Source organism: Xyrauchen texanus, chromosome 8, assembly GCF_025860055.1.
Source record: "Xyrauchen texanus isolate HMW12.3.18 chromosome 8, RBS_HiC_50CHRs, whole genome shotgun sequence".
Lineage (NCBI taxonomy): Eukaryota > Metazoa > Chordata > Actinopteri > Cypriniformes > Catostomidae > Xyrauchen > Xyrauchen texanus.
The window spans coordinates 8,799,084-8,927,318 of record NC_068283.1 but is presented as its reverse complement, the minus strand read 5'-3'; the positions used below and the strand labels follow the sequence as shown (position 1 = coordinate 8,927,318).

Genomic DNA, 128,235 nt, shown 5'->3' with positions numbered 1-128,235 from the left:
CGTTCTTTTTTACCTGACAGTGTGACGCCGGCGCCCCCCTTTATATGGCGCCCTATGCATTGCATACAGAGCATATATGGTTTTTGCACCTTTGTGAATATATTACGGACATATGCTGCCTTTATGTGCTATGTTGTCGAAAAGAACAGGAAACATGGACAACGCTAGGTTCAGTCATACATATTTCTTGAGGAACTTTTATTTTGGCACCATAATTTGGCGCTACATCACTCAGTTAGCTTGCTGACGATAATGGAATTAGGGTCAAATACGAGCTATTTTCACGGTGTAAAAATGTACAACATGCATAGAATGGTTGCTGACAATTAGCTGTATTTAGAAAAATGAGCAAAACATGCCATTCACGACAGAAACTGTACTCTCCTCCACTATGTTGAAAGTCTAGGACTCCTGCCATCACGGAAACTCGAGTACCATCTAGAATTCTGAGTTTCCCACAAAAAATAAAAAAATAAAAAATAAATTCTGAGTTTCCCACTTGATCTGTCTTCGCAGGGTCATTCATCGGAGCTCATAATTACTATATTTCCGAGTCCACTTGAAGGGTACACGTATGACGTAGTAACAACAACCGCGAAAATAATTGACTCTTTTGTTAAAGAAGCATCGTTTTAAGCACAAGAAACAGTAGTGCTAACGTTCAAATTTTTAGTTTAAGATTTACACATTTTAATCCATCAAATTCAATTGAGTAATGTGTAATAAAATAAAAGAAAAAACTTAATATTTTAAGTTTTAATAATTTAATTTAGTTAAATTCAACTAAATTACATTATTAAAACTTAAAATATTGAGTTTTTTTATTGTATGCCTAATGGAATGGAATAGACCTGAATCTTTGTAAAAAAAAAAAAAACTGCATCTCCTGCTGAAAGCATTTAAATGCGCTCCTCTCGTGAACATGGATAGGGGAAATGGGGTGGTGGACACCGCGAGCTAGGCCCCATGGGAGTTGTGGGCCCCTGGGCTTCAGCTAGTGTAAGCGTCATAATGCGTTAATGTGCCCCTTTTGAGATATATAACTAGACATATTTTGTCTTATTCTTAAATATTGCTTGTTTAACAAAACCAGACTAGATTTTTCTCTCTCCTGGTTATTGTTATTACGTTATATATTCAGGTCTCTGGTTAATACCACACGTCTTCAGATGATGTAAATAATGTACTGTTTTACTGGCCGAGAGGTGTGTCCTTCATCAAATACTGTACATACTCTGATAGCATGCTATTTCAGATGCAGCAATGATGTCGAAAAATGTGGTGCTCCTGCGCAAGAAACTGAAAAAACAATCTGTAAATTAACCACAATTGTACTTTAAATGTAAAAATCAACTAAATTAAGCTATTTGTTTTGAGCACTAGCAGATCCTGGCCCAGACGGCTACTAGTACAGTATTTCTCTGTACCTCTGTTTCTTAAATATTCTTGATAATATTTTGCTTTAATTGGATACATTTTTATGATTATTATTATTATTATGATGTGGAGGGACTGTAACACTGACTATGACTCTGAGAGTGTGCTCTCCCAGATGTGTAGCACTGGTTGAGCCATGAACAAAAATAAGACAAAATCTGTCTTATATGTTTATCCCTCTAATATTGCTTGTCCACCTCTTTATACAATCTACCTCCAACAAATCTGAATCAGGAACACAGTTAGCAATGTCACTGCACAACAACCTTCATTTCTTATTCATTTTAATCGTCAGTGTTGCAACCACCATATTAAACACCCAACCATATTAAATGACTAGATTGCTGCATTAGTGATTGTGGTCTGACACTGCCTGCCAGTATATTTCCCCCTTGAAGTATACCGTCAGTGTCTAGCAGTGTACAGTGATTGATTTGGGATTTCATTTCTCTCCAGACACACATCACCGTGTGACCTTGATGACAAAAGACCAATATAACGCTTTACATGCAGATTTTGTATCTAGAATAACAAATCAGAAAATACTCAAAAATGCGAAATCTTTTCTGATGTAAAAATGGTAATCTTGTCTAAAATATTAATGCAAAAATGTATAGATGTTAACAAAATGTTACCATAGATTAAATAAAAGTCTACATTAATTGTTTTCAGTGGGATAGATATATAGATAGACAGAAAGACAGATAGACAGACCAACATAAAGATAGATACAGAAAGACAGACAGACAGACAGAGACAGACAGACAAATAGGCAGACAGACAGACAAATAGACAGACAGGCAGATAGATAGATAGATAGACAGACAGACAGACAGATGTTAGACAGATAGACAGACAGACAGGCAGGTAAACAGAGACAGACAGACAGACAGACAGACAGACAGATGATAGGACAGACAGACAGATAGAGAGAGATAGAGACAGACGGACAGGCAGACAGACAGATAGATAGATAGATAGATAGATAGATAGATAGATAGATAGATAGATAGATAGATAGATAGATAGACAAATAGACAGACAGATAGATAGAGAGAGGCAGGCAGACAGACAGACAGAGAGAGAGAGAGAGGCAGACAGACAGACAGACAGAAAGATAGATAGACAGACAGACAGACAGACAAACAGATAGAGAAAGACATACAAATAGACAGACAATAGACAGACGGACGGACGGATAAATAGATAGCTAGATATATAGATAGATAGATAGATAGATAGATAGATAGATAGATAGATAGATAGATAGATAGATAGATAGATAGACAGACAGTTAGACAGACACACAGACAGACACACTGATAGACACAAAGTCAGACAGACAGACAGACAGACATACAGAGAGGTAGATGGATGGATGGATGGATAGATAGATGGAGCAAGGGAGCTGTTGAGCAGGTTGACAGAGGTTCATTAATGGCTTGTTGAGGGGGGAGATTTTGTCACATATTCTTTTCTTCTTGGGAAATACTAATGAGGCCACCGCATAGCAATTAATGAATGTCTGTTTCTTTCTTCTTCACCGTTTACTTGTTATTTTTAGCTGTGAATAGATGCCTGACACAGAGGATTCATGTTAATGAGCGCTGGAATAAGGAGAGAGAGAGAGAGAGAGCTTTGGGTCAGATGCTCTCATGAGCACATGCAGCTCATGATCAATGGAGAGAAAGGTGTGTGTGTGTGTGTGTGTGTTGTGTGGGTGATTTGGGGAGGATGAGGGTGTCTCACTGTTACCATAGAGACGAGAGGACAGTGGTCTTGAACATCACCATTGGGCAGGAGGGATGCTCATACGGGAAAGGTTACAGGCGCTGGTGTGCATGAAAATAAGATTTGGGTTGCAGAAAATAAAGAGGAACTGGTTGTATTGAACCTTTGTGGAAAGTAAGTTAGAGCTGATCAGTCACAATGCGATTCCACTATCCACAATCTAATGTGCAAGGTCAATGTTTTTATCACGAAATGAAATTCATTAAGATGTTGAGTCAAATTAAAATACATTTATTTTCTGGGATTCTTGAAAGAGATGGAAATGGTTATTCATTTGACAGTTGTGTAGGAATAATCTTATGTTTACTACTCAGACAGTCACTGCTGCAATAATAGACAGCTCAACACCAAATCTCCTCATAATAACTATAAACGCTGCCACTTAGCGGTGAGTCAGAGGTATAACTATTCTAAATCATGTTTGACTGGGAAAGAGTCCTGTGTTCTTTCAGCTGATTTCTACCTCCATCTAGTGTACATGCATGACAAGTGCCATTGATTACATGAGAACAAGGCTAATATGGACTGTAGTTCCATGCAGGGGTGCAATAAGAATGGAAATGCACTTAATATGAGTACAGTGTCATTTTTGAAAACGTTAGTATTTAGCCGAAACAAACACGAGTGAAGGCAGCAAACATTTTCCCCAATTTAATTGTACATTTTTAGCCACATAAATAGGCAGATGAAGTCAAAAGACAAAGATTTTCACATTAAAGTAATTTTGATCCATATATTATGTTTTGTGTTGTAACCCATATAGTTTCTTGTTCCATTAATCTGATTAGCTCTGTATGATGTTATATTAAACTCACACGTCACTAAAATGCCCAAACTTTCTGAAATTGAACTGACTGCATGCAGGCTTGTGGTTATGGACGATTATTTAACTCATACATGAAATAAACACTTACAGTGAAACATAAATGAAATAGATAACGTGAAACGAAATAGGTGATCATTTATTTTATGCTCAAATCCAAACGAATATCATGCGACATTAAGAAAAATGCAAATGGTGAGATTTTTAATTGATAGATTTGTATGACAAGATCCCATGAAATCAAAATGGAAGTTTTGTGGCTTTTAGAGGCCATTGATTTGCAATGTGTACTCCTACAAGTAGACCAAATAAACATTTAGCAGATACACACATTTTAAATACAGTCCTTCTTTTTTAGGAAAAAATAGAATTGGGACAAGGACAAGATGACCCATCTTGTCCACATTTTCCTCCAAGAAAATGGTCCCAAGAATAAATATGTCTCTAATTAGAGACTAATTAGGCATTATTGATTTCCGTTTGGGTTGCAATACTAACAGTCTCCACAAACATGCTCTTATAAGCCACAACTGATTTCAAATAATAAGGCACTGATTTATGTATTTATTTATTTATTTGATCTGGTATACTGATTAAATGGTAATGTGATAAGTTAGGAATCTTTTTTAAGCATTCATTGTCATGCTGGCACAAGTCGAATCATTTGCTCAGTACTGTATGCTGGTTTGTTGGTGTACAGCTAAAATGCAGTAGTACAGAATCTGCATATGTACTTGAATGCTCAGGAAGTACCTATGGTGGCATTTTAAATCATCAAAGAGCAAATTTAGCCAAATATTGCATTCTTGAGAGATTAATGAAACCATAAATACATCATTTTTCCACTGTTCACCAAGTTGGCTTGCAACCTTGATGTTGTTGACAAATGTACATTTTGTGAAGTTTCACTTCTCTACACTCTTTTGTGTTTAAAATGCCTTTTGATGCAAACGTTAATCTATACTAGACAAGAAAATGCACTGCCCTGCATAGTAATCTAGATCTCATTTTGGAAAATGTAACTAGGTAAAGCACAGCTACATGTTGGTAATGACCTTTATGAATGATATGTAGACCAGAAGTGCTGTTGGAAATAACGCAAGTCTCTTTATATGTTCCTGAGTGATATTTCAGATTTCTTGCAACTTTTCGAGATCAGGCATTGCTGAAAGAGTCTTGTAATTTCAGAGGAAATGTGAAAAGGATTTTTCCCTTTGAAATGCAACCTGCTGTTTAACAATAGGAGATGAAAACAACATCAACGTCTCAGTTTTGTTTACATGTCAGGTATTGCCTCACAGTGTGGCACAATCTGTTGCCTGGAGACAGCAGTTGGCCGTCTAATCTGTTCGGGGTGAAGCAGGTTTAGAATGGTCCATTTCAGCACTCCACACATGAAAGACTCCATCTTCTCAGAACAAGAACATATCAATTAAATTCCATATACATTTTCCTAAAGTTCATTTACATTTTCAATTCTATTCTTATTCTAATCTATTGTATTGTTCTATATTATTATTATGTTGTTCTATTCTGTTTTATTCTACTCTTTTATATTCTATATTATTATGTTGCTCTGTTCTATTCTATTTGACTCTATTCTTTTCTATTCTATATTATTATGTTGTTCTGTTCTATTCTATTCTTTTCCTTTCTATTCTATATACTTATGTTGTTCTGTTCTATTCTATTATTTTCCTTTCTATTCTATTTTCTTATGTTGATCTGTTCTATTCTATTTGATTCTATTCTTTTCTATTCTATATTATTATGTTGTTCTGTTGTATTCTATTCTATTCTTTTCCTTTCTATTCTATATTCTTATGTTGTTCTATTCTAATGTATTTTATTCTATTCTTTTCTATTCTATATTATTATGTTGTTCTGTTGTATTCTATTCTTTTCCTTTCTATTATATTTTCTTATGTTCTGTTCTATTCTATTTGATTCTATTCTTTTCTATTCTATATTATTATGTTGTTCTGTTGTATTCTATTCTTTTCCTTTCTATTATATTTTCTTATGTTCTGTTCTATTCTATTTGATTCTATTCTTTTCTATTCTATATTATTATGTTGTTCTGTTCTATTCTATTCTTTTCCTTTCTATTATATTTTCTTATGTTGTTCTGTTCTATTCTATTCTATATTCTTATGTTGTTCTGTTCTATTCTATTTGTTTCTCTTCATTTCTATTCTATATTATTATGTTGTTCTGTTGTATTCTATTCTTTTACTTTCTATTCTATATTCTTATGTTGTTCTGTTCTATTCTATTCTATATTCTTATGTTGTTCTGTTCTATTCTATTTGATTCTATTCATTTCTATTCTATATTATTATGTTGTTCTGTTCTATTCTATTATTTTCCTTTCTATTCTATTTTCTTATGTTGATCTGTTCTATTCTATTTGATTCTATTATTTTCTATTCTATATTATTATGTTGTTCTGTTGTATTCTATTCTATTCTTTTCCTTTCTATTATATTTTCTTATGTTGTTCTGTTCTATTCTATTCTATATTCTTATGTTGTTCTATTCTAATGTATTTTATTCTATTCTTTTCTATTCTATATTATTATGTTGTTCTGTTGTATTCTATTATTTTCCTTTCTATTATATTTTCTTATGTTGTTCTGTTCTATTCTATTTGATTCTATTATTTTCTATTCTATATTATTATGTTGTTCTGTTGTATTCTATTATTTTCCTTTCTATTATATTTTCTTATGTTGTTCTGTTCTATTCTATTTGATTCTATTCTTTTCTATTCTATATTCTTATGTTGTTCTGTTCTATTCTATATTCTTATGTTGTTCTATTCTATTATATATTATTATGTTGTTCTGTTCTATTCTATTCTTTTCCTTTCTATTATATTTTCTTATGTTGTTCTGTTCTATTCTATTTGATTCTATTATTTTCTATTCTATATTATTATGTTGTTCTGTTGTATTCTATTATTTTCCTTTCTATTATATTTTCTTATGTTGTTCTGTTCTATTCTATTTGATTCTATTCTTTTCTATTCTATATTATTATGTTGTTCTGTTCTATTATATATTATTATGTTGTTCTGTTCTATTCTATTCTATATTCTTATGTTGTTCTATTCTATTCTATATTCTTATGTTGTTCTGTTCTATTCTATATTATTATGTTGTTCTGTTCTATTATATATTATTATGTTGTTCTGTTCTATTCTATTCTATTCTATATTCTTATGTTGTTCTATTCTATTCTATATTATTATGTTGTTCTGTTCTATTCTATATTATTATGTTGTTCTGTTCTATTATATATTATTATGTTGTTCTGTTCTATTCTATTCTATATTATTATGTTGTTCTGTTCTATTCTATATTATTATGTTGTTCTGTTCTATTATATATTATTATGTTGTTCTGTTCTATTCTATTCTATATTCTTATGTTTTTCTGTTCTATTCTATTTGATTCTATTCATTTCTATTCTATATTATTATGTTGTTCTGTTTTATTTTGTAATTTGCCACCAGAATCTGCACCATCTGCCCTTACTTGCTTGTTAAGTGTTATTTAAGGACCCGGTAACAGTCACAGAACACAGTCGATCGCCTCGTGCTCCCACATTCCCACCGCAGCCCGTGCTCCCACTTTCTCCCACTTTGTAGTCCTATTCTGTTCTCTTGTACTTTTTTATTTTATCATGTCATTCTATTCTGAACTATTAGATTACATTTTATTCTGTTGTTTTGTTCTGAAACTATTCTATTCTATTTCAATATCTGTATGAAGGACTAACCAAGCAAAATGTGTCATTTGTCAATTTGTCAGGTCATTGTTGTGGAAGCTGTTACATAGCAGTTGTAATGCCACCCAATGGTCAAATAATAGATTGCATGTATAATGAAACAATCTCTTTGAACCACATTTATGCAAAGCTTTTTTCAATCTTTCAACTCCTGTCATGCAGATTTGAAATGACATGGAAAAAATGGTGGAATTTTCATGTTCGTGTGAACTATATCTTTAACTTATATTGAACCTGAAACACTCTGAAATAAATGTATATTTGCTTTGCATTTCACATAGAAAAAGTTCAACAACATAGCTTCATTTATTGCACACTTGTATCATTTTGCAAACAGGTCTTCACAGTAACAATGCCTAAGACAGAAAAGGAATTATTTGTGTTTTTGCTCCAAAAACAGCCTCCTGGATCAACATATTTATATTTATAGATATTTACATAGACACACTGACAGAATGGGGGAAGTTTTGAGTCTGTTTGGCCAAAGAAGCCTTGACGATCCCATAAACCCTTGAAGTCCAGTCCACGGGGTACGAAAAAGCCATTGTGTGAATAATCCCAAAACATTTCAGTTTCTCGAGCATTGCACAGGCACTAGGGTTAAACACACAACACGTGCCCCTCTCAGAGATTCAGGCATATAGTCACACTTTACACAGAGCAGTCAGACTATCAAATCATCTATACAATGTCTGCGAGGAACAGGGACTTCATTTAAATCTAAACAATCTAAAAAAAAGACCTAAAAGCCCTCAACATTTCCTTACAAATGAACTCTTTCTTAATAAATAGCAATGCAAGCTTTCAACATGTAACAGATCGTTGAACATATATTTCTTTAAAAATATGATAGATGGCTATGAGTGAATCGGTGATTAGTGCTCCTAATGAAAGGCACTCTATTGCCTTATTGGCCTTTGTTCACACAATACAAAATAAGTGAGAGCGGAAAACATGTTTATACAGACCAATGTAACAATAACCTCTGTTGAATGTTCAGTATACAGCATTCATGAGACTGGCACTGAAAAATCAAGAAAACAGTTGAAAAAGAAATTCAATGTTAATTAAATTAAAATCATATTATAAAATCATCGGTCACCATAACACCATGTCCTAACCTGGCACGAAATTTCGCTACAATTTGTCCCCAATGAAAGCAAAAATTCTTTGCAATGCCACAACAGCCAATTTTTCATGTTTAAAGGAAAAGTTTACCTAAAAATGAAAATTGTCACCATTTACTCACTCTAATGTTGTTTCGAACCAAAACCCTAAGAGTCATTCATTCAGTAATCGGACTACACTGGTCGCGCTGTATGTTTCGCATTGTAGATAAAAAAATACCAGCTCATAAGAATCATTCGTTCGTCAATCGGACCACAATGGTCGCGCCATCCATTTTAGACTTCATTTAAAATTCATGAGTCAATCGCGCTGTATGTTTAGCGCTGTAGATTCAAATAAACTTGCTCAGAAGAGTCATTCTTTTCAGTATCAGACTACACTGGTCACACTGTATGTTTCGCATTGTAGATTAAAAATACCATCTCATAATAATAATTTGTTCGGGAATCGGACTACACAGGTCACGCTGTGCATTTCATGCTTGATTCAAAAGAACCGGTTCATAAGAGTCATTCGTTCAGGAATCTTACTACATTGGTCGTGCTTTATGTTTGCACTGTAGATTGAAATAAACTGGCTTTTTAGAGTTCAGGAATCAGACTATACTGGTGGCACTGTCTGTTACATGCTGTAGATTCAAAAGAACCAGATCCTAAGAGTCATTTGTGCTGTATGTTTAGTGCTGTAGATTTAAATGAACCAGCTCATAAGAGTCATTTGTGCTGTATGTTTAGTGCTGTAGATTTAAATGAACCAGCTCATAAGAGTCATTCGTTCAGGAATCAGACTACACTGGTCGTGCTTTATGTTTCACGCTGTAAATTTCAAAGGACCTGCTCACAAGAGTCAACTGTTTGGGAGTCAAACTACAATGGTCACACTGTGCGTTTAATACCATATATGTTTCAAAAGAACCGGCTCATAATAGTCACTCGTTCAGAGATCGGATTAGATTGGACGCAAAAAAGTAGATTCAAATGGACGGCTCATAAGTGTAATTTGCGCTGTTTAATGCACCCTGTAGATTTAAATAAATTGGCTCATAAGAGCCATTCGTTCAGGAATCGGACTACACTGGTCACGCTGTATGTTTCACTCTGCTGATTTAGTAGCAGGGTTGCAGTGCCACTGAATGGTAAAACAGGAAACACTGTCTGAGGGTTTTAGCACGGTTTCCCATTCACATCAATGGACGAATGCACAATCAAGAAGCGTTAATGAACTGGAAGTCTTGAGAATCCTTCAGTTCTGGTATTTTTAATAAAATGTTATTTTATTAAAAAATAACTTTTTAATAAAATAACTGTTTTCTTAATAAGAACCGGTTCTCGGTCCCCAACCCCAATTCTGACTGAGGCTACGGTATCATGGTAAATGGTCTGCACTTATATAGCACCTTTTTAAGCCTTAACGGTATTCAAAGTGCTTTACACTGTGACTCATTCACACATTCATTCATACACCAATGGCAGCAGAGCTGCTATGTAAGGTGCTAGTCTGCCATTGGGAGCAACTTGGGGACACTTCAGCATGTGGAGTCGTGTGGGCCTGAATTTGAACCACCAACCCTGCGATTAGTGGCCGACCCACTCTACCAACTGAGCCACAGCCACCCCATCTATTATTGTGTCCCTCAGCAGAGGGAAATTCATATGTGTTTGGAACATCATGAAGGTGAGTGATGACAGAATTTAGATTTTTGGGTGAACTGTTCCTCTAATACTGCATTCACCTTGGAATGTCGGAATTTCAAATGCTTGGAAGAGCTTTATTGTTTGTCGTTGTACTGTATAACACCTGGTATTAGTTCCACTAAAAGTTCAATCATTTTTTCATTCCCTCAAACCTGTGCTCAAGCAACCACCGAAATATCATCGAATAATGAGACTGAAGATACGTGTACTGTCATGTAACACTAACAACATTATGACTTTTCACCAGCAGATCTCATTAAGAAAGAGCAGGTGTATTCAGCATGGGGCCTTCGATGGGAAACCCAGCAGGAATGGAGCTCTCGAACAACCAATCAGCTTCATTCTCTCATTCTCCATAGAGTCCATAATAAACATGTGCTTCACTTCTGAATAACCTTAAACGAAGGGTGCACTTCACCAGTGAATTACCCTAAATGAAACAAATGTGCAGGATCTGACACAATGATTGAAGGTTTGATTGCACAATATGCATTTTAGATGAAGGTTCTTTGATGCGGTTAGTTTGGATGGTGGGAAGTGCCGTTAAACTGTGTATGTATGAAAGTCGTCTTGCACATGAGCACTGCAGTACTGTGATTAAAGCTTGTATGTGCCATTAGTACTAAAACAATATTCATCTATTTCTCTGTTCTAGCTTGCTTCTAACTTTGGTCCCTCTATAAAGGAGATATGTTCTGTACACTCATTGACTTTTGGGGATAAATATGCAAAAAGCTGATAAATTATTTCAGCAAACCTCTCAAACAAATCAAGGTGCAGCTAAGATGACTGTACTGTAGCTTTGAGCTTTGGCCACAAAAACTAATTGTATCTGTATATATAGGGGGGTAGGGACTTGAGAAGCAAACTTGCATATTAAAACTCGCTTTTAGAGAATATATATTGAATTCGGTTAATTTTTCTTACCCTATTGGCAAATAATTGAGGTGAAATTTCCAGGTGAAATTTTTTGGTGGCACCAAAAGCGATTTGCATTTTTAGTTGTAAACAGGGGTGTAACTAGAGGGAGAACAGGGTGGGAGGCTGCCTTAGGGCCCTTGAGTTATGGTCATTTTTATGGTTTCTTTTGGTCAACCATGGGACCGAGGGGTGAGGACCCCCCCCCCCCCATCCAGGGGGCCCAACAGTTTCTTTGCAATAGGGCCCGCAAGACCTAAGTTACGCCACTGGTTGTAACTGTAATACAGTAAACAGGAATGCATATTAATGTATAACTGTACTCCCTAACACAAACCCCAACCCTAAACGTAACCGTCTGTGGAATATAAATGTAATCTTAGGAGCAAAAATACAACCTCTGATTAATTTGGGGGGGTTGATGGGGTTGATTTTAGGGTACATGAACATTTGAAAGCCGCATGTTGAAAAAAATAAAACAATTTGTCAATGGGTAGAAGAAACAAGTCTCCTTATTTTTCTTAATTTTGATTCTCATGTAAATTTAAGGATGTTTAGGGCCTATTTACACTTAGTCACCATATGTACTTTGCAAAGTTGTATTTGCATCTCAAAGTTTCAGTGCTTTGATAGCTTTCTGTCTCTAATGCATCATGGTGGGCATTTACCCTTGTTCTTTTCATAATCAGTAAATATGCATGTGATATTTTTAGTGGAAAAAAGAAGACAAACATTGTGATCAAGACAATGAATTTTTGCAGTGCATCAAAAGACAATCAAACTAAATAAACAGCTTTATTGTCCCAGCGGTCCTCGGATGCCAAACACATAGCAGTGTCTCTGCACATATACACATCTTCAGGAATGGAGGCTCCTCAGAGGCATTGGTGGCAAGTCTAGGAATTCACTGAATTCAGAGAGTGTATCAAGCACAAGCCTCAGTGGGGTTGGAGGCTCATGGTGGGGGTTTGACCAGCGAGGGCCAAGGTTCAGGCCTCACTACCTCCCTCTGTGTGCCTGGTGGTGGTGTGAGGATGGCTGTGTGTCCAGGTCATCCTCCACCACTGATGAGAAGCCTTCCTTCTCCACACAGTCGGCCAGCACCTTGAGCACCAGACGTAAACGACGGTCCATGGCCTGCAGGTGTGGCTGGATGAGGATGGGGGTAAGCTGATCCTGCAGCAGAGATTCCCACATCAAAGAGCTCAGCTGGTACTCTTCTTTAGCCAACAGCTGCAGCCGCAGGTACGTCGACCTCTTCACTCTGAGAGAAAGAGAATGGTAATTGGCAAAAATGTGGTAATTGGTAAAGAATTGTAATTGACAAAGTGGTAGAATTCTAATTTACAAACTATCTTTACAATATAATATAGCAGTTTAGCATTAAAGACCCCTGAAATAGCTTGATGAGTGCAGTTTTCTGTCCTGTTGGGATGTATTTCCTATTGAAACAGGAAGCTGGGACGGGACATATTGAAGAGGTCCTCCTTTTTGTTTTAATAGCCAATAGCCTTTAGTTACTGCACAGCTATGAAGCTTCTTACTAGTTGGTTGGAGGTGGTTTCAGTTGGAGGATTGGACAAAAGTTTGTGTAGTGGAGCATGAGTCATCAGTTTTGTTTAGGTAAGTATTTCCAGAAGAGAAAAACTTTTTAAAATGCAAAATTGTATATATGTTTATCAGCTAAAAGTATACAGGTATTTTGTAAACTTTTCGAGAGTACACTAGAAAAGAAAAGAAATGGACAAAGACTAAAGGCAACAAAACTCTTTTGATTTCATGGGGTCCCAAACCATTTTATGTTGACAAAAGTGAGTCAAAGTGGCCATATGGCGAACTATTTCTGGTGGATTTCCTAAATATGCATTTGCGCTTGCTTTTTGAGCTAACACAGCACATAATTATGAAACAGTATTCAAGCCACATTAAAATGTAATCATAAAAGAGGAACAACATTGTATGCAATACACTCGTGACATTGCTTTTCATTAAGAACCTGTAACCACTATTAGAGGTCGACTAATATTTTTGACAATACCAATAGCTAAGGTGGTGGAAAAGACAGATAACTGATTAATAACCGGGGGCAGTGGTGGCTCAGTGGTTGAGGCTCAGGGTTACTGACCAGGCCGGGGGTTCAAGCCCCAGCACCACCAAGATGCCACTGTTGGGCCCTTGAACAAGGCCCTTAACCCTATCTGCTCCAGGGGTGCTGTATCATGGCTGACCCTGCACTCTGACCCCAGCTTAGCTGGGCTATGTGAAAACTAATACATTTCACTGTATATATGCAGAAATTCATATGTGTTTGGAACATCATGAAGGTGAGTGATGACAGAATTTAGATTTTTGGGTGAACTGTTCCTCTAATACTGCATTCACCTTGGAATGTCGGAATTTCAAATGCTTGGAAGAGCTTTATTGTTTGTCGTTGTACTGTATAACACCTGGTATTAGTTCCACTAAAAGTTCAATCATTTTTTCATTCCCTCAAACCTGTGCTCAAGCAACCACCGAAATATCATCGAATAATGAGACTGAAGATACGTGTACTGTCATGTAACACTAACAACATTATGACTTTTCACCAGCAGATCTCATTAAGAAAGAGCAGGTGTATTCAGCATGGGGCCTTCGATGGGAAACCCAGCAGGAATGGAGCTCTCGAACAACCAATCATGGCTGACCCTGCACTCTGACCCCAGCTTAGCTGGGCTATGTGAAAACTAATACATTTCACTGTATATATGCAAAAAACTGTGTGTGACCAAAATAAAGGATTCTATTCTATTCTAATTGGCAGAGTGTTTTTTTTTTTTAATTGATTAATTGATTGATAGAGTGATAAAAAAAAAATGTCTTACTTTGCCGGGCACAGACACTGAGGCTACAAGAGTCCAAACTTCTCCAAAACTTTGTTGTTCAACCAAAATCCAAATAATAACCAAAAAAAATATGAAGATTTGGTGCATAACATGGGACTTTGCTCCGTTTCAATGCTCTATATGTAAGTATTTACCAAATTAAGCTTTTTGTAGCCTATATATTCACCAGATAAGTAGTTTTGTATATAAATATTTCACAAGATGAGGTTTATTGATGAGGAATAAAAAAGAGGAATAATAATATTAATAGAATAGATTATGTACCGATAATCGATAGTTCCAAAAAGCAACTATCGACATCGATTAATCGGTAAAACCGATATATCGGTCTTCCTCTAATCACTATCCAGTCACAGGCCTGGACAGAATTGTGGGTGTGGCCAAAGTTACAAGCTTTGCACAGACACTGTCTATCAATCACTGATTACAGTAATGTATGTTTAGCTTTTTATTATTTTCTGTTATATATGTGGCATTATTAAATTGCGATGACGTTTTTAACATTTAAAGCATTACTCAGTTGAATGTAATTTAGCAGAGCGGATCACATTTCAAGGTGTGAATATTCTTCCGTATGGCATGAATTAAGCATTTCTTTCTTAAAAAACAAATCCACATATTACTATCCACATATTGCTTTTCAATAGACAGATAAGCAGCATACAAAATAAGTAATGAAGGTTTTGCTTCATTTGCTCAATGTGGTGCAATTTCCACAAGTTGATAATGAAAAGCAATGTCATGAGTTTATTGCATTGTTTCTGTCTATTAATGTAATTGCATTTCAATGTGGCATGAATTCGGTGTCATTTATAATGCCATGCAACCATTCTCAGTCATATTTTCTGTTGCAAAAAAATGGCGGACAATTGCAACATTGAAGATTCTTTAGCAAAACATTGGTAAATACTATGGCACATGAAACAGATAATCATTTGGAACCATAATATTACCAGTGAACTGCCACATATTTTTTTTTATTTTAGATTGTTCTGGCAATAAACCATCTCTTCGAGGATAAAACCAATGTACATATACAAAAAAGTAATATAATCAAGGATATAGTCAACAAACAAAACTTCACTATCAGAGGCATTTGGTCACAGCAAAAAGCAGGATGTGGCTGTGCCGATGCTTTACTGAAGTACTGCACTGCGGTGACTCTCTCAGTTGGGAGGTTATTGCTTTGATTCAAGAAACATTTTAGTGTGTGTGAAGAAAGGCGATATTACCTGCAGCACTGAGTCAAAGGGACCAAGATAGATATTTCATCATGAGAATGCTTTCCAAATCTGAGGGGTTAGAAAGAAACAATGATTCAATGTCTGATTCTCTTGGCTCATCTGAACACATGATTGTCATGAAAATAAATGTGGACATTATGTTAAAACCCTCAATTAAGTACAATGTTCAGAGCAGTCTAAGAGATCACACACTAGTATAATGTGCAGTCTCTGAGGTGCAAATTAAACTTGCTTCTTTTCGTCTGTCTTTAACAGTTGTCAGGGAACATAGCAGTGCTGGGAAACCAATCAATCGATTGATCGGTCCGTCTGTCCATACATTTGTTTTTTGTAAGATTGAAAGATTTGGTTTCAAATTACCATGGCTAATTACAATTGTATATAGAACAGAAATGTATTGAAAACAGTATTATTTAAAAATACAAAGTTGTCCAATATTACGTAATTACAGGACATTTGTAACGTCTTAAATCCAACACTGCAACAAAGAACAGTATACAATGAAACCCCAAGGAATATGAAGTTATAAATAAATGTGAATTTTAGTCAGGGTTTAAATTAATCGACATTGTGAGTCTCTGCTCTGAGTTTCTACAGGACTACATAGTGGCCTACTTTAGCAACAGTTATAAAAATAAAATAAAAAAATGCCACTTCAGAGAAGAAAATGCCAGTTTAATCAAAAGCCTTTATCTGTGCAAGCACCTGCATGACTTCTACCCACTGAAATCAATGAAACTGCACACATATTAAACTCTGAGACATGACTGCTATGAGTCTGACCTTCCTCTCCACATCTACATATTCACACCTCAAGACAGAAACACTGTTTTGATGGATTCAGTTGAAAAATGAATTGCCTGTGGAGTCATATGGAGCTTTGAAGAGCAAGTTGTGAAGGGAGGGGAGAAATATACGCTAATGAAAAAGACTTACCCTCTGCCATTGTCCAAATGAATAATGAAAGTCTCATTTCCAAACTTCTCAAAAGTCTCGTAATGGTGACGATCCATATTTCCTGTTAAATTAAAAACAAAAGAGATAGGGAGAGTGAATGGAGCTTTTTTACATCTTATTAAGGTCTTAAAGATTTATTAATGTTAAAGCTGCAGTAAGTTTTTTGAGGTTACAATGAACAAAAAAAATGTTTTCCCCCCTTTTCAATTCCCAATGTGCTCTAGGTCCTCGTGGTGGTGTAGTGACTCGTCTCAATCTGGGTGGCAGAGGACGAATCTCAGTTGCCTCCGCGTCGTACCACGTGGCTTGTTGAGCGCGTTACCGTGAAGACCTAGCGCATGTGGACGCTCACACTATCTTCCGCGGCATCCACGCTCACACTATCTTCCGCGGCATCATGTGCGTGTCAGTGGCAGCGCCTCAGCAGGGGAAGCTATGCGGTTCAGTCAGTCGCAGGACAGTGGTCTGATTGGCGAAGATGTTTGATGCTTGGATATTTTCTCTGGTAAGGTTGTTGAAGCTTATATTCATTGTCATGCTTTAGTAAATCGAACATTATCCATGTGTTTTCCAATTGCAGTGTATTGATGGTTTCGTTCCGATTAAGATACTGTAACATGTTTACTAATATTCATGACTTCTGAGATTTATTATCATTGCTGCAGTTTTGAGGTTCCCGCTGCGATGCTGCTGTTTTCTCATTTCTTTTACCCCAGTCACAGAAATGCTGTTTGAAAAGTTGTTGTCACTTTCCATTGCGATTTTAGCAGATGTGTTTAAATAGAGTAGACAATTCAATTACATCTAAAAGCCACTATAGGCACAATGTGGTTCCCCATGAATGTACGCTCATCTCAAATTGTTCATAATGTACCGATTTCATAGAACAGTCCATCCATCCATCTTCAACGGCTTATCCGAAGTCGGGTCGCGGGGGCAGCAGCTCCAGCATGGGGCCCCAAACTTCACTATCCCGAGCCACATTAACCAGCTCTGACTGGGGGCCCCCGAGGCGTTCCCAGGCCAGTGTAATCTCTCCACCTAGTTCTGGGTCTTCTCTGAGGCCTCCTCCCAGCTGGATATGCCTGAAACACCTCCCTAGGGAGGCACCCAGGTGGCATCCTTACCAGATGCCCAAACCAACTCAACTGACTCCTTTCGACGCAAAGGAGCAGCAGCTCTACTCCGAGCTCCTCACGGATGACTGAGCTCCTCACCTTATCGCTAAGAGAGACGCCCGCCACCCTTCTGAGGAAGCCCATTTCGGCCGCTTGTACTCGCAACATAGTTCTTTCTGTCAAGACCCAGCCTTCATGATCATAGGTGAGGGTAGGAACGAAAATTGCCCAGTAGATCGAGAGCTTTGCCTTCTGGCTCAACTCACTTTTCATGACAATGGTGCGATAGAGCGAGTGCAATACTGCCCCCGCTGCCCCGATTCTCCGGCCAACCTCCCGCTCCATTGTCCCCTCACTCGTGAACAAGGCCCCGAGGTACTTGAACTCCTTCACTTGGGGCAACACCTCATTCCCTACCCGGAGTACGCACTCCATCGGTTTCCTGCTGAGAACTATGGCCTCAGATTTAGAGGTGCTAATCCTCATTCCAGCCGCTTGTTCATAGAACAGTAATATACATAATTTTTTTAGCATGTAACATCTCTGTATTTTAACTTTACCTCCAAAAAAACTATTAAATAAACTGTTAATTATTGTAATTGTTATATAGCATCTTATTTACACATACAATTTGTTTAATAAAGTATATTTCATCTCTATCATTCCTCTATTGGAGCGCACGGCATTATGTTTGCTGGCTCTGATGATGGGGATGATGCTGTGTCACTCGTAGCTTCAGGCAAGTGGTACACGGAGGATATTGCCGCCTCCCCCCAGCGAGGGTGAAGTGTGCACACGCCATGGACAAGGAGCTTCTTTCAGAATAGTCTCGTCTGAATTGTTTTAGCAAACCGGCCGTCATCAACAGACTGTTCGTCCAGAGGAGTGCACATTCTTCCCTGAGGTTCATGAGGAGCTCACAAAGACCTGGTGTGCACTTAGCCTACTGAAAAGGCTACTCAAAGCTACCCCTGGTGGAACAGGTGCTCGCAGTTCACCTCTGCCATAATACTGCCGTGGGATGGAAATCCTGCCCCGCGCACCTCTCCAAGCCATGTTAACTGACGTCCGCACTGGCTGGAAGAGCTTATACAGCTGCGGGCCAAGCTGGTTCAGCACTCCACAGCATGTCGGTACTCCAGGTTTTTCAAGCAAGGCTACAATCCAGAGCTGTTCAAATGAGCTCCACACCGCAACAGATTTGGCACTGCGAGCCACGGAAGCAACCGCTCAGGCCATGGGCAAAGCGATGAGCAACCTGGTGGTTCTGGGTCGACATATTTTGCTAACTTTCACAGAGATGCATGACACAGAGAAAGCCGCCCTCCTTGACACCCCGTGTTGCCCGATGGCTTCTCAGAGTGCTTTGTCACGGCTCAAAAGCAGTCTCACAGCATTTGAACCCCCCTTGCCCTGCTATGTTGCCAATTTGGGACTTACATTTAGTGCTGAAGGCACTAACAAACTCCCTGTTCGAGCCATTGGAATCTGTTTAGCTAAAGTTGCTTTCCTTAAAGACCGCACTCAGATTGGCTTTGGCCTCATTTAAATGGTGGGTGACATACAGGCACTGTCAACTGACAGCTCATGCCTGAAAATTTGTCCAGATCTGTCAAAAGCCATCATTAAATCTAGAAAAGGCTAGGTGCCTAAGATTTTATCAATGCACTTCAGGGCTCAGGTGGTTAATTTGCAAGCCATCTTTCCTCCACCATTTAATTCAGATGAAGAGCAATCTATGCATATGTTATGCCCGGTGAGGGCATTGCATACATATGTTGAGCATACCCATCAGTTTAGGCTGTCGGATCAGCACTTTATTTGTTATGGAGGACGCACAAAAGGAATGTCTGTCTCCAAACGAAGGCTATCCCACTGGATTGTTGATGCAATCGCCCTCGCTTATGAATCACAGTGCGCAAATTGCTCTATTGGTGTCAAAGCACAATCAACCAGTGGCATGGCCTGATCATGGGTGTCCTTACAGGATTTACAGGTGGCGTCCATCTCTTCACATTTCCTCTCTGTATAGAGCGCTTCTTACATTCAAGCCACCTATTATATGCTGTTGATCTGCCCCTTTAAAAGTCATAAGTACTCCCATAAGGAATAAAACCTACTTTTCCAACCATATTGTGAGAGGGTTAATAAACCATACTGTGTATATCTATATGGTTCATATACTGTAGATCCCAGACTACATTAATTTCCATCTGGTATCCGCCATGTGGGACTATTCATATACACTTTAATATGACTTATAAGTCATCAGCTTGTGGTCTGTGACTCCTTATGAATATCTCTGTTAATTAACTATTTACGTGTGCAAAATGACATCACAAAATAAACAAAATTAGGAGGAGAATGGAACATTGACATTTTTCCTCACTCTCTGCTTTTCAACCCTCACTCCCACATATTCTTTTCTCCTATTGCTTACTGTATTTACTCACATTTCTATTTGAAAAAGGAGGCCTCCTGAACAAAGCAGGCTTTAGGCTTAGATTACAATTAAGGACTTAATGATCACAAATGCCTTATTTATTGAAAAAAACATTATTTTCTAATGCCCTTCTCCAATGTGCAAAATAAAACATTTATTGGGACTTAAAAAATCCTGCACCTCTGACACAATCTTTCAAATTTGAAGGTGTCATCTTCAAAAGGGTGCTCACCGAAAAAAGAAAAAAAAACTCTGGTCCTTTATAAGTTTGCTGAAGGATAGTTTTGTCTTCATACACTTAAAGCACAATCTTTCATTCTGAAACCACTTTGAAGTCTGTTCAGCAGGAAACTAATCATAAAATATATGTATGAAATGCAACAGAGGTGTTTTTGTTACATTTATATTGACATTTGTGTTTTCTTAGTTGTGAAGTTTAAAATAAACTTAAAATATTTATGTTGAGTTTATTGTTACAATTGTAATTTAGATTCATGAACAGATTCATTCGGACTCGACTCGGACTCTGCCTGTTATTGACTCAGTCTTGAGTCCGACTCGGCCCCTTTTGGACTCTGACTCGACTTGATTGTATAAAGACTCTGACTCGACTAAGGTGGACTCGAACCCAACACTATCAAAAGTACTATTCATCCCTTTAGGTGTAAAACTTTTTTTATAGTGAAAAAAGCTACTTAAAGTGCATGTTTTAATTCAAACATAATTGACAACACTACTACTAATTACCTGTTTAATAATGTTTGTTGTCAAAGTGCAAAGGGTGACTGCTTTTAACGAGGTAAATATGCGATGATACATGGGTGTTTCACCAAACATGGATGTGTCCATCCATCCATCCATCGTCAACCGCTTATCCTGTGTACAGGGTCGCGGGGGGCTGGAGCCTATCCCAGCTAACATTGGGCGAAAGGCGGGGGACACCCTGGACAGGTCGCCAGTCAACATGGATGTGTGTTTCGCCAAAAATAATATTCATGGATGCCCAAATATATATTGTGAGACTATTACAAATCTCGGGTCACTAATGACCTGTGGCAGGGCGGAGGGCGGGGCCGGGTCGTGATCCTACACACACGACGGACATGTCCGTTAATGATCTCTCTCTCCCGCACGATCCTCTGCAGTCGACCTTTATCCCTCTCGGGAGGCTTGATTAGACTAATACGGACCGGGTGTGTAGGATCACGACCCGGCCCCGCCCTCTGCCCTGCCACATGACCCTATACACCTTTGGTAATTAAACAATTATATTTTATTAATTATTTTGGTATTTTTTTATTGTTACACTACTCCTAAGACTAGGGCTGGATATTGAGTTTGAAACATTTTAGGCACTAAACAAATTGCCTCTAAACTATCGAGTATCAAAAAATGTCTTGTCATTCGGTACCAAATTTGGATACCGAAGGGGTTAATCTTGTCAACATCAGTGATAAGCATGTAGCATGCTAGATGTGCCCAAATCTAAAAGTGCCGGTGATTGGCTGTGTTTAGGTATCAAGGAAAAACACTAGTTTATGCCGGTTACGCCCAGAGATGCGGCTCACACGTGAGGCTTTAGTGTGTGTCTCAACCCCCATAGAAGTAAAAGATGTGTAAAAGATCAAAAGTGTGTCTACATTTCACCAGGCTCGATGCCAACAGCATGCGATACAATATTTGTGACAAGATCATTTCTGTCTAGACCGGCAACACGACAAATCTGACGAAGCACTTGACAGTGCACAGAATAAACTTAAGTGCACAGAATAAACTTAAGAGCAGAAAGTTGCTCCGTCTTCGACTGCAAGAAGACCGAGCCGGTGCAGTTATCCTCTCAGCGTCCACCAGACGGAACTTCCTTCAACATGCCCACACGAGTCCTCCTCCAAAACTACTGCGGCGCTATGACTGGGACTCCGACAAGTAATGTTAACGTTTAGCAAACAAACCAACAAACAAAATCGGCTAACTTGTAGTGGTACATGCTTGTGTACTTGTTAAATTAACGTTTCTGTGCGCGGTGACATAGTCCTGTAAACTGGGACCTACGTAACGTTTGATATTGTTTGGATGTATGGCTATAGATAGTTAGCTAAATCGATGCTAAAAATGCTTTAGTAACTTATCAAGTTTAACTCACATTAAACTAGTTATCTTGTTAAACCGCACTTATCCTTAGGGTTGGCTGAATTAACAGTTTAGCTTTCTTGGTTTTTTTTTCTCTTCACATTACTGTTATAGCCTCTGCCCCTGCCGAGCCTGGCATGAGGAGACCAGAAGGCTCATGAGATGAGTCTTTGAGACTGTAAAAAATGTAACAAACTGAAAAAATAAAACCAAAGTTTTTTGAGGTAATGTTTTCAATCTTGTTAAAATGGATTTCATACAATTGGTATCGAAAAAAGTATAGTTTAGGAGCCGGTATCAAAGTCAAGATATCGGTATCAGTATAGATATCTATTTTTTTTAACAATACCCAGCCCTACCTAAGACAAAGTTAGAGGAATACTAGAGAGGTGAGAGCATAACTCCAAGAAATCGATGAGGTAAAGTGGTGGAACAAGATCCAGGGTCACTGACCCGACCTAAGGAATGCATTTATAGATACAATTATTTTGGTCAAACAACATAATTTCCATACTTAATATGACTATTATTATTCTAAATAAAATAAAATAAAAATAAGAAGAAAAGAGTGATGATACATTTTCACTTGACAGTGTATATAAGCATAAGCAAAGTTTTAGAAAAGTCTTTTAAACAATGTCAACACTTACCCATTAGAAAGTCAAAAATAGTCATGTCCATGATGTCCAGAAGGCGTGTGCCTCGGTCATATGGTGGAGTCTGTTTGACTTCATCACAATAATCAGGATCCACTTCCCACCTTAACACACCAGAGAGATACACCAAAACACTTGTTTTAACTTTGAATATGGCTGTATTTTGCCCACTTTTTCTATAAAACCATTCTGGGGACCATTGAAGTACAGTTGCCATCTGAAACAGGGCGGCACATTGTTTTACTGCACAGATAGGGTTTCTGTGAGAGTAAGTGAAAACTGCAGTGGTGATTTTTGCTGATAATGGCAGACTGTAGTTTAATGAAGATATGGGGTGGTGCGTGAAGACCTGAGATAAAGTGGAGAAAAAGAGCTCACTCAGCTTTCTTGCGTTTGTGATAGGAACGGCGCCAGGGGTTCCTCCAGGTCTTGCGCTTTGCTAGTGCCAAGTCAGGAAGAAATGCAGCCAGGGAGCCTTCGATCTGGTCGGGTTTTCCGCACAGGGCATGTTCCGTGGAGCAGTAGTATGAGCACTCGCCGTAGAAGCAAATGTTGTTGGCTGCGGGGGGAACAAATAAGCATGAGGTCTTTGAAGCCGTTTACACCTGGTATTACATCCAGTTCGGGTGATCCCAAGAGTCAGCGCTAAATAAAGGTGTAAAAGTCCAAAGGGCTTTATGATCACATCACTCAAACCACATTTGGAGGGAGTTGAAAACGCATGTGATCACATATGATGAACGCATGTAGTGTTAAAACTACAATCAATCTTATGGTGATGTCAAGTCATTCTGACCACAAGATTTTCACCCATCCAGGATTTTCTGGGATCTGGGATTTATACGTCAATCCTAAAAAAAGTTAAATTCAGCATGTTTTTAAATTAGGCAACTTCACTAGATGTGTCTTTCTGTGATGAGGGATGTCAGTGAACTAAAAAGCGGCAATTCACTACAGGCTCATTAAACGCTGCTGTTTAGCCAATGATGAATCACTGTGCATAACGCCTTTTTCAAATGTTTCCTGACATGACTCCTCGGGGGAAGAGGAGCCTTTTTACTTCTTCCCAGTAAAACATGTTTATCATCAAAGTGGAGGCAGAATGATAATGATAACCCTGCAGAGAAAAAATATGGCCAATCTGTGGGTTTTATCCCAACACTTACATCATCTCAATGTGGGTAATTAAGTTGCCAAACTTTCTGCATGTGTGTTATTGCATGCTTGCCTACTCCCCAATTAAAGACTCTAATTAGACTAGCGGCTTCCTTGTGTGTCGTGCGCTAGTCTATGACTGCATCCCAATTAGCATATTATCCATCCAAAATAGCATGCAAAATTAGGATTAGTGTGTCCATAATAACAGTATTTTCAAAGTGTGTGCATACATGCTTGGTTTCAACAAATATTGGTCACAATCATTATGTTTGTGACAATTCTCTATATTTTTTAGCTGCCAAAAAATGTTAAGCAATGCAGAGCTGAAGCTGCCAGAGCTGTTTTTAAATGTATGAATGTAAAAGTTAAAGGTTAAGATTATGAACATAATCCAATGAATGGCTGCCCTTACAAAAATCAAGAGTTCATGGCAAATTTGAAGCAAACTTGCCATAAATTGTCCATTGTTGCCAAAGGTTTGCTGTAGGTTCAACACTACCGGTGAAGAGCAGCAATTTCTGGCAAACATTTGTGGCGAATTACAAGCTCATGTGCATGTGAAAATAAGGAGTGGCAAATTTGCTTCAAATTTGTGGCAAATTTGTGGCAAGTTTGCGGCTAGTTTGCCAGGACTCTAAATATTTTGCAAGGGCTACTTAAAGTTGACTCTGCATATTAAGCTAGGATACTTTTAGATATTTTAAACTAACAAATACACACTTTGCCTTTATGTAAAAAAAGAAATTTGGGTATTAGCTCAATGCTAACATGAGAACCATGATGAATTTAGCTAGATGCTAACGAATAAACATAAAATAGCATGCAACAAGAGGGCAATGTGGAATCAAGATACAATTTTGACATATTAGTATGGCACAATATTTCCATACCGTCTTACTACATACTCAAAAGTATATTCTTTTCCTTCAGAAGCGAAGTAGCCTTCATAGCAAATTGGCATACTGCCTATATCTGAGCTAGCACGAGGGGGATGCAAGACCTGATGGTACAGAACAAAAGGTCATGCAGCAGGGACTAATACCTGGGGATATGAAGAATGTTCGCCAGAGCTTTTTGTCACGGGTCACATCTCGGATCTCCCGTGTCATGTTCACCAATCTGCCGGCCACGGGGGGAACTCTCCGGAAATCCAAGATTCTGGGCACAACAAACAAACAACAGCATCAATTATTAATTTGTAATACATTATCAAACATTATCAGTTGCCATTTGTAGTTCTCATATACACATGTAAAACATTAACAATAAACAGCTGATGCTAAATATGACTGTTAATATAGGCAATTTTAAAAAACAATCAACAAAAATCCGATAATCTGATTTATTTAATAATTTTTTTTACCCCCTTTTCTTACCAATTCCCACTACTTAGTAGGTCCTCGTGGTGGTGCGGTTACTCACCTCAATCCGGGTGGTGGAGGTCAAGTCTCAGTTGCCTCCACTTCTGAGACAGTCAATCCGCGCATCTTATCACGTAACTCCTTGTGCATGACACCACAGAGACTCACAGCATGTGGAGGCTCATGCTACTCCCAGCGATCCACGCACAACTTACCACACGCCCCATTGAGAGCGAGAACCCCTAATCACCACCACAAGGAGGTTACCCAATGTGACTCTACCCTCCCTAGCAAATGGGCCAATTTGGTTGCTTAGGAGACCTGGCTGGAGTAAGTCAGCACACCCTGGGTTCGAACTCTCAACTCCAGGGGTGGTAGTCAGCGTCAATACTCGCTGAACTACCCAGGTCCCCTATATTTATTTATTTTGTCATAATAATTCTATGTTTTTGGGTCTATCCCCACCCCTGTGTTTCCAAGTACTCCTTGCTATATTAGCAAATATACACATTTTGGAAAAAGTAAAGAAATGGAAGCAAACATTTTGTATTTATTTCTTATATATATGTATATATATATATATATATATATATATATATATATATATATATATATATAGAAGAAATAATGTATTTATCATTCTGGCATTATTATAGTCCATAATATAACAAGAATGGATTGATTTAGCTTGAGATGTTATAATGCAATTTATTATGTTTAAAGTCTTAAAAAAAAGATACATTCAAAACTTTATTAAACAGGAAAATGACCTAGAATGACCATGATTGTCTTTCAATGCCTTTCTTCGTCCAAATTTTACACAGTTCATTGGCTGCTTCATGAGAAAAGTTTCACCAAACATTCAATCTTCTGCAGCATTCAATAAAGAGGAAGCCAGGATTATAGGCAGCAGGTAATCTATCAAATAAAGCAAAATTCTTTAAACCATCCAGATAATGATTTTTCCTTTGAGGTGCTACTGCAAAGCACCCAAACCCACTCTTTACTCATTGACACCTCCATTAGTGTTTTTTATTGGCTTTTTAAATACTTTTATTGCCATTGTAGCATGTGGCCACACACCGCAGAATACAAATGACCTCTCCTCCACCCTCACTCTCTCACATTCTCCCTCACAGTCACATTCATGTCTGTGTCTACGTGTGCAGTGGGACATCTTGGTGAAAAGCGTACGTCGTGTGCTGCGAGTTTTTTCAAAATTAAACCTCCAGAGATATGACGGCTCCTGGCCCCTGAGAGACAGAAACCCAAGCCTTTGAGATGAAACCACTCCACAAGCTGCACAGTCACTCTGGACCCTTTTGGCAAAGAGCCCAGTGTGGAAAAAGCATTCTAGGAACATTCTGTCAGCCATTTGAGGAAATTAACAATAACACAGTACATACTTATATTAATTTAACTTATATTTAATGCTTTTTACGAATTGATTTTTACATTTACGTTTAGTTTTAGCAATGATCTTATTCAAAGTAGCGCCATCTATAATTTTGACAGGTATGACAACAAGGCTATAAGGGATGGACTTATAGCCTATTCAATGGGTTGTACTGTTGTTTTAAGTGTTTTGGATTGTTCTGTTGATGAAACATGGAAAATAAAAACCATCTTTCCAAGAAATTTCAGTAGACAAAAAACTCCCAACAGAACACGAGTTATGGAAAATTAGATGTGATTTTAGATGCATATAACTTTAATCCTCACTGCCACTGAAGTAATAATAAAATTTTTGAGCAAAAATGCAACCTCTGAATCATGCTCATTATTGCTTATGTCAACGCAACTACTTCCTTGTTTCCACTGGACAAGAACCCATGTTCCTGAGCGAAGGTGTTTACTTCCTGGTTTCCATGAGACCACAACTCATGTCTCTGAGTGGATGCAATTATTTCCTGGTTTCCACAGGACCAGAATATACATATCTGAGAGAACACAATTACATCCTTGTTTCCACGGCACCGAAACCGTGTCTCGGAGTGAACGTGATTATTTCCAGGTTTCCACAAGACCAGATATCGTGTCTCGGAGTGAACGTGATAACTTCCAGGTTTCCACAGGACCAGAACACGCATCTTGGAGTGAACCCGGTTATTTCCTGGTTTCCACGGGACCAGAACCCACGTCTCAGTGTGAACTGAGATTACTTACTGGTTTACACAGGACCAGATCTCGCATCAAGGAGTGAACAAGAAAACTTCATGGTTTCCACGGGACCAGAACCAATGTCCCAGAGTGAACATGATTCCAGGTTTCCACAGGACCAAAACCCACATCTCGAACTGAAAGTGATTACTTCCAGGTTTCTACAGGACCAAAACCTACATCTCGAAGTGAAAGTGATTACTTCCAGGTTTCTACAGGACCAAAACCCGCATCTCGAAGTGAAAGTGATGACTTCCAGGTTTCTACAGGACCAGAACCCGCATCTCGAAGTGAAAGTGATTACTTCCAGGTTTCTACAGGACCAAAACCTGCATCTTGAAGTGAAAGTGTTTACTTCCAGGTTTCTACAAGACCAAAACCCACATCTCAAAGTGAAAGTGATTATTCCAGGTTTCTACAGGACCAAAACCCGCATCTCGGAGTGAACCTGATTAATTCCTGGTTTCCACAGGACCAAAACCCACATCTCGAACTGAAAGTGATTACTTCCAGGCTTCTACAGGACCAAAACCCGAATCTCAGAGTGAACCTGATTAATTCCTGGTTTCTACAGGACCAAAACCCACATCTCAAAGTGAAAGTGATTATTCCAGGTTTCTACAGGACCAAAACCCGCATCTCGAAGTGAAAGTGATTACTTCCAGGTTTCTACAGGACCAAAACCCGAATCTCGGAGTGAACCTGATTAATTCCAGGTTTCTACAGGACCAAAACCCACATCTCAAAGTGAAAGTGATTATTCCAGGTTTCTACAGGACCAAAACCCGCATCTCGAAGTGAAAGTGATTACTTCCAGGATTCTACAGGACCAAAACCCACATCTCGAAGTGACAGTGATTACTTCCAGGTTTCTACAGGACCAAAACCCACATCTCGAACTGAAAGTGATTACTTCCAGGATTCTACAGGACCAAAACCCACATCTCGAAGTGAAAGTGATTACTTCCAGGTTTCTACAGGACCAAAACCCGCATCTCGAAGTGAAAGTGATTACTTCCAGGTTTCTACAAGACCAAAACCCACTTCTCGAAGTGAAAGTGATTACTTCCAGGTTTCTACAGGACCAAAACCCGGATCTCGAAGTGAAAGTGATTACTTCCAGGTTTCTACAGGACCAAAACCCACATCTCGAACTGAAAGTGATTACTTCCAGGATTCTACAGGACCAAAACCCACATCTCGAAGTGAAAGTGATTACTTCCAGGTTTCTACAGGACCAAAACCCACATCTCGAACTGAAAGTGATTATTCCAGGTTTCTACAGGACCAAAACCCGCATCTCGAAGTGAAAGTGATTACTTCCAGGTTTCTACAAGACCAAAACCCACATCTCGAAGTGAAAGTGATTACTTCCAGGTTTCTACAGGACCAAAACCCACATCTCGAAGTGAAAGTGATTACTTCCAGGTTTCTACAGGACCAAAACCCGCATCTCGAAGTGAAAGTGATTACTTCCAGGTTTCTACAGGACCAAAACCCGCATCTCGAAGTGAAAGTGATTACTTCCAGGTTTCTACAGGACCAAAACCCGCATCTCGAACTGAAAGTGATTACTTCCAGGATTCTACAGGACCAAAACCCGCATCTCGAAGTGAAAGTGATTACTTCCAGGTTTCTACAGGACCAAAACCCACATCTCGAACTAAAAGTGATTACTTCCAGGATTCTACAGGACCAAAACCCACATCTCGAAGTGAAAGTGATTACTTCCAGGTTTCTACAGGACCAAAACCCACATCTCGAACTGAAAGTGATTACTTCCAGGATTCTACAGGACCAAAACCCACATCTCTGAGTGAACCTGATTAATTCCTGGTTTCCACAGGACCAAAACCCACATCTCGAATTGAAAGTGATTACTTCCCGGTTTCCACAGGACCAAAACTCGCATCTCAAAGTGAAAGTGATTATTCCAGGTTTCTACAGGACCAAAACCCGCATCTCAGAGTGAACCTGATTAATTCCTGATTTCCACAGCACCAAAACCCACATCTCGAATTGAAAGTGATTACTTCCAGGTTTCTACAGGACCAAAATCCGAATCTCGGAGTGAACCTGATTAATTCCTGGTTCTACAGGACCAAAACCAAACATCTCAAAGTGAAAGTGATTATTCCAGGTTTCTACAGGACCAAAACCCACATCTCAGAGTGAACCTGATTAATTCCTGATTTCCACAGCACCAAAACCCACATCTCGGTGTGAATTGATGCAAAATTGTCTGAAGGGGGGATGGGGCTTGTCAGTAATTCAGCAGAATTGGATCTTTTTCAGGGTAAATAAACTTTCGGAAACAGCATGTTGATTTCCTGTGTAATCGTGTTGACACAAAAGAGGATGTGACAACAGCAAACTATTAAATACACAAAAGCAGTGTTTATTTGTACACAAAAATTACTTTTAATTTTCTTTGTGTTCATAATTTTCAGTTTACAAAATTGGTTTTCAATCAATAGTTTTCATTGTAGTTCTAGTTTAGTAGGCTATATGATAATAATCTAACAGGAAGTAATTGGGTGGTGAAAGCTGTTTGTGTATAGAATTAATGTATAGCAAATTATTTTAAATTTTTTTGCTAATTTCAATTGTTTCCACATGCTCTCTTACAGTACTAATATGATATCAATTAAATATTTTACTGTCAAACATCCTGTCTTTACCATTTTCTCTCAGCTGACAAAAACTGGCATATCATACTGTACTTTTTCTTGCCCTCAATATAATACCACACGGACATGACAGGCGCCTTGGACGAGACAAGTAAAGTTCTTGGAGAAAATCAGGTGGGTCTCACAAGCTCAATTATCGCCCTGACTCCACAGATTTTCTCTCTGTGGGGGCTTCTAGTTAAAGTCAGCGGGGAGTTTCTCCTGATGTCTGACCATACTCACATGCACCTTGTTACTCTCGGAGCAACTGTAAGGTGTATCGACTCAATCGCACTAAGTGCTTTTCAGGCTGTTGTCCAAAAGTCTTGAGTGACATTTAAAGAGCGGCAAGAATACAATCAGAGTCGCTTTGGCTTTCTGACATCACAATGGTGTGAGTGCTTAGAAAGAGGATTTAAGGCAGCAAAAGGGAAATGCAACTTGAAGTTCAGAGAACATTGATGCCATTGACACATTCAATGACAAAATATTGTTTCTCCTTAAACCTTATCTATAATTTGTGTTATTAATTATAGATAAGGTTTAAGGAGACGCAGTATATCGATATTTTTAATACAATTTCCAAAATGTGTCACCTCTTAACAACTCCAAACAGCTTTGCCAAACAAAGATAAGGACCAAGAAAACATAAACATAGTTTCCTTGCATGAAGTCATATGCAAGTTAAGTAGGAATCCCTTGAGCAGGTCAGTCATATTATACACCCGTCGCCCGCAATATTCAAATGACTCAGACTTCTTTCTCTGTGCAGGTGTTATAGGCTTACCTATCTAGATGAAATGCAGCGATCTCTGCATTGTGTCGCTCAAAGTCAGAGAAGTAGAAGAAGTCTGGTGGTGTTTCTTGCTCTCTGGTTTGTCTATAAGACAGAAGAGGAAAAAACAGGATGGATGTTAGTTGAAGCAATGAGCTACTGCTGATGTACATTGTAAACAATGTTTTTTTGTGAAACCACTACACAAATAATAATGACTTGAATTGATCCACTTATCAGCTGCTACAAGACAGTTCAGCTGTTCATAATGGAATACTTGCTTACTAGAGAGCCATCATCAGGGGGACAATCAGGAATATTGCCCCAGGCCCTGTGATGAGAAGGCCCCCACTATGTTACACTATGCTCATTTGGCTTGGGGAAGAGGGACTCACCTTTGAAAATTGTGTCCCAGAATTGATTTTGTTCAATAATATTGTATTACATTTTTTTTTTTTATGTTTCTCTATTAAGTTGCAACTTGTTTGGCAATACAAATGTTACATTATTTGCATTATCTGCCATGCCATGTCAAAACCACAACATTTGAAACAATAGGACCTTACAGTTGTTTCAGGCCTGATGTGGCAAAACTGATTGTGAAACATGAGTAGTACTACTTCAGTTTGCTGGCTGTATAGTCTGAACAACCAGCATGTAGTATTCCTGACACTAGCAGACAGAAAGACAGTCAACATTCTGCCGAGTGTGCCGTGTAGCTGTATCAGCAACTAAAAAGAAGTGTGTGTGTGGGTGCACACATAGCAGATTTAGGCAGGAAACAATGTGCAGGTGCTTGTTCTCTCCACGTACCTGTGCATTCAGACAGACAGATTACAAAACTTAGACAGGCACTGGAAAAAAAAGTGCAAGAATCCAGACAGACAGGCACTAAACCACAGATCTTAACTGTCAACCACCTACAGGAATATGATTCTCTGCTCATGGATATCTCTTTCATGGTGCTTCCCTGAAAGATCTTTCCTGGAATCATTATGGCTTAATCCCAAGAATATGGCAAGCAGAGCCAACTATGCAAGAATAATCTTAAACCCACAACACAACAGAAGTGTATATTGGACTAATTAACCCAGAGGACAATTCTATTGTGTAAAGGCTGCTTAGAATAGCATTTTAATTAAGTATAAAATTTTTCCCAGTAAATGTCCCATTTTTCACAAATGAGACAATTGGAGGTTTTTCGATGAAACTGATAAATTAAGACATTTAAGATATTACAGCTCAGATAATGTGGTCTTGGAAGAATTAGATGATAAATGCTTGAGTTCATATTTAGATCTCTGCTTTTTGATAGCAGGCAATGTATCATTTGAGATTTTGAGACACTGTTAAGATTTCTTTGAAACATTAGAAGAGACACTGTGACAGGGCGGAGGACAGGCCAGGTCATGATGCTACACACCCGGCCCCTAATCAGGCTAATCAAGCCTCAGAGAGGGATAAAGGAAGACTGGAGACTGCAGTGGGACAGAGAGAGAGATTCACGGGCAGCTGTCTGACACCTTTGTGTGTTTGTCTTTTTGTTTAGTTCTACAGTAAAATATTATTTATATTCTCAAGCTTGTTCTCGCCTCCTCCTTTCCATTAATCCCTTTACACTGGTGCCGAAACCCAGGAAGGAGGAGGGATTCGCCGTAGTAGACTCCTCGCCACTACCATCCACCCCAATGGTGCAGCAGTGGCCATCCGCCAGAGGATGGAGGAGCCCGGCCACCTGGATGCAGAGGAACAACCGCTGACCGCGAGGGGAAGAGGGGCTCCCAATCAACCGCCTGGAGCGGTTACCGCTTCCAGGGGCGGGGGAGACCCCTACTGTCCACCAAAAACACACCAGGGCTTTCCGTCTGCCAGGGGCCGGAGGTCTGCCTCCGATTCATCGGGGAAGTTGTCGTCCATTAGAGGGTGGAGGAGTGGCCGAGGACCAAGCTACGGTGTATCGGAGAACTGGCGAGTAAGTGTTTTTTCTCTCTCTCTCTCTCTCTCTCTCTCTCTCTCCCACTGCCACTCCGTGTTGGCCTTTCCCTCTCTTTTTTTAAATGTTTTTGTTAATTTGGCACGATCACCGTTACGGTGTGTAGGTGCCACAAGTTTTTTTTGTTTCCCTTCCCTTGTCCCCTCCCTCATCCAGGTAGACGGGGATGACCTGCCGGCAGATGGTGCGGAAGGCACGCCCCTACCCATGGATAGAGGGGGCAGGGGTGTACGTCATACAAGGGGCTTCCCGGAATGTGACAGGGTGGGCTGGCTGACTGGAGACTGCAGTGGGACAGAGAGAGAGGTTTGACACCTTTGTGTGTTTGTCTTTTTGTTTCAGTTTTATATTAAACTATTATTTAGATTGTCAAGCCGGTTCATGCCTCCTCCATTCCATTAACCCCTTAACCGTCACATATGTGATGGCCTGTGGCTTTTTCAGAAGAAAGACAAATCGGAGAAGACTTCTCCATTTAATCGAAATGCTTTCTAGGAGAAACAACTGAGATATCTGAGAGACCTCATTTGAGATTTTTCCATCTTACGAGAAGCCCTGCTCTCATCTCCAAACCCCATCAGACCTTAACATCATAACTTATTCAATTAAAAATGTTAGTCCCCAAATTCCCATTTTCATCCAGCCATTACCTCTAAGTGCTGCACAGATTCTCTTCCCTCTCTGTCAAAACACTAATGGAAAATACTTTTTGTGACTTCATATATTTTCATTTCAGAGACAAAGAGAGCTTTTCTTTCTGAAATCCCCCTCAATCATTATGATCACTCAATTTCCTGGATCTAAAGGGAGTGAATGGATTTTTCTTTGCCAGATGAGGCCTAAAATGTACTGCAGATACAGGCGAGCTCTCTGGAGAGGGGTGGTGGGGTAAAGCTTTTGGAGAATGCCATGAGTCACTCTGGAATTGACTGAAGTGTTGTGCACTAACACCTGTATCACAGAGTAGGATTTATTTCAGTGTTTATCAGTGTGCTCACCAATGATATCCTTCCAAAAACTATAAATCACATTCACATAGCCTTTCATGTCCCATTATGACTTTATTTCTAGGACAGCTGAGAGACACAGGACAGTTGAGGGAGAGTGAAAGAAAATTTGCGAATGTGAGCGAATTTGTGATTACATGCATGAATATAGAATTTTGTTTGATTATTTTATTCTTGTCCTTTTTGCGCATTTTATTGACAGTGAGCCAAGAGAAAAAATATTTCAGAAGTTGAGTCATGAAACTCTATGTGGCACAAGATTCTGTAGGTCTTTTAAAAATGTAATCGGTTGGCCAATCGACTCAAATATTTCATGCCCCAATCTGATATGTCCTTTGATATGTGCTATTTTCTTTGCCTTTGCCTGTTTGCAGGCAAACTGATTTCTTGCAGCACACTACAAGTTTTCTCATTGAAACTCTCCTCCTCCCAAGCACCACATGTCTACATCAGCTTCACGGTGATTGCAATAATTATAGAATTTATAAATAAATATATTATTAAGAAATAATCAATAATTTAAGGGGTGCTATTTCAGGGTGGCAACAACAACATGATGAAAGACTCCGAATTCAGGGGAATTGTCCCTGTAATAAGTGCACTGTAAGTCGCTTTGGATAAAAGTGTCTGCCAAATGCATAAATGCATTGTTTTTTAAATTTTGCATTATAGTAAAAGTGTTTGGATATCATAACATAGCAGTGTGTAATAATGCAAATATAAATAAAGTCATAATTAGCCACTGTAGTTGTGATTTGTGTTGCGCCCTTCAAAAGTAGAATTCGGCACATAAATGTCTGTCTGCAAAAATGTAGTTATAGTTATGTTAATTCTGTAGGACTAGGTTGTAGAATGCAACTGATGTACAGTCACATGTGTGTGTATAGACTATTTTACAATGGTTTTGAATTTGGCTCATCCAATCAGAATTGTAAATTGGACATGTTTATGTTCTAATTTAATTTTGGAAATTATTTGATATTTTCCACCTTTATCAGCAGCTAGTCAAATAGCTACATGAAATATTAAATTGAAAGAAGGAGAATAGGAAATGTTTCGAGCTGGATTTGAACTCTCATTGGCCGCATGACAACTCATACCCGCTACGTGTTGAAGTGTGTACGCTAGCCACAAGGCCACGGCTATAACACACGAATAAAGTGTAGATGTCTTCGTAATGTGTGTTAAATATGTATGAATACATTGCTAATACAGCAGAGGGTAACTTAGTTTAATATCTAACATGCAATAAACTTGAAAAAATAAGCTATTTGTTCCTACTTTTTCATGCTGCAAGGTCCTCATATCCTACATAAACAAAAGCAACAGACAGTTGTTCAAATGCTCTTGACATCATGTGTCTCCATCACCTTGTGCTGTGGCTAAAACCGCTCAGAGCTCTTTTCTGGATGCGCTGTTGCCTCATACTGGGCTGTGATTGGCAGGACGGTTGCCACGGTCACCCTGACCTTGTGTGCAGCCTCCAGTCTGGTAGGAAGTCCTGCCAGTTTGACATGTGACAGCTCATGGTGCTCTAGGGGCTAGTGGGTGTATCGCTCAGCGTTTGTGCCATATTAATGTGCCTTTTCTGCTGAGAGAACGGGCAGATCAATTATCTTGATATGAATCTCACTGCTAATAAAAGCAGAAGACAGCCTGTGTGTTTGTTGTTTGTCAAGAGAGAGAGAGAGAGAGAGAGAGAGAGTGATGGCAAAATGTTTGTCACTCAAAATGGCTGCATGAGTCATCCCATCCACACAGGTAAACAAAGAGAGGTCACCTCAACGTTAAACACCGGCCTGCTGAGAGTAATTCAAGGACTGTCTGTTACAATCCTAACATACAACATATAAACACATAGTGTTTTTGAAGCCCAGGGAAGTCAAATTGATATTCCCTCAAAGTAGCCAAATATGAATTTTCAGTTAATTGGCACACAATGCAGAAGAGTGTATGTGACAGGCAGACTACTTTAACTGACAGGCAGCTTTGATGAGCAGTCAACACATTATAACAGACATGACGACTCATCATGCCAGCCACCTGAGCCTGTCAATTTTCCATAGCACGATGACATCTACATGCTAATCATGTTAAGAGCTTACTGGATGCATGCCAGCTAACACAAATATATGTCATGTTCCACCATATTGGAAAAGGAAATTATTTTTTCCCCAAGCGTGTCCAAAATGGGATTACTATATGATTTGCCGGATTTGTTTTTTCAAATTTTCAATTTTGATTATCTCCAAAGACTCTTAAAGAAATAGTTCACCCAAAAATTCAAATTATGACATTCTTTCCTCCATTGGACAGAAATGAGGTGCATCCCAAACTGAACACTTCTGCACTATTCTACGCCATTTTGTAGAGTTCTGCAAGTAATGTGAGTGGTATGTTAACACTGAAACTATGTAAGTACTATGAGATGATACACATATTCAGCCATCAAAACGGAGTGTGGGATGTTGGGCACTTAATGCACTCAGCACTCTCGACTTGCCGTACATAGCATAAGGTGCGGAGGTACCTGGCTTCGTTTCTGGTTTGACAAAACAAGCGTAAACAATGGAGAATGTAGCAAGTATTGAAACTTCAGTGAAGACAGCACCTTCCAAAGTGAGAATGCTGTACAATCACCCCATACTGTGTATGTGCATTATTTGGAATATAAGTATTGAATTGAGGTTAGCTAACATGCTAAAGCTAGCGGCAACACAATGCAACGTTTGAAACGTCAATTGTATAGTGCAACATTTGGAACACAGATAGGAAAATTTGTCGGAAAAACAGCAATGTAACTTCTCTCTCTTTTTATTACGCGCTGAGCTCATACAATCGTCAAACATTTTCTCTCTGAGCTGCTGGTTCACTTAACGAGACAGTACCATTTTAGCGCTTGTTATACGTATATATCAATTACAACTCGTAAATCAATAATAAATGTAAATCGTACAGGTGCATATAAACAAACATGAAACAAAATGTAGTAATGCAGTACGTGTAATAAATGTGTAAATACAAATATTTAAAGGGACAGTCATTCATTACGAAATATTTTAACTTCAACAAACAATGTAAAAATGGAAGTATTTGACAAATAATGCAAATAAATGCTCTTGCATTAGGTTTTTTTTACAAAACATATGTTTTGGTACTTGGTACTTTTGATATAGTAGCACTTACATGATTATTTTTATAATTACATTTGTAAATTGGGCGGCTGTGGCTCAGTTGGTAGAGCTGGTCCGCCACTAATCGCAGGGTTGGTGGTTTGAATCCCAGCCCGCATGACTCCACATGCCGAAGTGTCCTTGGGCAAGACACTAAACCCCAAGTTGCTCCCAATGGCAGGCTAGCACCTTACATAGCAGCTCTGCCGCCACTGGTGTATGAATGTGTGTGTGAATGAGTCACAGTGTAAAGCACTTTGAATACCGTTAAGGCTTAAAAAAGGCGCTATATAAAGTTACCATTTAAATGACTGTAATTTGTGGAATTCTATTTAGATTCTATTCTAGATGCATTATTAGGTCATTCCAACCTTGTGAAAGGTTTGCTAAAAATGTGTATGACATTTTTAAACAGTGACAACAGCTTGTATCATTACTATGAATGCAATTTCATGACATCATATAAATTGATAGAATGTGAGATTAGTGCTTTTTTAAGAAGCTAAAATGTGATTGAAATAATGAAAAAGTGAAATATGAAATTAAATGTACATTCTTGCATACTTTATCACGTGGAGTTGTGTATATCGATACTTTTTGTATGTAAAGATGCCCCCTTCTCGGTTTGCTTGATATGTTTTTCAGTTTTCAGTTGCATTACGCTTACATGATGTCAAACGTCTGGCGAATAAAAGCAAGTTTACTAGCCAATGGTGATTCTTTCTCCAACTTGTCCTAGAGGGTTGGCAAACTATTTCAATGCATTTCCTTACTGAGTTTTGATGGAGTAAACTTTAGTGAGAAACATTGGAAGGTGATGAGGAAGGAGAGATCAATCGGACAAAGAAAAGCCATTTGAACAGAATATGCTGAAGCAGCTGTAAGCATAATTCTTCCTGTGATAAAAATCAAACACTAATAAAATCTCTGGTCTGGGGACCAGCCTTATATGAAAAAACAAAGAAGGACTAAAGAATGGAAACACAGTCATACTGCATAACAATATTGATTTTTTACTAAATTATATTTTTGCAGTGTCGGTAAGGTTAGAGATAGCCTAGCTAACTAATAAATGTGTGAATAATATTTATGGCTTCCGGGCAGTATTGCACTGTGTCTGGAATTTGACTTCCAAACATATTTCCAAATGAAAAACGATGAACAGCCATTTGGAAGTCACTTTTTAAGCCATTTTGATTGAAAATTACGTTAGAAGCTATCTATTATGATTGTTCTCCTTCCCTTCGGAGGCTGATTTATCCCCGAACGCAGCCAAAACGCAACTAGTGCGTTAACATGGACACAGAAGCAACAAATTGTACTTGTGTTAAAGCGCTTTCTCCAAACAGCCTTTAATCCCTTAAACGTCTGCATTCATGTTTAAATTACATTTCAGAACACAGCTTTCTTCAAAACCCTGAATAAGTATTGTATTTGTATTTTTTGAATGCATGTAAATCTGATCAAAGATACAGAAGCTTCAGTGAAGTTAAATGATGTCCACAAACTAACAAGAAAATATGCTTCTAACTACAAGTAAAGAGCTGTTTGCGAACGTTAGTTGGAACTACGGTTTCAGGAAACACCAAATCGTCGAACTATATTGGTATCGATGGAACTCACAACCATAGTTGGCTAATGATGATTTTGGGAAATGCACCCCTGGGACGTATAATTCACAATGCTTCCCACAGGTATTATAAAGTCAGTGGCACCTGCTCAAACTCAGTGACCCGTTAGAACACACCTCATCACTGTAACACTTGAAACCTTTAAGCAGCTCATGAATTCTCCCTGAACGGTCAAACACGCAGAACTGAGCTTGGCCAGCCTGCAAAGAACCTCATTGTATCCTGTCCATATTCCTGTATGGCAGATCCAGGACCTAACAATCGTATGTACTGTAACCCTGGATACTTTCACTGCTCAACTGACAGGACTGATTAGCTCTGTTCCAAAATCAAGTGAGCTGCCTTGCTGCCACCTAAGGCACGACCCTATAGTGAATGGAACCTCATAAGTGACTTAAAACACTTTGCGCATGCAGTAATTCTGCGCATTAAACAAATATTAAAATTGACTGGACTCACTCAATCCTGTAGACTATACTGGAGGCCACAGGTTAGCAATGTTTGAGCAGAGCTTACCAAGCAAGCATGAGAATAAAGACGATGCAGTAAAAAAAAGAAAGTGTGAATCACACAGAATTACAGATAAGATTGGATTACAGTTTCGGCACGGCTATAATACAAAGATGAAGCCACAAATTCCACAAGAACTTCATCTATCCTGAGAGAAGGTCAACCATATTTGAAAGAAAGAGTTGAAAACCCCAATAGCTTTCTATCGCAAATGACCTGAAAATGTAAGAAGTAAACATTTGGTGCTTCTGAAGGCTTAAAATGATCTTACATAAGCCAGCTCTAAGAATATTATAGTTTTATCTGCTTATGAGCTTCTCAACCTGATTCAGACAAACAAATCTTGCATAGAACTGTGTTACGGCACATTTTTCTCTCCTGTTTTTATGTGTCCATTTCTTTTACACAAAGATAAAACGATTTTGTCATTTGTTGAGCCACAGACAAGAATTAAAGTGATCCACATCTATAAATCGATCTATTATTATTATTAAATGATTACAGTTGTTCTCTATTATATTATCGATTAATACTTTTAATAAATCCATGCCTATATAATAGATTATAAATAGATATAGTATTAATAATAATAATTCCACTGAAATTATATATTATAATATTTTATATATATATATATTCTTTAAAATATATTTCCATCTCATTTATAGATGTATATTAAAATATTAATATATGGAATTAATATTTATAAATACGATTTCTGGAGTCATTTAAAGCTAGTTAATGGTCTTTTGGCCATCCTTAGTATTAATTACATTGGAGGACATTAACATATTGAGCTTAATACAGTGTGCATTACATCTGGAGACAAAGCTAAAAACTTTGTTCTCCTCCAAAAGGAAAGCTAAATGAAAAACCAATATGTTTGAATGACTGGATTGGATAGGTTTGAAAGTCTGAAATGAAACTTGACATATTTTCATAAGCTTTGTAATTAATGTAACAATTATTTTTAGAGTTTAATTTAACTTTGAAATGCAATTACGTTTTGGAAGCGTATACCAGGCTTCCAACCTAAAGTGAGCAATTAATCTTTGATTAATAACAGGTGATGATGTTAGTATTGAATAAATCCTGAAACGCCGGGAATCAGAGATGCAGCAACAGGGTGAATGTTTCTTCTGCCATTTAAGTCACAACCGCTTTTTCTTTGTGACTTCTGTTAATACACGTGAGATAATTAGAACCAATGCAAATTACTGCAGTAATTATATTCCAGGGTTAAGAGAATTAAGGGTCATTGTGATTTTTAATTAGAATTGCCCTAGGGCGGCCAAGGAAGATTACAGTACATCGATTTAATTTGTCTCTCTCTCTTGCTGTGCCAAACCTTTCTCTCATAGAATATAATTGACATTTTCCCCAGGCTGTGGCTTCCTGATGGGGTGGAGACTAAAGAGTCTGTCTGTGTTTACTGCACATCACTGTTCCCAACCAACAAGTGTGTGCATATGATATTCTAACAAGAAGCTGCTCTTTCACAACGACTTTCAATTTCCTGACACATTTCCTACTACTGTTATATTTGACCCACCAATAAGAGCATTTACATGCACAATCTTACACTGCTTAATAAGCGGATAAAGTGCAAGTTCTATCGGGAAGACACGCAGGCTTGAGTGAAGTCTGAGATGCCATTTATTTGATAGATGTAAAATGGGAGGTGATGTCTCTCTCTTTAGCGTAGGCCCCGTCCGGCAGTCCGAGGTAGTTGTACCCGGAACCGTCATGTCCTGCCGGAGATAGGAGGCGGGGCGAGGAGCCTACCCCCCTGCGGGACAGGGCTCAACTGGTGGTGGTGGGGTGGTGGAGGTTGCCGTGTTAGCACACTGAAACAGCAATGTGATAGATTGTGAGCGGACTTATAAAGCATTGGCTTACGTGCGATTGGCTAGGAGTTACCCAGCTAATGATGTGATGGTGTGCACCTGCTGGTCTTCCCGCTAGAACTACGCTCCACTTCCATTTCTTGAAAATGCCTTAAACGGTGATCTTCAATCGGGGAAAGGTCATCCACTGTATAAGCAATAACCGATCAACACATGTAGATTTTTGCCCATTACCCTGATTTCACTCTACATGCAAACACCTTTACCACCATTCTTACTGATTTAACTGGGTTAACATAAATTATTTAACATCAAATTCAGAGACAAACCTGATGATTTCAAATCTTGCATTGTCAGAATTTTTAAATAAGGCCATCACTTTATATTATGTGTCTTTAACTACTATGTACTGAAACTAAAATACATACAATACAATGTATTTATTGTGGAACCACATGTTCCTCTTCAAAATTCTCACTAGATTGACATTTGCTGCTACTGAGGTTGAGGTACGGGTAGGTTTAGGACTAGGGGTAGGTTTAGGGTTAGGATTAGGGGTTAGAGTTAGGTTTTAGGATTAGGTTCTGGGTTAGGGGTAAGGTTTACAGTGTAACTATAGATGTATTTAAATGCAGGTACTTTAAGTGTAGTGCAATGCAACAACATGTATGTACATAATAAGTACATTGTATCAAATTCTTAAGTATATAGTAGTTAAAGACACCTAACATAAGTGGGTCCGGTATAAGCAGATTTTTTTTTAGCATTATTAGCATATTGTTGAGCATTTAAAAACACTCAGTGTTGGTGAAGCTGCTTTTAAACTGTAGTTACACTAAAAGTTACTGTTGGAATTATCCATTGTCGTCAGAAACTAAAATAGTTCGCTGACAGTCTTTTCCGCATGTGGGTGCGTTGGAGACTTCTAGAATACAACTGCAGCCTTTGGAGGTGAAATATAAACAATCACTGATATCTCGTGATAAGTTGCTGTCTAATGCTGTCCTGATTGGCAATATTCATGCATATTTATATCCACACTTTAATGCATATTTTGTTTCTTTGATTAGATAATTATCAAGTGTTCTAATTTGAAGTGAGGGCATGCATTCACAGAAACGTGAGAGTATATTGAAATGTGCCACACCAGCACGCACATCACTTCTTCAACATCATGTCTGGTGAATAATAATAATAAAAAATGTATGGTGAATGCTTACATGAAGTGCATTGTCAAAGAGCTATTTCAGTGTTAATGAGCTAATGCATTACTGTTATTACAAGATGACATTATAGAAAAGACACATATGAAGTATGTACATTAGTAAACCTTTCTTGATTAGTTCATTTTGATTTTGATAGACGGTGTCCCTAGAAGAAAGGGATTTTGTTTTTTAACAATACCAGAATGTATTTGTTTTCCTTATTTAATTTTTTGTGAGCACATGGGAGAACAGGCATTTCAAAATAAGAGTCCCATGTGTCTTGTTTATGGTTAAAAGTCCTGTATTTCATTCAGCTTGGACTCTTGTAGCCTCTATGTCTGTGTCACAGTAAGGAAAGTCTAAGAACATTTTCTGTAGCGGGTGGAGTAGTGATCGAGGACCATGCGACGGTGTATCGGAGAACCGGCGAGTGTTTTTTTTTTCATCTCTCTCGCCTCTCTCTCTCTCACTGCCGCTCTGCGTTGGCCTTTTCCCTCCCTTTTAAATTTTACAGTGTTTTTTTGGGGGATACTACACTGTTACAGGAAGTACCCCCCACATTTTAATTATTTCTGTTTCCCTCCCCTTGTCCCCTCCCTCATCCAGGTAGATGGAGATGACCTGCTGGCAGACTAGGCTTAAAGCACGCCCTCCCCCAGGGAAAGGGGGGGGGGGGAGGTGTACGTCATGCTGGGGGCTCCCCAGCCTGAGAGAACGAGGGAGGAATGTGGCAGGGCAGAGGGCGGGGCCGGGTCGTGATCCTACACACCCGGTCCGGTATTAGGCTAATTAAGCCTCCGAGAGGGATAAGGGTCGACAGCAGAGGATCGTGCGGGAAAGAGAGATCGTTTACGGACATGTCCGTCATGTGTGTGTTTATGTTGTCTTTTAAGTTTATCATTAAACTATTATTTATATTGAAAAGCCGGTTCTCGCCTCCTCCTTTCCATTGATCCCTTTACACTATTATTTTGTAATATTTTTTTTATTGTTACAGTGCTAATTCAATGCTAAGCCATAGACTAAAATGAAACGGTGAATAATTTTTTGAACAGGTTCATTTGAATAAACCTTCTAAATGAACAGTTTCACTAAAATGAATCCCAACGCTTCATATGTGAAAAAGAGGAAATATCAGGTGAGCACATTTGAGCGTGATTGCTTGGATGTAAAATTGAATGTACAATTTAACATTAATTATAAAATAACAGCAATGATGTGTTTTATCACACTGCAACACTACTCGTTGGAAAATGTAACTTGTTATTGGAAAAGCTATTCTGTTTTGAAAACAGCTGAGCTATAGTCATGCCACTTAGAAATGTATTTAGTAGCAACTAGCATCGCTATGCTTAGTGAGCTACATGCTAACACAGGGTTTCATGCAACACACTCTCACAGCGAAATCGTAAGGATTTGTACGACTTTTCTAAATTTGGCTAATTCGTATAATATCGTACGACTGCACTGAATTCGTACAACCTTCACTAAAGCCAGTGACATTGCTGGACATTGTTTTCATCTAATATGCATCAATTACTTGCTTCTGCCACAAATAACAGCTTCCTGTCACGTTTACACACTCTACAGATTGGTTAGGTTTAGATAAGGTTTTTGGGTAAGGGTATAATTTTAATGCAAATCATTTCGAGTAGTGGATGCCTACTGTGAGTTGAAACGACCCCAGGCATCCAACATCCTCTCTGAGCCGCTGAGTCTGCAAGACAGGAATGTGACAACTGGACATTTGTCAGTATGCTCTTTCTCTACTAGTGTGCTACTGTGAGAGCGCATATGGGAAACAGGCTTCTTAAGCTTTAATTAACAAGGGTGCGAATGAACACTAGCTGTGAATAAGTCAGAAAATTCCAACACAATTTTAACTCACAGACAGACCTCGAAAACCAACAAACAACAGACTGGTCATATTCTATACTGTTGCAGCATTGTAGTCTACATTACTTAAAGGAAGAGTTCACCTAAAAATGAAAATTCTCTTGGTGTTTATTCGCCTTCATATCTTTCCAAAACCAGTGCTGCGTTTCAGTAGAACACAAAGGAGCAATTTTTTTAAGAGTCCTTATGCAGCTCTTGTTACACACTTATTATGACTCCTTATGACCAGGGGCTGTCAAGCTTAGCAATAGGTCTGAAACGAAAATAAAAATTTGTCGACAAAATTAGTAGTTGTTGAATAGTCGTTTGATCTCAATTAACGTAACATGAGATCCCATTAAACTCTAATAATGATACGTGAGAGCAGCACTGCAGCTCGTGCTTGACTGAGGAGAGGAAGAATTACAAAGCTCATAGTCAAGATGCACTCTAAACTTTCCAAACAGTTTCAGGTGATGTTGATTGCAAAGTATAAGAAAATTATACAATAAGTAAATACAGAAGCACTCTCGTTGTGAAATAAAGCAGAGCCGGAGCTGCCGTTCCGCTTAAGCAAAACTTAGCAGAGCGCCTTTAAATGAAATACCCCAGCATTATATCTTTAATGCATCCTTTATTAAAGTTCAAATAATAAGGAAGCAGGTCATGTAAATAAGAACACACTCCGAAACTGGCATTTCTCTGTGCAAGCAGTTTATGTAAATAAGTACAAACACCGAAACTGGCATTTCTCTGTGTGAGAAGGTCATGTAAATAAGTACAAACTCCGAAACTGGCATTTCTCTGTGCAAGCAGGTCATGTAAATAAGTACAAACACAGAAACTGGCATTTCTCTGTGCGAGCAGGTCATGTAAATAAGTACAAACACCGAAACTGGCATTTCTCTGTGCGAGAAGGTCATGTAAATAAGTTCAAACACCGAAACTGGCATTTCTCTGTGCAAGCAGGTCATGTAAATAAGTACAAACACCGAAACTGGCATTTCTCTGTGCGAGAAGGTCGTGTAAATAAGTACAAACACCGAAACTGGCATTTCTCTGTGTGAGCAGGTCATGTAAATAAGTACAAACACCGAAACTGGCATTTCTCTGTGTGAGCAGGTCATGTAAATAAGTACAAACACCGAAACTGGCATTTCTCTGTGCGAGCAGGTCATGTAAATAAGTACAAACTACGAAACTGGCATTTCTCTGTGCAAGAAGGTCGTGTAAATAAGTACAAACTCCGAAACTGGCATTTCTCTGTGTGAGCAGGTCATGTAAATAAGTAGAAACAGCGAAACTGGCATTTTTCTGTGCGAGCAGGTCATGTAAATAAGTACAAACACCGAAACTGGCCGCATCTAGGAGTCGCGTGAAGAAACCCGATCTAAGGGGGAGGGATTGAAACTGCATCCGACTGATGCACACACTGGTGATGCTCATCCCTCACACGAGCTTGCTGCAGCTAAATTATTACGTGATGGCTCACGACATATTGAATCATAATATATGTATGTCACTGTGTGTTTCTTATCGTAAAGAAATTTCACCTTAGTGACAATTTAACTTGAAATATTTGAAATGTTTTTATATTTTCAAACAATGTGTGCCAGCAGTGTTTAGTAGTCCTCCACAACCGACAGAAAACTCGCATTCAGACTCCATTCTGGTGATATTGTGCACGGATTAATCATGCACCATAAGACCAGGAACATGTAGTAAGAATGTAATAATGTCCATTTTGGTTTCATGCTGACATTAATCAAGTCCTAAACATCTGAGAAGCATTAAGATTACACAATATGACATTTGAAAATTTGACTGAAGAAGTTGAAGCAAACATTCATCGTAAGTCTCACAGGATAGAGCTAGTTAAAATATTTCTGTTTCACAGTTTCAAAGACATCAAACTCTAAAGTAGCACTTTGCGTTTGCCTTACTCTGTTCACAAGCTTTTTCTGGATAATATAAAATCTATGAAGGATCCTTTGTGCTGTAAAGAGGTTCCTCTCTGCTACAGTAGACCCTCTTCAATCTCTGAGGAAATACAGCATGCCATGTCTTCAGCACAGACCTTTCCATAATTCATAATCCTCACCTTGAAATGGATTTCTTGGAAGGCCACGGTGACAGATTCTTTCTTCATTTTGCTGGCAGTGTGTAGAGCAAAGAGAGGAAGCCAATGTAGGAATGTGCCGACTGTTTTGACAAATGAATGGAAATAAGACTATTACAAACACACTCCATTTCATTGCAACCAATCAGAGAGGGAGCAAATTAAAATGGATTCAATTCTTTGTTTCGTGACATTTTATTCATGCCAAGATTAGCGCCAGACTTTAGCTTTGCTGACGAACACAGCATGGCACTCGCAATACATGCTTACAGAGATTTATCAGTCTGTTGGTCTGAAATAGTCCAATTTGCCAACTGCTTATTGCCAGCGGAGCAATGGCCAGTGAGATGAATGGTAATGGTATTGCAAAATTTTCTCCAGATATTAGGGGGTATTTATGCATTTTTACTGATCGGATTTCTATCCGATTGAATAAGCATATTCCATTTACACTTGGCCACATCTATGTGTCCCTCCCAACAGATTTAAATCCGATCTTCAATTCCCGCGCTATAAGCAAATAAAACAGACTTCACTTCCATAATTCTGTTAATGCCGGACAGCGAATTTAAACGTAGTGGTCAATCGATATAGTTTTTTTTTAATGGCCAATACTGATATCTAGAGAGCAGGGTGGTGATACAATGACGATATATTACACAATTTAAAATAGTAAATAACAAACAAAAAATTATAATAATAATAAACACTTATTTAGTACTATATTTAATAAATTTCACACAAAACAAAAAAATTATATAATTTTAAATGGTAGATAGCAGTTTCTTCAGATTTCTGTTTAGTCATCAAATTTTAGTAATTTATTTGCACATGAAGATATTGTTAATATATTAGCACGAAGGAAATAACAGTACACAAAGTAGTCCAGCGACCATGGATTGCATGTCCACTGTTGGGCCTCATGTGGTCAGAAAGTAGACAAAGGCAGACCTACACACAGATATAATGCCTTATACGGCACCAAAATCAAACAAAGGGAGTCAAAATAGATCCCATCAAGCCTTGCACACTTTACAACTAGGTGTGAAATTCTGAAGGATCGAACTCTCAACACCTATTGGATTAAATGCGCCCCTCAACCAAGATGCGTAGAGAGTATAAAACCCCCATGATTCCTTCTAAGCCTTGTTTCCAGCGACAGTATTCGTCGTATCTAGTTGCAGCCCTGCTGCACCCAGGTGTAGCCTCGCTGCCCAAGAAAGTTACGTACGTACCTGAACTTTGCCCATACAATCTCCATCTCACTGGACAAGCATCTCACCCATTTGCCTGCAGAAGAGAAGAAGAAGATTTCTCTTCCTTTTTCATCCAAGTCGACTTGAATGATATCTCCGCCAACCCGCCAAGAATTAGCCGCAATACCGTCAAACGACGTACGAACACGCATTCTAACCACGTCCTCATGTGACTCAAGTAAGAGATAATTATAGTGTGTTTCAAGGTTACTGCTTATACAATTTACGGACCGCCGATCCGTTCATTGCTGCTAATAATACTCAAGCTATTACTGTAACTTACTTTTACCACGAATGAGATTTGCTGTGTTGTCATCCTACCACGTTGGGCTCTTTGTGCATTTCCGCCAGCGAGGTTGAGACTGGCAATCTGAGTTTATCCATTAAAAACCAACGGCTGCAGGAAATGGATTACGAGCATTTCAGCTCATCTCTGAATGAAAACACTAATGGTTGCCATCTCTCCCACGATCACTAAACCGGCTTCTGTGCCGTCACTCTGTTCTCTCTCTATCATACTAACCTCACACACAACCCCTCACAAACATACCCGCACACACATTTGGCGAACAGATAACTTGGCGATAGAGCCCAGCTTTGTCCCTAAGTTATCGTACCAGCGGAGACACGTCTTAAATGGGCAGAAGGCATTAACTAGTCTCTCCGCCCACATTCTCTGGATTGAAACCTCGCGTGACACACTATCCACGAAAGCCACGCCTGCCCACAGACACACATACACCCATTCACATACACACACACTCTCAATCGATTTTATATTGGTTTAATAATTAATAATTGAATGAAGCCCCAGCATCACATTAGCAATAGCATTTACTCAAAAAATATTGAATCAAACCAACTGTACATACAGTGCATAGTGAATAAGGCATTTACTTATATCACACGTGAAGTGCTTTTACTTTGTGTTGCATTCAAAAACATAGGGCTGACTTGCTACCTTGCTGCCTAATCAGTTAATGGCTTAACTGACATCTGTTTTAAATTAATGGAACTCTTAAGGAAACTGGTCTCCGAACAGTTAGAAAGCACATTATTTTTATTGTACCTCCATTTACAGCCTCCGGAGGCAGCATTCTCCTGGTTTCGGACGCAGCTTTCAAGTCACACTCACGCACTTGTGCAAATCCATCTCCAGACAGTTTAAACAGGACCGCTGTAATGAGGAGCTAATCAGCTGAGGAGAGGGATAAACGCAGCAGGACGCGGCAGTTCAGGAGAGAGAGCCACATGCAGCTGTAGTGTGTTTAAGTTTTTAAGTTATGTTTTGTTATCTCATTAAACATTATTTTGACAGTTCAGCCTACAGATGGACATTCATGATTTGTAAATGAGAGGAACTTTTGATCGTGTCCCTGAAGTTTTTGATAATGGCTGACAGAATACGCACTTCAGAGGAAGATATTAGATTAAGGCTTGAAGGGAAGGTCCGTGAACTACATCTTTTTAAACAAGATTTCTGCATATTTGCATATGGTATATAACATCAGTTTTATTGATATTTGCCTTTTATTATTAGAAAAGTTACAGGGAACTGTTGAGGAGAAACTGTTAGAATACATGCTTCAGAGGAAGATTTATGAGCTTTCCACAGGACGCTGGATCTGCTGAAGTTGTGTGAGGTTGGTTTATTACATCTGTTTAAACGAGATATTTGCATATTTACAGACAGTATATGATATAAGTTTTTCAGATATTTGTCTGTTGCGGCTCTGATATGCAGACCATTTAAATGACACTGTTGCACACCTGTCTATTATTGTAGTAACATGATGGCATGTAACAACAAAATGAACCATGACTGGTCGTTTACATGTCTCAGACACTTAACATACAAGCAGGAGTTTTTGGCGATATATCGGTCGACCACTATTTAAAAGATGTGATTTATTAATTAATTCCAAGGGACTCTGAAAAGTACACGTTTGTGTTTGAACGCTGTGTATTTTCCTCTCTGGGCTTAGGTAGGTAACATGTGTCATGCATGTCAGCTGCGTTAATTTTCAGTGTTTAGTTTCATCGGCGATCTGCATCAAATGAACAAAGAAAAAAGTTCTGACTCTTCTACAATGTGCATCCATTTCTTAACTTGTTATCATGTATTGTGCCACGTGAGCCCTTTACAAACACACAGTAACAGATGTTATATTTCACGTTTTTCCCTGTGGTGACATAAGGCTGTTTGGGTGGAGTAAAGTTTACATATGTGGCTTAATCTGCCATATGCATTCACACTTGACCAAGTTTTGTCTGGAATGTACTGTATCTCAACCACCTCTGGATTGTTATCCATCTCAAATCCATCTTGGAGGGCATTAACACAATAGGCCTTTTTCACGGAAGTTAGAACGCACATCCGGTTCAGCATTTGTTGTGTAAAGCGACTTCCGGTGAAATGGAGTCAGGAGCGCTAACGTTACTCTTCACAACTTCCCTGAAGAATCTACCGGCAATTACATCAGCGGATGTTTTTCAACTTGTGGAGCTTCATTCAATCGTTCCGCACTCAAAACTCAACAAAGGGTACAAGTTCTTCCACGAAAATTACATCTTTAATTACGAAGGTAAGTAACGAACACATTAGCATGCTTTTGCTAATGTGGTATTTCTATACTTACCTTTATTTACATTGTAGACTGAGGAGTAACTTAGTTAAACAGTAAGAAAATGTGTCATTAAAATAATATTAATGTGATTGTTCATTTTTTCATGCAATATTCAGTGTCGAGTGTGAGAAACAGGGAGGTTATCGTGAGGTGTAGGTGTTATAGGTCAATGAGGAAGCGTGAGGAGCCACATTCTCTGCAGGTTTGATAAGAAATGAAGGCTTGGTTTCACAGACAGGGTTTAGCCAGGATTAGGCTTTAGTTCAATTAGAACATTTAAGTAGTTTATATATAAATATATATATATATATATATATATATATATATATATATATATATGCATTTATACATGCATTTTAGTCTGAGACTGTGAAATTTATTCTGTCTTGTCTGTGAAACCGGGGGATCTGTTATGATAAAACTAACCCCTTACACTAGAAGTTCAGAATTTCTACACCTAACATGACCCCTACTTGCACTTATCAAAAGTGATGCAGTACCGTATTGAAACTATTAGGCTTGCAGTGTAAGGGGAAGTTTTTAATCGTTTATTTTCTTACTGCGGTTGCAATTTTCTATTTTGAGGAATTTATCCCTTAAAATCTGTTCTTTTTCATGATGTTCTCATGAATGTTCTATAGTCTAGTATAAAACTATATTAAAATACACTGATATTGGCTTTTGTCTTTTACTTTAGATCACTTTGAATGCTGACACAGTGCCTGTTGAGTTCACTAGCTCGTCATGCTCGTGTACTGCAGGAAAAGCTTTATGCAATCATCTTGTTGCCCTGCTTTTCCAAACTGCCCACTTCAACATGATGCAGATGCAGACAGTACCACCAACTACGGCATGCACAGACACTCTGCAAACATGGCATAGACCAAGAAAACAGGTAACATTACAACTAGCTATACATAAGTATTGCAAATTAATGACAGTTAATTAAAAATATAGGGGGGTTCAGGGAATTTCTGCAGAGACAACAGATCAGTTGGTGGTTAAAAAGCCAAGGATGTCTTCCAGAAGTGTATGCAAATCTACACTCTACAGAGCATACACAGGTAACAAAGAAACTTCATTAAATAAAATCTATAATCCACGGCCACCTGTGAATAAACTATTTTAATGCACAACATGGAGGCAAAGAATCACCCGAGATAACATTTATTTGAATTATTGAGAGAGAGAGAGACTTTTATTAATTAAATTTGGTGTGCACGCAGCACAATCTCCTATCTCTGTTTTAATGAAAGAAGCGCATTAATATAGAACAAGGATTAAACTGACTGGAACTAGCTGTGCATTAAACTGCACATTTTACTACACACCTCCAGCCAATCAGAATCGAGTATCCAAACAGACCATGGTATAACAGCATTTATAAAACAGTTAGTTCCAATCCTTGATTCTGAATAATCAATAGCTGTGTTTTATTCATGAAACAGCATAGCCTCTCATACCTTATTGCTTACATAACAAATGTAATACTAATGTGATGAAGTTTCCTAAACGTCTAATTTATTTTAGGTCACCTCCTGACCCAGCAGTATTGGCTATTGGAGAAGCTGTCAAAGGACTCACTCCCCAACCTCTGATTTCCTGCGTCCTTACTGATTTATCAGAACTGTCTTTGGTGGACTCCAGATTTGGTCCTGTGCCCCGAGGTTCAGTGCTCTCCTACCAGTGCCCTCCTCTTGTGACCAAAAACTACACGAAACATCCAGATGCTCCTGTGTTCCCTAAACTCCCTATTAATTGTTCAAAATTTCCGAGGAGCTTGCACTTTGTCCCAAACTGCCACCAGTTCTTCCATTTGGAGAGCCTAATTGTCACACAGGAGTTGGCAGTTATAATGGAGGAGCAGACTCAGGAACAATCCAAGTGTCCACTGTGGACGAATATGCGCAAGCCTAGAGTGACTGCTAGCAGATTTTATGAGGTTTCTCATGTGCGAGGGGAGACATCTGGCCAGGCACTGGCACGGCGGATACTCAAGGGCGGAAAGCAAACTAGGGCCATGAAAAGAGGCCTTGACAGGGAACCTGAGGTTCTGGAACGTTATTCTGAACTGTTCAATGTGAATGTCTCACCTTGTGGTTTTGTTGTGCACCCAGATGCGTCCTACATTGGTGCCAGTCCTGATGCCAAAGTTTATGACCCTAATGCAGATCCCTGTTTTGGGCTTGCTGAGGTGAAATGCCCAGATATTCCTACAGTTTCTGAGGCTGGGCATATTAAAATTGTGAATGGACAGGCAACCCTGAAAAAAATCGCATAAATATTACTGGCAGGTTCAAGGTCAGCTGGCTGTAACTGGACTCAGTTGGTGTGACTTCATCACTGACACTGAAGAGGACATGACAGTTGAAAGAGTGTGGAGAGACAGTGTCATGGTAGCTCAGATGAGAGAAAATCTGGATATTTACTACTTTTGTACTTACATAAATGAATATCTTAAGGGTGGTATCCAATAGGCCTAATTGCACTGTATAAATTGTTAATACTGTAAAAGATAATAAGGTAGTCTGGAACGGTGTATATAATTATTATTTATGGTATATAAATGAATATCTTAAGGGTGGTATCTAATAGGCCTAATTGCACTGTATAAATTGTTAATACTGTAAAAAAAAAAAGATAGTCTGGTGTATATAATTGTGTATATAATTTTTATTTATAGTGTAATTCTAACGATTTCAAGATTTTGTATTTGTACAAGATGTATATTTTAACATGGAGATATGATTTTCAATAAATGTTTTATGAAACTACAATTACAATTGTTACTTTAATTGTTCAACAATGCATAGCTGATGATAATTGCCTATTACAATGTGAAAAAATATAATACAAGAGGTGTACATACATTTAATTACATAAGTCACTCTTTAAAGGGTTAGTTCACCCAAAAATGGAAATTCTGTCAGTATTTACTCGCCCTCATGTTGTTCCAACCCTGTAAGACCTTCGTTCATCTTGCGAACACTAATTAAGATATGTTTGATTAAATCTGAGAGCTGGATCACTCCTCCATAGGCTACTTGTTCCCCGAAAAGTTATTAAAGACATCGTTAAAATAGTTCAAGTGACTACAGTGGCTCAATCTTAAGTTTATCAAGCGACGAGAATACTTTTTGTGTGCAAAACCAAACAAAAATTACACTAGTGAACTGAAGGAAATTAATAGTTGAAATTAAGTCGTTATTTTTGTTTGTTTTTGCACACAAAAAGTATTCTCGTATATTCATAAAACTATTTTCATTTTTGGGTGAACTATCCCTTTAAAATTAAAAGGCTATGATGGACATACCCCTTTGTGACCTTTAACATCAAGAGGCCACTGAAAATTGCTCATCAAGCAGCAGTTAGTCCACAGCTGGTTAACTGTTCCAGACAAGGTTAAAGATACAGTGGTGTCCCAGATGTGAAACTCCTTCACTCTTCTGATGGCTCTCTCAACAAGAATTCGAAGACGAGCTATGGCTTGTGTTCTCTCTGCATTTTCTTTGCTTAACTGAGCTGCTGTTTTAAAAGGTGGTATGATGAGTTTGGCCCCCCGTTCTGCCAGCATCTTCTCAATGGTGAATCCTTTGTCAGCCATACAAGCATCACCTGGCTCCAGCAAGTCAAGAATCCCTGACTGTTTCGTCAACTCTTGATCGGAGATGAAACCTGTGTAGAGGCTGGATACAAAAGTAACTGCTCCGCAAGGAGCAATACCGATCAACCCCTTGAAGGTAGTGGTGTTTTTATATGAAGAGAACACCTCAGACTGGAGCGTGAGTGAAGATGGATTCTGGCATCTTATCTCTGTGCAGTCAATTATGACCCTCACCTCTGGACAAAACTGCCTAAATTTGTCTGGCATGGTGGAAATCACTTGCTCTCTGCTCATCCATATGGGCAATGATCCAAGGACAAGGTAAAGATAGCTAGCCCAAGTTATGATGATGCGGCTAACAGTGGAGACACTTACTTTGAAAATGTCAGCCAACACTTTCTCCTTCAATCCTGCAGCAACACGACAGCAGTACAAAAAAAACTCATCAATCAGTGGCAAGCTGCGGTGATGACTGTGAGAAGCTTCCGCAGCAGTTGCCTGTCCTTTCTTCTGGGCCTTAGACCAGTAGACTAGCAAGGATGCTGAGGGCTCAATAGCCTTCCAGAATGCTTGGAAGACCTCTTCAGATAGAAACCTGGTGTAAAAACGTATGTCGTCATCTGAAGCACAGAATCTCTGAAACTGGGACAGAGAGTGGCCCATTCTCAGCTGCATGACCTCACTTTCCAGTTTTCTGACTTCAGCTTCCAAATCCTGTATTCGTGCAGCTGCTGCATCCTGTGCACCTAGATTCATACAAAAAAATAACAGTTTAACATAGTGGCAAAACAATGATTAATTACTTACGTAAACAAATATTATTATAACTACATATTATACCCAAAATTAGAACTTTTGCCCACTCAGACCCTGTGTCCATATCTCAAAGTTGTTGTGCAGTGATACAATCTGTCTGATTTACAAATTCATATGTATAATTATCTGGCATTTACTATGATTCAAAACAAATGTTTACTGTAATAGTCATTTTAGATCATTTTAAGACTTTGTTTATCTTAATTTTATTACTGCTCAGTTGTGGCAGCATTATGTGGAGAAATAAAGTATGGTGATATTTTCCTGAAACAGTAATTTGTGTCAAAATGAACTAAAATGATATTATGACTTGAAAGTGAAGGAACATAAATGTACTAAAGGCTTCAATAACAGATTTAATAAAAAAAGAATGGGAAAGTTGCTTCATAATTTGTTTTCAGAAATGCATAACTTAAACATACCTGGAAGAGGAATGACTGCATAGTCATGGTCTGCTCCAGCTGTTACCTCACTATCGATTTCGTCGTCTTGGGTGTCATCAGAGGAAGGGATAGGAAAGGTTTCTATGGTTTGAACTCGAATTCTTTTGTAAACCGACTCTCGTGAAGTTTCTACCCAGTTGTTCCACTTAAATCGGGATGGGACAGCCCCTTTTCTGAGGTGCTTACGACCAGTAGCGGCAGTGTAATTAGCGTCGGTAAAGTGCCGGCTACAAACAAATGTGCTGCCTCTAAGGATCTTAAACATTGGGCCTTCTACGCGTCGAATAGCATGCATCCACTTCTTTGTCTGACAGTCGTCGCTTGGAAAACCATGAAAACTCAAATATGGTTGTCGCTGCTTATTATTTGTGCAATGAGGGACGCTACAGTGACACCTCGATGTTGCTTCAGCCATTGTTGTTTCGACCGGAAGTCGCTTTACACAACAAACGCTGAACCGGATGTGCACTCTAACTTCCGTGAAAAAGGCCTATGTCTTCATATTATTGGATAGCAATCCAATGTGTAAAGACCCCTTTTACACCATCTTAATAGCTAAACAATGAGAGAACTCGTAAAGAACCCAAACTTTAATACAAATACTTTGAAGTATCTGACCAAACACCCCCTGACTATATTGCAAATATTTGCAGTCATGCATCCCAAACCTGAAATTCAGGTGCTTACATTACTATATCTTTTTAAAGCCATACTGTATGTTTGTTATCACTTTACACTCCAACAATAAAGCCGCACACTCACTGAACGCACTGGAAAATTGATGGATGAGCACTGTCAGCTGTGGAAGAAACCATTGTAGAGACACACAAGCGGCCCATTACAGCAAGACCATATAATAAAACTATAATCAAGGTTTAAGAGCATCATAGGCCGGTCATTCATCCTCATTTCTAAGCTCTGCTCTTTTAGAACGAAGCACAGAATTACAGGAACAATGGGGAGCCGAGATCTAGAAGAATTCCCCACACAAGAGCTGCAGTCAAAGGCCTCAATCCTTCATGGCTTCAGAGAGAGAACACAAAGATAGATGAGGTGTTAGAGTTGGAGAGAGCAGACAGGCAGGCAGGCGGGGAGATGCTGGGTGATTTGGTCCTACTCCCTAACAGCGTTTGGAGTAACTAATGAAAAGTAAAGATAGTACTAGAAGAATGAACTTGACCTAACTAGAAGCAACATGATTAAACAGGAAATCAACATGTTGATACTGAATGTTCCAGGACTCTGAAATCGACCCCATTCTGCCGAAACACTGAGAAGCACCATCTTTGGTGAGAAATGTTTGCATTCATTTAAATATGTTTACCTTTTCCTGTGCCTCAAAGGCAGATTCTGGTCCCATGAAAACCAGCAATAATCGCATTCACATAAAAAATGATGAGCGCAATTCCAAGGTTGCATTTTCTCTCTAAAATTGAATTTGTACTCCACTGACAGTTAGGTTTATGGTAGGGGTTTAGTTGGTAGGGAAAGGGGAGGGATACAGTTAATAAAAAATGCATTCCTGTTGATAGTATTACATCATTTACAACTAAATATACAACTTGCTTTAAAACTCGCTTTTGGCACCACTCTGTGGAAATTTATAATGGAAATTGGTGCCAACACATGCCTGTATGTTCAATAACACTTCCAGCTTCAGACACTGGGGGCAGTGATTTGAATTTCGGTTAACACAGACTAATTTCAACTGAATTATATGTTGGTTAACATTTTCCTAGTAGCTTTTCTGCAGGGAAAGAAATATGCTTCAACCAGCCTATGGCTTGCTGAAATTAGCTGGTTTAGCTAGTCATCCAGCCAGTCTCCAGGCATGACCAGCTGACAAGTGTACAAAACCTTCTAAAAACCATAAAAACAGATGAGCCCAACAAACTTAGTTAGACTAATAAGCAAACAATTTAACCACTTCAGGCTGGTTTAAGCTGGGTTTTTTTGCCAGCTGGGTTGTAGTATAGCTATGTCTTCTTCAGAAGAGTACTTTGACTGTAGCTGAACAACATTAAATTATGACTAGCTTGTTATTTCAGTAGCATCCCCAACATTTCTTCCTTGGCTAGCTGCCCAACAAAAAGCTGAGAGTGGAAGAGAGCAGTGATCAGGGGCATTAACGATGGCTAGCCTAGCCACTTCCAGCTTCTTAAATCTGATAGGCATCTTAAGCACTTTTCCTGTGTCTTTCCCAGCACACAAAATCAATGTGTGTTTATCAAGCTCCTATCCCTCTGTGTATATCGAGCTGCAGTCTTTAACATGCACCGTGCACAGGTTCAGGGATTGATGGTAAACCAAGTTGCAGAGCCTCGTGAAAATGCAGGATCTGCAAGAGGCTCATCTGAGAGCTTGACAGGTGCTGAGAATGAGTACAAAAAACACCCTGTTCTACCACCTGAGGGCTGACTTTACATTCAGATCTCCCAAGCATTTTTTGTTTAGTGAGAAAACACCACAGACAAAAAGGTGCCACACTTCCAATTTAAAGGTGTTATTTTTGCCAAGAGTGTGGACTTCTCAGTGGCTGACAGAGAAAAAAAAAAAGCCTCATTCTGTCTTGCTGTACCTGCTGCTGTATTACAACGATTCATATTCCACATGTTGAATTTACTGCTATATTTATTGCGATAGACTGAACTTGTTATGAACACCAAAACAGAAAAGAGGGTTGAGAATGACCACGACAATGTTTAAAATGAAATAGAAATTGACAAAAACGCCTCGTTCTCTACTTCCATGACTTCACTTTGTCACCCATTGATTCATGACCGCCTCTGCAGTAACAACATCAATGCCAACATAACATCATTGCAGCCTTGGCATTGCCCTCTGGTATTCACTTTGTTAGCAGACAGGACAGACAGGCCTAGTGTGGCCTACTAACTATTCCTGAACACCAAAGGGGATCCATCTGGACTATTTTGAATTATTTTTGTATATAAACATGCACTAGACAGATGACTTTAACCATTGCCATGTATCTTGCACCACTTTTAAAAAAAGTGGTGTCAAGTTACAACTCTGAAAAGGAGACTCCATTCTGTACTTCTTCTTGTGCCCATCTGTGCTATTTAATTTTTTGCATCTTAAAAACCCCCTCAAAAAAATATATGTTTACTAATTGAATTGATGACATTGTGTGATGATGTCTCATCTTCACAGTCAGTGTATCAATGTCACAATCAATGACTCATATCACACATGTCTATTTCAGTTAAACTCCAACGTTATCAAACTGAAATTGACGTGCTGCTTTCGAATGTATCCTGAAGGTGTCCTGAAATCAACCCCATGCTGTCAAATTACTGACAAGTGCCATCCCCCATCAGACATTTTGCATCAATTCAAACACGTTCACCTTTCTTTGAGGTGCTACATAGAGTGTGTTGTGCGCACAACCTTCTAGGCACAGGTTCTGGTCCCGGTGAAACCAGGAATTAATCGCATTCACATCATCAATGGGTGAGCAACACTTAAAAGGTTGCATTTTTGCTCTAAACTGATGGATAGGTTTGGGGTTAGGGTTAAGGTGTAGGTTTAATAAAATATGCTTTCCTGTTGACTGTATTAAATTGTATAACTAAATATAAATATAATACTACTTGCATTTGGCTCCCCCATGTGGACATTTCGCATCAAAAATTACTTTAAGCTTTGGCCACTGGGGGCAGTGGTTTCAGCAGCAAAAGTTTCGACCTCCTGTCATTCATGCTTGAGTTTATTATTATTATGATGATAGTGAGAATATTAATTCACAAATGATCAGCTCAGTCTTTTGATGAGTTCAGTGGTTTTATTGACTTGTGTCTGAAGTTTCTCTCTCAAGCGCCTGTTAAGATTTGACTAATGACACTCATCCGAGCTGTTCTATCCCTTCAAGCAAAGTACATATGGCTTTTGGAGACCTCACTGTTTTTCTGCCACTGAAGAGTGAAAGGACTTTAGATGAAGTGGAAAACAAGCCTGAGTGCCTAGCAGTGTGATTCTGGCAGCTACTGAGCTCTGATCAAACAAATCTTACACTGTAAAAAATGTCTGTAATTTTAAAGGTAGAAGACTGTTTATTGATCATTGCTACTAGAAGAGCCACTTTTGGTGAACTTCAAGTCATCATGTGATCTCTCACATTTCTGCAGAAATGTCCACAATAGCAGTGTGGCTTTTCACAGCTTTCAATTTTGGGCTCTTTCTATCGTTTTTAACAACAACAACAACAACCTAGGTTTAAGAATACACCCCACCCCCTTCCATCCCAGTGACTGTCACTCTCTTAATTAAAAGAGCCTGATTTCAGCCTGATCTTTAAACGTCATTTATCTGTGGCACATGACTGGCAATAGAATAGAATTGCAGTTGATTTAGCATCACTGTCTTTAATTTAGCTGTCGAATCAATGTGCTTAAAAGTTTTTCTGAAATGCAGATGTCATTTATGGAACCGTTTATCTCCTGGAATCCAAAAGTTATCTGCAAAATTCCACTTCTTTAAATGTGCCTGTCAATTATGTCCACTAGCTTAGTGGTTCTCTACTGGTGGGTCTCGATCCAAAAATAGGCCGCAGGTCTGTTCTGATAGGGTTGCGGACAGGAAGTAAAAAAACAATGCTAAATACAAAAAACTAAATGCAACTAACCATATAATCATGCAATATAAAGATAGCAAAATAAATAGGCTTACCAACTTATAAGGCTTTTCCTGAGAGGACCATATTCTTCCCATAACTTTTGTTGTTGGCATCAAAAGCTGCGCATCCAATAACATTTTATGGTATTTTGGTGCAAATTAATCTTTCACTTGATAATATATTTGGCCAAGTGTTTGTTCCATATATTATGGAAGCCTGGTAAATCCAACTGGACAGTTTCCTGGTGAAATGTACCATAGAAGCATTGCAACATTGACTTTTGTTCCCTTTCACACAAATCACAAGTAAAACTGCATATTATCATAACACTTACTTTTCGCCCTGTACCACACACAATATGCTATCTTATGACATCTAAATACTTTTACTATAGTGCATGAGTTGTAAGGCAATATATTTTAACATTTACATTACATAACCACATACATAAGCATGATCAACTTACGTTGTAGCTTAACTGATAGAGCGATGAAAAGGACCAGGGTATGAGTCCAGAAGAGCACATGTTAGCTGAAAGTGTCATAGGAGCACCACAAAATGCAACATGATCACACAGGAAGTCGGCATGCTGTTTCCGAATGTTTCGGTACCCTAGGGTCGGTGACAGTATTCCGTATGCTCACTGACGTGCTGCTTTTCCCAACAGACATTTTTAAATCAGTATCACCTTCCCACATGGCTCGACCAGCAGTGTTAGAGACCCGGGTTTGTATCCAGTTTGAAACCAGGAAGTAATTGTGAGTGCATAATCAGTGACAAGTGCGATTTTCTTTCCCTTAAAATTTCATGTCAGATTTGGGGTTTGGGTTGGGGGGTAGAGTCTATAAATGATGCATTCCTCGATCTTCACTGTATTACAACCTGTACAGCTGAAAGGAACTCGCTTCACAACTCACTTTTGGTGACCTCTCCTTGACATAAATGGAGCTCAAACGTGCCTAAACGCCAACATACTGTAAACCGAGTTTTGCTGAATAAAAGTCAACCTACTCTTTCTGATTTCACTGTGAGATCAGGCTGACAAAATGATGCTTCAGCAACTACATTTTTCATCTTACGTTTGAAATTTATGAGACTATTGGTTAGGTTTAGGTAAGGAGGTATGTTTTGTTGATTTTAAAACTCAATAGAGCAAAAAACTCAACGGTAACTTGCTTATAGCGCTACACAATGGATATTTCACCTCGGAGCTGCTGCGATACATGTAATATAATTTTGCAAAAATGTCACCACAGTCACCTCATTTTTATGAGATCGGGCTCAGTAAATCACACTTCTCCTATTATTTATGGATTTACAACATTATCGAGTTTCATACTATTTCATACAAATGATTGAAAATGTTAAGTCTATGCAGTTCCTTTAACTGATAAAATTTAAGGCGTTTTAATTCACTTGTGTACAATCAACAATTTTGGTTCTGTGCTGGGTTGCCAGCAATGTAAAATCTGGGTCCTGAATCAAAACCAGTTCAGACCCCCTGTTTCAGGTCACGAACAGGAAGGTACAGTTCTGCCCTTACATCCATAGTTACATCAACAGCCTCAGATATTGGAAAATATTCCAAGATTTAAACCCTTTGAGGAGCCCTGTTCTTGTTTCTTTCCTCTGGTATTATCAAACCCGTCATCATCTCTGTAACTGCCTTCTAGAACCTTATAAACTTCATAAACAGCACTTAGTGGATTGTTGAAAATTGTTGTCTTGCAAAATCCTTGATGGAATGTGGGCGGGTCGTGTCTGTCCAGGATAAAGGCATCTAAAGAAAAGACTTGGTTTTTCCCTTTCACATATTAAGAAGTATTCACCTGCTAGAACTTAATCTGGAGCCAGAGGGATCTTTCAGGCACCTCCGAAGGGTTCAAGGTTAGGCTGGTTTGCATTGACAGGCTGGTTTTCCCCTGCTGGTATATGCCGCAACTACACCATTATACAAAAGTAGTCATGTATTCTGGCTTTTGCAAGCAACATTATGGGATAAAAAGCTTGACCTGATGTCCCAGTAACACTCTTAAATCTCTCAACGTTGTTTGACTGATGATGGCAAAACTTTCTAATTCAGTTCCCGGAAAAATGCACCATGTATTTGAGAACATACCTGTCGGCAGTTGAGTGCAAGCACTGAAACACTCCAAGATAGAGCATTTTGTCAAAATTGGCCTTTAACACCATTATAACACTTCGTTGTGTTCCACTAAAAACTGTGAGCTTATTTAGAGTGAAAGAGCATCTTTTTTCACAGTTCACAGTTCAGCTGTGCCATGCATCTCATGACAAGACAATGGCTAAATGTAGAGGAAAATTGCAGCTCAAAGTTTCCTCTGTTTAAAGTGCTGCAGAAGCCAATGAAAGGTTAATAAGCCAAAGATCACATTGCTGCAGCCCTTATACATGACCTAATAACCAGAGATCCACCTACATCCTGGTTAGTATGAGCTAAAAGAAAGTTTTGTGTAGAAAAAATGATTGCTTTAGTCCCTCATGCTTGAAGAAGGCACACAATTAAGATGTAGTTAAAGCATAATCCAGTGCTAGATTAATTGTTCATTATGCCATGCATACATTACATATATTAGCCAGCAGGTGACGTAAAGTGAATCCATTAGTTATTGTTTACATAGAACCGTCCTCTGTGATTGCTCATATTACCACTACATTACTTAAGCTAGGACATTGTTTTAAATGGCTTTAAATGAACAATTTCAGGATTAAGGCGCATTGCAGCCGAGAGACACAACAGACTGTTTGATTTCAGAACTCGAGGCACTTACCGAGTTTCCACATTGGATACACACTGTTAAAAATGGTGGAGGACATTGCTGTTTCTATAGCGAATGACTCTTGGGAGGCTACCATGAAATAGTGAGAAATACCCCCGCTTGGATGCTATTTTTCCACTGAGAAAGCTGACCTTCAGAAAGCTGACAGCATCTATGCTTGGGAGTGGCAACAGGTGATTGCACACGCTCCGTCTCTCTCTCTCTCTCTCTCTCTCTCTCTCACACACACACACACACACACACACACACACACCCATCAATCCATCCTTCTTTATCCAATAACTTGTTAGAAACAGCACAAGTTGTGATACTATTTCTGAAGTGAAATTTTTGAATTACTAACAGAGGTTTGGATGCATCATTTGTTTTGAACCAGCAACGGCAGATTCTGGTCCGTCGCGTAAGAAAGTAGTTCATGCACAGATGCGTTTTTATAACTGTACTCGGTTTTCCCTAATTTTTTTTACATTTACTTTATTTATTTGTATTTTGATTTTTGACATTTTCCATAGCAACTTCTGTAATTGTATTCAAACAGGATGGAATGATTTAGAATAAGACACTTATATGGCCAGACTTTCATTTTAGAAGTACGTAAGTACAATACCACACAAACCAATTTATTGAAATGATTTAAAAGCGCACTTATTTATTTATTTTTGCTATTTTTTTTGCACATTTTTGATAAACCCTTACACAGAAATAAATAATAAAATAGTACTTTGAAAATGTATATAAAATGATGTACCCCTTGTTCACTGAATTGTGATATTGTGATAAAACTAATTGATATCCATCTTTAAAAATGTGTTTTATATTAGTCTAATATAATAAGAAAATGGAAACAAAATATACCTCATTGTAGGAATGACCCACGCAGTCTGCAAGTCTGTATTCCTTTATTTATTAAAGGTGTACTTTATCATTTTACAAGCAATACAACAGGATTTAAACCAAATAAAATGCTTTTTCTGCTTTGAAACAGTGATTAAAAGTGAAAACTAAAATCATAGCAATGATTTAATGATCACAAAGTGCAGGAATGAATCCATTCTTTCCTCAATGCACTGAATTGTTCCTTGTCTAATTTAAATGTATTCATCCATAACAATTAGCATAAAAATAAGTGCGAACCGAAACACATGTTAAATTGTTTTGAACCTATGCATAATTCATTGTTAAAACACTGTGGCTCAATCACAGACATTAAATCTCCCCGTACAATTAAGCGGCAATTACTGTTTGAAATGTCCTTTTCATAAAAGCATGTACGGTATGTTGTGAAGTACCGTAATCTGAGCGGGATTTAAAGCAGTAGATCACCCAAAAAATGAAATTTCTGTCTTCATTTACCCCTCCTACAAATCCAAATGACTTCCTCTCTTCAATGGAACACATAAGGTGTTTTTTTAAGAATATCTGGGTCCATTTTTTAATTGGTTAACATTAGAAATGTCAGACTTTTTGTCACACAAATCTATCGTATGGCATCGGAAGACTTAGTCTTCTTCTTAGACTTATTTAGTCATTTTGGAGCTTGACATTCTCGGTCCACATTCACTCTCAATATATAGCAAATTGTTTTTATTAATAAAATCAACTTTTGTGTTTGGAACAAAATGAGGTTGAGTCAATGATGACAGAATTTTTGTGTGAACTGTCCTTTAAAGATGTTCTTTCTCTTCTGAGAGTCTTAATTGGCAACACACCATTGTACTTTGTACAATTTTCCTTCAGAGTTTCGCTCCTGAAACTGAACATTAAGGTTATCGCACATTTCTGCACACCCCAGATTACTGGGACCTGAAGTGCTGTCGAGGCAGCAGTGGAGGGAAGTTGTATCTGCTAACATGAGAAGATTAATGAATTTGTCATGAGATAATCTCACACTTAAAGCCAAGAGTACACAGATTCGTCATGTGGGCCATTAAAATAAAATCCATTCTTTTCTCATCCAGCTTCCACATAAAATTGTATTCAAAATGATTTCAGAAACAGAAATTAATATAGAAGTATTTTGACCACTTTGTCCGATTTATGAAGATGCAGCTTGCCAGACACTTACTGTTAAAATAATATTCCAGGTTAAATACAAGTTAAATTGGCAGTTCACCCAAAAATTTTAATTCCATCATCATTTACTCCCCCTTATATTATTACAAATCTTCCTTGGAACACAAAAAGAGACTGATTTCAGTATGCTGCTCTTTCCCATACTATGAGTACTATGAGGGGATATAGTGACTAGGAGCTGCCAAGAACTATAAACGTACTATGAAAAAAATTGTCTATCAAAATATGCACAATATTACTTTTGAAGACATACAATTGTTTTGTGCAAGGAATAGACAATTTTTTATTCTCTGTTCATCTTCCTATTCACAGTAGCTGTTAAACCTCATTTGCATTTTGCATAATCAAACTTGTCATGACATGCTATGAGAAACACATAATGGTGAATAAATGATGACATTATTTTCTTGTTTGGGTGAACTTTTACTTTAAACTTCCCCCACAGTCTTCGACTGTAAGTGCATTTCTATCGGGAAGACACGCAGGCTTGAGTGAAGTTTGAGATGCCATTTATTTGGTAGATGTAAAACGGGAGGTGATGTCTCTCTCTTTGGCGTAGGCCCCGTCCGGCAGTTCGAGGGAGTTGTACCCGGAGATAGGAGGCAGGGGCGAGGAGCCTACCCCCCTGCGGGACAGGGCTCAACTGGTGGTGGTGGGGAGGTGGAGGTTGCAGTGTTAGCACACCGAAACAGCAATGTGATAGATTGTTAGCGGACTTATAAAGCATTGGCTTACGTGCGATTGGCTAGGAGTTACCCGGCTAATGATGATGATGTACACCTGCTGGTCTTCCCGCTAGAACTATGCTCCACTTCCATTTCTGTCAATACTACTTTGTAATTAAATTTAAGGGAAGGAGTCCAGATTTTCTAGGTAAACAACAATGATAAATCTTTGCAATTACTTGCAATTAACCCAAAATATACTTTGATGGGCCAGTAGAAGCCTATTAAACAATAGTAAATAAAGGCATCAAAACCCTAAAACCCTCCAAAACACTCTTCATTACAGTATGCTCATTAAACATAGTAAAAACTGCATCTTTAAAACATTTAAAGATGTCTTAACATGCACAGTTCTTAACATGCCCTTTAAGCTCTGCTGTGCTGTTTTAATGCTTCAGTAGTTACACTCACCTCATTTTCTGCAGGGATAAGATTGCTGAGGTTAGTTTTGTTCAAGTCCATTGATTAATTCTGACACACATTTCCCTTTGTCACACAATTCAGCACTTCTGAGAGCAGACAAGTGGGGCAGGCAGTGAATGAATGAGAGACATAGATATAGAGCAGGAGAGAAAGAGGAGAGAGAGACTGGACATAAGGAAAGGAAAGAGAGAGATAGAGAGGGAGGGAGAGAAACAGGTATGTAAAATGTAGAGAGAGACAGGTAGAGAAGAAGACATGTCAACAGGGAGGGAAAGAGGAACAGGTAGCGAGGAAGACAGGTCAAGGAGGGAGATAATGGTATATAAAGAAGAAGAGAGATTTCTTTTTTTTTTTAACAAACATTTATTCCAGAATAATTAAAAACATTTAAATTAAAATGTAAATTATATTATGTTTATAAAAGATGTGAAAAGTAAATTCCATTTTCGACAACAGAACACAATACCCCTCTACAACACCAAGTGTTTGCAAACACTTCTAGACAGTTCGTAGCCTTATAAAAATAGAAGTAAATTAACAGTCTCGATTTAATCATAGCTGTAAACATCATTACAGCATCATAATCACCCTTTTGTTCAACTTTTCTCTTTCTGCTAACATATACTGCCATTTTTGCCTTTCCTATAATAAAATTGATCAATTGACATTCATGTTGTCTTCTTCGGGTATATTTAAAACCAAAAATAAAAATGAACACAGTAACTTTTTCATCAAAACAACTGATAATGTCTTTCAGCAAGTCAAATAAAGGCTTAAGTCTTGAGCAGTGCATAAACACATGAAAAACGGTCTCTCTTTGGGAATAAAAAGGACAATCATGACTAACATTTGGATTTAAAATAGAAACAAAAGAATTAACAGTGATTATACCATGTATAATTCTCCACTGTAAATCTCCAATTCTTTTTTGTTAATGGTGGCTTATAGAGTGCCCTCCACTCCGGTTTTACATCTCTATCAGAAAAAATGGTACGCCAAGGTGAATCAACTCCACTTTCCACATATTTGAACTTTGGACCAGATGCATTAATTAAACTCCCCAACGTTACGATCTTAGATTTAGTACACGCACCATTTAGTAGTCCACATGTATCCAAAATATCCAAACGGGCACCACAGATCATGGGTTCTTCCAGTAGCCAAAAAAGAGAATCCGTGCTCTCGGAGCACGGAATCTATCTTATAGATTTTTATAAAAAACAGGATCCATCAAGAATAAATGCTTGTCCAAATAGAGTTCATCGACAGATTTGAGAATAGCACAGGCCACTGATTTCCAAGCCAAAGTCTCTGAACTGGTGAGGAAACGTTGTATGAATTGTAGCCGAAATGCCGCAGTACTGCTTTGTATATGTACAAGTCCTTGACCTCCTTCTTTTTTTTTTTAGATACAAAATGTTGTGTGGTATCCAGTGTAGCTTGTCCCAAAAAAAATCTAATAGAACAGACTGAATTTTCCCAAGTAAATAAGCCGGTGGATCAATGCAAGCCATCCGGTGCCACAAAGAGGAAGCCACCAAATTGTCAATAACCAAAGTGCGTTAGTAAGATAAATTTGGTGCGAGCCACTTCCATTTTTCAAGTTGGATCTTTACCTTTTCAACTGTTTTCAACAATTCTTTTGAGCTACTGTTTCAAGTATACTCCCAAATATTTCAAACCACGGTCCAATGTAAACCATCTGGAAGATTTGGTACTCTCTTTTGTTCCAGTTAATTCTTGCAGAAGAAATTACACTTAAACCTTTTAGTATTGTCAAAAGTAAGTCTACATCATTTTGCTTATTCGTCATTATAATAACATCATCTGCATATGCAGACAGACAAAATTAAGTTTTACAATTTTGTAAAAACACCCCTTATAAAACTCTCCTTAAAACACTCAAAAGCTGTTCTATTGCAAGAGTATTTAATAACCCTGACAAAGAACAACCTTGTCTTACCCCACGACACACTTTAAAAGGAGCACATAAGCCACCATTAATCTTCAGTAAACTCTCAATATCACAGTATAATACTTTAATGTAAGCTAAACATTTTTAATTAAAACCAAAACCTTGAAGAGTCTTCCATAAATAATTGTGTTCTATGTGGTCAAAAGCTTTTTCTTGGTCTAAAGAAATCAATCCTATGTCAAGAACAAACACATTAGAAACATCAAACAAATCTCTAATTAAATGGATGTTATCAAAAATGGACCTCTTAGGTACGCAATACAACTGGTCAGGATGGATAACTTCGGCTAAAACTTTTCCCAAACAGGTTTCTAGTGCTTTAGATAACAGTTTATAATCACAACACAATAAAGACACAGGTCTCCAGTTTTTTATATCGCTCAAATTACCCTTCTTAGGCAAAAGGGTCAAAACCACTCATCTGCAACTCAAAGGCAAAAGTCCTTTGGCTAAACTATCATTAAGAACAATTAGCAAATCTTCTCCAATGATTGACCAAAAAAATTTGTAAAACTCAACAGGGATTCCATCTAATCCAGGAACTTTGCCACTTTACATGCCCTGCAGAGCTTTAAACAATTTCTCTAGGCCAATAGGCTTTGAAAGTGCTACATTCGCTCTTTCTGACACTTTAGGTAATTAAAAAACCTGTTCTATATCTTTGTCTTCTTTATATTCTGACTCTTATTTCTGCTGAACCTGACAATAAAGATCCGGACTCAGAGAGTAATGAATGAATAAAACATTTCTGTCCATTCTTTTTTTCCAAACTGAAATTTGTTTTTGATGGAACATCCATCTGTTCTATGGTGTTTCTTTAGAAAAAGAGAATCAATAAAAGCTTTATTTCCACATAGTTGTGCCATATCTTGAAGTTTCTAGAACTCTCATAGACTTGGCTGTCTCCCTTGTGATATTTTGAGTGTACTGTTGACAAAAAAGTTTGATTTAGATCTTGCCAAAATCCCACCAACAAGGAAAAATTATCTTTTTTATTTTTAAAACTTTCCTTTTAAAAACATAACTAAACTGTGGTAAGAAAAAACAACTGGATTTATTATACAACTCTTAAAAACACTGTGATGATATTTGAAACTGTAAAATCGGTCTAGTCTTGCTAAAGACAATAAATTCTCATGAGCATGGGCTCACGTATATTGTCTTGAAGTCCCATTTAAATTTCTTCAGACATATGTGAATAGGTCATTTCTTTCAATTATTTCACAAAGCCACTTACGGGAAGGCATATGTGGTTCTATGTGTATGCGATCAATATTTTGCTCAACACAATTAAAATCTCCACCAAGAAAAAGATACTCTTCGTTACTACATTTGTCTTGGGTTGAGCATAAAACATCCAAAAAAGCCACTCTTTCTAACGGTAAAGTGGGGGCATACACACAAATAAAAACCAGAACATATTTTTCAAAAATGGTTTGAATTTTCAAAGGTCTCCCCTCCTTGATTTCTTCTGTTTTAAAAGAGCATGGAGTAAAATTATTTGCAAACAAGATGGCAACTCCATCCCTATGTGAAGTTTTATGACTTAGAAAAAACTTCTTGTAAAAAAATAACATCAAGTTTTTTCTGTTTCATTGTTTCATACACCTGCATTCTCTTAACGTCATCCCTGGCTCCATTTACATTTAAAGATGCAATATGGATATCTGCCATGTGTAAAGAAGAAAAAGTCGATATACTTCTTTATCCAGAAAGTGACCTTCACTCATTAAACTCTTGCTTACCACAAACCGTTTCAGGTCTGGGAAGAAATCAACAATCTGTACTCCTCTCTGATTTTTTTGTCAATTTTAGAAACATCTTAATTTCATCAGCACTATAATCATTACATTTCCATTCACTCTGTGAACAAATTAAAACACTAGAGTCAGAAAATTCACTTTCACTATCACCATTGTCTGAGTCATTCTTTTGTTCCTTTCTTGCTTGTTTTGATCCTTCCTTCCTGTCTTTCTTTTTCCTTTTAACAGGAGTTTTGAAGACATCTTGATCCATGTCTACCTCACACAAAGACTCTATATCAGATAAGCAGTTCAGTCTATTAGTTTTTCCATAAAAGTAGTTTCTTCAAGCAAGGTCACAGTCAACTTCATTTGATCATCAGCAAAATCATTGTCTTCCTCGATCTCAATCATGGTTTGAGCAGTTTAAACTATCTGCTCACAAGGCACTGTGTTTGTTGTGCACTTGACAATCTGTATTGGATTCATAGGTACTGACACAGATGAACCAGTAGCACTTTCTTCATCTTGTACCATCTTCTCATCAACTTTGACTTGTTTCATGGGTGTACCCAGGCCATGAATCACAATTCCTCTTTCTACTACGACATTTGCATTCTCTACAGTGTTCAAAAAACAAACAACTGCATTGCTCATCCTTGATGCTGCTAGAATACTCTTGTGTCCAATGATTTCACCGATGGCCAAGATACAATCTTCCACGCTTGCAGCGGCCACCACTTTAACTCCATGGCACCGCGTTAGTGAACCGAGTGAATGAACACTTTGGGCCGCCATTCCCCGGTGATACACCGGCACACCCGTGAAACAATATATTGGAGATGAGACAACAGCTATACACAAACCCTGAACACATCACAACCACAGAACAACAGAAACAATGTACCAGAAACACTCAACACCTCTACCCCTGAACACATCAGAAAAACAACACACACCATCCCATCCCCTGCAACCCCACAGGTTTCTCAGGTCTCTCAAGCTTCTCAGAACTCGAAGAGAAAAGATATCAGCACCAGACAGAGACATCCACAGACCACAACAACATCCAACAGAGAACAGAAAAGACAACACAACATCATCATCCTCTCTTACTCTTGCGGACCAGAGACGACTGTTCCCCAGGAAAACTGTAAGGAAACCCTGGTGTCCCACCTCTTACTTTGCTTTGAAGCTGCTGAGAGAGGATGTTTTGAGAACACCATCACACATTATACTGTACAGTGGGACAAACGACCTCAGCACCGGGAGACTGGATGTCACCAAAGCTCTAATCAATGTGGCGAAATCAGCAAGAGGAATCTACAGTGCCAAAATCATCATCTCTACACTGCTGCCTCGCAGAGACGTTCCACAAAACATCATCAATGCCATTAATGGCGAGATAGCTGATGTGTATGCCCTCATGCCGAATGTACAAATAGCAAATCATCAGCATATCACTCATGAGCATCTATATGACCGTCTCCACATTCATCGAGAGGGCATGAGTATATTTGCTAAAACAATCAAGGATGTAACACTGAAATGCTCTGAGAACACACCCCCTGACTGAGAGGAGAGGGTGAGACAGCATGCCAGCAGACAGACAGACAGCTGTTGTGACAGGAAGAGGTAGTGCAGACACAAGCTACCTCAGCCAGATAAAAAACATGCTGAAACTTACATGTGAAAATGTATTAGTTGATTAGCAATTTTATATTTATTTTATTGCATCTTCTCTTTTTGTTATACAGTTGATATTCTAAGGTATTTCATAACATGATTGGGTCAGGAATCATATGTTCTTATTTCTGGTAAAAATCACAATGTCATCACTTTAATCACAAGCTACAACATTCAGGGAAGCAAGAACTCAGATTTTGTAAATATTGTATATTGTTCAGATATCATAACATTACTTGAGACATGGAGTCATCTAGAGTCTAAAACCTACACTCCTTTAAACAACAGAGAATTCCATATACCGTCAGTGAAACACCCTCATGTTAAAAATGGAAGAGATTCAGAAGGAATTATTGTTAGATTTAAAGAACATCTTTTCCATAACATTCATTCTGTTAAAAAAGGGAAAAAAATATTTAGATAAAAATTAAATAGGAACTCATTTGTACAGCTGAGGATTCTTACATGTGTGCCACCCATACCTGTCGACACCACAGTTTTTCCCGGGAGTCTCCCGTATTTCACACCCATCTCACGCCCCCCCTCTCATTTGTTATTTCTCCCAGGAAACTCCTGTAATTTGTATGGCCCAAACCTCGTTATATGAATAATCACATCAATATATTATTCAAAGGGTGTCCAGTTGCCAGATCTTGTATTAAACGCATCCTACTCACACAATCGACACATCATTGACATTTCAACCCATTTGTGACCTAAACCTGGCAACCTACAACCCAGTTGCGCTGTCAAGCGTCACTGGTTTTGGGGGGAGATGACTCATGTGGTGCTCCGGCAAAGAAAAAAAAATATATACATGTACATTTAACAACAGCTGGACAGAAAAATTTAATTTAATTTCTCAAAGCCATATCGACAATGCCCACACCTTTTGAAAAGTGTTTCGCACTGATTTTAATATCAGACACGTTGGGGAAAATGACGTTACTCAGCACATTAAATCACAATGGCACAATCTGTATGTATTTAGCCTGCCTCTGCCATCCAGCACACCCCCACCCCCCAACCCCTCTCAGAGGTCTCCCACATTTTGGTACCCAAATGTTGACAGGTATGGTGCCACCTACACCCAAACATGAGTCACCCTATTATAGTGAGAAGATCTTCAACACATTACAATCTGAGATCATCAGATTGTATCAATCTCTTGGCTCAGACCTGATAATGGGGGATCTGAATGCAAGAACTGGAAAATAACTGAATTATATTAGTTCAGTTGGAAATAAGTGTATTATTAACAATACAAATATATATCAAAATAAGCGTTCCACTAAACCACGTCATAACTATGACAACACAATAAACAGAAATGTAAAACAAGTTCTGCAGCTCTGTAAATGCCTAGGTCTCTACATAGTGAACGGCAGAACAAAGGGTGCTTCTCTGGGTCAATTTACCTACTGCTCTTCTTTAGGTAGTAGCACAGTGGACAATGCAAGATCAACTACTTGTGATTCACAGTGATGCCTCAGCTGCCTTTCTCAGACCACTGTCACATTGTCATTAGTCTGAACAAGTCTTCAAATCAGAAGCCTAAACTATAACCTCTCCCAACCAGATTCATCTGGAGAAAAGATAGTCCAGACCAGCATGAAGCTGAACTCCACAGAATATATGTCGAGAGCATGATTGATGTTTCTTGATAAAAAATGAATCAGTGGGTTTGTAATTGAAAAAAAAAGAACAGAAGAGAATATTTTCAACAAATTAATCTATGTTTGTTATCTATGTTTACTTTGATATTTTAAATAACCAACTTAATATCCAACTTACAAATCAAATTAGATAACAACACATTTACTTAATAATGATTTCATGTTGTTACAAAAGGTATGTTGAGGCAAAATGCTTGTTAAACAAGCTGATTCATACATTTATGATAACCCATGCAATGTTAGTACATATTGCTAATGCTAGTCCTGTCATAAATCAATGATTATCTGCCACTTGAGTTGTAAGCAAAATCATTTTGCTTGAATTTTAAATGAATTTGGATTAATAATATGCTCAATATCTTCTTGTCTGTATCTGTGTCAACGGTTTAGATATGCAGACGTGAAAGAAACAAGTCGTTAAGTACAATTTCAAATCTTTGTCAGGACTGCCATGTGCACTAGAGTGCCAAATTGTAACAACTATGATTTTACAACGGTAATACTGTGTGGCAGCGGGGGCGTGGTCAAGCGCCCATCCGGGAAAGCGGTAAGGGCGCTTACACCTGAGCTAAATTATGCCTAACACCTGTCTCTAATTCCAGTGAGCAGGAGGAGAGCGGCATAAAAGCAGACACAGAGCCTCCAGTCAGGGAGGCCCGACAAGCGAACCCAGTGTGCTTGTACTGTACCATGTTATTCTGTGTGAGATCATTGTAGCTACATTATTGTGAGAAAGACGGCAATTAAAGCCTTACCTTTTAGCTGGAGCTGCGTTTCCTGTCATCCTTCCCGTGAGGGTTTTACACTGGTGCCGAAACCCGGGAATTTAAAAGAAAATAATAAATAAATAAAATTCCAAGCATGGAGAAAGGTCGCCCCATAGAGTCCTCCCAGCTGGCGGAGGTCCTCCAGTCCCTCGCGACGTTACACCGAAGCCACCAGCAATCCCTGCTTGAGCTCCGGCAGGACTAAGACCGCCGGTTTTTTTAAATAATGCGGGCTCAGGCAGAGGACCGGCACGCCATCTGGAGCCTTCTCAGCCAGGAGACCGCGTCAGCCACAACCGCGTCCCCGGACACCCGCGCTACGCTGACCCCGCCCACGTTGCAGAAGATGGGGGCAGCAGATGATCCTGAGGCTTTCCTTGATTTGTTTGAGGGCACGGCAGAAATCTGGAGCAGCCCGCCTAATTCCTCTCCTGTCCGGGGAAGCTCAACTTGCGGCGCAACAACTGCCGGCGACGAACCTCCTGGCCTATACAGACCTGAAGAGAGCCATTCTGCAACGGGTTGGTTGGAGCCCGGAAGAGAATCGGCAGCTCTTCCGGGGCATGAAATTAGAAAAGTCTGATCGCCCGTTTGCGTTTGCTCAACGGCTCCGGGACGCCTGTCGGAGGTGGCTGCTCGCGGGGGACCGCGACGTCGAGGGAGTGGTCGATCAGGTGGTACTGGAGCAATGCGTCCAACGGCTGCCCCGGGAAACGGCGGAGTGGGTCCAGTGCCACCGCCCGGCGTCGCTGGAGGAAGCCGTTTGTCTTGCGGAGGACCATTTGGCGGCGATCCCGAGGGCGGACGAGCCCTCCTCTCTCTCTCTCTCCCCTTCCCCTGTGTCTGCCCCTGCCTTCTCCCCCTCCCCTATGTCCTTTCACTCTGTTCTCTCCCCAGGGCCTGTTCCTGCCCCGCGCAGGCGTGGAGTGTACCGGAGACCAGCTTCCCGGCCTTGGGAGAACGTACCCTCCCCTTCCCCGTCATTCAGCCACTCTCCTCCTCAGGTGGGGGCGCCCGCCAGCACAAGTGCGGCCGTAACGCCTGGGCCGGCCTGTTGGAGGTGCGGAGACCCGGACCACTTCCTGGATCAGTGTCCGCTGATGGAGGTGGGGACGGTGGTGCGGGTCTCCGACGTCCCGCAGGCTGCCCCCAATCAGGCTGGAGCATACCGGATTCCGGTAAGGATCAGGGGGGGTATTTACCAAGCTTTGCTGGATACCGGCTGCAATCAGACCACCATCCACCAACGCTTGGTTCAACCCGGGGCTTTGGGTTTAGCTAAACTGGTGAGGGTGAGGTGTGTGCATGGGGATGTTCACAAGTATCCCATGGTGACGTTGGCGATTAAATTCAGGGGAAGAAACCATAGTGTGGAGGCAGCGGTTAGTTCCCGCCTCACTCATCCGCTAATCTTGCGTACTGATTGGCCAAGTTTTAAAGATATTTTAGAGGGTATTTGCACGGATGGGTCCTGCATAAAGAGGTGTGCGGTGTGCGATGCTTTGGCAGGGGAGGCGGAGCCGGGGTCGTCCTCGGCTGCTCTGAATGACGAGGGAAGGGGTGAGGTGGCCACCCCTCCTCTCAGGGAGTTCCCTGAGGGGGACTTCCCTCTAGAGCAGTCGCGGGACGAAACCCTTAAACATGCTCTTGATCAAGTGAGAGTAATTGATGGTCAACAGCTCTGGCCGGGCATCGCCATTTCATACCCTTGATTAAAGATCAGCTATATAGAGTGACGCAGGACGCTCAAACAAACGAGGAAGTGACGCAATTATTGATTCCATGGCGCCGCCGGGAAATGTCAGCTGGTAAACCCACCGGCCACCCCAAAAGCGCCATTGCGCCCTCTACCATTGATCGAGGTCCCCTTCGAAAGAATTGGGATGGACCTCGTCGGGCCATTAGAACGGTCAGCGCGCGGACATCGCTTCGTGTTAGTCCTAGTGGATTACGCGACGCGATATCCGGAAGCAGTGCCTCTGAGAAACATCTCCGCACGTAGTGTTGCAGGGGCACTCTTCAAGATAATCTCCCGGTGGGGATTCCAAAGAAATCCTCACCGATCAAGGCACGACTTTTATGTCACGAACACTCCGCAAACTTTACGAGCTCTTGGGCATTAAATCGATTCAGCACTAGCGTTTACCATCCGCAGACTGATGGCCTAGTGGAACGATTTAATAAAACGCTCAAGAACATGATTCAGTAAATTGCATACACGATGACGCTAGAAATTGGGATAAGTGGCTAGACCCCCTGTTGTTTGCAGTACGAGAGGTCCCACAAGCCTCCACAGTGTTCTCCCCGTTTGAGCTGCTGTATGGGCGACGCCCACGCGGGGTCCTTGACGTCATCCATGAAGCTTGGGAGGAGGGACCTTCTAATAGTTAAAATGAAATTCAGTTCGTTCTCGATCTTAGAGCAAAACTCCATACACTGGGGCGACTAACACAGGAGAATTTGCTCCAGGCTCAAGAACGCCAACGCCGGCTGTATGACAGGGGTGCTCGGCTACGGGAATTTGCACCGGGAGATAAGGTACTCGTATTACTCCCAACATCGAGCTCTAAATTACTCGCCAAGTGGCAAGGACCCTTTGAGGTCACACGACGAGTGGGGGATCTTGATTATGAAGTCAAACGTACCGATAGAGGGGGCGCGCGGCAAATATACCATCTCAACCTCCTGAAATTGTGGAGAGAAGAGGCGGCCTCTGTGACGTTGGCCGCGGTAGTTCCGGAGAGGGCGGAGCTCGGACCGGAGGTAAACAAAGCGTCAACCGCTCTCACCGCGTCAACTCACAGAGGTTTCCGATTTACAAATGGAATTTGCAGATGTGTTTTCCCTTCTACCGGGTCTTACAAACATCATACAGCACCACATCGAGACCGAACCGGGCGTGGTGGTACGTAGCCGCCCCTATCGCTTACCCGAACATAAAAAGAAAATAGTTCGGGAGGAATTAGATGCGATGCTTGATATGGGCGTAATAGAGGAATCCCACAGTGATTGGTCCAGCCCGGTTGTTCTTGTTCCGAAGAGCGACGGGTCTGTTCAATTCTGTGTGGATTACAGAAACGTCAACGCGGTGTCTAAATTTGACGCGTACCCAATGCCCCGTGTTGATGAACTGCTCGATCGGTTAGGTACTGCTCGATTTTATTCGACCTTGGATTTAACAAAGGGTTATTGGCAGATCCCCTTGACACCAATGTCCCGTGAGAAAACAGCCTTCACGACGCCGTTTGGATTACACCAATTTGTGACACTTCCTTTCGGTTTGTTTGGGGCTCCGGCCACGTTTCAACGACTCATGGATCGGATCCTCAGACCTCACACCACTTACGCCGCTGCCTATTTAGATGATATTATCATTTATAGCAATGATTGGCAGCGGCACATGCAACAGATCGCTGCGGCAGGTGGGGCTCATGGCAAACCCTAAGAAGTGCGCGACTGGGCGTGTGGAGGTACGGTATCTGGGGTTCCACTTGGGTCATGGCCAGGTGCGTCCCCAAATTGATAAGACCGTGGCGATTGCGACTTGCCCTAGACCTAAGACCAAAAAGGGGGTGAGGCAGTTCCTGGGGCTGGCTGGCTATTATAGAAGGTTTGTGCCTAATTATTCGGATGTCACCAGCCCGCTGACTGACCTCACTAAAAAGGGGGCTCCAGATCCGGTTCAATGGTCGGAGCAGTGTCAACAGGCGTTTATGCAGATTAAAGCCGCGCTTTGTGGGGGGCCGCTTCTTCATGCACCTGACTTCTCTCTCCCTTTTATTTTGCAGACGGACGCTTCAGACAGAGGGCTGGGGGCCGTACTCTCGCAGGTGGTGGATGGGGATGAGCGCCCAATGCTGTACATTAGCCGGAAGCTCTCTTTGAGGGAGACCAAGTACAGCACCATGGAGAAGGAGTGTTTGGCCATCAAGTGGGCGGTCCTCACCCTCTGGTATTACCTGCTGGGGCGGGCCTTCACCCTCTGCTCGGATCACGCCCCACTCCAGTGGCTCCACCGCATGAAAGATACTAATGCCCGGATCACCCGTTGGTACCTGGCTCTCCAGCCCTTTAAATTCAAGGTGGTCCACAGACCGGGGGTGCAGATGGCTGCCGACTTTCTCTCCAGAAATGGGGGGGAGTGGTAGACAGGCCGGATGGTACCCCGGCCTGAGTCGGGCGGTGGGGGTATGTGGCAGCGGAGGTGTGGTCAAGCGCCTGTCTGGGAGAGGAAAGCGGTAAGGGCGCTTACACCTGAGCTAAATTATGCCTAACACCTGTCTCTAATTCCAGTGAGCACGAGGAGAGCGGCATATAAGCAGACACAGAGCCTCCAGTCAGGGAGGCCCGACAAGCGAACCCAGTGTGCTTGTACTGTACCATGTTATTCTGTGTGAGATCATTGTAGCTACATTATTGTGAGAAAGATGGCAATTAAAGCCTTACCTTTTAGTTGGAGCCGCGTTTCCTGTCATCCTTCCCGTGAGGGTTTTACATACTGCAGTATCCTTATAGTATCCATTGTTTTAATAAAATAATATTGTAGTAACTATGACTGTAGTAATCATGGTTATTGTTGTGATTCTGGTTTTACCTCAAATACCATGGTGTAATTATGCTTACAATAGCCTTGGGTAGTTTGTGCAAATATCTGATAGTGTTTGACTTTTTTCTTTACTTTGATAAGACTTCTCAGTTTTGAATCCTGACTCCACTTCGAAGCTCCAAGAGAACTGAGTTTCTGTGTTTAAGGACTAGCTCCTGCACTTTGCCAACAGAGAGAAGTGGCTCTTCGACAGCAGGTATTGGGGATAAAGAACATTATCTGTATTTAAGAAAACAGCAAGACTGTGCTGTCATTCAGGTTTAACTAATTAAATTATGTAAAGGACATAGTTTACCCCAAAATTAAAATTCTGTCATTAATTACTCACAACTGCTTTTATGTCCATTTTGGTGGTTGAAAGACGGGTTACTATGTCCTGACATAGCATGAAAAAAAAAAGGAATTTGAAGAACATTAAAAACAAATGTTGTTACATTGACAAAATAACTCATCAAGAGTAGAATTCATACTAAAAGTGATTTTCTTAAAGTCAACTTTTTTACCTTAAACTTATCAATTTTACATTCTTGTTTTATTTTAGACAAACAAGTTGACATTGTCTTTCTGGTCTCTATTGTGCTCTCAACATTGATACACAATTGGAAGGAAAATGTTCAGACCAAGCTTCACAAGATCCAGGAAAGCCTTCATTGACATGCAGCCTGCAACACAGACATTTCTAAATTCATAGGATTAAATACTTACACATACACATACCCACGCTCAGTTGCATGATGCCCCACCATCAAAACTGCCCTTAGAGCTAGCAATATCCTGAAAAAAGCGTTGTATGTTCGCAAAAACTGTGCCATTGCTCAGCTGTTTCGGACTTCTTTTTGGCTTGGAGTGAAGATTAAAAAAGAACTTCACAGTGAGTATGCCAGGGCCTTCATGGAAGCCTTCAGAAGGAAATACAGTAACACTACAATAAGGTTCTAGGCCTATTTGGTAATGTTAGGTAATGCATTTCTTGCCCTTGACCCATCTGCAGAGCACTGGACAAATACACTACTCATGTACACATGCTGTTTAAACGACAAGATTAATTTTTTGGGTGAACGATTTTAAGCACTGTGTTAACATTAATGCATTATGAAATAATAATGAACATGAATTTACATTAGCCCAAAATATTGTTCATTGCTACTTTAATGTAGTTTTCTAATGTTAACGAATACAAAGTCAGATGCATAATGTGTTTACTGCTCCTAAAGATGTGTACTTAAAGGTGTTAAACTTAGTCTTCATGCACTGATGCACAGTCATTTCTGTTTTTCCAGCTTGGTACCAGTGGCTGATTTCCTGCACCGTGCAAAAGATGCCATTTTTCTAAACAAGCCGATGCTTGGAGAAAACAATGAGTGCTTTCAAGCATTTGTTGTCATTCACTGAGAAGCACTTCAACAAAATATATTGCGGGGCACAGTGGACATTTGCTTTAAATATTAATTACCCCAAACAGAAAAGTTTAGTGAATTTCTACAGAAGGGAAACTTGTTTACTCTAGCAGTAAATATATTTCTACCTTTTAAATTGTTATTGTAGTCTGCCTGCCTCTCTCTCACTGTGTGATTGTGGTAAAGTGATTTTGATGACCAAGAATTCTGTTTTAAATTTTCAACCCAATTTGGGTATATTTTAACCCAGCATACTGCAATGACTTTGCAGCAAAGTTACTTACGTCAACAGTCCAACAGTTGTGATAGTCTTTAAGGTGGAGCAGAGATTTATGTTTCAGATGTAAAGACAAATTGATCTTTTAGGGTTTCTTGCATATATATATATATATATATATATATATATATATATATATATATATACAGTATATATATTAATTAATTAATTTGCGTTCACAGGCTTCAAGTGTATCCTTGTAGTTAGGTTGTAATGTGTTTTAGTGTGGCATATTAGTTCTAAATATTTTTTTAATGTAAAAATCGCTAATTAAATAAGTAGCTAACAATGTTTGCACATTCCGCTTAATTATGAAGTTAGCAAAATGCATTTGTTTTTTTTTATTTGTATGTGATGTTGCTGCAATATTGTAAACTTCACAGGTACTATTTTCTAAACTTGATTTAGTGTTTAACATTAAGACCAAATGTAACTGTAATTCATGGTAAAATTATAGGTACTGTTCCTGTCCACCAAACCTGTTTCTTCATTCTCCCATTTGTGTTTTAATCTATGTAAGTGGGTGTTTTTGTGGTTTTGTATTTTTCCTTGGATACATTCACAAATATATTGCTGCTGAAATGTGTAATGAATTTGTAACATTGTAATATGAATAAATATTTTGAATTTCTTTTGAAACACTTGTTGACTACATTTTATATTAGTAAACTTGGAATATAAATTAAATCCATTTGAAAATCAAGTGTAACTAACTTAAAATGATGTGTAACCTATCAGAAAAAATAAGTAAATATTACTTGATAATGGTAGTCCCCTTCAAGATAAATATTGCCTTTATAACTTCCACCTTGAATTCCATAAAAATATCCTGGGTGTTCACAGAAGTATTCTAACCTGGGCTGTCGGGGAGAACTGGGCAGATTCCCTCTTTTGACAGACATTCAAAAGAGAGCCAGTAAGCTCTAGTTCCTCCTACTAGACTCTTCCCCAGAATATCACCATCAGTGTGCTTTTATACACCGAGCAGCACACTCAGAGAGTGACACTTTACAGTACTTATTGATAAACATCAGATAAATTCATCAATTCAATTCAGGCAGGCAAAACTTATACAAACACAAAACACAACCCAAGAAGTATACCTCCATTATTTGGCAAAGAAAACTCAAATAAATAAATAAATGAAACTACTTAATAAAAATTAAGACAGAATATAAATTGCCACCATATCTGACCAAAATTAAAGACTACCGTCACAGGAAGCTTCTGACGAAGTATCGTGTGAGTGAACACAGCCTGGTGGTAGAGACGGGTCGACACAGGCAGAACTGAAGACCCAGAGAGAACAGACTGTGTTCACACCGCAGAAGAAGTTGTACTGGGAACCGTCTTGTCCTGCCGGAGATAGGAGGCAGGGGCTAGGAGCCTACCCCCGTGCAGGACGGGACTCAACTTGTGGTGGTGGGGTGGAGGAGGTTGCTGTGTAAGCACACTAAAACAGCAATGTGATAGATTGTGAGCAGACTTATAAAGCAACAGCTTACATGTGATTGGCTAGGAATTACCCAGCTAATGGTGCGATGATGTACAGCTGCTAATCTTCCCGCTAGAACTACGCTGCGCTTACATTTATTTATTTTTATTATTGCTATTACAGAATGCTTTGGCAACATTGTAAATTGTATGCAGTCATGCCAATAAAGCTCATTTGAATTTGATAAGAGAGAGACAGGCAGAGAGGGAGACTGGTCAAGGAAGCGGTACGTATACGTATATAAACATGGAGAGGGAGACAGGTAGAGAGGGTAAGGGATGAAGGGAGACATGTAAAGGGAGGAGGAAGAATGAGACAGTTAAGGAGAAAATGAGAGAGAGTCAGGTAAAAAGGAGAGGGACTGTTAGAGAGGGTGAGGGACTGGTGGAGAGGTAGAAAGAGAGAGAGACAGGTTGACAAGGACCAAGACAAGTAGAGAGAAAGAGAGAGAGAGAGCAAGGGGGAGAGAGACAGGTAGAGAGAGAGGAAGTAACTGAAGGGACAGTCACGCATAGCCAGAGAGCGTATGCTAACTGGAGAGAGAATAAGGGTGCTTTCACACTAGAAATTTTGGTGCGCACCCTGAGTCGAATGATTCCAAAGGTCGGTTCGTTTGGATAATTGTGAATGCTGTTTACCAAACTCGGGTGCACACCCTCGAACTGCACCCAGGTCTGCTTGAAAAGGTTGTCTGGGGTACGGTTCATATGAACTCCAGTACGGTTTGCTGCTGATTTGAACACAATAGTACCAAATCGCAGAAGTGAACCACTAGTGACGACGTTAATTTGTGTCTTTGCAGGCTCCTGATCGCAATCATTATGGTATAATGCATTTCTCATACCAGCATGTGCCCAAATACACCACCTTTAGAGAGGAGTTCACATTCTTCACATCTCTTGCAACGCACCCGTGGGCTCGCGGCAGACAGACGCTAATATTCATCACATCATTGCACATTCAATGCATATGTGGGAGACAAACACAACTGATGTTCTGTTCATGGCAAGTATTCTTGGTAAATTCACAGAGACAAACTTTAATACTTCACTTAACCCAGTGACGTCTTCTCGAGTTGTTACCTAGATACAGTGGTAAACAGCTGCCGCTTGTACTCACGTTGATGATGTAATCAGACTGTGGTTTGGACCCAAAAAGTATGATGTGAACAAAGACTAGCGGGTGCGGGGGGAGGAAATGAACTCCGGTTCAGTCCAAGCACTCGACCCAAGTGTGAAAGCACCCTAAGAGAGGCTGTTATCGGAGCATGTTTTCACTGGCTGCCATCTTACAGATGAAATTGCAAAGAAGGGAATGAGACATAAGAGAGATAGTAGGTCATGAAAGCTGATCAGTCCAAAACTGAAACCACTTCATTATACTTTGTATTTTATTACCCTGGAATAAAAATATATATATAAGTTACCACAGCTGTGATGATGTTTCTAATACAGCTCTTAAAGGAGTGACAGAAAATGTGGCCTTTACTCTCTTCTGACTGCTGAAACCCACCAATATTTTTCACCACAACACAAGTTTACCATGCTATCATTTACTACCACATTCCAAACCTGGATATGTGAAAAGGATCCATAGACGTTTTTCACAGCAGCGCTCATGTGTGAATGACAACAAACTCCCAAGAGATCAGCAGCTACAGAAATACTCAAACCAGCCCGTCTGGCAACAACAATCATCCATGCAATCATCTAATCAGCCAATTGTGTGGCAGCAGTGCATAAAAGTGATTTGGACTATGGCATGATTATTGGTGGCAGACGGGCTGGTTTGCCAAAACTCTATCAAAAGTTCAAAGATATACAAAAGATATACAAAACAAAAACAGGGCAAAATTAAAGCAAAAAATGCTTAGACAGAACCAACCGAAGCTAAACCGAATTAGAAAATAACAAACCAACATAGAAATGAGCAGAGTAACTAGAAAAAAAGAAAGGCCAAAGCACAGAACAGGATGGAACCAAGAGGAAGAATCCAGCACATGACAAGGGACACAGGGAGAATATAAAGAGGGAGAAATCAAGAGTCAAACGAGGAGGGCACATGAAACAACTGAACAGATAATTAGGAAAAAGGGGGTGAGGCCAGGGAACGAGACAGAGAACAGAATACAGAATACAGGCAGGGCAGAGAAACACATGCTAGAGACAACAAACACAAAACATAAACAAAACAGAACCAAAACTGGGATGAAATAATCCTGCAACTAAAGGATAAAAAAACTTTTTTGACATGACCCCTTCTCTGGACATTACTCATGCCACCTGGCATCCCAACCTCAATTCAAAACCGAACAAACAGAAACAATCTAAAGTCCAAAATAATGTGGAAGCCAATAAAAGGGTCCAGGGGATACAGGCAGCACAGACTAGTGCGGGACCGGAGGCACAGACCAAGGGGAGGGAGGACCGTTGGCCAAGGCGGAGCCAGCGGGATAGACCAGACCAGGGCTGACCAAGGGAGGATGGGTGGGGGAAGACATGGGGGTGGCTCAGAGGTGGGGTCAGGGTTGGGCGGTGGCTCCAAGAAAGGAGCGGAGTCAGGAGGCCATCACATTTCATTATATTTCATGGGATTAGTTATGTTTATTTTTAAAATCATTTATGTACTGTACATTGGGGTTTTCTGTGTTCAATTTTGAGAAGTTTAGTTAATGTTTATTGCATTATTTTAGAATAACATGTCTTACTTTGATGGTGTTTTGTGTTTGTGTGAGTGACATTGTCTCTCTACATGTGTATAAATCATTGCTCCTTGCAGGGCAACTCTATATTAATTTTAAGTTAGTAGTATTCTGTATATACTGTATATGTTCTGTAAATGTATTGTGTATTCAGTGTAGTCTTACACTGTACACTTTTATGTATTGTCATAAACAATAAATGAGTGGGATGGGGTTGGTGGAATCTGCCCGAAATAAATTGCAACATGTTATCAACATGTTTTTAAAATCGAAACCAAGCAGTTTGAAGCCAATCCTAACACCTCATCTTCGCACACCATGGCGAGAGCTGGTTTCACAAACAGATGGAGAAGACACGCTCTCCCCATGAAACTTGCCCAGTAAAAGTCAGTATTATGAATTAACACCAGTGAGCAAGAACAACAGCAAGAAGGAAGAATTCAGAAAGTAATCCACCACCTCCCTTCCCCTCGTGTTCTCTGCCAGACACTTGGCTCCAAGTCAGAAGATGAACTTTCATCAATCCAAGCTGACTCTCCAGCAGCATTTTAATAAGTTTGTGTGCAACTCAGGTGAGCACCAGAACCGTAAGACCAAACCAATTAATCTCTGAAGCCCCGTCCCCCTGAAAAAATAATAACATTGCCTGTGTTTGAATATGCATACATAACTTCTCTGTTATAAATTATGCTACAGGTACAAAAACGTTGTTCCTAATGGTTAAATTGCACTAATTTAACAACATGACAATTTTTCGCAGTTGTAGTACATATGTTATGGGTGACCATGAAAGTATTTTTACTAATGTGGCAAGCCGATTATGGTTTTAATCCTCTCAGAGTTACAGTACTTGTTGAGGTTTACTAGTAATATTGAGTGCTCTACAATTTATTTTCATACTAATACAAATTCTGTTGAAGAGCTCTCTAACTGGAATTCTTACTAGTAAAAATTCAGTTGCAGAGCTTTGTAATTGGAATTCTTACTAGAGAATGCAGCTGTAGAGCTCTGTAATTAGAATTCCCCGTCTGTCCCTCACTTTGACATTGTGTCGAATGAAGCAACACTAGGGGACTTTCTTGAAGGCCTCGGTTACCTCTGAACTTGAGAAAAGGCCAATGAGAATTTGGCAGACAGAATTTCCCTCCCCCGGACATACAGGTATACAAAAGGGAATCATGCATCTGTTCATTCAGATTTCTTCTTCGGAGCCGAGCGGTTGTGCGATTAGCGAGCTGAGATCACTTCTGTTCCACTCACCTCTGTAGAGCGTTTGCTGTTGGATCTACGGCGCATATCAGCGGCTTTCTCCTTCTCTGCACGGCAGTGCAGCTTTGCCTCTGGGCGCTTCAACAGTGTTTCCTTAAAGAGCAAATAGACCTGTAAAAGAGTATATTTAATCTAAAAGAGTATACTCATTGGCATTGAACATCTTTTTAAAGATGTCTTTCCACCTTTGTGTAGTTCCGTGATGCGGCAAATATTTCTCCGCTTCTGACGGTCATAAGAGCTGCCTCGCGTGCCTGGGCTGCGATCACATGCAGGCAGCGTTTTATGAATGGTTCACATTCTCAGTGCGAGAACATAACCATGGCAACATTGCAGTCGTGGCTTTCTTTCCTCCGAGAGAAAGCCACTTCAGCCATCCCCCTTCCTTCGGGATTGGGGCTGGCGCGGCTGTCAATGAAGGCGATTTGGGGAATGCAGCTGGCTCGGTTTCACCGGGTAAATCCCCACGAACCACCCGCCCCCCAGCATGCTCGTTTGCTTCCGTTCGGGCTCGAGGTGATAGCGGCTCGCCTCACGGGCAGTCTGTTTACTCCCTCGGACCCCGCAAGCTGGATGATGATTTTGCCACTTCATCGGAGAGCGTAAGTTGATGACTCGACTGGGCTGCCACCTTCGGGTCTGTTCATCCAGTCTGAGCCTGACGCGCAGATGTCCGCTATGCTTGCCCCGGCCCCAGGAAAAAGAGAGCGGTTCCCTCACTCCTTTGGTCACCTAACCGGTGCCCCTACACGCCGTTCTCATGGCTGTCTGGCGCCAAGCACCTTCAGTCACGGCACCATGGATGCAGCCCCTTCGACTGCAGACTCCCAGCGGGCCGGTTCTGATGAGTCTAGTGGACGCCTCCATAGGACCTCCTCCTCAGTCAATTTCCCTACCCCAGCCGTGTACGTGGAGGGAGGTAAGCGCTTTGAGTTTTTTTTTTTCTCAGCACAATTGTTTCAGGTGCAACTTTGCTCCCCGACATATTAAATGCTCCCCACACTGCGAAGCCACACCGGGTACTTCATACGTGATCGTCCCCTTAGTGCCCCCCTCTCAGAGCTTGGACATGTCACTTATGCTTCCAACCCATTACGCTGGTGGGTCGGGGCAATCTGACTCGGCAACACGATTTATTTCGCTAGGCACTCGCCCCACAGGGGTGCGATAGAGCCGTCCCTCCAGCCGAGATGAAGCCAGGGTTCAACGGCACTCACTTCATCATACCCAAGACAGGCTGTGCGTGGCAGCCAATCTTGGACCTGCAAATTCTGAACCGGGCCTCACACAGACTCCCGTTCAAGGGTGCTCACGCGGAAACTTATTCTAATGTGTGTCCAGCATCTAGATTGGTTTGCAGCGGCAGACCTGAAGGACACGTACTTTCTCGTCTCACTTTACCAGGTCCTCCCCTTCGGCTCGTCCCTGTCCCCTCGCATCTTCACAAAGGTCGCAGAGGCCGCCCTTGCCCTGCTAAGGGAAATGGGCATCCGCGTACTCAACTTCCTCGATGACTGGCTGATTCTAGCTCACTCTCGAGAGTCTCTGTGCACCCACAGGGACTAGGTGCTCAGGCACCTCAGCCGTCTAGGGCTTCAGGTCGACGAGGAAAAGAGAAAGTTCTCCCCGGTTCAGAGCGTTCTTATATTTGTTGGGCTCTCTAATTAGAATTCTTCTAAAGTTTCAGTTGTTGAGCTCTCTAATTATAATTCTTATAAAATTTCAGTTGTAGAGTTCTCTCATTAGAAATCTTACTACTAAAAGTGCAGTTGTAGAGCTATCTAATTGGAATTCTTACCAGTAAAAAAATTATTTATTGAGCTCTGTAATCGGAATTCTTTAGTAAAAATGCAATAATAATGAGTAACACTGGGAAAATTAAAAGATCATTAGGCCTTTCATATACTACACACCTGCATATCTACAGAACATTCTTCATCGAATTCAGTCCATAATCTAAGAGTATATAAATTCAAACACAGCCACGGTGAGCGGGCTAGTTTCCTGGCAGTAAGACAAAGCTGTGTCTACAACTGTCTAACAAGAGAATCGTCTGTGTAATCTGACTCTATGCTGTTTGATAGCAGAGCTGCCGTTGGCTTTTCTCCACACTATCAGAGGAATTGTCCTGTGCTTGTTCTCCAGACAGGTGAGGTGGAACTGAGAGAACAGTGGCTCACAAAGTGTCTCAGAATTCTAATCTGGGATCAGATTTCCCTTTGTAATAGCTAAGCTGATTCACCACACCTATACAGCATGACAGTGGCCTCCCAGGTCGAAAAAAGTGGTTAAAAAGTCACTGATGTGTAAAAAATCAGGTTAGTTTGGTTCAAGGTTTTGAAGTCTTTTTTTAAAGACACATTTTTTTCAATGCATGATGTGAATGAGAAACAAACTTCCAGAAACAAGGCTGCTGTAACTATGGCTATCACTGTGTGTTTTGACATAGTTGTTACTATATCATGTATATTAGAAAGTCTTGAAAACATCAAACAAAAATGAAATCATCATTGTTTTTTGCATGTCTTGAGACCAAATGTCATGACATCAAACCTGTTCTTTGCACTGCCAACGGATATTGATCAGTGCTTTGATTTGAGAATGAATAATGACTTAAATTTCAATCTGTTCATAACACAAAGTGATAATATGGCTTCAGAATACTTAAAATATAGTGTGCCAGATGTATCGATTACTTTTACTGTCATGATTGTTTTGTTTTCCAGAGAAGAGAGAAAGTCATGAGGGTTTGGCGTGACATTTTAAGGTGATAAAATAACCATAACATTTTTGGGAGACCTATTCCTTTCTGATCTCAGTTCTCCCATTTTAAATCACACACAAACACACACCAGAGATGGGGACTCGAGTTAGTCACACTCAAGTCACATTTTAATAGACTTCAGACTCTACTCCAGACTCAACCAACTTGACTCGACACAAAGGACTTGAATGTTTCAAAACCAACTTGAGTCTTTTAACCTTAACTATTAATATCTTAATGGAATAATTTGTTGTTTTATTTGTATAGTTTTATAACATCTGCTTCACATATCCCAATGTGTCATGATCGAATGGACCCTTATCATAGAATTTGATTATATATTTCCGCATAAACCCCGAAATGAGTCCAATTAAACTTGACGGTACCAACCGTGCCATTTGTGTTCACATTTGGTTGTGCCCTCAGAAACAGAAACTTCAGGAAGAACACATTCTCAAAAGTTAGTCACATTAATTAACGCACAAAGCTAGCTAATATTTTACTGGCACAAACATCGCTACATAGCTCATTAGGAACGCCGACCAGAGGTGCGTCAATTTAAACCTAGCAGTTTTTCGTAGTATATATGCCACACAGTGTAGTCTTACACTGTACACTTTTATGTATTGTCATAAACATATAAATGAGTGGGATGGGGTTGGTGGAATCTGCCCAAAAGAAAATGCAACATGTTATCAACATGTTTCAAACATATAAACCAAGCAGTTTGAAGCCAATTCTAACACCTCAACTTCGCACACCATGGTGAGAGCTGGTTTCACAAACAGATGGAGAAGACACGCTCTCCCCATGAAACTTGCCCAGTAAAAGTCAGTATAATGAATTAACACCAGTGAGCAAGAACAACAGCAAGAAGGAAGAATTCAGAAAGTAATCCACCACCTCCCTTCCCCTCGTGTTCTCTGCCAGACACTTGGCTCCAAGTCAGAAGATGAACTTTCATCAATCCAAGCTGACTCTCCAGCAGCATTTTAATAAGTTTGTGTGCATCTCAGGTCAGCACCAGAACCGTAAGACCAAACCAATTAATCTCTGAAGCCCCGTTCCCCTGAAAAAATAATAACATTGCCTGTGTTTGAATATGCACTTTAATCAAAGTTTTCGTAGTATACAGTATATGCCCCCCATCATATATATATAATGAAACATTTATTAACTCAACTCAATTATAAGACTCAACTCGTACTTGTGACAAAAGACTCGAGACTTGACTCGGACTTCAGATAAAAGACACGCACGTACGCATGCACACACACACACACACACATACACGCGCACACACACACACACACACATACATGCGCACACATACACACACGCACACACACTTCAAATCCTCATTCATCAGAACACAGAAACTGGATTCTGTCTGTGCAGAAACTCTGGATCAGTGCAGAAAGCTGTGCAGCTGTGCGAGACAGCTGTCAGGAATAAGGTAGACAACGCACTTTGACATGTTGATTCACTGCTTGCTGGCTTTGAGCAGGCTGCATGCATGGCTTGACAAATGCAAGCATTAATGGAGGTTTTCTTCCATCCTCCTCAGGGTATCCAACATAAATGATTTCTGCTTGGAAAACAACCTGCCAAAGACAGTTTGTTCTCGTGGCAAGTAGCAAACCGATATAAACATGGTAAAAATGGAAGAATGAAGAAGCTAAACCAAAAAGTGCAATGAACTTACAGTATAACTGCTGAATTTAAAGTTGGCACCACTTTTCTTTTACTTAAAATTTTAAGGCAGCAAATAAACTTACTAAACTAGAATTTGGACATCAAGTGGCAATCCAGCAAAGTACAAAATTATTATTTAAATAAATAATAAAGTGAAATAAATAATAATAAGGATAATTAGATACTAATGTCTTTCCAATCAACATTCAAATGTATATTAAAATTAATAGTTTATTAAATAAAAAAATATTTAAAATAATTTTAACTTCTAGAGCCAATAAATCACCACACAAAAAAACATTGAAAATAAGTCTATATTTAATTTAGTCTGGGTTTTGTCAGATATGTGAAGAATTTTCTTCTTTCGTGTAATGTTGATTAGCCAAATTATTTAGCTATTTATGGTTAGTTACATTTTATCATTTGCATTTAGCATATTTTTTCATACTTTGCTTGATACTGTCAGAACAGACCTGTGACCCATTTTTAGGTCGCGACCCACATAGTATGCACTATGTGAAGATGTTTACCTTTTCCCATCAGGGTTTACCAGCATTTGTATGTTGTCTCAATTTGGTTGCATCATAAACAATCTCTTGTAGTCAGATTTGACATCTTGTAATCCCTGAACATTGCATCTTTCAGTCAGGCTCCAGTTCAACGTCTGCCACTCATGAACACGCCAACCTTTCTTCATACACGATGCATAAACGCATTCAGTTATGCTTAGCTTCCTGTCACGGCTGTGGGCTCAGACAGCGAACTCTGAACATTACCCCTTTTTACATATTTCATGCAGTTTGACAAGTGAACAACAATAACCAGATTTGAATCTACGATATGCGAAGTCTTTTTCACTATATCAGAATATTTCAATATTATATACAATATAATGCAGCAAATGAACTGTTTGTAATTTCTTTTTAAATGCGCTTATCCATTAATCATACCACATTTCTAAAATGTGTCTTTTTCATGCATACCCACACCCCATTTTTTTACATGACAAAACAGATCTGAAGCTGAAGATTTTCCTGATGGCTTTTCCATCTACTAGATTTTGCATTCCAAAACAACACTGATAAACCCTGCTTACTCTAAAAGCCCTCAGCGCAGGTTTTGACATGCATTGTGCCTAAGCAAAATGATTTCCCATGTTCTAAATCCACCTGATGTGCATTAAAAACAACACATCGATGTATCCATTCTGTATTCAGTACAATCCCTGTAAGTACCATGAAGATGCTATGTATGCACATATCCAGAGTACAAAACTAACACTCGCCAAGCACCAAATGCAAGTAAAAGTTGGCTTTGGCCAGTAAATGGAGTTTAGTTTAATAATGATGGATGTCTACAATTATTTGTGTCCAAAACTCCATATGGTGACACATATGTAGAATATTTGTTGTATAGGGCCACCAAAATAAGAATATGAGGAGCAAAATCACTCTCTCTTTTGGATTTTGTAATGTTTTTTTTTGTGACAGGAGCAGTATCCAGCATGATCACACAGGAATTCAGCATACTGTGTCCGAGACTTCCGGTACCCTATGATCGGCCACATTATGGCGACTGACTCAGAACCGCCATCTCCTACCAGACATTTTTGCATCGGCTCAAGTGTGCCTTCCCCTGAGGTGCGATCATGAGGGCATTTTCTCAGTAGTGTGATGAGAACTGGGTTTGAGTCCCAAATAGAAACCAAAAAGTAATAGTATTCACATAATCAGCGATGAGCGCAAGGTTGCATTTCTCCCCTATACATGACATTTTTATGCCACTGATGGTTAGGTTTAGGTTTGGGGCACAATTGATAAAACATGCATTCTTCTTCACTGTGTTACTGTCTGTACAGCTGAAAACAACTTGATTCAACAATTAATTTTTGGCACCCCTCTGCAGACATTTCACCTGGAAAATGGAGCTCACACAAACACTTACCGCATTGGCCACTGGGGGCAGCGTTTAGAAATTCAGTAAACAGACTGATTTAAGCTACTGTTTCTGATTTCTCTGTGAGATCAGTCTGGCAGTTTTTCCAAGAAATACAATGAGCAGTGCTGTTTATCACAAAAATGCATACAAATAAATAAATAAAAATGCAAAATATCTAATTGTCTAAGGGCCAAAACTTTATTTTCAATGAAAATTATGTGAAATGCCAGAAATGCAGTCTAGTGGGTAGTGAGAATGCTTCGAAGCTGTATGTAGCACTTGTGCGCAAATCTGACTTTGGTCATTACCAGTCTCAAAACCACAGTTTCCTTTAACCTCTCCACTGCTGTGTCAATACAAATGGCAAAAATGGCACGGCCCTGTCACTCTGTCGGTTTAGGTTTTTGTGTGACAGGATCATGACATCATTGTCCTGTGTCTATCTTGTGTTTTTTTCTGTCTTTGTGTGAGTGCACAGCTTTGGTTGTGGATTTCCTGTGTGAGAATGCAAGGCATTGCTTTGATTGACATTGCCATGCATTCTCTCGTCTCGTCTGTTGACTGGCATGAGCGCATGTTGCCTTATTCTCCTGCGCATGTTGCCTTATTTCGTCTTGTTCTTCTGTCTTGTTCGTTGGTCGTGTCCCTGTCCAGTCGGTCCTGTGTTTTTGCCCCTGTATCCAGCCCAGCCCGTTTTTTGTGATTATCGGCCAGAGCCTAGTTTTTTGGATCCAAAATGTAATGTAGCTGAAGACAAAGCACACTGGATTCCACCGGAACTATAACTAACATATACAATGGCATTCGGAGAGAGATAGTATAAGTGTACTGGTATCTCACCGGGTGAACTGCATACAATATTCTACATTACAGGAACATATTTTAAATTACAATGATGAATGCACGACAGCTGTAGCTGAAAAGACTTCCTCTTCTGCTTCTGAGAGGCTTCATATCAAAGCGCTGCAGCAATTTAGGAACCAAAACTAGAGAGAAAAAAATAATTAACATCAAAGGAGTGGAAAAGACAAACTTGGCTCTGCTCAGCTTAAAGATCCACAATCTGTTTCTGCTGTGTGAGAGTTTTTCACCATTGAGACTCTTTAAAGCCTAAAATTCACTTAAAAGAGTTACTATCCAAAGGAAAGCTGAGAGGGTCCGTATAACAGTGTCAAAAACACACACACACACGTGCGTTGGTGCGGCTATCCTTATAAGGACTCTTATACTCTTATACTTATGATTTTTATACTGAACGAACTATTGATTCTATCCCATAACCCACACAAAAAACTTTCTGCATTTTTACAATTTTAAAAAACAACATCCTTTAGTACGTTTTTTTATTATTGTTTTGAATTATGGGGACACTATAAATGTCCTCATAGACCACATTTACAATTAGAACCCTTGGTAATTACCAGTTTGTAACCTAAAAAAATGTCCTTCTAAACACAAATGAGGATTCAATAATTAGGCCGATTATGATTTTGACATCACCTAACTATCTAACATTGATTATTTGAGATAACTATGATTATTGAGCACTTTTTTACCACATTTCAGCGTGTAAAGATTAAACGCTAGCTGTGATGCACACGCACCTACTGTAGTCTCGCAAAAGTTTAGACAAGGATTTTGATGGTAAATGCAATAGGATCCCCACTTTAGCGTTTTGCCTGCAAAGTATGGACGGATGTCATTATTTCGTCAAAAATATGGGACGTTTTGGCTAATATGGGGCAGTTGACAACCCTTTGTGGAGATGAAACAAAGGCGGCAGTTGGATATCTCTCAATTGTGTCAAGCTTTCTGAGAATTTGTTTTGCCGCTGTCAAACGTGGAAAAGTTTTATACAGTTTATCCCAAAAAATAACAAATAAAAATAAATATGTGCAGTATTTATACTAAATTAAAAGCTACCAAAAATAAAGCGGAACGTTTTTGAATATGCACTCATTCTTGTGATCACAAGATCGCAAAATCCTGTCAGGACTGAACAATGTTATTTTGAATTTTAAATATTATATTACGCCTAATACTTGCCCTTTTGGTGCCACCTTGAGAACATTTCACCTCAGCAAAACTTCCTGTTTTGGCCAATGGGGGCAGTGTTAGGTATTTCAGTGAGCACAGATCGATTTCAGCAGTAGAACTTTCTACCACTTTCACCAAATTCACAGTGTGATCAGTCTACGGAAGCGCAGCGTAGTTCTAGCGGGAAGATTAGCAGCTGTACATCATCGCACCATTAGCTGGGTAATTCCTAGCCAATCACATGTAAGCCATTGCTTTATAAGTCTGCTCAAAATCTATCACATTGCAGTTTCAGTGTGCTAACACAGCAACCTCCACCACCCCACCACCGCCAGTTGAGCCCTGTCCCGCACAGGGGTAGGCTCCTCGCCCCTGCCTCCTATCTCTGGCAGGACATGACGGTTCCGGGTACAACTCCCTCGGACCGCCGGACGGGGCCTACGCCAAATAGAGAGACATTACTTTCTGTTTTACATTTATCAAATAAATGGCATCTTAAACTTCACTCAAGCCTTCCCGATAGAAGTGATTTTAGAGGTAGAGTTAGGATTAGAGTTAGGTGTCATGCTGGAACAACATTCCTATAAATCAATTACTTCCCTCTGATTTCGGAATAGGGTTAGTTGTAAGGGTAAGAACTGATAGCAATGCTGTTACAAGTTAAACAAATTATGTTTATCCAAGAGGAATATGTCCTACTTGTACATATCACATTATGCACACACATACAGAAACATATTTTGAACATTTGAGCCATTGTGTCTCGCTATATTGTGCTGACAGAACACTGGAAAGAATCTTGGTTGTCTAGTTTGTAAACCAGTTCCAAACAACCCTTTGTCTCTTAATTTGTCTCTCTCTCCTTCCTCATTCCTTGCCTGATCAGCAGAGTTCAGTGCTGTTTTGTGGAATAATTAAACTGGTCATTGAGCAGGGCTTTCCTGCATACTACAGCTACTCCTTCCTCATTCTGATGGCATGAGTGCTTTCTGCCTGCAACTGTCCCACCGGCAGTCCTATGAATTAACCAGGAGAGGTAAGAGTGAAAGGTTGCACAATGATTTATTGCTGCCTCTGCACTCGGATCTCAGTCATATAACTCATGCTCAATAAGGGTTAGGGGCTAATGTCCACAGTTTCCACACAAAATCTTTACAAAAACTCAATCTGGCTAGACTAATGTAAAACAAACTAGATCACTTCATAATCTTCAAAGCTACTGTTCAAACGCTGCAAATGCCTGATGCGGCAAAGCAACGCACATTCAGTTACCGCATTCAGTATGTCGCAGTGCACATAGACTCCACTCACTATATCTTCCCTGCCCATCTGAAATTAAGTATAAGGGGAAACTGGGGGTTAGTTGTCACATGGGTAAGTTATTACAAAGGATCTATTAGATAGATATATATTATCTCTAGGTTAATCAAGCAAACATCAACTATCTTCATACCATTACCGGTACATCAAAAGCATTTGTGATGGCGTGACAACACTGAATTACATTAATTATGTTCTCAAAACTAGTAAGACTTGTAAGCTCCAGCCTCTTTAGACACTGAATTAAATTACTTTGAAAGCTAGAATATGTTTGTTAGACTGGTAGTTAAAGACTGTGATGTGGCATGTTTGTTTGGGCAGGTTATGTAGTAACATAACAGTCAGATATGGCCTGTTCTATATACGCATACCCGAATCAGAATCAGAATGAGCTTTATTGCCAAGGTCCAGAGTTATTTTTCCAGCCTTTTTCCTTACTCTGGAAGTGTACAGTTCTTGAAGGCAGGGCAGGAGGCAAACAATAATCTGCTCAATCAATAATCAGCCATTGTGGCTCTGTATGCCTGCAGGATACCCTGAGCAGTTACCCCTCCATGTGCCTGCAGACATATTAGCATATTAGCATCCAGCTCAAAGCAGCAGCACATCAAAAGAAGCTTTGATGCGCAGTACGGCTGCACAGAGGACCAGGTGAGGGAGAGGGTGTCCCGCACCGTCAACAAGGATTCGGGAAAATACTCTGAGCTTTTAGAGCTGGAGAAATCTACAGCTATCTCAGAGAGGGATAGAAAGTCAGAACATGGGAAAGAGGGAAACCTGCAGCTTTATTCGATATAAAAAGCGCATGCTCGCTGCTATGTGGCCATGTGCTCTGGATGTTTGATGGTTTGAGTAGGACCATATGTCAAGCCATGATATGAATAGATGATATGAGGCCATTCTTCAGGCTCAGCACATGGTATATGCTTCTTTAATGGTGATAATTCACAGCACAAATCAAGAAACAAATACCAAGTTGTGCCGCTTGCACAATATGTTGTTTAATTAACACCTCCGAGGTGTAATTACTGAAAATTGTTGCTAAAGAAAAGGAGTCTGTTTGCTAGTCAGTCAAGTCTTTGTCTAGTCAGAGATTATTATGTTTAATTACTGCATTTGTTACATGCACTGCGGTGGAATATTGTTCCCTTTTGTGATCTTTCTTGGGAATGAGATGAAAGCTGGAATTTCACCTCATCAGGCAATCTGTGATACACAATGCGCCTTTTCTGTGTCACTCACTCAGGGTTTCTGTGCAGGTATGTGAATCATGTAACCTCAAACTAAGATTTCCTCAGGTAAATAATAAACTGAGTGTGAGAAACTTCTCAGGCTTGGTCACAAGCAGTGTTGGGGAGTAACGCAATACATGTAACGAGATTACGTATTTAAAATACAAAACATAATTAACTGTATTCCACTACTGTTACAGTTTAAATCATTGGTAATTAGAAAAGTTACATTCAAAAAGTATTTCGAATAGAGATTACTTGTCATTTTATTGCATTTAGTCCTTTCAGATGGAAAACATTTATACATATAAATGATCCAAAGTGCATTTGAACAGCGGTGAAACACTTTCTTATGATGTGTTACATTCATACAAGCAGACAGAGAAGTAAGATTGAAGTTTGGAGCAGAAGAAATAGACATTGTGTAAATTGTCAGCTTTACGCTAAGCTAAAATGCTATTTCTAGCCATTTTACATGCACATGTGACACGATCATATTTTTTTTATCAAGAAAATTCATGTTGGATAAGTAAGATCTTTGATAATAGGGCAAAAATTGTATTCATGATAATAATTTTTGTCTTGTTTTCCTGTAAAAATATAGTATTATAGTATAAGTATTTAGAAGACATTACAAATTACATTTTACAGCATGTAATCTGTAGTGGAATACATTTCAATAGTAACCCTCTCAACCCTGGTTACAAGCTTTGTGTTTAAGATATTTATTTTTGAAATATATGTGACATTATCTAAATAAATCTTTGAAAGAATATTGAAAAGGCAGCAAACCATGACTACTGTAATATAACCAGGATTGCTTCATTTGTCAAAGTCAACTTAAACCAACTTAAACCAGCTAAGACCAGCAAACCATGCTTTTTCCTTTTCTTTTTTTTCAGCAAGGATTATGCAAAAATTGCATAGCCCAGCTTGTCTGGTCTGTGAATTACACACCTACTAATGACACTGGTGTTGTGTAATAAAAGTTTTGTGTTTTTATGTCTCTGTACCCACCCAGAATAACTAATAATCACAGATGGCAATGACATAGGAAAGCATAATCAAAGAAAACAACAATGAGGAAGCAATCAAGCATCCCCTAGCAATTGTCTGTACACAACTGAGTGAGGTAGCACTGGCAGTGTTGTTCCAACAGAGGGAATATGGCAGACGCACTCTGCCGATCCTGTTTTACGGGCAGCAGTTACAGCTTCTGCTAGCAAATATCCCCGTGAGCGTGTGATAGTGTCTCACCGTTTTTAATGAATGTGTAAGCCTGCCGATGTTAATTAAAACCAGACTGATTGTCGCCCAAGGAAAAGATCATACGGATGCTTATGTAGATCTCACTGCTGCTGCTGGCCAAGTTCAAACTCTGAGTTACTCTAATAATGCTCAAGCTCAGGTGCTGTCTTTTGAGGCTGAAAGAAAATAGATTTTTCAACGGGGCTTGAGGATTTTAGAGTAAATAACCATATATTCAATTTATCTGTGCTTTGTTTAAATTCATAACAAGGTCAGATTCAACTTCTTAGAAGCCAGTTTTCCACTAAAGTAAAAGAGACAAAAAGGAGAAGTCCTAGCAGCTGAGACAGACTGATCTCGCAGTGAAATGTGAAATTATCGGTTGACTTTTCTTTAGCTGAAATCTGATAAAATAATTACCTTTTTTGTCATTTCAATTGTTTTATTAATTTATTTTTGTTTGCCTAATAGCTGTTAATAACACAAAAACGCACTAGGCTACAAATACACGCTTATTCTGTGCAATATCTGTTTTTTTTTTTCGTGTCAACTAATCTTCATGATGTCAATCAAGAGTGGACTGGCACTTTAATTCAGCGCGAGCAGCGCAGCAAAAATAGACTCTAAGCTGAAACTCCCGCTGCACTGCTGCTTATGCTTCCGATATAAATACACTCATTTATTAACATGAACGGCAAACAAATATGCACTGCTTCTGTACTTCTGTGGCGTGCAGTGTAAAACAGGCGTAACCATCTGTGGAGTAAAAAGTTTATGTTAGAGGGGATAAATGCAACCTCCGAATCCTGGTCTCCACCCAGCTGATGCAACGTGCTTCCAATCATGCCACAAGGGAAGGTAACCAAATTTGAAGCGATGCAAAAATGTATGTTAGGAGATGGCACGTGTAGGTGAGTCTGCTTAATATGGCCGATCCTAGTGTACTGGAAGTTTCGGAAACAACATGCCGACTTCCTCTGTGATCAGGGGTTATCTAACACCAAAACTTAAAATAATAAAATAAGACTAAAGCTTAAAATAATACTGGTAGATGGACGGATGGAAGCATAATGGTCATGTAATTAACTTTAAAAGAACTTCAAAAGGTGTTTTAGAGTGAGCACATGTGCTAAATGGAGACGGAGTGCATTAAAAGAACCGAACTGGAGCCTGCCTGCAGGAAATTTAATAAAGTGACGAACAAACTGGCAATATCTTTATTTATTTATTCATTTATTTTTTTCAATACTGTTCCAGATCGTTCCGCCTCAGTTTAACCTCTGGGTGTGATCATGTTGTCTTAGAGGCCAGTTTTCTACTAAAATAGACGTGGCAATAAGAAAAAGCCCCAACATCATAAAAGCAAGTTTCCTACTAAATTAAAGTAGCAAAAATGCAAAAGTTTCAACGTCTTAGAGGCCAGATTTCTAATATAAAACAAAAAGTGACCACAAGCAAAACTTTTCACATTTTAGAGGCCAGTTTCCTACTAATATAAAAGAGGGAAAAGCAAAAGTCTTGGCATCTTAAAAGTCAGATTTCTACTTAAAACAAAAAAAAAAAAAAGAGGCAAAAACTAAAGTCTCAATATTATAGCGGCCAATTTTCTACTAAAATAAAAGAGGCCCAAAGCAAAAGTCTCAACATTAGTGGCCAGTTTCCTACTAAATTAAAAGTGGCAAAATAAATCAATAAAGAAATAAATAAAAAAAACTAAAAAACAAGAAGCCTCAGCATCCTAAGAGGCCAGTTTATACTAAAATAAAATAGGCCAAATAGCAAAACAGTGTGACGGAGAGTAATCGTGGAACATTTATTGCACTTTTAATTTATTTTTCCCCCTGTGAATATTTACTGTGATTTTCAGCCCAACACTTCTGACCAACAAAATGGGACTTTATTTCCATGACCACCCAGCTAGAACAGTTGGCAATAACATAAACTTGCTTGTGACAGAACACAATTTCCCAATGTAATACTATATGTACACATGTGAAGACAAACAGTCTAGATTTATTCACCACAAATCTTCCAACAGCTGTAACACATGTTGTTTTTGTTGAAACACAGAAGACTTAGTCCACACCTTCAAAGTAAACTAGCATGGAAGTATGCAGGGAACATTCTGATAAACTAGTTACCCATCAGACACATATTGTGTTCATGACAAATGAAAGCAGACAGTATCACTTACTTCATAGGCTTGAACAGAGCTTGTCCGTAGTTCTGAAATGTCATGATAAGCTTCAGTTGAGTGCCACCTGACTTCATAGCTGTGAAGGAAACAGAATTACTGCAACGCTTATTATTGACACCAACTTTATAACAATAAATAGGACTGGATGATATTTCAATGACTGTGAATATTCCAGTGATTTTAATGCGCTTTATTTTTGGCCATTACGTTTAATATAGGTTGTTTTATTAGATTAGATTTGCAATCCTTGTCTCACTACTTGCAATTGAAAGAGTGTTTAGATAAAGCCGTTTTAATAGTTTCTCTGATTTAAACTTCACCAGCAAAAACTGTGATAATGTAGGTAAATTCAGATCATTTCTAAGAATCAGTTCACACTGTCCATTTCAAAGAATTGATTCATAACTGATTGAACAATTCGGTCACATAATGTACACAGAAGAAGGCATTTTAATGTATTAAAGCCAAAGGTGCACTCCTCAGTTTTTTTATCATTTAAAAAGTTTTACTTCTAAAGAAATTAATAGTAATTTTGGAACATATGTATAAAATCATGACCACTCACATGAGACGAAGAGTTCAGTCATATCAGTAACCTAATAAACGCTCTTTTATTCTACATGGGGCAGGGGCGCCTCATGGGGGCAGCCATGTTAGCATCACATGACCAGCTGAATACAGCTCGCTTAGTCTCAGTAGCGTCTTGTTATTGGACACTTTCATTCATGGATTAAATGAATCCCGTCTACTGTGCATAGTGAATTTCTACAATGACATTGGTAACTGAAAACTACTGTGTTTGAATGATACAGCATCCAGCCCACTAGGTGTCACTCTAAGCCAATGTAAACCACTTCGACATACTTCAAAAAATGTGACCCTTTAAACATTTTGAATCAACTTGGCAACAATGACTGCTGGTTAAAATGATGGGTCCTCCCTCACCCTTTCAGTCATTTCAGAGCAAATACATAAATATAAATAGAGATATGTATTTACGTAATACCGTCAAAACAAATATTGCAAATAATTTTTTTGGTTATATCACCCTGCTCATAAATATAAAAATATATAATACACACACACACACACACACACACACACACACACACACACACACACACACACACACACACACACACACACACACACACACACAGCCACCCATCCATTAACCCTCACAATAACATTCTTTTTCCAGCATTTGTGCTAAATACCTTTGGCTCTAATTCACACAAGCGTGTGTTAACTGTGTTGTTTTGTAGTCTGGTAAACAGAAGTGGTATTTTCCAATTGCCTTTCGTCAGACAGTGAGCAAGTCTAAACTCATAAATAAGTGCAGAATTCCATGACTATATAAGCAATCTGCTGTTTATGAGAGTCACAGTCTCAAAGTTGAAGCATCAGTGACAGATTTACTGTGTACATCAGTGGAGAGACTGCAGTATGAAGATCTAAGGGTATTTTGAAGGAATACTTCGATCACAGAATAATTCAGAATAATTTCTGGTTATGTGTTTACTAATGTAATAGAGCACAAGAGTAACCGCCCAATTGTTCAGCCTTGTTTGTTCAGGAAACATTTTTCCTAGTCTTTTTTTTTCTTCATAGGGATTTCATTTAAATTCTTAATAAAAGAGTTTGTCATTATCCAAACCAACCAGCTCAGAGGTGAATCACAACATTACAAACCTTGATTTGAAGCCTTATTTTAAAATCAGACAAAAAGACAAAGGTACAAGACTGTGTATTGACGAGTATTTACGCTGACTACCACCCCTGGAGTCGCAAGTTTGAATCCAGGATGTGCTGAGTGACTTCAATCTGGTCTCCTACGCAACCAAATTGCCCGGTTGCTAGGGAGTGTAGACCTCCTTTTGGTTATAGTGACCTCCACGAGGTCTCTAGTCATGTGATTCCTGTTTCCCTCCATGTGCATTTGTCATTGGTTTATTGTTTAATTATCTTGTGGTCAGTTCTGTCTTTTCATTGGTTAACTTGTTTGTCTTGTTCCCTGTCAAAAAGCTACACACAGAAGACAACGAATGACTGATAAACAAAGCAAGCAGTGTGTGTTCCCATGTTTATGCTCTATGGCTCAAACGGACACACACCAGTTTTGTTTTGTGTGTTTGGGGGAAGAGCATGCTGCTCTTGCTTTGGGACGGGGCGGGTGCAGGCATTGCGATCTGTTTACAGTCAAAATGCTTCACTCTCGTCTTGCTTACTTCCAAGAGCCAGCACCCACTCTTTCATCGTGGGGCTCTTGCATAGATCTGGCGGCTGAGGAATTATTCAAGGTGGGTACTCGGGCTGTGGCCAGACTACAGTTAGACTGGCCACATGAACAAGAGACCCCCAAACGCTCCAAACTAGAAGACATATTTCTGTCTGGTGGCCAAAAAAAAGGGAAGGCTATATCAGTCCCTTCATTTCTTTGATGACCTCCATTACGAGCTCTCTTGTTCATGGAGGAAACCTTGTACTTCCTGTGTTTTTGTGCCCTCGACATCAACATATTCGACTATCGTGGGTGCTGAGGCATGGGAGTATTCAGTGATGCCGCCGGTAGAAGAGACACTTGTGGGTTATCTCTCGCCTGGCTCGGCATCATCACTAAAGAGACCCAATCTCCCCACAAAGCTGTGCAGGACCACCTCCACGCTTGTGGGGAAGGCTTATCAGGCAGCGGGTCAGGCTGGTGCTGCCCTGCACACTATGGCAGTGTTACAGGCGTACCAGGCTGATCTGTTGAAGGACCTGAGTGCGGGCACCACGGTTGACGAAGAGGCTTTCTCTGATCTTCGTCGAACCACGGATCTGTCTCTCCGCGTGACCAAGCAGACGGCCCGTGCCATTGGCCGGTCTATGTCGGCTTTAGTCAGCATGGAGAGATACTTATGGCTCAACCTGTCGGGCATCAGAGACAAGGACAAAGTTTTCCTTCTCGATGTCTTGACGTGTTGCACACATATTCACATCTGGTCACACCTAAAGTTGTTCCCAAAACGCTAAGTCAGCGCAGCATCTCGTTCCGCTTTTATCACGGAACAGGGGTTACAGTTAAGTAACACGAGACGTTCTCCCATGTCATGTATTTAAGCCTCATGTTTGCCATTGTCCATTGTCAAGTATTGAATGTTAGTGTAGCTGTTTATGTCAAACCATGTTTAATTCAAGTCATGTTCACGTTTATGTCTAGTTTAGTTCCCAGTTATAGTTAGGGTTTTTGATTTCACGATAATTTAATAAATTGCACTTGGGTTCTTGCTTCATCATCATCGTCATTGCCTATGCCAGCACCAGCGTATCGTTACACTCGGTAGGGCGCATGGTGAGTTGTGTGTGGACACCTCAGAGAATAGCGTGAAGCCTCCACACGCGCTACATCTCTGCAGTAACTCACTCAACAAGCCACGTGATAAGATGCATCGATTGACAACTGAGATTCGTCCTCCCAGATTGAGGCGAGCCACTACGCCACCTTGAGGACTTAGAGCGCATTGGGAATAGGACATTTCAAATTGGGACTGTGTACTTGGAGTCTTTCATGAGCGAATGAACTACAATCCCATAAAGCATTGTGAATGACTTAATTGAATTAAAAACTATTAAAAATACTTGTTGATTATAAGTATAGAAACAACATATTTGAAGTGTGTTGCAAAATATTAACATATATACAAATATAAATTAGTTTGATTGTGTCGGAAGATTCTCTTATTGATCTTTCTCTACTGTATCATGGGAAGTGTACATTAGATCTTCCACTATTAAACGCAAACTGATGGCTTTATCAGAAGCATCTACCATCGATTAACAACCTCAGTGCTCACGATAGGTCTGCCTTTAAAGGTTTATAAGTTATTGTTAAAAATCAATTCTCCTATGGAGAAAATGAAAGGGATTTTAACTTTTTAGCACTCTATTCCTGTAGGTGGAGTTTGCTCCATATAAATAGCACTTTGCAAAAAGTATCCTTAAGCTCTTTTCATGTATCCTTGCACATATTGCGCAAAATGTACCATGTTTACAAGCATGGTAATGACAAAAGTTGAAATATTGGCACATTAAATTGAAATATTAAGGTTTTTGCTACATAGACTTTCATTGCAAGAGCTCTACTCTCAATGCAATTTTTGTTTGTATTTACTAGCAGAGGGGCAAAATTATTTTCAGTGGTAATCAACATCATTCCACAGATGCAGATGCAGTAGATAAAGCTTAATTGAAATATTCCTTTAGAAGCTTTACTTCAACATAACAAAACATTAAACATTATTGTATGTCTACAACAAAACAAAGTATCCACCAAAAATCATTACTGTCTACTGTTAGAGCCTGTTTCTCAGGGCTTTCACAGCTGACTGTGTCATTGCATGCCCCATATGTTCATTGTATGTGTCTAAATCCAGACAGTCCAGTTCTGAATTTCCTAAAACTATGAAATCACTTAACTGACCATAGATCAGCAGAAAATATTTTCATATTTTGGCAGGCTGATTAATGAGATTGGACAGGAAAGAAGGCTGATGCGGCTATATGTAGAATAATCCTAAAATTCTGTCACATGTTGAGGGCACCTGTGCAATTATGCAGCAATAAAGTCTGATTGAACTCATTATTTAAGCAGAGATGTGTCATATGTAGCGGAGTCATTATGCTACACAGCTCTTCATTTATTATCTTGCATTTCTAGGTCTACAAAAGTACAAACAAGTACTGTTTAACAGCACATCTTATGATTTACCCAGAGGTCTTATGATTTACCCAAGTCCCCAGAGGACCGTTCTGTTTATTTAAAATAATCGGTTTCTGTTAAATTTTTCCGGCAAAACACTATATTACTTCATTAATCCTAATATGACTAAATCCTCCACTGACAAGATGCTTTTTGCTTCAGAGACTGCACTGAAACACTGTAAAAAGTGAATATGTGACCCCGTCTGTGAAAACCCAGCTAAAGTCATTTTTTGTGATTCACTGTTTTCTAAATAAAATCATCCTACATAATGTACATTCTGTGAAAATACAACCTTGATATCTTTCATATTGACTGAGTAAGGCTAGGTTTTGTAAAACAGGCCAATTTATTATGTTGCACTTGTCCAAAAAGCAATAAAATATTGAAACGAATGGGCGTACCACAAGAGCTTAATTGTAGCAACAATTACCAAGTCAGTTTGTATAACTTTATAAGTAAAATGAAAAATCAAAAGAAAATGTCATTAATATATAACATTTCTGTAGAAATTCTCATTCTCTTTGTAAGGTGGCCAAACAGTTGAGTGATAAAAGGAAATGATGTGCTGTACTAAAATTTGATGCATAATCCAAAAATGGTGTTTAATTGGAAGGTGCAAAAATATGCTGGAGGAAACAAAAATAAATATAAACTGTACAAAAAGAAAACAAAACAGCAATAATTTGCTAATTTGGTTAAACCGAATGGCCCGATTTCAATACACTGCTCAATCCACAATCAGAGCTGCATGCATTCAGCCAGCAAGCCTATTTATAGGCTAAAGCCCCACCTACAGGGCATGCCAATTTAACAGAAACAAACTAAAATGTGTGCAATAATCAAATAAAATAATTTAAACACTCAACACAACAAAACTTAAACTTCCCAAATACAACAAAATATATAGTCAAAATCACGGCTCCTAAATTCTCCTCTGTGACATCACAAAATATTAGCTTCCACAGGAAGTGATGTGGCTGTTGCTTTAAAAAGCAGTTTGACCCAGATTATGGGTTTGGTTGTACAGAGTGTGAACTGGGAAGTTTAACTGCAACCAGGTTTGTGGAAAATTTGTGGGAAAATAAAGGTAATTGTCACATTAATTATTGTATGTTCTGGCATTTTGTTCTTTTAGAAATATAGTGACAAACTTTACGAAAACAAACTATTAAGAGTTGAAAACTCCACAGTAACAAACATTAGATTGAACAAAATAAAAACTCCATAACACCTCCCTGGTGTACACAGATGTTAATTTTGCCGGCAATGTACAGTACAAGTTATATGGGTGTATGTTTGTCCAAGTTTATACACTCAACAGGTTAACCTGTGACACTCATACTGGGCTACAGTGTAACATTTGGAGTAAATTTTGAGTAAAAAAAACAAACGCGTTCAAGGGATAAATCAACCAAAAATGAAAATGTTGTCATTTACTCACCATCAAGTTGTTCCAAATCTGAATTAGTTTCTTGCTTCTGTTGAACACTAAAGAAGATATTTTGAAGAATGTTGATAATCAAACAGTTGAAGGTAGCCATTGACTACCATAGTAGGAAACAAAAATACTATGGAAATCAATGGTAAAATCAACTCTCTGGCTACCAACATTCTTTAAAATATCTTTTGTGTTCAACAGAAGAAAGAAACTCATACCAGTTGGAACAACATGAGGGTGAGTAAAAGATGTCAGAATTTTCATTTTTGGGTGAACTATCCCTTTAACAGGTCAGTCTCAAACTTTGAATACACAGAGCCACACATTCTAAAATTGTCTAGATGCAAAATATTTGATAATCTCAGCAATTCTTTTCAAAAAAGTATGTCAATTTTGGTATTAAAAAGTGTAAAATTATTATTCAAATCAGCTATTTTCTGTTCCTGCTCGCGCGTCATAGGTGCCATGTCAGAGATAGTTAATTCATCAAACCAACGCACCAGCATCCAGAAAGCAAATTATTTTGATACATAGCAGGCCTAAAATGTCCTTAAAATAAGCTGATTATTATTAAAAGAATGATGAGATACAAAACAAATAAGATGTTCTTAATATATCGGCGAATATATCGGAACCCGGCTTAAGTCGCATTTCTTTGCCTTAACTGGTGTTGACCTGATTGACGCTCTTTTGCGGGTTATCTCAGTTTCTTTTTGGGAGAGTGGAGACCCAGACTTGGTTCTCAGACCTCATGCTCCTCGAGTCAGCCCCTACATGACAAATTCCCCTGAGAGAAAGACCTGCTTTCTAAGGGACGGGGCACCATCTGGCACCTGCGACCAGACCTCTGGAACCTCCATTTCTGGCCCTTGGATGGGACGCGGAAGACCTCAGTGGCCTACCACCTGCCATGGTAGACACATCACTCAGGCTAGGGTCCCCTCTATGAGGCGTCTGTATGCCTTGAAGTGACATCTATTCACTAAGTGGTTTTCTCCCAACACAAAGATGCGCAATCAGCTCAGTGCTTTACTTTCTGCAGGAGAGGTTGGAGGGAAGGCTGTCCCCCTCCACCTTGAAGGTGTACGTAGCGGCCATAGGTGCGTACCATGACACAGTGGAGGACAAGTCCTTAGGAAAGCATGACCTGATTATTAGGTTCCAGAGAGGCACTAGGAGGTTGAATCCCTCCAGACCTCGCCTCAATCCCTCATGGGACCACTCCGTAGTCCTGCAAGGCCTGCATGGGGCTCCCTTCGAGCCCTTAGAGTCAGTAGAGCTTAAGGCACTCTCCTTGAAGACTGTCCTCTTAATGGTACTTACCTCCATCTCGAGGGTAGGGGAACTTCAAGCGTTCTCTGTCAGCAAAACGTGCCTGAAGTTCGGTCCGGGCAACTCTCATGTGATCCTGAGACCCCGACCAGGCTACGTGCCCAAGGTTCCCACGACCCCTTTCAGGAACCAGGTGGTGAACCTGCAAGCGTGGCCCCAGGAGGAGGCAGACCCAGTTTAAGTGTTACTGTGTTTGGTGCACGCTTTACGCATCTATTTGGATCGCACGCACAGCTTTAGGATCTCTGAGTATCTCTTTGTCTGCTTTGGGGGACAGCGGAAAGGAAGTGCTGTCTCCAAACAGAGGATCGCCCACTGGATCATCGATGCCATAGCTGTTGCCTACAATCCCCCTGCAGGGCTACGAGCCCATTCCACCAGGAGTGTGGCAGCCTCCTGGGCTCTGACCAGTGGCGCCTCTCTAGCTGACATTTAACACCCAACACTTTTGCGAGATTCTACAATCTCCAGGTTGAGCCGGTCTCATCCCATGTCTTAGCAGGAACAAACGGGTAAGTTCGGGTTGACTGGCTTGGTATACCGCTTGTGCCTAGCACCTTTCACCTCCCTTGAGCTGAAGATGTGCGTTGTTGATTTCCAGCAGAGTTCACAAATGTGTTCCCTGGTTGATTTCCTCCTAGCCGTGTGGCAGATAAGTTTACGGAGAAACTCGCAACGCTGATCCACGTAACCCAGTTCAGCTAGTTGTGGCATTTTTGAAGGGGACCCCTAGTTTCACTACATGGACACAACGTCGAGTGAGTGACAGATAGGGAAAGTCCTGGTTACTTTCGTAAGTAACTGATGGAGGGAACGAGATTCTGAACGAGATGCTGAACTACCTGCTGAAATGTCCGGGACCTTATTCTCGGCTCCTCAGCACAAAACCTAATGAGCGGTATGAACGTCCCCATCTTTTATACCCCCGTATGTCTGGGAGAGGGGCATGCAAATACCACTCGTCAATTCCCATTGGCCATTTATCAAAGATCAGAGGTGTCTCGGGCTCTCAAGAGTGACCCCTAGTGTCACTACATCGACATGATGTCTTGTTCCCTCCATCAGGGAACGGAGGTTAAGAAGGTAACCAGGAAAATATTTCATTAATAATTTACAAAACCAATATTTAAAAACAAACAATGAGTGTCTGTCTACTTTTTGTCCATTCCTTTTTCTTTTTTAACCCAAAAATTATAAAATAAAAATGTGGTTGTTTCTTTATTGGTTTTAATACTGATGGATAGAATAATAAGATACAAAATCATTTTCTGATGACCATTTAATTTTCTATTTAAAAAGGAATAAAGAGAAAGGGGAAAATGGCTCAATTTTCATTTTCTTCCATTGTTTAAAAAATTTATTTACGGTTTTAATATTTGATATGCACATGTGAGCGGCACTGAAATGCCCCTTGTATCTGATTGGTCACCTTGCCCCATCTTCTGTAGTCAACTGCCTTAATCCCATCAGATAGAATTAGAATTGGGATCGGTCTGCAAATTTGTCTGTTTTCATTAAATATTGTCCCAAACCACCACTAACTGTAAACTATGCATGCCATATGTATTAGAATCTTTATATATATATATATCTATATCTATATCTATATCTATATATATATATATATATATATATATATATATATATATTTCATTACAACTCTGCTGTCACTTGTTAAGCAACCAGAAAATGGATTTATCTAGTTACTTACCAACTTACGTGACATTAACTAGCCAAGCTCCGATTTTAAACGGGCATGGTGTAGATTATTATAAAAATGTTGTGATGATCATGCGAATTACCAAACATAACCACAAATTCGCACATTTCTATATATTTTAAATAACTAGACATCTATTAGTGAGTCAATAGCCTACTGGTTTACAGTATGTTTTTATAGAATGACCGCTTATATGTCAAAATATAAAGGAAAATTATATTTCTCATGACATGATACCTTTAAACAAAACGAATAATAAAAACAAGCCTTTTCCATTTTTGCCTATTGCTTTTGAAATGAAAAAATGTGGGTGGCCCTGAAACGGCCCTTTCTCCTGATTGGTCAACCTGCAACACCTCTGTTCTTCCTCAGTGCCATGAGACAAAATAAGAGTTCACTGCTGTTAAACTGTTTAGATAAATTCGTCTCAATTAATATTAAATTCTTCATCATATATTCTACAAAGCATGCCATGTTTATTGCAACTGTACTATATCTCTCAACACAATAACACATAGCTAACAATAAAATGTCACTAATGAAAGGGCTTTGCCTTCGTGCCCGAATGTTCAAACATGCGACTCAGCACTGGGACAATCATTTGACATGGGAAGCAAGTGATAATAGCAAGGGAGATTCATATTTATGCTCTAAATAAGCCTATATATATCATTTCTATTTTTAAGATGTTTATAAATTAGTCCCTTGCACAGTATGCCAAATGTCTTCTTACAATTATCATTCCTCAAGCCACAAAAACTGTTCTTTAAATGAATAAGTAGTACAATGCCGTGCAGTTGATCAGTTCTGGAAAATCGTCTACAGTTGGGTATGGTATTCGCAATTAGGGATGACAAATGTCCTGATAAAACCGGGACAGTCCCGATTTTTTCAAGACGATTTTTCAAACCGTGTCCCAATGGACGCCTTTTGTCCCGATAATTAGTCTTAGCTAGTTTGATTGCTTTAAATAAGCATTTTAAATTTGCATCGCTGTATCTTGCTTTTTCTGACATGAGAATGCAGTAGAGAGTAACGAAAGAATTGCTCACGGCAATTTCATTAGTGTCATTTTCAAAATTTGTATTTACATAACAGCAGCTAAGATTATGTTTTAAGGAGCCAAGCCGTCATTCCGACCATCCCCTATTTTTAAATGGGAATATGGGTAGCCTATTAGACTGGGCGTAGAATAGGAGGCTCCTACGCGACAGTATTGTGTACCTTGTTATGGGACAAATCCAACACGCTCTCACAGCGAAATCGTCAGGATTCATATGACTTTCGCAAATGTAGCCAATTCGTATGATATTGTGTGACTACACTTGTCTGAATTCCTACGACTTTCACTACAGCCAATGATGTCGCTGGACATCGTTTCCATCTAATACGCAACAAATACTTCTGTCACACACAGTTTCCTATCATGTTTACACACTCTGCTGATTGGTTAAGTTTAGATATGGGGTTTGGATAAAGGCATACTATTAATAAGTATGTCCTTAACGCCTCATGCGCAGAACATGCGAGGTTAGACATCCGGGAATTTGCACGTGATGAAGTCGTACGAGTTTATACGAACAACATCGTGTTAGACCATACAAAATGAGCTATGTGTAAATGCTGATTTTAAATTGACGAACTTCACGAGCAAGCCGCTCACATCCAAGCGCCCGGTTAGTGCTCACTCGCTCTCACAAAAGTAAGCCTTTTTGTTTCTTTGCATACTGAAGTGGTGCAACTGTTTAGTGCATTTGCCATTGTGCTTTATAAGAGCATTACAATACAGTTGTGTCTGACTAATGTGCACAAGGCTGGAAGAAATAAGTCACTTAAGATCTTCAGGTGGACTTTCAGACACAAATGTAGCAAGAGAAGCATGAGGCATGCTGGGAACACCAGCTTCAAAAAATTGCTTTTTTTTTTAACCCTTGAAATATACTCAGATTAGACACTGTTTTTTACTTTAAGATTGATACATGATGACGTATTGCACTCACAGAAACATATCTATATGCATCATTCTATCATTCTGTATACCACACACCTTCTGAATTCCAACAAGACATTTAAATTTTCTGAAGATTTGTCCGTGCAAAAGCAAGTACCACTAAATATTCCCCAACTTTCATAAATAATTCAGGTTTCCTTGCCCTCATGCACACTCTTACAACCACACAGATAATGGGAGTTCATTGCACATGCATCCACTAAAGCCCCTCCAGCTTTGAAATATCATTGTTATTCAACCGCAATTACACTTGCACACTGTTGACCTAGTTGGCTCGTGCCATTCCCATAATGGCTCTAAACCACTTGGAAACATTGCTTTTAGGATGACAGCTTAAGGCCTAGAGCATGTTGATTCTTGGATTTCAACTTGAGGGGGGCTCAGCCACTTACCTAAATATGAGTTGTTGTGGCTCAGAGGAGCCATGCTTTATTTCATGCTTTAAGAGCGAGAGGTTGTGCGTTTAAATCTGACAATATTTTAAATAGACTAATCAAAATGGCACTGTCCATAAGTAGATGCATATAAGCAACAGTGGCACATTTATATGTACTTTACATTGTGATTTCATTGGAACGGAGAACGTTTGGTTGTAAGTCGAGATGTGCAAATCTACATATTTCAAATAGTACATACTTGAATAGTTGGACAGTTGCCTGAAGGACTAGTCGACTCATCAGCCAGTGCATTTCTGTGCACAGTCATAATCGAGATACAGTGCGTTTTGGCAAAGTCGAGCTACAGTCTTCATCTGTCTGTCCAAGTATACATGACACAATGTGTAAATGAATATTTAAAGGAAGGATGCCAGTTAAGGATGCAAAGCTCCTCCAAAATCTACTCGGTTGATCACATGACTTCAAATAAAGCTTTTTGGTGACTCTTTTTTTCACGTTTGCCATCCCTTGTTTTTCCTCTGTCCATGTACAGTATCTTTAATTTTACATACATTCAAAATTGAGTAGAATTTTGGGTGATAATATACATAAAGCTGTATTACAGTGACAGTGGTTTACAGTGTGAAGAATTTATGTTTACATTGATCATGGTATAAATGGTATAAATTGTTTTGATTATTTGGGGGATACCTCCCCCCATCCCCTGGAATCTACGCTCCCGTGCGTAGCTCTGTATCTTGTTTGAATTGCCAGTAATGCAAGGTGGGATGCTTCCGTGTGTTAATGATACATTATTACATATGTTTCAAGTTCAAAATGTGAAATGTTATAATGAAATGTTCATTGTATTAAATACCATAGTAAACATACAGTACACATATATATACAGTATGTATGCATTCTAATGAGGTTAAAGTCACGTATGCATTTTAGGGTTAATCGTAGATTTTAAGATGAGATACAGACAAAATTAGGTCTAGCAACACTAAAGTCTTCCTGGTTCAGATGGACTATGACATAAAACATCAGTAGGTCTTCTCTCCCCTTACAGTGGCATGAGTCGAACTCACCTACACTTGTGATCCTCTGGGAGACCAGGTCCTTTAGCAGGGCCTCTATGACGATATTGTGTCTGGAGTAGAGCTCATACCGGTTAATCCCAATGTGGAAACGGAGCCAGTTGGGATATGACTCAGTTGCAGCCTCCCCCGTCGGACTGTACTCCTCCTCATTACCCTCGTTATGCCTGTCGGTAAAGGACGGTGGAGGACATTAGTCAGAGAGTTCAGCTTGCATACTGCCTGACAACAGGAAACCACACAACAGAGGGGGAACTGGTATCTTTTAGCATATTTACACTAGTAGGACTAGTGTAATAACAGTAAAGGCCAAAACATACTTTACACAGGTACATGAGTGCTTGTCCACCGCATAGCCACTGCATGGTACAGTTGGACATGCTTAACGTGTATTCTTGTGTTACAGTGGTGGAAACAAAACTCAGCAGAGATTCTTTTAGCAACTGAGATAACAACCTCTGCGGTTCTATCATAAGAGAGAGTTTTAAGGTCACTAACTTTTTAAGACAGTAAGTCACTTTGCGTATACCATACAAATGAATGGAGAGAGCGTACACTGACACCTACCTGTCGCAAAATCGTCCAGTGAACACAGAATGTCTATGGGACCGCTGCATAATGCAATTTTATGCTACGTTTTAGACTCCCCTATTAGAAGGTGTTACAATTAGGGAAAAGAGGAAGCTGGGGCCGGCTTGACAAAACACATAGACATTTATTGTTGCACTTTTCAGTCGCACACAATAAGACACCGTTTTTCAGCAGAACACAAAACGTTTTCTTTTCAGTATGTGCCAGTGCCACACTGGCAACTTTTGCAGACACACACACAGACAGCATTGTGTGTCTCTCTCTCCCATCTGCCACTGTTTGCTCTCCTTAAATACTCCCGCCGCCCCTCACTGGAACGTGAGACCGGTATATCACAGAGGTGGACCGCATTCACCACTTATCTTCCAGCCTCGCTCTGCCCAGACGGAGCTCAACCCTGCCCTGCTCACCACAGAAGGGTTCTGACCTCAGTACTCAAAGAGTTTCCTTCAAACGTCTGTGCAAGTAAACTGGATGTGTTATTATTCAGTTAAGTTACTATACACTGTCTATACACTATACACAGTCTATGGAGCGCAAGTGGAAGAATACAAAATTAGAGCTATTTCACGGTGCATGGAAGAGTAGTGTCTGTAGATACAGACAGGCACTAAAAGCTGCCAGGTCAGCATATTTTAGCAAACTCATAGAAAATAACTTCAACAATCCTAGGTAATTATTCAGTAATGTGGCTAAATTGGTTAGGAATAACGCCTCAACAGAACCAGATATTCCATCGCAACACGATAGTATTTAGATGTCTCATAAATGTCCACGTGCAACTTCAATCCTTCGCAATCATAGGTCATAAAGAGCTAACAAAACATATCGAAACAACAAAAGCCACAACATACATGTTTGATCCAATACCAACTACACTCTTAAAAGAGGTATTCCCTGTAATCTCAGAACCTCTTTTTAATATTATTAACTCCTCGCTAACTTTAAAATGGCAGTTATCAAACCGCTTTTTAAGAGGGCACAACTTGATCCTGGAGAATTGGCTGATTATAGACTGATTAAAAATCTACCTGATAATATCTTCCCCTGAAATTTCACAATTCTCCAAATTTGCAGAGTGTATCAATTAAATCAAAGATTGGATGGCAAGAAATGTCCTTCTACACAATTCCAACAAAACAGGGGTACTAATTATTGGACCAAAAACTTCTAAAAACAAGCCACTAAAATATAATTTGCCTCTGATGAATGTACTGTTACATTGTCTTCAACAGTGAAGAACTTAGGTGATATATTTGATATCAATCTGTCCTTTGTAAATCAAATTACCTATGTTTGTAGAACAGCATTTTTCTCTGTTGCTGAAAAATTATTTCATGCATTCATGACCTCAAGACTAGATTATTGTAATGCATTACTGGGAGGATGTCCAGCAAGATCAATAAATAAACTTCAATTGGTTCAAAATGCAGCAGCCTGAGCACTGACAAGAACCAAGAAATATTATCATATTAGCCAGATTTTATCATTGTTACATTGGCTACCTGTTAAATTTCGTATTAATTAAAAAATTCTGTTAACTACGTACAAAGCTTTGAATGGTCAAACTCCAGAGTATTTAAGTGACCTTCTACCACGCTCTAATCCATCATGTTCATTGTGATCGCAACATTCTTGCCCGTTAATAGTTCTTAGAATATCAAAATCCACAAAAGGAGGTAGATCATTTTCATATTTTTCTCCAAACTATGGAATAGTCTCCCAAACACTGTTCGGGACACAGACACACTCATTCAGTTTAAGTCTAGACTAAAGACTCATCTATTTAGCCAAGCATACACCTAATTTATCCTTCAACTAATAATCAGGATGCTTTAGTTAGGTCTGCCGAACCAGAAACCAGAAAAATTGACCATGATCTATTACTAATGGGATTTATACTAATATTGTTCTATTTGTATCCATATCTCAACCTCAGAAATCCTATCCTGAGGTCAACAGAACCAGATGGATCCAGCTCCATTCTTGCTTCGTGTTGGACTCCACTACTACATGTCTCTGAGTGATGATGACTAAATGCAGCCGTGTCAGCAAAGACTTCAGAGGATGAACTGATGCCAACTCCAACCATAAGACATGGGACACTTCCTATGCCATTGCCTGAACCTTGGATTTAGGATAGACCTCGCGAAATTACCAGCCGGTTGAACTGCGATGCACCACATTGATCTCAGCCTGCATCACCTCGGTCTAATGATGGACTACAATCTTGTAATGGAATACATCGACTATCAATTAACTGCCAACAAAACCCTTCATTAGCCAATTTACAAGGACAACTGCATCTATGTGAACTTCTGCAGTTAATCCAGGACGAACTTCAAAGACATTAGTCATTAATCTTACAGTTCTTACAAAATCTGTTTAAACACTGGCCCTTAACACTTAGTTTAATAATTTTAAACCAGGACTTGCACTATACATAAGTAATATTGGCATTATATTTATGATGTTAGCCAGAGGGGAACTGGTCCCCACAGTGAGTCTGGTTTATCCCAAGGTTATTTTTCTCCATTAATCAACATCTTATGGAGTTTTGTGTTCCTTGCCACAGTCACCTTCAGCTTGCTCACTGGGGTTATAAATACAATTGTTATTTAATTACTTATTTTAAACACAGTTCACAATCGTATTTTATCAAACTACACAATGACGACTCTAAGACATTGTAGATATTACAGTTTCATTTTATATTAATGCCTGATCTTCTGTAAAGCTGCTTTGAAATAATGTGTGTTGTGAAAGGCTATACAAATAAAAATAACTTGACTTAACTTACTTGCTCAGCAATATTCTCTTTGAACTATTGCTCCACCATGACAATAGCTGAGTTAAAAGAGAAAACTTAAACTTAGCGTCCCTTGCGGCAATGCTGATAATGCAACGCATAGTTGCATTTTGTTATAATTTGCAGTCTGACACATTTCAGAATGAAACGCTGTGTAAAATCGAGATTTCTTAGAAAGATTTTGTAGACTTTGTAGGTGGAACTGTTTATTGGATACATTTTTATACCTTCATAATATTTGAACTTAGTAAGGGATAATGTACAGTTAGCTGTTTGCTATCGCAAAATAAACCAGACAGGGTGATCAGGACCATGATGCAGAGCAGACTGTACATTATCCCGCTTATTACTATTAAAATTATTTTGAAATTATGTAATAATATAAGAAGAACAAAATCTCTGAACTGTTGAAATCCACCACTGGTTTGCAAGTATTGAAGTACTGTTTGTGTTTATTTTGTAATTAATGAACATCTGACTGCTCATTGTGCATATTATTCCAGAACTACTTGCCAAATAAATAAATAAATGCACATGAAAAATGCATTTGAGTTTAAATTTTGTGCGGTTGTTACTGATTAATATCAGACCACTAGATGGCGCCATGCCCTAATTACACAATTGAATACATCTTTTTTATAATATTGAACAAGATTTATCTGTGACTTTTAAGATGAAACAGAGAGACAGCTAATATATCTTGAAGATCATGAGGTTATGTGAGGAGACAGAAGTTTTAGCGTGAGGGTTTTACCCGCTAGCCAAATAAACACATGTGCATTATTTGAATTGTTGTAACTCATCTTATTGGGTTCTTGAAATAATTAACAGACCTTCTACAACAAACTACAACTCACTAAACTTGAGGATCTCATGTATAACACAAACAAGCAACACGTCCATTTGTTTCAACTATATGAATGTGGATTTAAACATGGTCAAATGTTTTAAGCTGAGTGTAAATGACTAGTTTCTTGTCTTTTTTTGTGGCTGAAAGCACAATCAAATGAGCCAAAATACCCAACAAACAAATATGCAAATGGTGATTAAAATGTTGTTAATTAGTTCACCAGTGCTGCGAAAATGTGTTCAGCTTTCTGAAAAGTTCTGCCGGCACAGATTCTGTGTTACTCTCTGATGGTACATAATGGATTTGGATACTATCTTTAAAAATAAATAATCAGCTTCAAATATAAGCCTCATTGGGTTTAAGGACTCTAAGGATTTTTTTATTTATTTATTTATTTTCATTTATTTATGTACATATGAAATAACTGGCCCCAAAGAATCCCATAACTGATCATTTTGAATTCCATCCTTTGTTTGATGACTATGAAGGAGATCTAACTATTTCTGAACATTAAAATGAATGCGAACATGTTTGAATACTACACTGATGCCAAGCACAGACAATATTTTGATGGCAGTGGATTTCCCTGAGGCCCATGACCTCACAACAACACAACTGCAACAACACAACTGCATGGAAGACTGAACATGACTTCAGTCTATTACAACATTAAGTGCTCTTTTAAAATATGAAAAGGACATTTGAACTACAAGTTTGTCACGTCAGTTCTCAGATTTAACAAAACAATGTTAAAAGTGCCAACATTATGACATTATCATGTTTTGTTCAATCTGGTAATGTCTCGGTCACTCAGGCATGGTTAAAAGGCATGTTTAGTTCATTCAGGCATGGTTAAAAGGATGTCCCTGAGATATCCCTGGAGGACACAAAAGCTTGCCGATTGAAAAGCATATAGAAGGGACAGAGGAACAAACAAAAGGCATGGCACCAATAAACACCCCTCATCTTAATGCATCTGACAGCTCTATGGAAAGCAAAACATAACACTAGAGGAACATAGATGAGTGCAAACAGAAAAGCTTTTAACACTCACAATGAGTCAGTATAAGCTGACATGAGACAACTGAAATTAATAAAAGTACCCAAGCTACTATACTTACAGTATGCGTTTCCCCAACATTCCCCATTATTTATTAACCTGTAACTGCAAAACATTTTTTTTTACTGTTTTTAATTTAGTACTTGCCATTTTTATTTTCCATTATTTGACTTTACTGTGATTATTAAACACTCAAAACAAGTGGAAATAATATAATGTCTCAAAATATAACACAGAACCTGGAGATGATGTGAGAGAAAAATTTGGGTTTAAATCTTAAATTTACAATATTCTTAAGGTCATTCTTGGTGTCAGAGTATAATCTGAGCAATTATTTTAATCTTTTCTAGATGTACTCTCTAATATGTTAAGCATGCATTTAACTGTGTTTGAAAAGCTTATTTTTACACCTATATGCAAATGCACATACTTTGCCCAAATTAAAGAATTGCTTGCCTTTATTATGATGATTGCTTATTAAAAACAAGTGAATGCAAAATCTCAGTCCTGCAAACAATTGGGGTTTTATCTACTGTACTTGCCATTCTTTCCTATTTGGATGAAATCTAAGTAATCTCTAATATAGATAAAACAAAATAATTGGGACTTAAAGTTTATTTCAACCTCTACATTTAAATAATATGTATTGGTCAGTTTAGATGTCCTTAATTGCCATTCTTGGTTTCCTGCTGCTTTGGGATCAAATCTGGGCAATCATTTTCAATACTTTTCTATATATTATCTCTGTATAATATTTTAATCATGCAACAAATAGGGGTTTAAAAGCTTATTTTTACATCTATATGTAGCCACATGTGTTCGGCTTTGTTCTAGTACTTGCTATTCTTGATGTCCAGCTGCTTTGGGATAAAATCTGAGCAATCCTCTTCAATCTTTTCCATATAATACCTCTATTTAATATCACAAACCATGCATATAATTAGGATTTAAAAGCTTATTTTACATCTACATAATAGCATATGCTTAGCACTTTCTATTCACGTGCATAAGAGAATACATAACAGCCAATTGTAACAGATCCCTGTGGTTTATGTGAGAAAAAGTCATATTTTAAACCTGAAATGCCAACAACTGGGTTTCGAAAGCTTATTGGATATGTACATGTAACCACCAGTTTTAAAGTTGCACTTGCCAGACTTACTTTGCTGTTGTGATTAAATCTGAGCAATCATGCTTTTCTTGATATAATGTCTCTGATAAGTTATAGTAATAATCAAAAACATAATAATAATTGCGACCTTTTTCACCTCTGTATGAACACTATCTATTTAAATGTAAATGAAGTACTTGCCATTCTTGGTTTCCAGCAGCTTTGGGGTACAGTCTGATATCAGTGTTGATGTTGAATAAGGTGTCATCATCAGAGAGATGCGGGAGGTTAGTCTTAAAGAGCGGATGCTCATAGAGCGCCTTCAGTTTGGAGGGACCCTGGACAGCTCTCCTCTGTCCGCTCAATGCGTCCTTCATCAAACCGCGTTTCTCAGAACCCAGTTTGAGCTGCTTCACTCTCTTTAAAGACTCAGCTTTCTCTGTTACCTTCTCCCGCGAATGCGAGCTGAGATTGGAGTTGGGCTCATTGCTGAAATCCTGCAGTAATCTCAAAGAGTGTTTATTAGGCCAGCCCGGTTCGGCGGCGGCGGCTCTGGCGCGCTGTTTGGCCCAGGATCGCGGCTCCTCGCCCGGGCTGTGAGCGCACGAGCAGCCGCCTCCTGCTCCCGCCGCGCCGGAGCTCGAACCGGCTGCGCGCTTCTCCAGTTTGGGTAACAGGTCTATCATGATGTGCATGGTGCAGGCGACGAGAAACACCATTAAAATCAACACGCGAAATTTACGGAATAGGATCATCTTTATTAACAGTCCCTAAAGCACATTTAAAAGTGGCTCTTATGGTTTTTTGGATTACAACAATATGATATAGGCGATAATAAGGGATATTCAGGGGTGCATTTGAGGAATATCTACTGTCATTTCCAGTGTAATCCTCCTTTTAATGGGAGACCCATGATCAGTTAGGAGCAAACATCATCCAGACGGATAAAGGAATCTTTTTTTTCATCATGATATAGTAGTTAAATAACAATGATGATTTTGGTGAAAATCAAATGTCTTGTCGCATCCTCACAGGTTCAATACATGATAAAGCGCATTTGTCCCGTCCATCGCTCCACACGCTTTTTGCTCAAAACGCACGTCTAAAAAATGTCCCGGTAATAATGCCAAAGCACGAAGAAATCGCCGTTTGATCTCCGAAGAACAGCGAGGATCTCGGATCAGAAGTCCTGTACCATGTCTGGATAGCTTCGGTATTTGCGGAGGGATGAAGTGCCTTAACAGTTCTTCATGAGGAGCAGTCAGTGACAGGTGTAGATGCATCAGTGCACTGTGTGTTAAATATTGGGATCCTGCCTCTCCTCGTCACAGGATTCAGATTGGCTGAGTCCACATACAGGCAGAGCCGGAGACTCAAGGAAGTGCGACTCAAAGATATTCGGCTTGTAATGTAAGTGCAGTTCCCTCCAGAGATGACAGAGGGCGCTGATGTGCATCGGGCTGACTGTACTGGTGACACAATAACACTTTAAAGAAGTGATGAACAAATATTATATAATTCTTAGTCACAGGTCAGACATTATTATTATCATGTATTTATTCATTTAACAATTGATTTTATCCAGATTTTAATTAAGAGCATTTTGTAATTAAAGAGTCAACAATATTAGCAGTGCAGCAAAGGCAAATTTCAAGAGTAGGACACTAGATTAATAAAAAGATAAGGATTACGTGTCATAATTATATAATATAAACATACATTTAACCACTGGAGTCGTATGGATGACATTTGTGCTGACTGTCTGTGATTTTTGGAGCTTCAAATGTCTGATCACCATCCACTTGCATTTTAAGGACCTTCAGAGCTGAGATATTTTTAAATTTTTCTTCAAATCTGTTCTACTGAAGAGAGAGAAAAATATTAAAAGCCAGCACCTCTCTCTCTCTCTTTCTCTCTCCTGTATGCATGCACACACTGCTTGGATATGTTTGGACTAAACGTCATCTTATGTTGGCCAAATTGTTTTATTTTTAACATTTAATAATTATTTAATCATTATTTTATTTTAATTATTTGTTTTAATTACAGATCTGCTTCTCAGTCAGAACCCATCAGCATCACATCTGCATTAATGCATCATATCTAGGAATAATTCAGTGATAAATGTACTTTTTACCTCGATATTTGTCCTTGTATATGGATTAATCGTGCATGCATATATAGTAATTATATAGTTGTCTAAAAGGTCTTTAGTATGTCACAGAAGGCTACAGCCACAACGTATATTGATCCAAAAACTATGTGATGCAGCGTTTTCCTTCAGAATCAAAGCACATGCTTATCATGTTCATCTAAAAAGAGAGAAGTCTCATTTTTTGGGCAACAGAAAGTGGTGTAATTCCCAAACAGTTACTGTGATGTACTATTTAGACTTTGGTTTCATGAAAAAAATTCGGAACGAAATTACCAATATTTAAAAATAACGTTTCCACTCCAGAACAGTTGAAAGGGACATCAGTTATGTTTTACAAAAAACTACGTTAATTTTCGGTTTTCATTTTGTTTCGTTGGAATGCTTTCACTCCCTGTGGGTGATGTGAGAAAATGTAATATTTTTAAGAATGCAAATAATTGGGATTTAAAAATTATGACAAAATAAACGTGCAATTGTGTCAGACATGAAGTAGTTTAAATGTTACAGTCAGAACCCCAGGAACTGTTTGCAAACATGTGACTGTAGTTCAAGTCAAATTTACAGAGTTTATCGGTTTGTTTTGTATGTATTTGTTATTTTCTCTCCCTCATGTCTCGCAGTCTGGTCGGCATGCATGATCAGTTTTCCATGGGAACATTGATTGTTCCCAGGGGAATGCTGATTATGCCACTAATTAGCGTGCCAAGCAACATCTAATTCACTCCCTTCTTAAGCCCTTCATGTTCTCAGTATCTTTGCTAGATTGTTGTACGTATGGTGTTAAGTAATTAACCTTACTCTCTCTGCCTAGTTGGTCCTGTCTCGTGTATATGTTGGTTGCCCACATGTTGGGTGTGTGGTTGCCTTTCAGTTTGCTGCATGTCAGCTGGGTATCCACGGAGGATACCTCATCTTTGCTCATGTGTCTGGAGCTAGATTACATACCCTGCTGGGCGTTGTTCTGCACCTCACTAAGCTTCAACGGAGGATTCCACAAATCTATTCCTGACTTCCACAAAACACACACACTCATTCTACGAACACAGTCATGGCTTCTGTGAGCTCTCTTTCCGCTGCTGCAGCCGGTGACGGGATCCTCGACTTCCACAACTCAGTGACTACTTATATTTATTGTAAATAAATCCTTTGAACTCTTCCTCTGCTCTTGAGTCTGTTTGTCTTGCGATCGCCCTGACAGAACAATCCAGCCAAGTTTGGACCCAGCGGAGGAATTCACTTTTCGCTCCGCCATCTCTCAGCAGGGAGTTTTGCTGGGACGTCAGGAGGATCAAACCTCCACATCTAACCGGGCTCTGGAGATGGTGGCTTAGCAGCTCGCTGAGCTCACCTCAGTCATGCAGCAGGTCTCCTGATGCTGGCCCCTCTTAGGAAGCATCTTCACTGGCTCCGGCGGTTCCCCAAGAAGTCTGTATTCCTCCTCCAGCCCCATATTCAGGTGAGGCTGGTTCCTGTAGCACATTCCTTTCACAATGTTCCCTGTTCTTCACGTTACAGCCCTCTACTTTCACGTCAGATATGATGAAGGTGGCTCATGTGATCACACTCCTCACCGGAAGGGCTGGGGCACTGCCATGTGGGACAACAGACATCACTGTTGCGCTTCCTATAACGCGTTTTCCACGGAGGTCCGCCAAGTTTTTGGTTGCTTGGCTCAAGGTCGGGAGGCAGCAAGTGTCTTATCAGGACTGTCTCATGGTGATCGACGAGTCTCAAATTATACGACCGAGTTTCACACCTTCGCTGCTTCTTGTGAGTGCAATGACCGTGCCATGTGGGATCGGTTTCTACATGGGCTTTCCGACAACATCCTGGACTAGATTTATTCTTTGGATCTGCCTCCGCGCATCGATGATTTGGTGGATCTGGCTATTCGAGCCGATCTAGCTCCGCCGCTCCTCCACCTGCAGCTCCTCCACTCCTCCAGTGGCTTTACTTGCTCCAACTCCTGTGACTTCACACCGCGCCTTGGAAACCCTCCAAACCCCACCCCGTCCGATGATCACAGAACTCTGTGTAGGACATAAATTTGGCCAGTGGAGGTAGTTATACCATGGTCCATCTAAAAACTCAGTTCTGAGTGGCTGGAATGCATGCGTTAAAGCCGATGACATAATCTTTCAGTTCAATTCTGTAAATCAAGTAAAAATGTTTATTTATAGAATAATTGTAGGGTACATTCATGATCAGCACATGAGTTAAATGCATCTGGGTTATATGTAGGCCAGGATCTTCTTTGTTCAACTGCTAAAGGGCTTTAATGAACCTTTCTGCATTTTACACTGCCCTCCTTAATGTAAGCCAATTTTCAGCTCCCTTTCAAAGATATAACAAAGGATGTAGAGCAGTTAAGATGTTATCCTTTCTGCTCAACATACTCATCTGACGTGATTCTGCGAAATCTGTGAGCTTGTAAGAACACACCATTGTGTTTCTTAAGGATTGGATAATAGAGCAACAGCATAACACATTTTTCTCTCTCATGTTTTGAACCTTACCCCCCTCATCCTTTGCCTTTATATTAAACATGTTTATAGTGTGGTTCAGCTTCCAATACTGTCCATGCCATTTTTTAAAGCACAAAGATGAAAATCGGAAACACACACATTTCCTTGAAGCTTCCGGCAAGGAACATGGCTGTTTTTGTCATGCCAGAATGTCGATGAGCTCATTGGCAGAATTTATCATTTCAATTTGATACAAGTTCACTTTTGAGAATTCATATATCTTTTATATTCAGAGTTTTATATAGTAGGACCTGGCCCAAGTGTTGCCACAAAGAGCAATGTAAAATTATCAGTCACCACAAGATTAAAAGGAATAATTCACCCAAAAAAGAAAATTCTCTCTTCATTTACTCACCCTCATGCCATCCCAGATGTATATGACTTTCTTTCATCTGCAGAACACAAATTAAAAATGTATGACTCCAGTGTTTAATCCATGTCTTCTGAAGTAATATGATAGGTGTGGGTGAGAAACAGATCAATATTTAAGTCCTTTTTAACTACCAATCTCCACCTTTGACCAGCCCAAACCAGTAGGTGGCTGAATGAGAAAGTGAAAGTGTAGATTTACTATTAAAAAGGATTTAAATGTTGAACAGTTTCTCACCCACACCTATCATATAACTTCGGAAGACATGGATTAAACCACTGGAGTCTTATGAATCACTTTTATACTCCCTTTATGTCTCTTATTGACCTTCAAAGTTCTGGTCACCATTCATATGCATTGTGAGGAGCAACAGAGCTGAATTATTCTTCTAAACATCTTTGTTTGGGTTTTGCACATTTGGATATGGGGGTGAGTTAATGATGAGAGAATTTTCATTTTTGGGTGAACTATCCCTTTAACAGCATGAACAGAAGGCTTTGACTTTCAATGCACAGGCTGCACTGCTTCACAGTCAGGTTGCAATGTGGCATCCCTAGTACCAGAAAGGATTCTGGGTTACAGGTGTGTTAGTTTGACTGACATCTGGACTTTTTAGATGCAAGTCCTGTAGTAAAATGAGATTTATTGCTGCACAGCGAGGTGGATAATTGAATTTCTCTCATGTTTTTGTTGTCTTTTTTTTCACATGGAGCGTAATGTTCTTTTTCCTGGAGGCTTTGACATGTTCCCAGGGGTATTTTGAAGTCGCTATTTGAGCTGCCTGACTTTATTAAGTCTAAGGTACAAATTGTAGCTAAAATTGAGAGATTGTTAAAAAGGAATAAGGTGGTTGGAGAGAAAAATACAATTAAATTATTTACTGTGAGGTTTGCATGATATGAAGCTAAGCATGAAGAAGGTTTAAGACAATAACATGGTCACAAAGGCTGCCAACTGTTTGTTATCTGCCTGTGACTGTCAGAGTCCACAATTAACAATAAACCAATTATGAGTTGGTCGGTGATTTTCAGCATTCAGTTTTTCAGACTTTTGATAAGATTTTAAATTAGCCTAAATCAGGCTAATAATGTGTTTAAGTGGTAATAATTTACATTGTACCATCACAGGCTAAACTAATACATTTTAATATGCTTTATGTTGGAGTATAATAATGCCCTCAGAATGGTAAAAGCGGTGATTGTAACATGGTTAACAGTTTTACAGATTAATATCACATTACAATCCAACAGTCTCACGACATGGCATTTTCGTAACAAATTGTGTGACTCCGTTCTTACTAAACGTACAAATTATACACCAACCTATCACATATGCTTCCATTGTCTCCCTCAAAAGCCACATATGTTTCTTCTGTTGTACACAAAACATATTTATTAATGTACAATCATGGTCACAGGTTAAAATCTATGGTTAGGTTTAGGCATAATAAAGATATCACAAATGCAAAGTCTAGCCACGACGTCCTTTTCCTTTTGTCCATCATACACAAATTGACTTTTTACATTACTTTCATTATTATGTTCAGGGTCTGGATAAGGTGTTACACTTTATGGTTAGGCTTAGGTATGGGGTTTGGATAGGGTTGAAATGAGGAAAACTGTGACACGGACTCAGGCTGGTTGGGATCCATATGCGGTTTTTATTGGGTAACAGGGTTCAGGTCAATACAGGCAAGGTTCAAGGAACGAGCAGACAGGAATACAGGAGGTAACAGAGTTCGCGGTCAGACAGGCAGAAGATCGGGGAAGGCAGCAAAGTTCAGAATCAGGTAAACAGGCGTTAATACAAAAAAGGGCAGGCGGCAGACAAACGTAGTAGTAAATACAGGCAAGGTCAATACACAGAAGATCAGAAGAAAAGATAATCGTAACGCTCGGAAATGTAGCCGGGTTAAACAAGACTTCGCAATGATTGAACAAACAAGTGTGGCTTAAATAGAGTGGATGTGATAGGAAACAGCTGTGGGGTAATCGGACCAGGTATGCGGGCTTATGGGAAATGAAGTTCAGGGTTAAAATTCGGGTGAGTCATATCTCTGGTGACCGGTTGAGGAGGCACCTTCACCGGCGTTCGTGACAAAAACGCACATTTGAAACAGATTTTTCTCTTTCTTCAGTCCAACACAACAGGGTTTAAGGTCTGAGTTTAAGGTCTGGGTGAAGTGTTACACTTCAGTGATAGTTTTACCATTGCCTCAACACACATTTAGTTTAGCAAGGAAACATTGGGGTCTACAAGTATACTTTGGAAGCATATATAATTGGTTGGTCTATAGTATATTTCATACAAATTTGCCATATCGTACTATTCTTATGAATTCTCATGAGATTGGGTAGTTACAAGCCTTGTACTTAATATCATTAAACTATAAGTTGCATCTTAGAAATAATTTACCTTCAGAAGTTTAAGTAGCCATTTTTCTTCCTTCCCAGAACTTCATGTGGTGACATTTCTGCATTTAGCTACTAAATGGAAATCAGAGGAACACAATTACAATGGGTCTTGATAATGTTTTTGACATGACATTGCACAGTGAGGTAGACATTGCACCATGCACATGTGCAAGAAGGTTTGGTCACTTTGGTTGCGTCGTTTCTCACTAGTAGTTTCAGCATCTCAGCGTCAAGTTATAAATAGTTTGAAACACTGAATAACACTAGAGATTCTGGCAATCTGTTGGACTTGGTCCAGCTGCCTGCTGGCTGGTTTAACAAAGAGTGTTGCATGAACAGCTGGAGCGCTGACTGCCCTCTACTGCCACACTTTTACAAAAAAAAAACATCAAGTTGGAACATTAAGCTCCAATTCTGCTGATGGCAGAACACTGCTTATTACAGAATTTAAAGGTGTGCTTAGTAAGTTTTTAGCTAGCTCTTACTGGTCACATCTATCAATCCCAGTAGTAGTTATGGACTCGTCTCGATTCCTCTCGTACTACACATGTCCGTATTATGGACATTCTTGGATTCAATCCAAATGAATTTTCGCACATTGTTGGACAGTAAACTTACAGCTTGCACAAGCTCTCTGCTAGCTGAATACAGCTTGTGCTTGCCATTTGATGTCATGCCATTTATCCTTGATCATTGTGATAAGTGCTGCAGGTAATAGCAGCTTGTTTCATGACTACAGCAGGGACATTTTATCTTTCCTCTTGAACCCTGTCAGGATCCTGTCACTTTGTTCTGGCATGTTTATTGTATGGTGACAGGATCATGACACCCATGTTCTGCATTAGTGTTGAGCACATGGCTCAGTTGTCTCTGTGTGAGTGCTCGGCTTTGGGTTTGATTTCCTTGCCATGCCCTCTTCTGTCTATTTTGTGTTTCATGTTCAGAGCATGGCGTCTGGGTCCTGACTCTTTGATCTAGTTAAGTTTCGGATCCGGACTCCATGTCTTGTTACAAAATTGCCTTGGTTACATTTATGTCTGCAAAGATAAAAATATTTTGCCAAGGGATATTTAAGATATATTCTTTGAAAACAAGTTCATATCTTTATGAACAATGTTTCTTCATGGGGCAGCATCTAACCTTTGGGTACATGTCACATTTACAGTCTTATCTCTTATAATACAGTTTCTCGTACTGTTAAATGTATGCAGATGAGGATAAGCATAGTAAAAACAGGCGTTGCACACTGCATATATGGTTATTTTGGGGAGGAGACAGGTTGGGGAATGAATCACTTGCATGTACACACAATCTTCCACTAGCTGGGATTTATTCAGGAAACTATGCGCAGGTTCTGGCTTACATACGGTTTTATAAATCTTAATTGTTTTGTGCGGACGCAAAATTTGACTTTTGTGCTTATGCACACATTTAGGAAGACATCTAAGTAGAGTTCTATACACGAGGCCGCTGGTCTGTTCCTCCAGCCCCACCCTGGTTTGAGACTCCATCCCTGACCTAGTCTGTGTTTGTGTCTGTGTTGTTTGGTCTTGTCTTGTCTTGTGTTATATGTTCCCCTTTTGGGACCCCAGGTGGCATCCCTTTAGGGGATGGGGTGGGGTGGTTGTGTCAGGATCCTGTCACTTTGTTCTGTCATGTTCATTGTGTGGTGACAGGATCCTGACACACATGTTCTGTGTTTG

At 39.4% G+C, this 128,235-nt stretch overlaps 1 protein-coding gene across 1 annotated transcript; it reads right to left on the bottom strand.

Annotated features, from left to right (window-relative positions):
- Positions 1 to 8,136: 8,136 nt before the first annotated feature.
- Positions 8,137 to 120,323, bottom strand: LOC127648384 (extracellular serine/threonine protein kinase FAM20C-like). Its single transcript, XM_052133046.1, has 10 exons — positions 119,270 to 120,323; positions 112,639 to 112,814; positions 99,923 to 100,001; positions 31,152 to 31,244; positions 25,217 to 25,332; positions 23,395 to 23,575; positions 23,011 to 23,120; positions 16,649 to 16,730; positions 15,701 to 15,760; positions 8,137 to 12,847 (listed from the first exon to the last, which is right to left on the bottom strand). Exons 1-10 carry the CDS (start codon positions 119,821 to 119,823, stop codon positions 12,583 to 12,585), a joined length of 1,716 nt encoding a protein of 571 aa, XP_051989006.1. The 5' UTR covers positions 119,824 to 120,323; the 3' UTR covers positions 8,137 to 12,582.
- Positions 120,324 to 128,235: the final 7,912 nt, after the last annotated feature.

What these genes read in the sequence shown, in the direction of transcription:
- LOC127648384 (XM_052133046.1), bottom strand. Translation starts at nt 119,823, where the DNA reads ATGATCCTATTCCGTAAATTTCGCGTGTTGATTTTAATGGTGTTTCTC. An exon ending in AACATTCTTCATATCCCCAG is followed by an intron (nt 23,576 to 25,216) that starts GTATTAGTCCCT and finishes TTCCCCCCGCAG; the next exon opens with CCAACAACATTTGCTTCTAC. An exon ending in CCTTTGACTCAGTGCTGCAG is followed by an intron (nt 12,848 to 15,700) that starts GTAATATCGCCT and finishes TCTTTCTCTCAG; the next exon opens with AGTGAAGAGGTCGACGTACC.